The following is a 144,179-nucleotide window of genomic DNA, read 5'->3' as shown; positions in this document are numbered from 1 at the left end:
TTGAGATTCTAATAAATATGATCTCCATCTCCAATTCCCAGATTCCATTGCCAGAACTGTTATTTTATTTTTAATAAATGCTTGTTGATATTAAAATACTTTCTCCATTGGTTCTTTATTATTTAAAGATGCTCATCAAACTACAATTAATTTTACAGTCATTGTCTTGCTTTGCTGGTGTTGTTTTATTTGTAGAGTTAATATTGGCCTTTGGTTCAGCTTCTGAGTTTTACCTTTAAATCCAGACCACATAGATGTTTTTCCTTAGCCCTTCTTCTGAATTAGGTCCTTTTTGCACAATGATCCATATGGAAGTTGCTTCCTTGGGCTTCTGCCCCAGGTATCCTCAGGCTCCATATGAATATTCTGGGACTATTCACATGGGTGTTTCCCATAGGATTAGTAACAGTACAGGCTGATTTGTTAGTGTGAATTGAGCACCTCTCCTGCAATGCTAGCAGGGCCCACCTGCCTGCCTTCTTACTTATATCCTATCCTCCTTGCCCTCCTTAGTCTTTAATGGGCTGTGCCCTGATCCAAGGTGGGTCACATCAGGAGCACTACTACCATGCAAATATAGTATGGTAAAATATTAACAAATGCATCCTAAAATGCCTGTTTGGGTTAAAATGGGGTACGGGGTCTAAAAAAGTTGAAAATACCTGGCCTTTGTAGAACTCAATGAAGTGAAAGATGGGGTCAAAGCTAGAATTAGTTGACTCAACCTGTTGGCTGCACCTGTTGGCTTCTATTCCATCCACCCCATCAGTCACAATGGGCACCAGCTAGCACTGGTGTGCATTCTTGTTTCCCCTGAGAATACAGATTGGATGGGAAAGTCCCAGTCAGGTCTCTCACATGGTTGTGGCTGCACTGTACCTAGAAGCAATTTCCCCATGATTTACCTGTTTTAAATGGGCACTTAGCCCATTTAAGTACAACAAGATTTGACTCTCCCAGAGAACATAGTACAACATAGTACAACAAGATTTGACTCTCCCAGAGAAGTACACCTGTATTTTGCAAAGATAAAGTACGCCAAAACAGTGTTTCTATTCCTCATGGTTCACATGCAAGGCTTGAGCATCAGATGAGATAGACTGTTGGTCACGCAGGGGCGGGGGGAGCCTGAAACAGAGCAGGCAGCATTTGTACCTAGAATGGTCACCAGTGTATCAGGGGAGAGTAAAATCAGTCAAACAGGTTTTCACAGAATCACAGAATCATTTAATTGTAGAATTAGGAGGGACTCAAAGGTCATCTAGTCCAACTCCCTGCAATGCAGGAATCCACAGCCATTCCTGGGTGGGCTTGAACCAGCAACCTTCTGGTTAACAACCAGAAGCCCTGACCCATTATGTTTTCATCTTCACAGATGTGCCTGGCCAGGTCCACCCATGGCTCCATCAACCACATGAAGATGTTGAATCAATTGTACTCTGAGGTGGCTCCAGACAGTTGCTGGAACAACACGCCAGTTCCTCTGTTTCTTGGTATGCCTTGAATCTTGGTTAGGTCTTGATTTGAAACAATCACACAAGGAGCTAGCCATAGTCCTCAGCTGATGTAATGGAGCTTGGGCCCTTACCTCGCTTGGGCAATACATCCCTTCAGATTCCACACTGGATCGGAAGAGTCTGTAGAATCTGTCTTGAAAGATGGCTTACCATTAGGGCTGTGCACAGCCTTCTGCTCTGCCCTATGGCCACCATATGGGGTACCTCAATCAGCCTGACCTACCCTGGGCCAACCCAGGGACAATTCATCCCACTCCATAAATGGTCCCACATCAGTTTGGGGCAGGGCTATGTTTTATTACAGTTTTAATTAGGGCAAGGAGATGCTGCACCTTCTCCACACCCAAACAAGAACGGGGGGGGGGGGTTTAAATTCTGTATGGTGCTCCTTCTCAGGCTGTTTCTCTGCAGGGAATCCTGAATCAGGTGACAGTGAGCTCCTACCATTTCCACCAAAAGACACAGTCAGTGGTTAGGTAGATCTCAGCCTTTTTTGTGGGTTTTCCCATCCAATGCCTGCCTCTCCTTCCTGCCTGATGCCCTGACAGTCCTGGATCACTCTGGACCATCTAACCTGACCTGCAACGATCCATGGCTGGCTCAACCAATGCCCTAATCCTTCCGAATTGGCTTGGGGCTCAGCCAGATCCAGTGCACAGCCATACCCCAGAATCAGGCCTAAAACTTGTACTCCTATTCATTTGATCTATTAGCATTGGCACTGTTTTGCCCAAGCCCTGAATATCAAGAGGGACTCCTCTAATGTGCAATATCTTATTTCCTGATTCTCCCCACAGATACAACATTGAGAATAAATATATTGCTATATTAAGTTTGCATAAAATACAGTTTCATTCTTAGTTGGGCATCTGTTTACTTCAACCTTGAAATCTCATTCTAAATTGTCTACCTCAGGGGTTGTCAGCCTGGTCCCTACCGCTCATTAGCAGACATTTCAGGATTCTAGGTGGGCGGTAGGGGGTTGTATGGCACAAGCTGAATCCTCCTTCCATTGAGCACTGGTGGGCGGTAAGGAAATTTTACCATCAAGAAAGATGCATTAGTGGGCGGTAGGTATAAGAAGGTTGACTACCCCTGGTCTACTCCAACAAGAAGGAGCTCTTCATTATCTTAAGATGAGGTCCATTGCAGCCCTGCAGACTGAGATTCTGTTACTGTCCATAACATTTCATCCTTTTCTGGTCCATGCCAGAGGTTTTTAACATGAATCAGGTACTGTTTTTTCCTCTCCCAGGAAACATGCAATGTGAATTGGGAACTGCTTTTAGGAAACTTGAATTAGCTACATTTAAAACTCTCTCTTGAACAGTCTCTGTCTCTGTCTCTCTCTGTGCCTTTCACCCTTTGTAGCTTTTTTTTTCTATTTCTTTCTTCTCACCATTCCTGTCATTGCATGGCATTGTTCTCTCTGGAATTGTAAAGCCCAGGTTAAATATTGTCTGGTTTTCTTTCTCCTCACTGCAGGGGTGTTAAAAAAAAAAGTCCCATCAAGTCATAATTAAAAAAGAAATACATATGTAAAAGCTTCCCTGATTTCCACTGGGTTCCAATCACTCTTGAGATCTCAAGCATTTTATTTAAGATGGGGAGGGAAGCAGGGTGGGGTGGGGTGGGGGTGGAGAGAAGCAAAGGCTCCACAGGATCTTTTGTGCAGGAAGAGGGCAGTAATATTTTCACAGCAGGGGGGAAAGGCCTGATAGATTTTGATAGTGCTGTATGAGAAGCAGTTACACATTATTTTTATATAATTGTATGGTATATTCCTTTGTATGTAAAGTAAAATGTTGGCAGCATGCTGTGGCAGAAAAAAAATGACGACTCTCTCTTTTCCTATTTAATGCTTCATTAAAAGAAAAAGAAAAGAACTTAAGGGCATTTATTGTAGACTCAAGTTGGGTGTCTGTCTTTGACTGGATATAATTTATGCTTCTTTCAAAATGCATTCTTTGCAAACAGCCTCCACAAATGGTAAACTAATTATTGAACAAACAGATCTACAGTGGATGGTCTGCTGCAGAAACATTAATCACTCTGTTCCGCATCTCAGAAAAGCTATCCTGCCAGCAAGAAGACAATTGGGAGCTTTCTTCAATTCACTCTGAAATCTACCAATGAAATGAAATGAAATGATGAACTGAACTGAAATAAAATAAAATAAAACGTACACTAATGCAATATCGTGCTTTGTCCACACATCCTAGACGGAAGGCATGAGACTAGTATGGTGGGCTACAGCCTAAAGGATCTGTTATGGAATAAATAGGTGGCTGTTATGCAGCCCAAATGATGGTTTTAAAAGATTAGACAAACGTGTGTGTGTGTGTGAGAGAGAGAGAGAGAGGGGGGGGGGTTGCATAGTTATTTGGGTACTGGCTTTTTAACAAAGACTGTAAAGTGAAAGCAAAGTATATCAATTTAAGTCAACATAAGACATTTCACAAACCTATTTGATAAGGAGGACAATTTTATAAAAACTTTCAGAATGTCTCCAATTATATGTATGGTTCAGCAATTTCTTGTGTTACATGACACCAATACATCTTAAAGGGACTCCATTTCTCAATGAGCTGGGTGCCAGGACTTTATCTTACTCTATGTTAGCTTTATCAGATTCATAGAAGAAAAGGCCATCAATAGCTGCTAGCCATGATAACTATGTTCTACCTACTTGAAACCCTGAAGTGCCACTGCTGGTCAACACTGCGCTAGATAGACCAATGGCCTTACGCAAAGTGAAAGAGCTTCCGTCACTAGCGTATTTCTCAGCTCCCAGTTTCATAACTGCAAAAAGTCTCTCTCTCTTTAAAGTGGTACAGTTGTGCTAGGGTGACAATTTTAAGCCACTTTAATTGCATGAGCCCAGCATGCCCTTGAATTCCTTCTGCAAAAATAGTAACAGTTTGGAGGCACCCGGAGTTTTTAGACAGCTTACAAAATCAAAACAAGAATAGTGTCTAAGCACTGGTTTGTTAAAACTCTTTATGGATTTAAAGGAGGGGGGAAACGCAAGTCAGTAGGGGCCAGTTTGGGATAATACAGGATTTTGTTTCTGTTGTTGGTCAATAAGCACAGCCCTCCATCTTGCAGGGTTATTCACTTTTTCTAGGATAACAATGCCTCTCTTCCTTTGTGTTGCTAATATCTGACTTGCCCAGTAGTTGGAATCACTCTGCGCACCCCCACTACCTCCTGCTATTTATAATCCACTCTACCAAGTTACTTGTCAATTATTATTTTTAATTTTTTTTTGCCACTCCATGCTATGCCATTGATAGGCAGTTTATCTTTATGCTGCATTCTCGCAGCCCGCGGACCGTTGCTTTGAAGAGCATCTTAAAAGCGTCACTACTTAAAGATACTAGCCAGGGCTTCATCTCTAATCCTTCACATTTCTCCCCACCAGCTCGCTCACTTTCTCTTCTTAACTGTGCTCTCTCCTGGGCTGCATATATAAAACATGGGATAAACCTTGCAGAGGTTTGAGATCTCATTTTCACCATTCTACTCAGAGCTATTGAAACATCGTTATACATATGGGAACAAAGAAAGCTCCCTTGTACTGAGTTACAACATTGGTCCATCTGCCCCAGTATTGTCTGTTCTGATTGGCAGAAGCTCTCCGGGATTTCAGACAGGGTTCTCTCCCAGGCTTTGCTAGATATGCTGGAGATTAAACCTGGAACCTTCTGCATGCAAAGCAGATGCTCTATCACTGATCTACAGTTCAGTTACAGGATGCCTTTTCCAAACACCTTTTCTGGATGCTTTTGCTGTATCAGAATAGGTGCCAGCTTAAGGTTATTTTGTTTGCTCAGGCTGAGTGACTCATGAGGTCGATTATACAGTTGTTTTAGATTTTATCAGTAGGTAGTTTTATTGTTTTATCCTTTGAAACTGAATTCTGTTTTTATTGGTTTGACTGAATTTGTAATGCCATGTCATTCTAATGTTTTACTCTGTTTTCTTTGGAAGACATCTTGTAAAGGTTTTTCTTTTCTTTTAAATGAAAAGGCAGGGTACAAATTGTGTTTATTGGGTAAGTGGAAGTTAATGAACATGAATAACTTTGTGAAGTTCATGAAGTTCAATGGTTCTACTCTAAGTAAAAAATTGCTGGCTACAATCTATTTCTATTAGCAATTCTGTCTGCTTTTCACCTTCCTAAGGTGGCTACCAAAACTCCAGCAATCAAACATGTCCTTCAAATAATAAAATAAGGATCACAACAATATTACAAACAGCATTAAAAAACACAGACCTTGAAAAGTCATTCAGTCCGTGGTGCATGACAACTTAAACAGAAACAGAGCGAAAAGCTATCTGATTGGTTACAGAAAGTTTGGGAAACTTGGGAATGAAAGTTTCAACTAATCAACAAGCAGGTTGTTTTTTGTGTTTATCAACTACTGGAATTAAGGAGAGAGAAAATGGAAGCAAATACTATCCCCAAGCAATTTATTTTCTTTAGTCAAATTTATTTTATTCCCATATTCTTGTAACCATTCATTTTACTCCAAGAACAATGAAGAGAATCTTTGGATTGGACATGGGCGAAGAAGGAGAGGAAGGAGGAAAGGGGGAAATAAACAAAAAAATATCATTTACCATGGTACCTCGGTTTTCAAACAGCTTAGTTCTCAAACTACTTGGAACCCAAACACTTCAAACCCAGAAATGAGTGTTCTGGTTTTCAAACTTTTTTTTGGAAGCCGAACGTGCTCTGATTAGAGTGCACACTTCCATTTTGAGCAAGTGCCTTGTCCCTAGCCGTGACTGCTGCCGCTTCCTTCCCTTCCCTTTCCTCTGCTGGGAAGTGCCTTTTTCCTCAATACAAAGTGGAGTTGGGCGGATCCTCAGAATGTAAGTGACTCTGGAGTAGGGAGACTTTGAAGTTGGCGACTCTCCCCCAGCACGCAGAGAGGTGGTATTGGGGGGGGGGCATGTGGTGGTGGAACTATGCTGGGCAGGTTGACCTTCCCTCCTTCCCCGCATCCCAAGCCCGACCACAAGCAACCCCAAGCGAGGTCTAGGCGAGGCAGTGTGGGCGCTGCATTCCCAAGCTGGGGATCGGGGCATTTGCACTGTGCACAGGCTCCAGCCCTCCTCTCCATGCTCTGGTGCTGCCATGCCAGTTATGCTCAGGCAGGGGAAAGAGGGGGGGGGGGAGACAGGGAGAGGGAGAAAGGGTTGGCTTGGGCAGGGGCAGAGAACTTTTGCCTCTCTTTCCTCACCCCCCATTTAAACTCCCCCCTCCCGCATCCACTTAGCAACCTAGTTCCCCACACGCACTCCTCGTCCCTCCAGTTTGAGTGTTTTTACTCCCCCCCCCTTAAACTCCCGCCTCACCCTTCCAATGGCAATGGGTAAATTTTTTATACTGGGTAGTAGTTTACACCCCGGTTTATTGCTTCCATTTTATGGATCAATGGTCTCATTAGATAGTAAAATTCATGTTCTTTTTAATTGGAATGGATTAATCCATTTTGCATTATTTTCTATGGGAAAGCACACCTTGGTTTTGGAACGCTTTGGTTTTGGAACAGACTTCCGTAACGGATTAAGTTTGAGAACCAAGGTACCACTGTAATTAACTGCTAAATAAAATACATGGCTATGCATATATACCGTTTCAGATATTAATACTGCGCAGTTTGAAGCAACTGGATGCATAAAAACTGGCTCTTCTTGGAATGAAGCATTGTACAGGCCCATTAGTTTGTTCAAAACTTTACTTGCAGAACTTTATTCAAAACAGAACAAAAACATCAAAGATACATCCAAATAATTCCATACAATATCTTGTTCAAGTCTGTCACAGGTTCACCTTCTTAGAAATAAAAGATAATTCCACCTATCTATGCAAACTCCATTTTGCTGTTTTCTTGGAGAGCTTCATTTATATGCTCACTCTCATAGAGCTTGGGAACAAAGACTGAAGGCAACTCCTTTTCAAAATGGAGATTTGCAACTCAATACCTTTGTCATCTGATGTAAGGTTAGACATTCATGTGTTAGCTAGCAGAAAACAACAATATTTAATTATCAATCCATCAAGGAGTTCAGAGATCAGATAGTATACTCCAGTGGAATATTCCAATGTTAAATCTTTCAGCAAGACACACAGGCATTTTCCATTCCAGTGTTAATTAAACAATCCTAGTTAATATAAACATATATACTCAGAGGCCAGTTTTGATATTGCAATAATAATCAACCTTAAGATAAGAACTTGAAATAAAAAAGAATCATTACTGAAATGATAGGAAATGATAGGAAATAGTAAATGAAGATGTAATACTGATTTAGGGAGAGTCCATTCAGAGGAATCTATTCAAGAAACAGAAGCTCTAAGACTATTTACCTCTTCGTCTATGGCCCTCTTCAGGTGCTCAAGCCTGATGCAATTATTGGGACTGTGGAACTGAGGCTCCTGCCTTCTGTGGGAGAGACATTCAGTTTGCGTTTAAGGCCAAACTTACCAAATTCACACTTTCTAAAGCAATCTGACAATCAAAACCCAGCCAATTGCCACTTCTCTTATTCTTTTCCGTACATTTCTCCAGCCATTGCAACATGTACAAAAACACTTACGTTAATGAAAACAACAACAAGAACAATAACAACAGAATTATATTAGAGGAATTTTATTTATTTATTGCAAAATAAAAAGTATTTATGATAAATGCACACTAAAATGCGGATCAATTTCCATGGGGACTGTCAGAAACCATTGAGAGTCTTTTCCAGTCATGACAGGCAATTCTGAGCTAATGGTCTTACACTCTATAAGGCAGTTTCCCATGTTCCAAATTTTGTGTCTCTCTGGTGTACACAGCCTTGTTAACAGCTCTCTCAGGCTTTCATGCACTTGTCTTAGCTTCTTGTATGCTAAAACCTGTCTTCTCCTCAACATTCTATGCATCAGTGGCTCTCCCTCAAAGCTGAAGACTGGTATTATCTGGAACTCTGCTGCCTTCTTGGCTGTGTGACAGTGCTGTTTAATTTCCAACTAAAGATATTCTCTCTTTTTTTTTTAGATAATATTTATTCAGAATTTTGAAGATTACAAAGAGAAAAAAGAAGCGATCTTTTTTCTCTTTGTAAACTTCAAAATTCTGAATAAATATTATCTAAAAAAAAGAGAGAGAGAAAAAAGAAGGACTTCCTGGAGGCGGCGCCTCCGACAATGGCGGATTCCCTCTAACTCAGAGGGAGACAGCTCCGCGGAAATCGGGTCCTACCGCTGCAGCGAAGCGGGGAGCCTTTAAAAACCGCAGGCGGAAGAAGCCTGCGTACCTGGGACTCGGCGGGCACCGTTTGCGCCCCCCCGTTTGGCAAAGGAACCCTATAAAGGGCTCCGGAGGGAGACGGGGGTTGGTGTGGTGCTGAGAGTCAATCGCTATCTCTGCGGAGTGAAGCTGCACAGCTGTTGTCGGAGAGCACTGTCCTTCTTCCTATGACAATTTCTGATTCTAAACAACAACCCGTGAGTAGGACAATTGAAAATTTTGCATTAAAATACAGCCTGGAATTTGACCTGAAACGGGAAGGTGTAAAAAGGAAGTCCACCTCCTGTCCTTTGTATAAAGATCAAAGCAAAGATTTTACAAGCTAAAAGCCGGGAAAACAGATAGCCTGAAGGTTCCTGCACTTTTAACCATCAAAACCCCCCTTGACAGCAGGAGGAAAGGGGGGAAATTTGACTTTTTAAGCCTGCAGAGAGAAAGTTAAGAAAATAAGTTTCCACTGTCCCTAACCTGGGGACGGAATGACAGGAAAGAAATGGTCAGTGATATTTACAATTTGAAAATAGAAAATTGATATATAGAACTGGAAAAGGGAAAAATAATTCCAAAGCCGCTTTCTGCCTGTTTGTTTTATATTGAAAGGAAATAAAGTATCTGGAAATCGAAAGGAATTTTTCCTTGTTGGATACAATTTAAAGATGGATGCCAAAAAGTAACTACACCCCCTAGAGGAAGCCAGCCAGTGGGTCTGTTTTTCAGTTATAAAGAGAACATTGTATCAGGGAAAATTAGACCGTGGGACCAGCTCCCTGACCTTGACAGAAATGAATAGAGAGGAAGTCTTATCTGCTCTGAACAAAATATATGATGGGCTGCGACAGCTGGAGGAGAAAATGATTTTGATGAATCAAAAGAGGGACAGTGCAGCAGCTGAAGTCAGTAAAGAGGCACCAATGGAAAATGCAGCTGCAGAAACTGTACAACAATCTATGCAGGAGACAGATTCAATAGGGCAACTGCAAGGTCAGAGAAAGATGGATGGGATTGTGAATGTATTTCAAAAGACACAGAGGATGGAATTTGGAGGACACTGGCCAAACTTTGGAATTAAGAAAATTTTTATCTTTGGTGGGACTGTGAAACGAGTGGAAGAATTTTTTCGGAACAATTACTTTTTGGATTACAAACTAAACACTGGGGAGTGCAACACCGGGGAATTGGACAATTGGAGAAAAGGAAAGGAAGAATGTTACTGTACGGAATCACCCGGTGATTGGACCCCCAAGGAGAAAGAGAAGGAAAGGCGAAAGAACTCAACAGGGATCAAGGATGTATGTAACTACAAACAGGAACAAGAAAACTCGCAGAAGGGGCTTGGAAATGATTTGAGAGCCTCGGACATTAGGACACCTGACTGATATGGATATAATGATATATGGACTGACATTGCCGTGAACCAGGAAAAGGGGCGCTGGACTAACCTAAAATGAGAAATGTCTTGTGTAATTAACCTATATTTATGGAATTAGTTCAATACTAATGAAATATTAAAAGATGTTGGAAAGGATGTAATTGGCTTTAGCAAAATTTAGTCTAAATTTTGAAAGTTTAATGATTTGAGGACAAGATAAAATTAATGAAATTAATGAAATTATTGTAAAAAAGAAGTGGTTTGAGTAATAAGGTGAAATAAGAATTGGTAAGAACGGTTTGATTATAAATGAAAATATGAGGATATTATATGGGGATATATAATCAAGGGTAAGATAAGAGGTATGAATTTGCTGAACATATCGTTAATTGGAATACAAAGAGGGAGGTGGGAGGGAGTCAGGAAAATAAGTTAAAAAGGGAAAAATGGTGAGAAATGGAAAAGAGGGATTCTTATTTTTCTTGTTTTTTTTCTTGTTTTTTGGTTTTTCTTCTCTATGTTTGTTTTATGTTTTTTGGGTTGAATTTATTGTTTAAGATTTTGTAAAAAAAAAATTCTGTTTTGTTAAAATCCAATAAAATATCATTTTAAAAAAAACAAAGAGAAAAAAGAAAAAAAGTAAAAAAGACAGAAAAAGTACAATCATTTTAAAAAAAGAGAAAAAAACAACAACAAAAAACAGATTAAACCTTTACATAACTTTCTTCCTTTACTTATTTCCTTGACCTCCTCACACCTCCCATTTTTGTATTCTAATTCAAATTGTTATTTCAGCAAATCCTTCCAACCTTATTTTTATCTTAATAATTTGATTTAATATATTGTAGTTTTACGTTCACTCTTTCGTCAATTCATTTTTACTTAATCCTTTATATCATTTCTACCAAAGCCATATAATTTTCTTTTTCCAACATCTTTCTAACAATCCTTAATTTTACAATATTTTTGAAGATATACTTTAAATTTATTCCACCAACTCTTCTCCTTGGTCCCGGATTCTGCCAGTCATCTCAGGCAATTCCATGTATTCCATCACTTTCGTCTGCTATTCTTCCCGGGTGGGTAGATCTTGTGTCTTCCAATACTTTGCGATGAGTATTCTTGCTGCTGTTGTGGCGTACATAAAAAAAGTTCTATCCTCCCTTCGCACCAATTGGCCGACCATGCCCAGGAGAAAGGCCTCTGGTTTCTTCAGGAAAGTATATTTAAATACTTTTTTCATTTCATTATAGATCATCTCCCAGAAAGCCTTAATCCTTGGGCACGTCCACCAAAGGTGGAAGAATGTACCTTCATTTTCTTTACATTTCCAACATTTATTATCAGGCAAATGATAGATTTTTGCAAGCTTGACTGGTGTCATGTATCACCTATATATCATTTTCATAATATTCTCTCTTAAGGCATTACATGCCGTAAATTTCAAGCCTGTGGTCCATAACTTTTCCCAGTCAGCCATCATAATGTCATGTCCAACATCTTGTGCCCATTTAATCATAGGAGATTTAACCATTTCATCTTGTGTATTCCATTTCAACAGCAAGTTATACATTCTTGATAAATTCTTAGTTTTAGGATCTAACAATTCTGTTTCCAATTTTGATTTTTCCACCTGAAAACCAATTTTCTTGTCCAGATTGTAAACCTCCCTTATTTGATAATAATGAAGCCAGTCTCGTACTTTATTTTTTAAACTGTCAAAGCTCTGCAATTTCAATTTATCTCCCTCTTGTTCCAAAATTTCCCAATATTTCAGCCATTTGGCCTCCATATTGAGTTTTTTCAGGGCCTTAGCCTCCATTGGCGACAGCCACCTTGGCGTTTTACTTTCAAGCAAGTCCTATATCTCATCCAGACATTAAACAGTGCTTTCCTGACAATATGGTTTTTAAAGGCTTTATGTGCTTTAACCTTGTCATACCACAAGTATGCATGTCATCCAAAAACATTATTAAAACCTTCTAAATCCATAATGTCTGTGTTTTCAAGAAGCAGCCAATCTTTCAGCCAGCAAAATGCGGCTAATTCATAATAGAGTTTAAGGTCTGGCAGGGCAAATCCACCTCTTTCTTTAGCATCAGTTAAAATCTTAAATTTTATTCGAGGTTTCTTGCCCTGCCAGACAAATCTAGAAATATCTCTCTGCCATTTCTTGAAACAGTCCATCTTGTCCAAAATTTGCAATGTTTGAAACAAAAACAGCATCCTAGGCAATACATTCATCTTTATCGCAGCAATTCGGCCCAGCAGTGATAACTTCAGTTTTGACCATATTTCTAAATCCTTTTTCACTTCCATCCAACATTTTTCATAGTTATCTTTAAATAAATTCACATTTTTAGCAGTCATATGGACCCCTAAATATTTCACTTTCTTAACCAATGTTAATCCTGTCTCCTTCTGAAACCTCTCTTTCTCAATTACTGTTAAATTTTTCTCTAACACCTTCGTGTTCAGCTTGTTCAGCTTAAATCCCGCAACTTGACCAAATTCTTGAATTAATTGCAATACTCTTTTGGTACTGGATTCTGGCTCCTGTAATGTCAAAACTAAATCATCGGCAAAAGCTTTCAGTTTATACTGTTTAGCTCCGAGTTGTATACCTTTAACCAATTGGTCCTTTCTAATCATGTTGAGCAAAACCTCCAGGATCGATATAAAAAGCAATGGAGAGATTGGGCAACCCTGTCGTGTTCCTTTCTCAATCTTGAACTCTTCTGTAACTACGTTGTTCACAATTAACTTAGCTTTTTGTTCTGAGTAGATTGCACCTATACCGTTTTCAAAACCTTGGCCTACCCCCATTCCCTGTAAATTTTTCTTCATAAAACTCCATGAAATATTATCAAAGGCTTTCTCCGCGTCCACAAATATCAAAACTGCTTTAGTGTTAATATTCATTTGTAATTTTTCTAAAATGTTAATTATGTTCCTTGTATTATCTGATAAATGTCTCCCCGGGAGAAATTGGACAAGAATTGACCAAATTTGGGTAACTAGGGGACTGGCCCCAAAGATAAAAAAAGCGGAAATTTGTCCTAAAACCTGCTCCGATCATAATGCCGTGAAGATGGAAATGGCATTAACACCAATTGGTTCCTTTAGATGGAGGATGAATGACTCTTTGTTTAGGAATGAGGAAACGACTAAAAAGGCCCAAAAAAACCTGAGAGACTATTTTGAGATAAATATGAATACCACTACCGAAAAAAGAGTGATCTGGGACGCAAGTAAAGCAGTTATGAGAGGGTTTTTGATACAACAAAATGCAATTAAGAAGAGAGCCCAAAATGAAAAAAAGGAAAAAAATTTGGAGAAAATAAAGGAAGGAGAAAAGAGACTGAGGGCAAAACCGAAATCACAGGAGATCCTGAGAGATAAAGTTATATCAAGTACAATTTATGAAATTGATGAATCAGGAAATAGAATGGAAGATTAAACAGATGAAACAAAAGACATTTGAATCAGCTAATAAGTGTGGGAAACTGCTGGCTTGGCAAATGAGAAAAAGGCAAAAACTTAACACTATTACTAATTTGGTAGTGGAGGGAAAGAACATACAGAACCCTGTGGAGATTAGGAAGTGTTTCCAGAAGTAATTTAAATAGCTATATACACAGGAGACTCAGAAAGAAATGGACATTGATCGATTTTTGAGAATAAATGGACTACAAAAAATCTCTCAAGAGAACAAATTAATGCTAAATTATAAAATAACAGACCAAGAGGTGGAAGGAGCTATTCAGAACATGAAATTGGGCAAATCTCCAGGACCGGATGGCTTGACTGCAAGATATTATAGAACTTTGAAAGAATGGTTAGTACAGCCTTTGAAGGAAGTTTGTAATGAAATACTGGAGGGAAGAAAGGCACCTGAGTCGTGGAAAGAAGCTTACATCACACTTATACCGAAAACAGAATCGGAGAAGACACAGCTTAAGAACTACCGCCCCATATCTTTACTTAACGTGGATTACAAAATTTTTGCTGAAATTATGGCTAAAAGATTAAAAAAAGGTACTGGTAGAAGAAATTCATAAAGACCAACTAAAGATATTCTCATCAGCCGGAGCCTCTTGTTCTGCGTATCTGTGTGGCACGCGCATTAGAAATCATTTCGATGCTAGCAAACATAAGTAAAATGAAGCCAATAGATTTTTATCCACCCGTGGAAACGCCAGCTATCATGATTGCTCATCAGATCCACTCCCGTTTATGCATGACATGGGCTCATTTGAACCAGCAAGAAGAGAAATCCATAAACACTTAAGGAAGCTTACATGGCAGACAAATAATAACTACCTTCTTAACTATTGGGGGGATTGCTCCCCCTTTTGCACGATAACAGAAAACTGCAATGAGACTGAGCTGCTACTGGGAGATTGGCAGGGACCAGTTGATTCATGGTTCAGAACCACCGGTTCAGAGGAGGAGGACTTTGCCATTCAGTCAATGTAGGCAGTCCCTGAAGCATTTGGGCTTCAAAGTATGCACAGTATGGGTTGTATCTAATGCTAATCCTGCTCAGCATAGGTCCATTGAAAATAATGGACTTGAGTAACGTAGGCCCATTATTTTAAGTGCGTCTCCTCTCACTTGGATACAACTCTATGCTCCTATAGGAGCAGACAGTAATTTTGATAGTGGTAGAAGTAGTAATTTCTTTTAAAAGTTGGGGATAATTGGATGGGCCCAGACATCTTTTGACATCACACTGTGGGAAACATAGAACCTGCAACATGCTTTTTTTAAAAAAAAAATGTAGTAGTAATAAAATTGTATATTATTATCATTTTACAAAATAAGGATAAGAGGTCTTAATGGTCCACAGCTAAATGGTACTGGGTAGGCCATATATGACTCATAGGTTGTAGATTATCCACCCCTGCCATAAGTACTCCACTGATTCTCCATATATTTTTCTCTGGGATTTAACAGGCTTCGGGAGAGCTGAGTGTGTTCTTCTGGGTCAGGTCAACCCAGGTTTAACACAACGACTGTGAGGAATGGGAAAAGACAAAGGATCTGTGAAGGTACCATCTCAAAGCCTTAAACTTCTCCCTCCCTATTTCTTCTAGAAGAAGAGGAGGAGGAGGAGTAGGAGTTTGGATTTGATAACCCACTTTATCACTACCCAAAGGAGTCTCAAAGCAGCTAACAATCTCCTTTCCCTTCCTCCCCCACAACAAACACTCTGTGAGGTGAGTGAGGCTGAGACTTCAGAGAAGTGTGACTAGCCCAAGGTCTACAACGTTGAACTAGAACAATGCTAATCTTTTTGTTTTCTCTGTTTTGTAAAGATATTATTATTATTATTATTATTATTATTATTATTACTAATTACATTTTTATACTGCCCTTCATCTCAAGATCCTGAAGATGGAGCTCATTTGTTGTGCCCCAAGAAGAGTGGGGCATCAGGCAGGCGGATTGTTCTCTTCGTTTTCCTGGTTATAATGCTAGCAGTTTCTAGTCCAGATTTTAACATTCACACTGCAGTATCTGTTAGCATTATGGAACAGCATACCCCCCGCCGTGATAAGGGAGAAACCTTCTGGGGCTACAATCTCCCAGGTGAGTCACCTAACCCATTCAAGATTGCAGCCGTGAAAAAAAACCCCACATTTTTCAGGCACGGCACCAAGAAAAGAGGGGGGGGGTAGTGTGTTTTAGGGAACCGTGCGAGATCACGGTCCCAAAAAAGCACTTGTGGGGGAGGGGGCAAGTTCGCATCCTGAAATTGTGCAAGAGCATGACACCCAAAATAGCTGCCATGCTCTCACATGAAAAAAAACTGGATGTCCTGGGGGGGTAGGGGGGGCAGCTGAGGGGTATGGAACTGTGGCTTTTTCATTGATATAACACCATGTCATGCTATGTTTTAAATGGCAGGAAAGAACTGTTCACCATGATGCTGTCCCAGATTTACACAATTGAAAATCCAATGCAGAAGTCCAGTAATTTTCTAGGTTATCAGGGTGGCAAATAGATTCTGCCACTTCCCACCCCCCACCCCGAAAGCAAACACTAACATGGAAATGAGCACTAAACTTCTGTTAGATTTCACTCGCTTTCCTGAAGTGGTTTTTGCTTTTGTGTGAAACCACATAAAATGTGGAAATTACATAAGGAAATGCAGGGGGGGATGGAATAAATTGCTCTCTAAATGCAGCCCAAGGTTGTCACTTTATTGCATTTTCACAATTAGCTTTTACATGTGTATGTTTCACCTTTGGTCACTAGGTGGCAATGTTCCAGATCAATGAGTTAAGAGTTATTTTGTCTGTTCCATGTTTGGGACTGATCGCTTGGAAAGATTTTTTTATTATTATTTGAGAAAGAGAGAGGATTTTTTTAAAAAAAAAAATACTGTTTTCATCCATTGTTAACTGTTATGATCGCTAAAATGAATTTAATTCAGTAGCACACATTCCCAATTTGTCACACATAATCATGGGATGTCACTGATCTGAGACAAAATAGCAGTGTCTAATTTATTTAATTATCAAAACCTGGTTTAAAACGTTCTTCTTTTCTCCGCTGGTTATTAAGGTGTTATTCACATCCAGTGTGCACCTCACAACTTGAAATATTACAATGAATAGAGTAAGCTGTCAGTGTGACTGACTCTCTCTGGTTTTAAGGCCTGTTCTTTGACAATCACTCTTTCTCAACCCGGAAGGGCACCAATTTGCTATCTGGCTCATTACTTTTTCAAAAAAAGGGGGCTGGGGAGAAGGACACTGGCTATAAAACTAATTAGGCCATTAGAAACCTGTTATCTTGCCTTGGAGGATTTGATTTTAAAAGTGAACGTGTTTTCCCAGAAGACTGTGGCTGGTTTCCATTAATTTTTTTACAGTGCAATCTTAGCCATGTCCACTATATAGAAGTAAGTCCCACTGAACTCAATGGAGTATGTTAGATTACGACTGCAGTCTTATTTCCCTTGTATCTGGTTCCATATTGCCAGTTCTTACACCATTCAAAAATACAGACAAGCATATCCTCCAAATGTCCCAATTTCCAGGGACAGTTCTGGGGTGAGCTCCCATTGCTCTGTCCCAGCTTCTGCTAACCTAGCAGTTCAAAACCAGTTCAAGTAGATAAATAGGTAGCACTGCGGCAGGAAGGTAAACGGCATTTCCGTGCGCTCTGGTTTCTGTTGCACCAGAAGCAGTTTAGGCCTGCTGGCCACATGTCCTGGAAAGCTGTCTGTGGACAAACGCCAGCTCCCTCAGCCTGAAAAGCAAGATGAGTGCCACACCCCATAGTTGCCTTTGACTGGACTTAACCGTCCAGAGGTCCTTTACCTTTTCACCTACCAAAAGCCATCCCAGCTTCTGTTTTAATCCCAGAGTGTCCCTATTTTCCCCACCAGTGCTGCTGCCACTGAGCTCAGGGAAGAAGATGAGCTGGTGCTTGCCCTGAGTGATGGCAGCTGCAGTGGAACATCTCATTGCCTCTCCATAGCCACCACCACTAGCAGCTTGTAACAGCTGCTGGAGACAGCGGTGGAGGAATCCGCTCGGGCGCCTGGGGCAGCGCACCCAGGGGTGGGGTGAGCCGTCCATAGGGGTGGGGCAGGGCAGGGCAAGCTGCCCATAGGGGCAGGGCGAGGGCGGGGTGTACCATGGGGCCTCCGGAGTCTGCCTGTCTCCTCCTACTTAGCCGCCCTACAGCTGGGGGGGGGGAGGCAGCGGATGGACCTTTTGGGCAGCGCGGAGCCTGTGTGTGCTCAAGCCACTGTGTCTCTCCCAGGAGAAACGTGTGGCGAGGGCGCGCTGCAGACCCCGCAGTGAGTACCGCCCGGCATTTTGTCACACACCCCCAGTGGAGAGGTTCTGGCCACTGAGGCCCAGCCCTGTGTGGTGCGATGTGCGAGCTCTGAAGGGGCAAGCAGAGGGCAGGGCCACCCTGGGCAAGAAGAAATGAGGAGAGTGCAAGGAGTCTTGATTTTCTTATTTTTAAAAAATGCTTTGTGTTTCCACATCTAATCTTGCCCCTTTCTTAAATTTATGTATTGGTGTGTGTTTTTCTTTTACCAAAGAATAAAATGAAATCAGGATTGAGGATTTTATCAGGACTTGTGCCTTGTTGGTGCTGCATCTCACCGCCTTCTGATAGAAAATGCTCTGCAGTGGGGGAGGGGAGAAAAATGGCCGAGCGGGTTTTGTGTGAGAAATTTAGCTATTTTCATCTTGGGAATGTTGGTGGGTGTTGACGCAATCCTAAATGTGGATTTGCTCTTAAGGTAGGTTGTTTCAGAAGTGATAGTGAGAAATTTCGATTTTATTGAGATCCTATCAAATCCGAACTTTTCAAAGTAATATGCAAACTGAAAACAGGGGCATGGGGAATGCCTAGGGGTTGTCCAGGTTGGCCCCCACAAAAGGCACAGTCCAGAGGGGGCCTACAAAAATCATACCTGCGAGTGGCTAGAAACTTGCCTCCTGTCTGTGTGCTCCCCAGGCCACCCCTCCATGACTCTGGGTGTCTGGGTGGAGGAATTCAGCCACTGGCATGGGCTGTTGCACAAGCCCTATGGGGCCCCCTCCCCAGTTGGTCAGTGGCACTATTAGTTTGATTGGAGCCCACAGAGGGGCTTGGAGGGAAGGAGGATGGAGAAAGAGGGTGAGAGTTGCAAGAGGAAGAACGAAGGAAAGAAGGAGGCAGAAGGGAAGGTGGCAAGTGGGTGGAGGAAGGAAGGCAGACAGATGGACCGAAGGAGGAGGAGGAAGAAGAAGAAGAAGAAGAGAAGAGGAGGAGGAGGAGGGGAGGAGCAGAGCAGACCTGTTCCTGGTGGCAGTGGAGGAATTCACTGGTTCTTTTTTAGTTTCTGGTCCATGGTATCTCCTGGCTTCAAGGGCATCCATACAGCACCATGCCAAGAAGACAAGGGAACTTAGGTAAGCCTCTGATGGAGGCAGCTGTCCATCAAATTCTGCCCTTCTCCAAATTTTACATGTATTAAAGGAAAGTGCATATAAAAATGTATATTTGTAGGGGAAAGCATGTAACATGCATCATATCAGGGAAAACTGCTTCGCAAAAATTCCTTATAAAAATGTGTGAATTAGGAGAACATTGCACTAAAATGCTGATAGATTTTCATGTGGATTTTTTTTTAATGGCAAACTGATGTGGAAATGTGGTGAACTGATCTGAAGACTGGAAAACTTAGAAACGGTTGGGGGGGGATAGATAGATGCGTCAATCCATATAAGTGAGACAAATCAAAAGGTGCCTATATTCCTTGCTGATGAACAGCATGGTTTTCAGAGAGCATGGCAAGCTACTGTATTTTTCGCTCTATAAGACGCACCAGACCACAAGACGCACCTAGTTTTTGGAGGAGGAAAACAAGAAAAAAAAAATTCTGAATCTCAGAAGCCAGAACAGCAAGAGGGATCGCTGCGCAGTGAAAGCAGCAATCCCTCTTGCTGTTCTGGCTTCTGTGATAGCTGCACAGCCTGCATTTGCTCCATAAGATGCACACACATTTCCATTTACTTTTTAGGAGGGAAAAAGTGAGTCTTCTAGAGCAAAAAATACGGTAATTCCCTGGGGCAATGCATGTAGCCTGCTTTCCAATTTGGGGCTCAATTCAGTGCTTTGGAGTGACCCCAATCCTAGATCAGAGTCCTGAACCAATTCAGTGGTCTTGTACAGTTAGGTGGTCAGAGTTGGGAGAGGTGGGTCGTATTCAGCCCGATTCAACTATGGATATGAGATTCAATCAGATCCGGTGCACTTACCAAAATTCCTGTTGCAGAGTGAAAATAGGATAATGGTACATGAAGACCAAAAAAAGACTAGTACCTACTTCAGGCAATTAACCACGACACATGTAGACAAAAGTATCCAAAGTCTCTGAGTATGAATGACATTTCTGTCTCCACCCCATATAACTGGGTAGGCCTTTTCCATCCTCAGCTTTTGTGTGCTTAGAACAAAGGTCGAAAAGAGCTCCTAATCATGAAAAGGTTGAGCAGAGAGGTTGCATTCAGCAGCAGTTTTACAAGAACAGTCTGTGTGTGTGTGTGTGTGTGTGTGTGTGCGCGCGTGCACCATAGCACTCACTCCCTACCACCACAGCCCAAATCCTGAAGAGAGTCTCTGATAGGTGCCATCTGCATTTTTAGGAAAGACACTCTTTGGATCTCTTCAGATCGTATAAATCTTTCGTCTATTAAACCACATTTCTAATGCCATGTGTCATTTGGCCCTGAGTCTTCCTGAAAGGAGGTAGAGTTCCAGGTCCCGGAGCAAGCATCTCTTGCCAGAAGCTCCACTAGGAAGGAACCTCTCTAAGTTGTCCTGAGTCTATTCAAGAGGATACTTATTTGAATAAAGATACTTAGCCAGATGAAAATTTGCGGTTGCACAAACCTTGTTTACATGACAAATCAGATTCCTCCGATGCTTTGCAAACAAAACCATCAATTTAGTTTTGCAGAATAGTCAGAATGCCATTAATTAGCAAAAGAGCTGATGAAGCACAAAACATAGATCTCTCCGCAATGTGAAGATGACAGTAAGCTGATCTTGCAGGTTTGCTGTGTTTTTAATTGTCGGCTGGTGGCAGGTTGGGCCAATATTGCTGCAGACGATACACATTGTGCAGAAGGCATTTGTTCTATTAATATATTAAGATGAAACTTGCCGGGAGAGGTGAGTATAACTATGGTGCAACTGGTACTGCAGACAAGCTGTTGCAAATCTCATTGGCTTGCTGTTCCTTTTGGGTAACCTTGGCAGAAGGTGTTAGACGGCTAGGAATTGATCAAGCAAATCCCATGCTGGGTGAATACCATTCCCTCCTGGTGGTGTACTTTCAAAAATCCACAGGTTTTTTTGCTGACTTGCTGCTGTGAAAAGCCTGCTATAATTTGGTGGCAAGCATTCAGATAATACCTTATTATGCAGTAGTTTGGAGTGTTTCATAAGTAAGCTGCTAAGCACAAAATAACAGGTAGCAGCTAAGCCAATAATGCAGGGCCACTCTAAGGCATATGCTCAAACTGACCCTTTTCCCCAGGAGCTGCCCTTGTTTTCTGGTACCTTCCCATGGAAAATTGCTGTCCCAGTGGTGTCTTTTTAAAGTTTTGCTGGAGCAAGAGATACAAAAGTCTTCATTCTTCAAAGTTTAGGTGCCTCCTCAGAGTTCTGAGAAATTTATGCTGCAAGCCTATATGCCCTTACAAAATAGGATTGAGTTAGGCAAGCATAGGATTGTGTAGGTTAAGTGTTTAATAGATGCATATGGGCTAGTAGCCATATTCTACTCTGATTCAGTTGTGTCCATTAATTTCAGCTGTTCTACTCTGAGCATAATTAGTTTTGGATGCATGCAAATGCATGCTAAAAGATGATGCAGTACATTGCTGCCATTGCACAGAGTGCAGCTGTCAGGGGTGGGGAAACATTTTTCAGCCCCAAGAGCCACACCCTCTGCTCAACAACCATCTGGGGCTCACGTGTCAGAGGTGGGTGGTGTTAGCTATGTTGTATTTATCTGTCTGAAACAGAGGTGAGGAACATTTTCCAGGGACACATGAGAAATCATAGGTGAACAACTAAAAGCTGTTAAAACAATTAAATCAGAATTTCAGTTTCAATGTTTGCTAAACAGGTGTTGTCTGCAGATGCTGGAGGAACGCCAACACTAAAGCAGCCCCTTGTATTCCAACATCGAAGGTATTCCTCAACACAGGTGCCCTCAGTGAAATAACTCACCTCTATGTTACAAGAAGCCAATCATCACCAGGCTGGGGAAAAACTAACTGAGTTTCATTAGCAAAGAGGAAGTTCCAGCAAGGGCAGGAAACCTGCAGTCTTCCAGATGTTGTTGGACTCCAACTCCCAATAAACTCTGGACAGCACGGTAATAGGGGTAATGGGAGTTGAAGTCTAACACCTCTACCCTAGTTTAGAGCCCTGACCTCCAAAGTGGAAAGCACCCAGAGATGCTGTAGCTTCCACACATGTCAATATTATAGGAATGGCAGTAACTCTTTATTAAAATGCAAGGATGGGATAATGGCCTTGCTCACATTCAGTCCATGTACCAATGGATTTGATGGATTGTATCATTATTCCTGGAAGGTACCTTAAAAAGTGACATTTAAGAAGCACTGGATTAGCTTTTATAGCATGGAAATGTCATTTGCAAAGGCACTATGTTTTATATGATGGACATGACTGTGTCTTTGAAGAAGATGCTGTCCAGGCATTGATGTGGGTTGCAAAATGCCGCCAGGTTTTCCTGAATACTTGTAGCCCTTCAGTTGTTGATTGTGGTGCATTTGCTGAGTCAGCTGCTGACTGTGACACATTGGGGTGTCATATCACTAGTGCCTATCACCAGGAGGGGCGTCTTACCCGTAGACGTTAGTGGCACGGGGCGCCAGATTTTGGAGGGCGCAACAGGCTGAGTGTCCAGAGAGGAGAGTCAGGGCGTTCCCTCCCGCCAGGGCTGCCTGGGTGCCTGGCGGGTGCAATCGGGGGCTGGCACGGAGCAGGCATGTCTGCCTGATCTGCTTGCTGGCCCTCCTGTTGTGTGGACTTCCCTGGAAGGGGGCAGGTAAGGGGTGCCAGGCACTCAGAGGGAAGCTTCACGGGAAGATGCAGGAGGCCGTCTGGGCTGCGATCCGGGTGCCTCTTACGTGCAGTGCCGAGCATGCGTTGGATCACATGATGTAAACGAGCCGGACCGAAGTCCCGTCTCCCCCCAAAAAAGGTTGACAACTCTGGGAAACGGGGGGGGGGCGGTGCCAGAGAGATATTTGCCCCACGGTGTCTGATATGCTTAAGATGGCCCTGTTTTTTGTTTGTAATTTTTGTTATAATTTTGCATTGAAAATAATATATATATATATATATATATATATATATATATATATATATATATAAAGATGGCCCTGATCAATAGACATCCTTCAGCTTGTTCCAGTGCACATTCCCAAACCCTTCTGAGCCCCAAAGATTCTGATCTCAACATTTTATTTTATTTTGCAATCTTCAAGGCTAGCTTCTCTTAATATACAGATTTTTATTTGCAATTTCCACTAATATAATGAAATGTTCTGTAAGCTATTTTCACAAATACAGTGGTACCTTTGGTTAAGAACTTAATTCGTTCCGGAGGTCCATTCTTAACCTGAAACTGTTCTTAACCCGAGGTACCACTTTACCAATGGGGCCTCCCGCTGCCGCCACGCCGCCGCAGCGTGATTTCTGTTCTCATCCTGAGGTAAAGTTCTTAACCTGAGGTACTACTTCTGGGTTAGCAGAGTCTGTAACCTGAAATGTTTGTAACCCGAAGCGTTTGTAACCCGAGGTACCACTGTATATGCATTTTATGCACATTTCCCTGAATACATGTATTTTTGTACACATTACTTGGCTGGAGAAATACATTGCAAAAATGTGAATTGGAGAAGGGTGAATTTCAAAGGATGGTTGTGTTTGGGTACACACACAGTTTTAGGAACTGCAAAATAGGTACCGGTATGTTCATCATTGAATGTAAACTGAGCAGAATTTCTCCTCCATCCCTACTTCTGACTAGTGTCAATCATACATTGGTTGTGGGGTGTGCCTGACACTGAGGTAGGGCTGCCATATGTCCAAGAAACATGTGGGAATCGCTCAGGAAAATTGTGTCCGGGCGGATTTTTGCTGAATCAGCAAAATAAAAATCAAAGAAAATAAAAGAAAAGCCCCAAAACTAATTCTTTTTGGGGAGATGTTCCCAAAGAAAGCCCAACAACTTTAACCAAAAAGACTCTGCCCGGATTTTTACTTTTTGGAATATGGCAACCCTACACTGAAGGGAAGGCTCACCTTCTTGGCCCTTCATATAGTCATACTGAATCTCTGAGGGCCCTCAGAACTGAAAATTCCATAATTCAAAATGGGAGGTCTTCTGAAGCAACCCTAATTGCACACACTTTGATTCCCATTTTGAATTCCTCCTCAGGTGCTAAGACAAACTTAAGTCAATGAAGCAACGATTTCTATTTTTGTATAATTTGTTTGTTTTTTGGTGTTGTGGTGGCATCTGAGGAAAGCTTTATTCCTAGATCTCGAAGATCATTTTTGCAGGGGTGCAGAACCGATGACACAACTGTTGCTGAATTCCCATCATACCTTTCTACTGGCCGTGCTGGTTTAGCAGTTGGGAGTCCAAAGTAATTTAAAGCAGCGGTTCCCCATTGTTTTTAGGCCATCTCTCCCTTTGCTCCATCAACTCATCCCAAGTGCCCCTTACCCTATAGAAAGCAACATTCTGAAGAGCAGTGTCCATGATCCACTGACTGCATATTTATTCAAAGTTCATTTAAAACTAGTTTAATTAATTCCACAAAATTGATTACCTGGATCAGTTGATACTATCTTTTCAAAGACTGATAGCCATTTACACCTCTAGCATCTCCCAGGGAGAGGAACTGCCCATGTTGGGAACCACTGATCTAGAGGGCAGAGTTTTCCATTCTCTAGTTTCATGGTGTAATTCTATCTACTCCAGACATAAACCCCAGTGCTTTTCACTCTTCTTATTCCCTACTCCAAGTAAGTGTGTATAGGGCTGGAGGAATAGAACTACATAACAAAGGGAGTATGCAACTACACAACAAGCTTATACCATAGTAAATTAATGCTGCTAGTATTTTTAATCTATTCTTTTAGCATTCTTCTTCTTGTTTATTATTTTATTGGGTAAATCCCCCCCCCGCCACACCCCCCCACACTCCCCATCCCTGGTGAGCTGTTCTGGAAACATTTAAGTTGAAGGGTGTTGCATAAATTCATTTTTAAATAAATTCATTTCCTTATGTCTCACTTATATTTGGAAAGATTTATGAACACGTTTTTTCCTTGGCTCAGAGGGAAATTGATGATGGTAAATATGTAGCATCCTTTTTTCTTTGTTTAAATAAGCAACCATCAGGATTTGCCAATACAGAATCCATTTGAGTGCAAACAACCCTTTTCTCTCTGTGTGTTGTGTGTGAGTGCATGTGCGTGCACACTAAAAGTAAGTAACATTGATTCAGGCTTATTTTAATACCACGACAGGGATGGGAGAGGGGAAAGTCCATTTCAGGTGCCCATTCTATTGAAACTTATGTGATTCAGTGCAAATAGAAACTTGCTTTATTGATTCGACATGTACTATCCGGTGGCAGATTCATTGCCAAGGTATTCAATACACAATGTTTTTAATTTGACATTTGCCTCTTGGAAGCACAGAAAAAGCACTGTTAACTGATTTGCACATTTCCAGACTAGACCTTCTGTGTACTGTTGCAAATGTAAGGTTGAAGTGGGGAAAGTAGGAAGAGAAAATGACTGGCTTTTGCACTGACTTTCAAACACAGCTATGGATTCTTAAGTTCTGTTAAAAAGAGAGAGGAAATTTACCATCCCTGTAAGATCTTGCCTGGCATGATTGCTAGGCTGACTATGTATCCTTCTTTATAGACAACTGTTCTTTATCTGAAGAAGTCCTCTGTTCAATGGACAATTCTGTCTGAGGCTGGATTGAAGACTTGGAAAGGAAGAATAAGGAAGTGTTTGGTGCTAGCCATCAAATGTTAGCACCTAGTCAGCAGACTGAGCAATCACAGTGCACCTGGCCACAGACTTCCCCAACTCTGTGTTACAAAAATGGGCAAAAATATGACATGAAGGCTGGCAACATCAACCCCACCATGTGGGCAATCCTTTGCAGATGACCACAGTGCAGAGACAGACAGGTCATGATGGCAGTGACCAGAGGAGGAATAACTGCTCAGACGAGTGCAGAGAGAAGAAATGCCATGGTGCATCTGCAGCACCACAACCGGATACCTTCATCTACCCCAGTTGCAACAAAAAATATGTCTCTCCTATATTGGACTCTGAAGCCCCAACTGGCGCTGTAAGTTTACAACAGTTTTGTTTGTTTTTCAAGCTTACAACTGTTTGACTCCTCCCTTGTCTCCAGAGACAGACAAATGCCAACAACAAGTGGTTCAGTGATCACTAGTTGCAATTCCAGCAGCCAGGAATGCCCATTACCAGTTGCAATTATCAGGAGTGAGCACATTTGGGCACCTGCTCTGTCTCATGCCCTAGCAAGAGACTACCCCTGGACTTGCTCCTTCTCTTCTTCATTGCTACTTGCTCTCTTAGGAGAGGTGAGCAAATAATGAATGGCAGAGGTGAAAAAGAGGAGTTGCATTTTTCCTGCAAGTCTGTGCCATGCCTTATTCCAAGTTGCGTGTCGAGACCCCGCAGCCACCCCCTCGTTGGAAATAACTCACACAAGGACACGGATATTAGGTTTATGTTATTGGGCAAATTTTGGCCACAACTTTATTGAAATTACAGAATGTGAGTGGTATTGGCTTAGGCATTGATTGGACCTGACTATATCTAACTCCTGCCCATTGTACAGGAAGTCCAGTAAGGGTAAGCCACTGGTAGGGAGAGGCCTGTCAATGCGAACCAACTCAAGCTCCCCCTGGTGTTCCTGTCGGGGTCATGTCAAGGCCTTAGCCCCCCAGCCAGGCTTCAGACTAGATCAACACTCCCGGATTCCTTTAACGGAATACCCTTAAGCATGGAGGGGCAGGTGATGGCCACACCTCCCCTCCCTCACACAAGGTCAAACAATGCCTAACCGCAACCCTAACAAAGTTGTGATGATTGCTACGAGGTAGGTGAAAACCAAGTGGCCAGTGCCAATTTGCCAAGTGGGAAAATTCCTACCAGGCCCCTCAGACAACCAAGACGACCAACCGAAGTCCATAGCAAGTCCTAACCTGCAAAACAGGGAGGGAGGGTGGGTGATTGAGGAAGCGAGCCAAAGAGGAAGTCCTCTGGCTCACTCCTCTGTTTGAACAGCCCCGGCCACGCCCCCGGCCAGCGGTTTGGCTGGCCAGGCTCTGACGTGGCTGGGATCCCCCAGGCAATGGGGGACTAAGTCCCCCGCCCCTGGTGGGGAGTGGGTGGCCACGCGGTCCACCGCAACTCCTCCCCACTGGGAAGTGGAGTGGATTTGCCATTTTAGGATCAAAATGTGTGGAGCAACAGAGGTGGATTTAGAGAAGCATGATGGCTTCCCCTGCACAGGATGCAAAACTGAGTGGATGCCTTCCTGCACCCTTCCTAAAGCCCAGTTAGCACTTGCCCAACTTTGGAGGGAGATAGGAGGGCTCTAGGACCCTGCCAGAGCTCTCCCAACTCCTTCCCAAAGACTGGCATCTCACTTATCCAGCTTTGGGAATGCAGCACCAGGGCTGGGGAGGGTGTCTAATTTTGGCCTCACACAGAGTGCCATATTACCAGGGTCCTCCCCTGCTAGCAAGAAAGTGTGGATCTTTCAGATCCACTAGGCAGGGCTCAAGAAGGAATAAAAACTGATCTGGTGTGGCTTTGCTCTGCTCACAAAAGAGAGTCACATGGTAAGCAGCAAATGCATGAAATGAACCTTGTAACTCTCAAATAGGCAAGTGTTGTTTTGTGTACAATGCTGTCAAATGCACACTAGATGATTTAGAAAGTAACTCTTGGCAAAATGTGTGTGTAGCCAATATGAAGTACAATTGTAGTGTATTGATGATTAACTTTGAAAGACAAGTTGGTAGAATCCAAAAGGATGTATTCATTTTCTGACCTGAAGCTTTCCTTCCACAATTGCACCCAAAAGCAGAACCTTGCTCTCTTCAGACAAATGGACTACACTGCGTTGGACAAAAGGGAATGATAACCTTTGTGTGCTGCTTCTGAAGCATAGCAGGATTAATTCTCTCCAGCTTTCCTTTTGTGTGGCATACACTTTCCTGTTTTTTCCCCCACCTGAGAGCCACAGTAAATAGTTCCTTTATAACATTTGTGTGCTGTTCTTCATCAGCAGACAAAACTGTACAACAAGAATGACTTTTCATCCACTGAGGGGTGGGGGTGGGTTTAGGGGGGGTGTTGAAGTTTGACCTCTCTAGTTCTGGTCTGAATTTCCAACCATTTTGCCATAGGAACTCCCACTGTTTACCCAAATAGCCTTATCAACTGGCTAGTATCTTATCATATAGCAACTGTGTCAATAAGCCCTATATTCTACCAAGCTGTCTGTGATCAATCAGAGATATCCCACAATTGTCCCCCAGATATACCAGGTTCTGCCATGGCAGATCAGTATTTCCAAAATCTAAAACATGCTATGATCTGCATAATAGTACACTTTAATGCACACTGGCAGGAGACGCAGGAACAAATTCAAATCCCTCCCGCCGCAAATTGAATATGGCTGGTACTTTAGTATGCATGATCACTCAACAAAAGGGAATGGCAGGCTATGGCAAAAGCAATAGTAGTGGAATTTAGCAAATTCTGGACATCCAAGCCAGAAGAAGAGCAGAAAGCAAAGGCAACCATGCCACCATATGTCCAGACCTCTGTGAGGGTGAGGCAGAGGCATTGCTACCTGACATTGCTACTCCTTATCAATGGGGGGCGGGCGAGCTAAATGGCAGAGAGGCCAATGCTGTGCTAACACACCAGTAAGAGTGCCATATTACCTCCCCCCATGCATATACACGCTGCTGACTTCCTCACTGCTTTACCACTCCTACTCTTCTGGTAATCACATCAGCAGTGTCACTACTGAAGTCAGGTAAGTGTCACCATCCCACCCCATTGTCTGTTACTGTGATCAGGACAAAGCAAATCTGAAAGGCTAAGTACAATGGGAAACGCAGTCAGGGAGATTCGGAAGCATCCTTACATCAAGAACCAGGATGTGCAAAATCTAAAAGGATTTGTACAGTTCCTTGTTATTTTTTAAGAAGCAAATGTGGAAGTGCATTAGTAATTACTGCTGGACTCCAGATAGGAGACATATAAATGAGAATGGGTAACAATTTGTGGAAACCATTTGGGCATTTTTCAGACAGCCAGTGAACCACACAGGCTTGACATCTATAATTGCAATGCACTGCTTTTCAACTCACAATGGGTAGGTGCGGCTACTTTGTGCTGCCTTATTGTATATCCAACAATAGATGACATTTCTTGCACTTGACATATTATACCCTTAGGTCACTGACAGCAGACTTCTTGTAGATAGCGTCTTTATGACTTTCCCCCTACCTTTAATTATTTCAAATTTTTAACCTTTATATTCATTGTGGACTTTAAGTGAACTCTTCTTCTCTCCCCCGCCACTCGAGAAAAATCTTCCAAGATAATAAGATCCTCCACAGTATAGTATAAACTTTATCCATTTAATGAATGATAGAGGTTATGCTTGTGGTAACCAGGGGTAGGAGGAACCCTGGTGTATAAATTGCTCTGCTAGGGATCCCTGTCAGGCAGAATTAGTTGGGTACCAACCCACTTGGTGTGGTTGGTTATCTGTGGAGTTCTGTTATGGGTGTCCACTTTGACTACCTGGTCTGTTTCCAAGTTCAGTTCTGCCCCATTTCTATAATGCAGATTTTTACAAACTCTCCATGTATAGGTTACCTAAATGACGTATAATAAGATATGACTATGCATTTGTGAAACCCTGAACCATTAACACATCTTTAACTTTTCATCCCTTTTGCACTCTGGCCTCTTCTATCAATTCATATGAACTAAGACTTGATCTCACCTCTTCTCCCCAATATCAAATCCCAGGGGTGAACTAATAGCCAAATAGGAGGCCCCCTGTCAGAACTGCTGCATGAATTCATGAAAATTAGCCCCTGGGAATTTAGGCAAGGTTTTCAGCCAAGAGGCTCAATTCCCACATTCAACATTGCTATAAAGTCAGTTGATGAGGGGGAGGGGAGTCTCTCCACCAAATGGCAGTAGAATTTGATTGATAGCAGTTTCCTTTCCCTTTGACGTTGTTAACAGGGTCTCATTAGGCCTGCAATGAAACTGAATTGCCATCGTAATATTACATCATAAAGGCATATTAACAAGATCTCCGTAGCTTTCTACTGGAATTGTTACACACATGCAGATACCTCCTATAACCTTGAGACTGATCATGTTATCTATAGCTAGAAAAGCTCTCTATCTAGCTATATATGCAACTCAATCAAAGGCTGTAATTCCCATTTGCAAAAGATGAACTGGATAAATCACAAAGCACAACCTTCTTGGAAATGGACAACAGTGATCTTCAGTGACCATTTCAGCGCTCCATTTATGGTCATAACTAGAGATGGGGCAGAATTTTGTTCGAATCACATTTTAATGTGAACTTTCCTAATCTGCACTTCCTCAACCAACATATGAACCAAAATGCAGTTATCTGTGGAAATGCACTCTTCTCTGAATTTTGCAGTGCAGTTCTGTGACAAAAGAAGAAAAGCTTACAAAAAAATGTATATTAGGGAACCATTGGTGCAAAAATGTTTGTAAGTGTATAGGATGTACAAAAATTACAACCTATTAGATTAAATTGCTTGCAAAAATGCATATATTAGCAAAATTAGGTACAAAATATGTATCTTTATTAAAGTACATATGTAAATTTGTATACAATTTCATGAGGAGAGAACTTTTTAAAAAACCACAAACTGATGTAGGAATGTGGAGAACTCAACTGAAAATTAGGGAGGGTATGAGCAATCACTGGCAGAGGAAGAGGAGTGCAGGGGGAGTGCATGGCCCCCGGCAGCGCGATCCCCCCGCCCGGGCACCCCACCCCCAGGACACACGCCACGTCCCTGTGGGCAGCACAGCCTGCCCCCAGAATGTGCACCAGCCCCACCCCCACCTCCTCTCCGCCCCCCCGGTGCTGGAGCAGGAAGCTTCACCACTGTGAGCAATTGAGATAAATCAAAATGGATAGATTTGCCATTTTTGTTCTAATGGCAGCCTTTCATCCCATCCCTCTCACCTTTGAGACTGCAGAGAACTAGGAGTGGTGGTGATATTTTCTGACTGGTCTTGAAGACACCCCTTTTTGCCTACCCGCGATTGCAAGTGTATAGGACTTAATTGATCTGGTTTAATTGGCTGCCCAAATCCACAAGTGCTGTGGGCAAGGAGGGGCTTAAGTTAGCTGTCCTGGTGAATTCTCACAGGCACGGTGAAGGGATCCTATCTGTCTATCTGTCCTTATGATTATAATTTGATTGATTGATGACTGATTGGGTTTCTATACCACCTTTCAGCCAAGTAACCCAAGGCTTTTTACAATTTCAAAACACTAAAATAATTACAATATATAAGATGTGAAGTGTCAATAATTCTCTTAGGCCAACTGAGAGCCAGTGGTGTGTATGTGTGTTCCCTGGCCTTTATACCTTCCCTCAGGACACACAGGACTTCAGAAGCCCCAGGGAAGGTGAGGGAAGAGATGCACCAACATCTCTCTTATACTACTGATGATTCTGTCAGGAGCCGATGCAATATATGGTTGCTGGCCTGGACTCACCTGCTTCTGCCTGTTTAACTGGTTTTAATATTGTGTTTTTAGATTGTTGCAGCCCAACCTGTATCCTTATGATGAAGGGTTTATGTGCAAGAAATCATCATCATCATTCCTTGCATGGTATGGTGAAAAGACCTCCCTCCCTTCCTTCCTTTTTTTCTGATAAAAACACCTTCCCATCCTAGTTTAATCAACCATGACAAATGCTTCTGAGCATTTCAATGAAGTTACCTGCCTGACATGTTTCATTTATTTTATATTTTAAACACACACATGAACCTCTGCCATTCTTACCAAAATGGGCATCCTTCTGTATTTATAGAACTGCTTTTCTTTGATCCATTAATCAGTGTTAATTGTGATCATTCAGGGAGGGGTAGCTTCTTAAAATATGAATCAATTTCCTGCTCCTGCTGAAACATTTCAACTTGACAAAAATATGCTGTTCAAGGGCATAGAGTAACTTCATGTTAAAGTTAAATGTGTAACAGGAGAAACTTCCCTCTTTTTTGCACATTAAAACGCTGTTGGCATAGTCACAGCAGGAGGTTTTCCTGTGTTTGGGCTGCTGACAATATATAAGAAGAAGCTTAGAGGCAGCTCTGGAGTTATGATGGGCTTCATCCCTTTTTCCGTTACTTATCCATTACTTCTTTCTCCACTCTCTTCCTCTCTCCTTCCCTTCCTTCTCTACAGGACAATCCCTTCAAATCCACAAACAGCAAAATAAAATTAATTTAGGGGGAGTCTGAAAACACTTTATAACAAGAGCTGCAAGTGAATAAAACGTGTAATTATGATATTGTTATGTTGTCATTGGGAGTGCAGCCAAAACACTTTGTGTGCTCTTCTTTGGAAGTAATTTTAATGAAGATATTCCACACACCCTAGCTAAATATCAGTAGCATTGTGTGTGTTCTTTGGGATGCAGTGTTTTGATAGGTTTCCCTATGCCCAAAGCACCACAGCAGTAGTGGGGGAACAGTGGCACTCCAGGTGCTATTGAGTTGCAGCTTCCCATCATCAGCGGCCACTAGCCATGCTGGTTGGGATGGATTTGGGTATTGGAGGTCAACAACATTAGTAAGAACTGCAGGTTCCTCAGCAGTGCACAACAAGGAGTTGGAGCATTCAATTGTCATTCATTTAAATGGGGTACACCCTAATGATGTGTACCAGATCTGACCAAAACCTGAATCCCATACCAAACTGGGCCAAATCAGTGGGATCTGGGCCTCAGCAAACTCTGGGGGAGATAGCCCCAGATTGCCCAAAGTGATAAAGTGCTGAAAGTACTGTTTCCTGCTCTCTGCACTTCCCATAGTGCATTGCAATCAAACGGGATTCAAGAGAAAAAATAAACTCATCTATTTACACAGAAACAACAACAGCACATTGTAGATGTCAATTCTGTTGGGGGTAAGAATTAATATGTGCCCTTGGACACAGCTTCTCCTCTAAGTGAAGCCAGCGTGAGATGGTGGACTTCGGACAAGGAGCATTTGTTTCAAGTGTCTGTCGAGCTCTGGAGCTTGTTAAATTATTTTCCTTCTGCTTAACCTATTTCGCAAAGCTGCCATGAGAACGTAAATAGCTAACTTCATGTAGGTGCTTCTAATAATCTTGAGGATGGTTGAGAGACAAATGTGATTAACAAATGCCCATTGGCTAGATTCTGGGTTCATCAACTAAAAACTCAGCTCAAAATCCAACTCATTCCCTTCTGGGCAATAGGAGTCCTTGCAAATTCACATACACTGTGGATCAGTGAAGGAATCAATATAACTCATATTTGAAGTTGGCGTATTGAGGATCTTGACACAAGCCAGGGGTCTGGAATGAGCCTTGAAAGCATGTAGGCTGTTTGGTGTTTTGAAGCAGTTGAGGGCAGCCCTGGAAAGGACTTCTCCTGGTCCCCAAATGTTCCTAATTTCATTAAGCTATTAAACCTGCCATCTGTTGAGCAGCCCTGCAGGATGAGACTCATCTGCTGCACACAGATTTTCATTTTCATGCCTTTATGTCTCTGGGCTCTCAAAATTGATCCAAAGTAGGCTTTCTAAGCAGTAAATGAAAGTTAGGATAAAAGACAGCACCAAACAGCCAGTATAGATTTCAATCTTATGGACATGTAATCCTCATCTCTTAACTTTGAACAGCAACCATTCTTTGTTGTCTCTTGTTAGAAATACAAAAGCACATTCATAATAAATAACCCAGTTCATGTTTTCGTGTACCGGACACTGGTAGTAAAAAGAAAAGAAAAGAAAAGACTCCTTTGACTTCTCTCATCATTTCCAAGACATTTTGCCTGAGGACAATCCCTTAGTTTTAATGTGAAACTTGTTGTAAGAGTGGTTTATGTAGAGGTTCTAGTGAAGGTTTTGGGGGGGTCTATGGTCTCCCAAATGTTGTTCCTGTCAGCAAGGTCAGTGATCAGGTATGATGGGAGTTGTAGTCCAGCAACATCTGGAGATGAGGCAGAGTGAGGCAGCTGCCTCAGGTGGCAATTGCTGAGGGACAGGGAAGGGGCAGAACTGTGAGTATCATGTGACCTGCCCTGTACTCCTACGGTAGCTGGCTGCCCTCAAGTACAGTGGAATATACTTTTCTTTCACCGGTACTGGAGTAAGATTCAACTGCCAACCCAGTTGGCTTTGGTATGTACCTTCAGGAATGGCACCAACTTGTCCTTCGCCAACTGGCAAAATGTCTTGAGGCAGCTGTCGTGGAAGGTAATTAAATAATAATGACAATAATGATAATAACAATATATTTTGAATAAAGCATCATTTCCCGTATAAGTTTTTATCCAGCTAAGCATGTACAATGAGATTATGCACATGCCTAGTCAGTAAGTTTTTAACTGCTCCTTTAAAAAAGTCAGCTATTTTTAATCCAAGTCCTAATGGCTAATTTTGAAGGAACTGTCACTCACGCATGAAGTTGTGATTATGAAATATGCATTGGTTGCACATGGTTTCTTAGCGGCACCAACAAAACACATGTCACAATGGGTTAAACAATGGTTAGCTTGGAACTTGATTGTTGAAAAAGCATCATGGCGAGTGGTGCTTCCACAAGAAAGCCCCAGGTTATTTTTGAACTACCCTCCTAGCTTTTTCACTCATCTGTCTAACAGAGGCTGGAATTGTCTCTCCTATTCCTTCAGCAGATTCTGCCGTCTGTGATGTTAATTAGATTTCCCCCCCTCTTTGCCTTTAGCTACTCAATATCATTCTGCCACACCTGTGATAGTTCCTCCCTGGAGACAAGTGTGTTCTGAAATGTGCGTGTTGGTTTTGTAATATAAGCATCTGTCTACCAGGGCATAGTTTGAAACACTTGGAGGCCATTGACTTGAAAGAACTGCTTAATGTGTTTTCAGAATGTGACTTTTCTCTTTTTAAAAATGCCAACTGGTTTCACTGCCATCTCCTATACTACATGAAAATGAGAGTCCTTTTTAACATTTCCCATCTCCTACACATAAGATTGGCAAATCTGTCAATTTTATTTCTTTCTCTTTCTCCCCCTCCCCCTCTCTAATCTTAAGTTTGGTTTGCCTGATTTCCATGTCCACTTTTGTCTTGTGTATTTCCCCTAAAAACATTTTTTTTGTATGCCGTTTTGCCAGTATGCACATTTTTGCAAGTAGCTTCCCCATATGGAATACATTTTCATATTATTTTCCCAAAATTATTTCCACATCTCCTGATATCCGGTTACTAGCCATGTTCTACCTCCACTGTCAGAGGCTGTATGCTTAGGAATACCAGTTGCTAGAAACTGTAGGAGGGAAGAGTGCTGTTGTGGTCATGTTCAGTTTGTGGACTTCCCACAGATATGTGGCTGGCCACTGTGGGGAAAGGATAACAAACTAGATGGACCATTGACCTGATCCATGATGGCCGTTCTTAAGCTCTTATGATGTGCTATCAAATTTACATCTTTCACCACAATGAACAAATTTTATTTTATTCAGGAGAGTGGTATTATTCAGGAGGTGGTGAATGTCCTGTCTAAGTGTTTGTAGGCAGTTGGAGGATTGATGGCAGGTTGAGGTTGAACCCCAGTAAGACAGAACTACTGTTTCTGGGGGACAGGGGTAGGCAGGTTGCGGGGACTCCCTGGTCCTGAATGGGGTAACTGTGTCCCGAAAGGACCAGGTGCACAGCATCAGGGTGTTTTGGACTCACAACTGTCAATGGGGGGACAGGTCAACTCTGTGTCCAGGGTAGCTGTCTTCCAGCTCTATCTGGTATGTTGGTTGAGACACTGCCTACCGGCCCACTGTCTTGCCAGAGTGGTACATGCTCTGGTTGTCTTCTACTTTGGACTACTGTAGTGCACTTTCTGTGGGGCTGCCTTTGAAGGTGATTCAGAAATGTGTAATCCAGAAATGTAAGGTTATCAAGAGTGTGGCTCCTCCTACTTCCTGCTGGCTTCTATAAGGGGCAATAATGTGACTGAGGAGGAAGGTTACAGGCAGTGTCACATCTTTAACCAACTGCTAAATAGAAAGGTAGGCAGATCAGGGGCTGGCTGAAGGTAGAATGAGATTGGTGGGGCAGTGCCTCATTTGCCCTAATGGACCAGCCTACAGTGTTGAGAACAACCATTTGACAAATAGTGGAAATTGCTGAGGAACAGAACCAATTCATTCCTGAGCAACCTTCTCAGTTGTCATAAAAAAGGCTAGTCCCAAACACCTCGTTTAGATGGCTGCTTCACTAATGAAGGATTATTGGCATTTGTGTTTTATGATAATTAATTTAGGAGTTACTGGATGTGGGTGTAAAGAGCTTCACCTGAGAAAAGCGTTAGGGAATGCCAAATAGTAACAGGTGGTGATACAGAAACTGTTGCCTGTTTGCTGAAATCTAATGTTCTTGCAGGAAAGACTTGTTTTAACAATTTTCTGCAAATGTTTTTATTTCAGGACATCTGGTACTTAGATAGTAAGATACTATTTTTTATTTTATTTTTTACATTCTCTTCTTACAATAGACGAGTCCATTTCATGACTTGGGCCTTTACATTTTCTTTCCAGCTAGGACAACTGTAGGATAAAAATGTTTTAGCTGCCTACATTTAGCAGCTTTGTGGAAGCTAAACATGTGAAGCATCCTGCTAGAAAGAGGAATACAATTGGCAGACCCACCTCTTCAGATTCTACTACTCTCTTTCTGTCTGCCAGAGTAAATTTAATCAGTGTAACTGCAATCTGATTTAATAGTTATTGGACAAGGCAATCATGGTATACACATAACAGTATTGCCCTGCTGAGCTTGGATTTTGCACACACCCCCTTCTTCCAAAAAAGAAATCTTACATGAAAATAACACAATTTGGTCAAATTATGTGGTTCTATTTGGTAGACCAGTAAATTAGGAAGAGTTAGAAAACTCTGAACAGAACATTTAATGGTGCTGCCTTGTGCCCATTGGGACTGGTGAGGCAGAAGGAAGGAAGAGCAACAATAAGAGGAGCCAATGACAGGCAGAGCCAGCTAATTCTAGCTTTGTCTCTATTCTGCTCCCTGTTGAGTTGTGCAAAGGGAAAACTGAAGCTGGTGCTTCCTTCCCTTGAGTGATTTTGAGTAGGAAGAAAAACAGGTAGGGGTAGAATTAGGATGGTGGGGCACTGCCCAGATAGGCCACCCTCCATTAGCATTTCACTGGCTTGAATATTACTTTATGAGTGCCCAGAGATAGGTTCATATGACTGATTTCAAGGGAAACCAAGAAAATGTATTGCTGAGTGTCATAACCCCGGGCTCGGATTATGCTTATTCAGGGGATGAGATTGGGGACCCTGTGAGTCATATTAAGATACTCACACCATACATTTAGACTCGTAGAATCGTAGAATTGTAGAGTTGGAGGCCAGGATATAAATAATTTATTATTATTATTATTATTATTATTATTATGAGGGTCATCTAGTCCAACCCCCTGCAATGCAGGAATCTCAATGAGATCATCCATGACAGATGGCCATCCAACCTCTGCTTAAAAGCTCCAAGGAAGGAGAGTCCACCACCTCCCAAGAGAGTCCATTCCACTGTCTAAAAGCTCCTACATGGAACATGTGCAGAGCAGGGTGATCAAGATGATCAAGGGTATGGAAACCAAGTCTTACAAGGAACAGTTGAGGGAGCTGGGTGTGTTTGGCATGGGAAAGAGCAGACTGAGAGGAGATATGATAGCCATCTTCAAATATCTAAAGGGACATCACATGGAAAATGGAGCAGCCTTGTTTTTCTCCTGCTCTGGAGAATAGCACCCGAACTAATGGCTTCAAGTTACAAGAAAGGAGATTCCGACCAACCTCAGGAAAACACTATCCATATTTGAACATAAAATGAGAAGCAATTGTGTGCAGCTCCAAGGGATCATACCACATAGAATAGCACCCTACTGATGAAAAATGCAGACCTATTTACCATGCACAATGACAGCTAATCAGTGGAGCTTTATCCTGTTCACCTGTGCTATCAGACTTTTGGGGTGGATGTTTCCAGTGGAATTAACTTTTCTACAAAACAAGGGGGGAAGAGAGGGAAATGTCTGAAAATTTCAGGAAGGGTTTGCTGCTTACAAGGTGGCCAACAGTTTTATATTTTTCTTGCTTTTTAACTTGAAAAGAGAGAGAATGTTTTCAGGAAATGGATTGGTGGTGACTTCAGCCCAGCCTTAACATCGAGGGATGGAACATTTGCTTTCAGAGTGGCTATGGAGGAAGACCAATAGGACATCATGAACTCTCTCTTCTCCAGGGCCCCAATCTTCACACAAGATTTATAGCTCATAGATTCTTTTGCAAGAAACACAAGTGTATACCAGAGTCTCCTGCCTTCAGTTGTGAACAAATGCAATATCAATGCCAAAGTTTTCTTTTTTATATTTCTCTGCCTTCAAGGAAGCATCTATTTCTCTGCAAGCAACAAAAAAGAACAGCTACATCTTCACAACAAAACAAGGGAAACTGTCCACTAGGTATTGATTGTTGGAGAAAGGAGAAAGGGAGAGGAAAAGATACATAGCAAGTTCATCATTGCGGGGCCTGAAAGTCTTGCAAGCTGCATACTTTGGAGAAACTAAATAAAGAAATTGCACGACCTTGCATGATTGTATATTGGGTGTTTGTGTGGTGGAATCAGTTATAATTGCTCATTATGTTCTTGCCATTTATCTTGCATTTATTAAAAAATAAAATAAAAGAGACAATATCCCACCCATCTGCTAGCCAGGGGCTTAAAGGTGGCTTAGGAGTAACTACAGGAATCCGTTTAAGGGAAAAGGTTTGTAATAAGAATGTCAAAGTTACTTAGCTATCATTATGTAGGGTTGCCGTACGTCTGGGAAAACCCAGACGTGTCCTCTTTTTTGGGGGGGCAACATGCACATCTAGGCAAATTTTTACATTTTAAAGAAAATGTCTGGGTTTTGGGGTTTTGGGGGTAGGGGGGTACGTGCATGCCCAGGAGGGCGTTGTGCCCCCAAAGCAGAAACGCTGGAGTGAGGCCATCACAGCGAAGATAAGGTAGGAAGTGGGATACTGCCTCCACTTGGGCTGGCAGCGACTTGGGCTTGGGCTGCTCTGCGTGCTGCAGCTGCTGCCAGCCCAAGCTGGGGAAGGAGGCCTGTGGGTGTTCTACATGCTGTGGCCACTGCCAGCCTCAACCATGGAAAGAGATGCTCGTGCTTGGTGGCTGTGGCCCCATGCACCCGGATTCATGCGCCCTTTTCCCCAGCTTGGGCTGGCAACAGCTCAGGCTGTCCACCTCATATGCTTGGCTATATATTTTGTTCTGTGACTTCCTATACAAATGGATGAAAATATAGCATCTTTAGATTTAGTCTTGCTTTCCTTATGCAATATGTGAACAACAGTGTGGCATTTACACTCCTGAATACCTGAACCAGGCATCATTTTGTTCTCCTTCCTAAACAAGACCCGAGTAGGCATCAGTTACATGAGTTAAGGAGTCTGTCTAGGGAAGTGGGGAAATTCATAGCAAAATGCTGATTGCTATTAAAATATGGATAACTAAATTTAAATGAGAAACTGAGATTGTTCCTTTGTTCTAGGATAAAAGAGCTACACAAGATCCCTTCAATGACTGTAAACAGTTCTAAGGAAACACAAGTGGAACTGTCAACAAATTGTAACTTTTATCCTCACCTTCCAGCAAGAGTGTTCCTCTCTGGCCAACCATCCATGCCTGCTATATATACAATGAGTTGTAAGGCATTCAAGAAGGCTGTTCTGCATACCCCTTAAATTTTCTACCACCACCACCCCAATTGACTTTCAAAAGACTGCAGCTGCCAAGCATGCTCAGTCCTCATTACCTTTTCTAAGTGGGGATTTTTCAGCTTTTAAAATATTCCTGAAAACTGCAAGGGTTCCCTCAAGCTTGCTGATTTCTCCCTCTTGTTTCTTAGGTCCTATTTCGGTTCCAGTGCTGTGGGCACCCATCACCAGAGTTTTCAATTAAAGGAAGTAGTGTTCATAAGCCAACTTGCATTACACAGACCAATATCTGTGAGTGAAAGCTGTTCTCCAAATGGGAAAGGCTAACTTTGGTCACCTGGAGTTTTAGAGTATATTGATAGCAATATGCTGATGACACACAACTCTACTTCTCCTTTACATCTGCAGCTGTGGCAGTGGATGTGCTGGACCATTTTCTAGCCTTGATAATGGACTGGATGAGAGCTATCAAATTAATCTCAATCCAGATAAGACTGAGGCACTGTTAGTCGGCGATTCCCTTGATTGATTGGAGGTTGCCTGCTCTCATTGGGGTTATATTCCCTCTGAAGGAGTGGACATGAAGCTTAGGGGTACTCCTGGATCCTATGTTTTCACTTGAGGCTGAGAGGGCCTCAGTGGTGTGGAGTGCTTCCATCAGCTTCAGGTTGTGGCCCAGTTGCATTCTTATCTGGACAGGGATAGCTTAATTTATTTGTTTATGCTCTGGTGACCTCTGTGTTAGATTATTGCAAAACATTATACATAGATGGTTTGGAAACTTCAGCTGATGCTGAATTCAGCAGCCAGGATGCTCACCAGGATAAGATGGTTTGAGCATGTAAAGTCAATCCTGACCTGAGTGCACTGGCTGCCTATTAGATTCTGGGTCCAATTCAAAGTGCTGGTTTTGACCTATAAAGCCTGAAATGACCCAGGACCATGTATCTCAAGGACCACCTCTCCCCATATGAACAGACCCAGACCCTGTGATCATTATCTGAGGCCCTCTTCTATGAGATGTCTGGAGGCTGGCAACACCAGAACAGGCCTTTTCTGTATTGGCTCTCCACTTGTGGAATACTCCCCCCAGGGAGGCTTGCCTGATGCCTTTGTTACATATCTTTAGGCATCAAGCAAAAGCATTCCTCTTCCTCCAACCCTTTGACTAATTAAACAACCCACAGCCTTTTAAACTGTGTGTGTTATTGGGGGTTTTTTTCTTGTTTACTATGGTATATTTTTTGTGTTTTTATATTGTAAACTGCCTTGTGATCCTTGGGTGAAGGGAGGTGCAGAAATATAACAGACAACAATAACAACAACTTTTGATCCAACCCATTGTGACCCAGAATCTAGTAGCAAAGTATAAAATGACTTTGTTTGACTTTGAAACATGCATCCATCTGTGGCACATTCGGCCTCCTTAGCCCTGTCCATGGGCGGATGCTTTCTTAATGGGATTATTCTTGTACCGGAAGATTAAGACCCTTGAAGAGAACAGCTGAAGAGTGAAAATGCATCAGCTTCATCATTCATGGGAACCATTAAGGATGGTTTTTACAGACCAGTGGCACGGTGGGGATATAAATGGCACTTATCATGCCAAAACGTTACAAGTGTCGCACTGCTTGTACAATCTTTAATGGTTTCCTGTAATTATGTGGGCACAATTACATATTCCATTTTCAATACATAAGGCTCTAAACAACTTGGGATGCACTTCTCTGTAATGCAATCTTTTTCACCTATATCTGAGCACAATCTTTTACAGTGATTGATATATTTCACTGCATGTCTGTTCACTGCAAATCTTCACAAATTATTTACTGGTTATAACATTCTGTAGGGATACTTTAGGCAACATTTTGATGGTAACTTTGCTGGTCCATTCATGTATCAAGTGCATTCGAAGAGTTGTTCTGGTAAATATCAAGAGATCAATACTGTTGACAATAATTAAGCAAAGTAGGCCCAAGGACTTTGTGGTGATGCCTGAATGTCACCACTGCCACTCACCTCTCTGCCTGCAATCCTGAGGATTCAGCCAGACTTGCTGCCAATCCCTGCAACTCCAAAAGTCATGCTTGCATCCTAGTGAGAGGCTGCGCCCACCTGGCAAGATAGTGTAGTGGGTGATGCTCCCATTTGTCGCCCCAGAAGGGAGGAAAAAAGAGTCCATTTTGTCCTGATTGCTAGTTAATCTTCTATCTAATGAAACAAAACCCTGATATTGAGATATATATATATATATATATATATATATATATATATGCGCATCTGCATTGCCTCAGAACATCAGAAGTATAAAATCCAGTGGATACTTTAGGACACTGTCCTTCCGTTTCATTGATTGAATCCATATAACTATTCCTGCTTTCTTTAAAGCAGGAATTTGGTGGGAGGGCATACATACATACACACACACTTTGAAAAGTGTTGCATCTGTCCAATGAGCTATGAACATTGCAATTATCTCTTTCCAGCTTATACCTACATCATATTCAGGTTCCACTGTTTATTCCCTACCAAGATGTGAACCAATCTTCATACACGATTCGTGCCTGATAACATTTTATCAGCATTTATAATGTGCTTATTATCTTTAGGGATACTATGTGACTGCCTAAGCCGTTGTCTAAAGGATTAAAAGCCTAGCAAAATGTTGAAACTTTTTTTTAAAGCTGAGATCTAATAGCTTTAGAGATTAGTATTAATTGAATTAGACTTTGATCTTGGGTGTTAGCTTAAAATAAAAAAAAAGACAAGCTTGGTGTAAAAATAAGAGAGTGTATCTAAAGAATGATTATCTTCTCTAAATGGAAAGTGTTATGACAACATCATTTCAGAATATACTGCAGAAGTAACAATAAAGTTTCCTAACAACTCCAAGTCCTGTGTGTGTGTGTGTGTGTGTGTGTGTGTGTGTGTAGAAAAGACGGGGTTCAATACAGACAAAAAACATCAAGAAACAAACATCATCTTGCTTCATATTGGGACTTAAGGTCTATGAACTGAACAGGTTTTCCACTCATGGCTCATACACACCTCCATTTCCCCAAGGGAAAGTGGATCTTTAGTGCGGAATCAGAACAAATGGCAACTGGGTTTTCCACAGCGTTCCATTGGTTCCAATTTAGTGCTAAAGGGTGTGTTTTCTGTAGGAAAGTAGTGGGGCAAAGGCAAAACCACTGAGACCCATGCCTAGAAAGCATGGAACTGCGACTGAAAAAGTTCTCTTTCCAATCACTACCCTCTGCACTTCTGATGGAGAGTCATTCTGATGAGCTTCTTAATGCATTATCTTAAGATCCTAGTAGGTTCATATGGGAAGAGACATTCTTTCAGGCACATAAACCCTAGTTCCAAGTCCTGTAAAGTCTTAAAGGTTACCACTAGCAACCCAAATTCAGCAAAGAAATGCATGGCAGCTTTTCTAGAGAGCTATGACATGTGGGTACTTAAAAAAAAAAAAAGTGCAAGTCCAGATTGGGTGTCATCCTCACCCAGGCATGAAGGTGCTTTATCAGCCCAAGAACAACATTCTCTTCTAAACAATGTTCTGTGGGTCGCATGACAGTGAAGGGTTGGGCTAAAGGCAAACTGGGTGAAGCGATGAATATGAACTCTCTCTTCAGACAGTAGGCTAATTTCTTCATGCATGATCAGGTACTACTCTCCTACCTCCATTCAGACAAGAAACAATTCAAGGACACATTTCAGCCAGACAGATATGTTTGGGGTGTGTGAAGCAAGGACAGTGAGGGGTGAGACTTAGAGCAGTGAGTTGCTTCCAAGGGCCAGGTAGAGAGGCTTGGGGGGCAACAATTGGCTCCTGGGCCCCGGGCCAGCCCAATCATAAGACAAGGTGAGGCGACCGCCTCAGGTGGCAGGATTCACAGTGATTCCCCTTGCTCCTGACATAGATATTCACGTACCCCTTCTCCCTTGGCAGGCAGGGAGGCACCATTTCATGGTTTGCCTCAGGTGCCAAAATGTATTGGGCTGGCCCTGCCTGGGCCTGAGGTTCCCCCTCTGTGCTCTTGACTTTTTCTATCTCTGTGGAGGAGAGGAAAGTTTCTTACATATGAAGATTAATTTGCCAGGCAAATTACAGCCACATTTCACAATACATTTTCTGAAGCCCTCACACAATGTCTTTACTGTGCCATTTCTAATTGGGGAGATGTTTGCCTAACATTTTCCCTGTATGAAAAACTCTGGATTCTGTATGCTAGAGAAATCACAAGGTCTGTGATACCTCAGACATTAATGTATGGATGCATCATATATAGAAACTAACAAAAAATATTATATGGTTGGGCAGAACCATATGTTTCTGTTCCAAGTTAATTGTGAATGTGTTCCTTTATAAATCTTCTTTCCATTTCTGTGTTATGTGATGGCTTTTTAAAAACACAAAATCTTTATGAAAGTTCATATACTAATATATATTTTCTTACAAAATACCTATTTAAATCCATAACTTATCTCAATGTAAACATTTCTAAATGCATTTCATTCCAAAATACACCTTTTTTAAAAAAGGTCCACTTTTGAGCCGAGACCTGCATCACAAAACTTGCAGAAGTCCAAGTCAGAATTTCTTTTGGTAACCTGTGAGGAGACTCTTGAGAGTCCCATGGACTGCAAGAAGATCAAACGGATCCATTCTTAGGGAAATCAGCCGTGAGTGCTCACTGGAAGGACAGATCCTGAAGCTGAGGCTCCAATACTTTGGCCACCTCATGAGAAGAGAAGACTCCCTGGAAAAGACCCTGAGGTTGGGAAAGATGGAGGGCAGAGGGAGAAGGGGATGACAGAGGATGAGATGGTTGGACAGTGTTCTCGAAGCTACCAGCATGAGTTTGACCAAACTGCGGGAGGCAGTGGAAGACAGGAGTGCCTGGCATGCTCTCGTCCATGGAGTCACGAAGAGTTGGACACAACTAAACGACTAAACAACAACAAACCTGTGAGTTACTGTAGGAGGTTTAAACTAGGCCAATCCATTTGCAAGTGTAGACTGTACTAACTTCTCCTCCATCCCTGTATGATACTCATCTCTGTCAACACTTGAAACACTGAGCTTATATTCAGCTATTTATAAATGAACTGTTTTGCTTCATCTTCATTCCTCCTCCTCCTCACTCTAAACCAAGATAGTTTGAAAGCATAACACTTAATTGCTGAGTGGAGCCAGGCAAAGTAAAGAATCAAGCTGTGAATGCCACTGCTATCCTTAGCACTCAAAAGATAATCAACATGCCATGGGGTCTTCTTGACTGCCTGTTTTGCTACAAGGTATGTTCTTGATGAAAACTTTGTTCTTACAATTTGGTTGCATTTTATTATTCAGAAAGGCAAAAAAAAAAAAGAGTGGAAGAAAATGCAAAAATAGCTAATTATCGGGTGCTATAAGAATGCAAATTCCTAATCAAACACCCTTGACTGTCATTGGTGGCGGTATTCTGTCTGCAAAGGGTTACAATTACTGACACACACAAGACAAATATATTTAAAGATTGTGTTCAGGTATTTGTGGCTAGCCAAGAGCTACCTGCTGGTATCTTAGCAACTCCTACAATTTATTAAGGCAACTTTAATTATAGTTCTCAATCACTGATGTCTGCTCAAAAAGAAGAGGTTCTTCAAGCATCGCTTTGGACTCATAGGGTACTTTACTCACTGCTGTTTGTTAAATCATCTGCCATTTTGATTGTGATAGAACTATTCACTCATTACTTCTAATTATTAAGTAGCACTCCCAAATTTAGTCTCTGTCATTAAGACACAGTCAAAAACAGATCAAGTTGAAATGAAAGTGTGTAGCCAACAGGTGGATATCATAAATTTATTTTTATTTAGACAACAACTTTTCTTCCATAGGCTTCAAAGCAGTTGTATAAATGCCCATTTTAACCATGCTCTGAGACCTGAAATAGAGCATCCATTAAGAAGCCATCAACTTTTTCTTGGGAGCATTATCTATGCATTACCTGGTTTGGAATGTCATAGAATGTATATGAACATCCTAAGTACTTTTGAGACCTTCCATCAGTAGAACACTGGCACACAATGAAACGAAATTCACTAAACAATTGGTTGTTAGCAGGGAGTGGCAGTCACAAACGTTTACTCAGAATTGACATAAGATGGAGATAGTAGCCAGGTTTGTGCAACATGCAGGGAAGATTAGTGAATGCTATACAACAGTATTTTAATTGTTAGATGCAGATTCTGCTGAGCAATTTTATTGTACTGAATCTTTCAGTATTTTGTCTGCATGCCAATAAAAGTTTGAGATTGATTGAGATTGATTTATTGTGTTGAATAAGAGAAATTTACACTCAAATGCCACCTTCCCCATACATGTCCATTACAGATGTTCTGAATGTTTGAAAAGGGCTGGTGTGTTCCCTGTTTGAGTCTTGTTCTCCTTTTTTAAAAAAACCAAAACAAAAAATCCTGGGCACCTAGAGTTCCCACTGGGTAACAGGCACACCGGTATGTTAATACCATTAATTTCCAGTCAGAATAGAACAGATCTTTCAAACTTCAGATCAGATTAAGTCAGTCTGGGAAGTTGGGTGTAGATTTGCTCATTAGGGAGTAAAATGTGAAGACTCTGTTATCCTTTTTTCCCCCTTCAAGATAAGAAAGTGAGATTAGAGGGCCTGACCTAAGGATGCCTTTGATCATAAAATGACTTATTCTTCAATTGATAGAGGTGAAAGGCTCAACGCTGGCAAACTTCCTTCACTGATTGGCAAATATAATAGAATACACTGCAGAAAGATTGAGGTCAGCCATTGATGGATGTCCCTTCAAGGTCTCATAACAAGACATGCACTTAAGGCCCCAAAGAAAAAAGCCATAGATATCTGCAGTATACCCACTGTTATCTATTATGCTAACATTAAAGATCATAGAAGGTCTATAAGAAAAGTACATGATGCTAAAACACTCTTATTTCAACCTTCACCATAGTTTTCCTCCTTTTGGTCTTGTAAAAACTTGCCATAGTTAGATGTAGAAAGTTTTGAACCAAACAATATACAAACAAAAAATACACCAATTATGGTTTTAAGAGTTGCAGATTGTTATACCACGGGGGAATGTTGGTACTTGCCAACGAAGTTGCGCTAATAACACACTTTATGGTATTTTGCTTTGTTTATTTATGTTGGTACTTGGATAGGGTCTAAAGTGAAACCCTAGGATTCAAGGAAAGGGGGTGGAACCAGAAGGTGTAGGTCATTGATTTTGGCAGGTCAGGGTACAAAGCCTAGTGGGTTCTTAAAAATAGGTACAGTGTTGGATCCCTGGCCTAAGGTTCTAGCATGGAGAAGGACCATAGTTCAATGGATAGAGCGCATGATTTCCATGCAGAAGTTCCCAGGCTCAATCTCTGAGCAGGAATTCTGCTTGGCCTGTCATACCTCCATGTTTGATACACATGGATGTGCCAGGCAAGGCATGCCCACCTGCTCTGCACCTGACATCATATTTGACATCAGATGTGCAGAGCTCAACTGAAAGGGGCTTTGCAAGCACCACCAGCATATAGCTCCTTACACAGTGCTTCTCAAGCACCCAAGAACCAGCTGACTGTCATGTGGTTTAGAAACTTCCTAAGCACCAAACAGAGGGTTTGCAAACCCTGTGAGCAGCACCTCTCAAGTGCCCTGCAATCAGTATGCAGTGCTGAGCAAAGCCAGCAATTACATTGTATATTTATGATGTCACAAGATTGACAGGTAGGTGGTCCTGGCCATCTGCCAAAGATGCCTTGCAGGGATGAGGGGAGATAAAAAATCTGGCCCCAACCCTGAAGCAGAAGGTGATTGCAATGATGTTTTTCTTTCTGGGACTGTGGAAAGCTTCTGCCAGTCATAACAAGCAGCAGTAGGCCAGTTGGATCAGGTATAAGGCAGATTTCTGCATTTGATTCAAAGCTTCATGCACTGGAACTTACCATATGCTGAAGAATGGGCTGGGCTAGATGGGTACTACATTCAATTCAAGGCATGGCTGCGATAGTGTCTCTGGAGCTCTGTTCAGGAGATAGATGGGACTTGACCCTGAAGACCTGCAACGTTCCTTCTCTCCAGCAGCATGCTTTACTCAGCCTGATAAATGTAGGCCAGAACTACCATGTCCCAGAAAGGCATTACAAGTACAAAAGAAGGACAAAAATTAACAAGCTGAAAAACAGAGACTTAGGCCACATTCACACCATATATTTACAGTACTACGATATCACTTTAAACAGTCATGGCTTCTCCCAAAGTATGCTGGAAGCTGCAGTTTAAGGGTGCCAAGAGTTGTTAGAAGATTCCTGTCCCCAAACTACAATTCCCAGAGCTGTTTAAAAAATAAATATTGTTAGCAACTTAAGTGATTTAAATTGAAGTAATTACTTACAATTTCTCGAGTTCAAAGGATTTATTCATGCAGGAACTATTTACATGTGAGTGAAGATAGGAGAGAAATAGCAGCCATATTGTCTAGAGAAAACAGCAAACAAAATGTCTAAGTTTTTAGGGGTGGAGTTAACTTAGAGAAGCTACAAACACGGGATAGATCACTAGTCAAACAGATCACTAGTCAAACAGATCACTAGTCAAACAGTGCCCTCTTCTGGTTTAAAGTAATAGAAGTAGAAGTTCAGGAGAAGGAACGACTCCCTGTCTGAAACAATGGAATACTAAGCTAGATGGACCAACGGTTTGTTTATGCATAAGGCATAAGGCAGCATCCTATATGCTTATGTCCCTAATTTAACACAGTTTGAATTCACCAACACAAGTGTTTGCTTGTTTTGGCAGGTGGGGGTTGAACTTGTCTTGTACCACTGAACTTGTACCTCATAAAATTATAGCTTACATTAGAAGTGTATTAATTAGTCCCCAAATTCCTGATGAACATCTTACATCTTGCAGAATGCTTATAGCAGAGGGAAAGTTAATAAATTTAATAGTCCCAATCAGCTCACATGATGCTACTTTAGAATGCTAATGTTAATGCTACCTTTTTAAAAGTGCAAATCACCTTTCCTCCAAAAGTGGGAAGAAGAAGAAGAGTTGTCATTTAGTTTGGGTAAGTCTATTGCTTGAGGCAGTTTGCTTAAACCAGAGAATCTCAATTTTCCACATGATGGGCTACTTTCTAATTTATAATGATGTTTTAATCAAGAGACGTCCATCCATTTTGCAAGGAAAAGGAAGGCAAATAAAATATATTTTTAAACAAATGAAATGGAAAAAATCATTTCTGATGAACAAGACCTGTTCAAAACAAGGGTGCTATTTCTCTGCCCCTTTGACAGGAAGTTCTATTCGGCTGCAAAGTTTCATTTGAGAGAAAGTTTATGATAAACGTTTTCAATGTGAACCAGTAAATGATAGCCAGTTGTGATTATACTTAAGGATGTTACAATCATCTTTCTGGCTTACATTACTGGCATTCCACCCCCGCCCCCCTGCCCCCTTTTAAAAGGCTTTCAGCTGATTACTTTGTTCTTTTCTTCTTCTTCTTTTTGATTGGAAAGGCCACATCAAATGAAACACCTTGGAGAGATACTGTGTAAAAATAAACATCATGGATTTTGATTAACGTTAACATGGGGCAAACACTTCAGAAACATAAAAGACATCTGTAATATTGCAAAGTATCCTACTGTCTATAGAGCAGGTTAAAAACAATCCTCTACATGTGTTCAGAATATATTCTCAAAACTGGATGGTAAGGAAGGTGAAGGGAGTTCACCACCAACCTGTTTGTATTGTTTAGTGTCGCTGAATGTCTTCAGCTATGGAACCTTTCTGAGCCTAAGAGCTTCATTCCCTGATTGTCAGCTTGCTGTTGACCAGTAGTGGGGAGCTTCAGAAGCAAAAGTGGACAGAGCAATTGATGTAGCTCTTAGGGCTTGCCCACACTTCATGCCTAGAAAGCACAGCTCAGAGTGGTTTTCCCTTTACCCCGCTTCTTTCCCATGGAAAACCCGCTAAATCGGAGCAAACATCAATCCATAGAAAACCTGAATTCCCATTTGCTCCAACTGAGTGCTAAAGTGTGGTTTAAAAGGTAAAGGGACCCCTGACCATTAGGTCCAGTCGTGACCAACTCTGGGGTTGCGGCGCTCATCTCGCTTTATTGGCCGAGGGAGCCGGCATACAGCTTCCGGGTCATGTGGCCAGCATGACTAAGCCACTTCTGGCGAACCAGAGCAGTGCACGGAAATGCCGTTTACCTTCCCGCTGGAGCGGTACCTATTTATCTACTTGCACTTTGACGTGTTTTCGAACTGCTAGGATGGCAGGAGCAGGGACCGAGCAACGGGAGCTCACCCCATCGCGGGGATTCGAACTGCCGACCTTCTGATCGGCAAGTCCTAGGCTCTGTGGTTTAACCCACAGTGCCTCCCGTGTTCCATAAAATGTGGTTTACCCTGGGGAAAAGCATCAGGACAAGAAGAAGTGTGGATAAATCCTTAAAGTCAGTTTCATTCCATCCAGGGCAAGAGACATTATCAGACACACTTCAGCCAGTAAAAATCATTCATTGTGGATGTGGAACAAAACTGGTGATCTGGGGCGAGTGGGTGTGACTGGGAAAAGTCCTGAGGGTGGACAGAGAAAACTGGAGGGCTGTGTACTCAGCCTGAGGGCTGGATATTCCTTATTTGTGGTCTTGGGGTTGTGTGCTATGTGCCAGGTTAATGAAAAAAGAAATGAGAGGCAAATATAATGATGGCTCTGTATCAACTGCAGCTGATAGCTAACTTAGAGAGGATCACCTTGGTTGAAAAGTGGAGATCTGGAATGAAAGCTGAAGCTTAGAACCGAAGAAGAAAGCAGTGGAGTATTTCCTCTACTTGGGTTGTTTCTCTCCCAGATTTTCCTGCCATGATAAATCTTACAACAGCATGTGTAGGAGGAGTGAGATCTAATGAACCAGGGGCACTGACTTGCCTCTCATGACCCCTCTGCCGTCCTGCCCCTGTATGGCGCATGAGTGTTCACCTGGCAGCAGCAGTGGGGGATGGGGAACATAGAGGATGACCTTCACCCTCCCTGTGTCCTGCTCCTGCCCACCACACGAGCACTGCTTGGTAGCAGTGGGCTGTGGAGGATGGAGGCCCCCTCAGCATGGGGGGGGGCTCAGTCCCCTACTCACAAATATTGAGGTGGCTGAAGCCCCTTCCACCCCTATAGTTGGTGCCTCTTTAATAAATCCATTCCTAGGGATAAGGGCCAAGTTTGTTTAAGTTCACACTCGAAGGTAAATCTGCATAATTTGCACTCTTAGAACCAATACACGAACTGAAAAACAGCCATCCTTCGAAATTCGTAGGATTTTGAAATGTCAGGTGCAGTTTACAAAAATGATATACTGTACTGTATCAGAATGTGTATAAATTTCGGTATGCATTTCATGCATTAAAACAGGGTCAATTGCAAAGGTGTGTATATGATTAGGCAACGTTTCACACAAAATGTATATTGTTGCACGTCACCCCAATTTCTAAGCGGTGCAAGATTCAAGGGGTTCAAAGCACTTGTCCAGAGTTCGTGCTCCTTTCAGAATGAGGGACAGTGGAGATTGTGGTATCTTTATTATATATGGTTTATTTCTACATATATACAACCTGAGCCCATGATGGAGGGGCTCACAACATTAACACCCCAAGAGGGTCTATCTCACATAGCCACAGCGTTGGATTGCAGGAGAAATCAGGCATGTCTCTCCCTCACAGGTTTTAGCCTGCTGCTTTATCAAGCTTCTATTTTCTTGCTTACACACACACACACCCTCAACTCCAGCCTTTGTCCAACAAGTGACGGAGTGGGGGACCACCCTTTTGCCACCTGGCACACATCCACTTCCTTTTTTCCTTTAATGGCCCATTACCTCATCAGGTAGGTAGCTAAGCTAGTCTAGGATTTTTAATCCTTGCTTAAATTTTAACCCTTGCTGGATGAAGGAATGTTCCTTCACAGCCCATAAAGTGAGCATAGTAGATGAACAACATCTAGGGCATGCATAGGCAAACTCGGCCTTCCAGATGTTTTGGGACTACAACTCCCATCATCCCTAGCTAACAGGACCAGTGGTCAGGGATGGTGGGGGTTGTAGTCCCAAAACATCTGGAGGGCCGAGTATGCCTATGCCTGATCTAGGGGATCAAAGTTCCATACTGATCCCTTTTGCATTAGTCTTCAGGGCTGCCACCTCAAATTAGGTCATTAAGGTATAAGGGTTGTGGCTCAATGGTAGAGCATCTACTCTGCTTGCCAAGGGCCCCGGTTCAACCCCCAGTATCTCTAGGAAAGGCTGAAAAATTTCCATCTGAAACTTTGGAGAGCTGCTGCAAAGCAGCATAGACAATACTGAATTAGATGGACCAATGGTCTGATTTGGTATAAAGCAGCTTCCTTTGTCCCTGAAACATGTTTAGTTGGTTAAAGCAAATCATCCATTCCTAATAACTGAACTGTACACTTTTCACTTGTAAAACTTCTTCTGCTTACTTTGTTTTAGCCACATACTGAATCCACTATTTCAAAAATTTATATGGTTTGAAAAATAAGCTGAATTTTCTGTGCTTCAATATTTCATGAATAAACCCAATTAGCTGAAGACATTGTATATTCAAACTCATTCTCACATTGTCCCCTAATTAGTTTTATTCATGAAATATTGACAAAGAGGAAATCCAAATTATTTTTTCACCATGCATTAAATTTTTGGAGCGAATTCATTGGTTAAAAGAAAAAGAAAAAGAAACACACCCTACACAAGACAAAATAATTAATCAATTTTTACTCTTAATGCTCACAAAAGTTACTTTCCTGCCCCACTCCAAGAGCATTGTTATTGGCAGGGAGCCAATGAAAATCAGGGACACTCAGCAGCAGACTTATGCTGGGTATTTGTGATGTCATGAATCAGAAATGCAAGGCAGGAGTAGATCTTCTTTAAAAAGAAAAAAATGAGCAGTTTCGGTGGTTCTCATCTTTATAGGAAGGAATTCAATGAGAATGCAGAACATGCTGAGGAAGTCCTCTTGAGCTCTGCTACAAATAAGGATGAGGGAGAAGTTTGATTCAGTTTGCCTATCTACCTAATTTGTGCTTTCTGAAGCAATATGTGAACTGAAACAACTTAATTCCCTTACAAATTCAGAAATACCAGGTTTAGAAATGCATTCAGAAGAATTTGGGTATGAAACTGCTTAGCAGTGGTCACAATCTGAAAACCCTTCAGCGGTGGCTCTCCTCACTTGTGGGCTCTCCTATAAGGGGGAAGACCTGTTTTGGTGGCTGTGCCCCAGTAATGGAACTTCTTCTCTTGGGAGATCCATACAAAAGAATCCAAGCTGATCCTTCTCCAGCTAAAGAGGGCCTATAGGACAAAGCAGAAAATGTGGCCTCAAATCAACACTGCCAGAACAGTCATACCTGAACTTTATAAATGCTTCTCTGATTCTGTCGAACAAGTGCTACTGGACTGCTTAAGAAACTGCATTGAACAGCAACCTACAACATAGCTATGTCCTTTTGGGCAAAAGTAAACAGCAATTCCCCAACTGGTTTGAGGCTGGCATTAAGGACATGGAACCTTTTATCACTGCAGAGGGTTAGGCTCTTGTGAACTATAAGCATGTGTCTTGTGAGAAAACGCTTGCTGCACTGAGAAAGGCAAGGAGTAATGCCCAGTGGATTGCCAGGCAATGTGCCAATGACTACTGGCTAAAGCTGTGTCAGAGCATTCAACTTGCTGCTGACAGCTACACATGTAGGGAGGTGTGATGGGCACAGCGCTATCAAGAACTGAACTCATGGGAAAACATGGACTTCAACTGAACAGTTAGCAACTCTGCTTATCTTGGGAGAGCTGGATGTCCCTCTATCAAGGAGCTGAAGAATGCCATCAACTCTCAAGTATGTGGTAAATCCCCAGGACAAAGGTTGAATCCCAATAGAAGTGCTGAAAGCCAGTCTCAACACCTCCCTCATGATGCACCTCCACAGCCTTCTCTTAATAATAATAATAATAATAATAATAATAATAATAATTTTTTATTTATACCCCGCCCTCCCCAGCCAAGGCCGGGCTCAGAGAGGCTTACAAGCAATAATAAAAACAAGATGAATGATTACAACTTAAAAACAAAAATAAAATACATTAAAATATTGGAACATTAAAATATAAAAATGTAGCCTCATCGCAGGAGGAGAAGGAAAAAAGAAAAGAGAAGGAGGGAGGGAATCAAATTGGCTCCAAGCCAAAGGCCAGGCGGAACAACTCTGTCTTACAGGCCCTGCGGAAAGGAATCAGATCCTGCAGGGCCCTGGTCTCATGAGGCAGAGCGTTCCACCAGGCCAGAGCCAGAGTTGAAAAGGCCCTGGCTCTGGTTGAAGCCAATCTAACTTCCTTAGGGCCTGGGACCACTAGGGTGTTGTTATTTATGGACCTTGAGGCTCTCCATGGGGCATACCAGGAGAGGCGGTCCCGTAGGTACCTTAAATCTGACCCTGTACTCCACCGGGAGCCAGTGCAGCTTGAAAAGCACTGGGTGAATATGCTCCCATGGCAGAGACCCCGTGAGGAGCCTCGCTGCAGCATTCTGTACCCGCTGGAGTTTCTGGGACAGCTTCAAGGGCAGCCCCGCGTAGAGCAAATTACAGTAGTCAAGCCTGGAGATGACCGTCGCATGGATCACTGTGGCCAGGTCGGGGCGGGAAAGGTAAGGGACCAACTGCTTGATGCGGCGAAGGTGGAAAAATGTCGCCTTGGCTGTTGCAGTAACTTGCGCCTCCATGGAAAGGGAGGCGTCAAGGATTATACCCAAACTCTTAATGGAAGGCAATGGCACTAATTGGGCCCCCACAAGAGAAGGGAGTTGGTCCCTCATCCCCATGCCATCCCGACCTAGCCATAGGACCTCTGTCTTCGAAGGATTTAGTTTCAATCGGCTCCCACGAAACCATCCAGCCACAGCTTCCAAGCATCTGGTCAGTGTGTTCGGGGCTGAGTCAGTGTGGCCATCCATCAGCAGATAGAGCTGAGTGTCATCAGCATATTGGTGACAGCCCAGCCCAAAGCTCCGGATAATCTGGGCAAGGGGGCGCGTAAAGATGTTAAAAAGCATCGGGGAGAGAATCGCGCCCTGCGGCACTCCACACACCAAGGAGTGGCGCGACGACATTTCCCTTCCTAGTGCCACCCTCTGTCCCCGACCAGAGATAAAAGAGCACAACCAGTTACGGGCTATGGCCTGTATCCCCACGTCTGCGAGGCGGTGGTCCAGAAGATCATGATCGACCATGTCAAAGGCTGCTGACAAATCTAAAAGGATCAGCAGTCCTGACCTGCCTCGATCCAGTTGTCTACGGAAATCATCTGTTAGGGCAACCAGAGCCGTCTCCGTCCCAAAACCAGGACGGAAACCGGACTGAAATGGATCTAATGCCGATGTTTCCTCCAGAAACCTACCAAGCTGTTCAGCAACCGCTCTCTCAATTACCTTACCCAGGTATGGAAGATTTGAAACTGGGCGGTAATTGGATAGGTCTAAGGGATCTAATGAAGTTTTCTTTAAGAGTGGACACACCACTGCTTCCTTCAGTTCCCCTGGGAATGTCCCTGTGTCAAGGGACAAATTGATAATTTCAACCAGGGGGGTCCGCACAACATCTGGACACTCCCTAATCCGCCAAGACGGGCACGGATCAAGGAGGCAGGTGGTGGGCCTACCAACTTGGAGGAATCTATCCACATCAGTAGGGAATATCCAATAGAAATGGTCCAACACTTGACCTGAAGTCAGTCGAGGGGCCTCCAGTTCAGTCACTGTATCTAAATTGGCAGGGAGGTCACGGCGGAGCAACAGGACTTTCTCCGCAAAAAAGCTCGCGAATGCCTCACAGCTGTGGGTCGAATTTGTGCTTAAATTTGGTTGTCCTCCTAAGGACGTTATTGACCTAATTATTCTAAAAAGTTGTGCCGGGCGAGAGCTAGCGGATGCAATGGAAGCTGCAAAGTAAGATTTCTTAGCAGCTTTCATAGCCATCTCATAGGCTTTCATAAGCGTCCTATAAGATGTTCTTGAGGCTCCGTCACGAGTCCGTCGCCATACTCGCTCTAGCCGTCTGAGATCCCACTTCATTTTCTGGAGCTCCTCAGTAAACCAAGGGGCCCGGTTTTGACGGGGTCGCAGAGGGCGCCTAGGCACGATCTCATCAATGGCTGCCAAGAGCCGGTTATTCCAGTCCTCAACAAGGTCATCTAATGAGTCGCCAGGAGGAGCAGGGTTCCGCAAGGCTTGTCAGAATCTATCAGGATCCATCAGTTTTTGCAGACGAGCCCAAATAGGTTCGCCACCCGAGCCGGGGAGGAGCGGGAAGTCAATCTTGGCTTTCAGAGCATAGTGATCAGACCATGGCACTTTCACAGCGGGGAGCATGATCACATCTATGCCAGCCCCAAAGATCAGATCCAGCGTGTGGCCTGCTTGATGAGTGGGGCCCAAACAAACTGGGAGAGCCCTAGTGTTGCCATGAAAGTCACTAGGTCCAGAGCCTGTGAGGAGGGAGCGACATCGGCATGGACGTTGAAGAATCCCAAAACCAGTAGGTTTGGGAACTCCAAGGCCCAGCCCGCCACCACCTCCAGCAGGTCTGACAGGGTGGCTGCAGGTGTGTTGGGTGGTCGGTACACCAGCCAGACAGCCAAGCTCTCCTTGGTGCCCCACATGAGACGAACACATTCAATGCTGGAGATCGCCGGTGATGGCAGAACTCTGAAAGAGCAATCCTCCCGGAATAACAACGCTACTCCTCCCCCCCCCCGACCCACAGTCCGCGATTGATGGAGGACAGAGAAACCTGGGGTTGTTATCTCATGTAGGGAGACTACTTCGCCTTCCCGTACCCAGGTCTCCGTCACACAAGCCAGGTCAATCCCCTGCGAGACAAAAAAGTCATGCACGGTGGCGGTTTTGTTGCCTATGGACCTGGCATTGCACAGCACCAATGACGGAAGTGGGTAATCCTTGCTCTCCCTACCCTCATCCCTTGGGATGGGGCATAGATTGGAAGGGGTTCGAGGATCACTGCATCTCGAAACCCTTCGCCGATAGAGATATCTAGCCCCACCGCCATTCCTCCCTAGCCCTTCAATTGTGGAAATCCCCGATCCCATACTAGCCTCCCCAATAGATGGGTAACATCCCCTCAATAACAAGTCATCCTTGGGCCAGGACTCCTGGGTCAAAATGGTATGGGAAAGAGGTGGAGGTCTGATAGGGTAAGTATCCCTAGAAGATAAAACCCAACCAACCGCACCCCAAGCAGGGGGGGGGGGACAGTCCCATGGTATTTCATTAACTGTCAATCCCCCTCTCCCTCCTGGGTTAATTGGAGGATTGTTGGTTCTATCTGTGGCTGTGGAAGTATTAATGAGGTATGTGTTATAAAATGTGGATCACTGGCCAACAAAGAACCAGATTCGAATTTGGAAGATCTGACCATCCTGTCTCGCCAGGAGTACAGTAGAGAAGGCTGATCATTCTGATAAGTTCTGCATTCTCTTGCAGTGTTCATTAACAGGATCCAAACCACAAGGCATGAACAACTCCAGCATTGTGATCCTCTACAAGGATGACCACCATGACTAACAACTACCATGGAATCTCCCTGCTGAGTACTGTGGGTAAAGCCTTTGCCCCTGTAGTTCTTAACAGATTACAGTCACTCACTGACAGGGTCTATCTCAAGTCACAAAGTGGTTTTAAAGTTCAGAGGTGAACAGTGAACATTATTTTCACACTGTGTCAGCTACAGGAGAAATGCCAAAAACAATGATACCCCTTTGTACATTGCCTTCATAGACCTGATGAAGGTCTTCAACCACATTGGCTGAAAAGGACTCTTCATACTCCTCAACAAGATAGGATGCCCACCTAAGCTCTACAATATGATATCCTTCCATGAGAATGGAGCACCTTCCAGTATGACAGTACAACCTCTGGCACCTTCCCTATAAACAGTGGCATGAAACAGGGCTGTGCTCTTACCCCAACTTTCTTTGGCATGTTATTCCCACTGTTGTTCTCATATGCCTTCAGTTTGAATGAAGATACAGTGGTACCTTGGGTTAAGAACTTAATTCGTTCTGGAGGTCCGTTCTTAACCTGAAACTGTTCTTAACCTGAGGTACCACTTTAGCTAATGGGGCCTCCTGCTGCAGCTGCACTGCCACCGTGCGATTTCTGCTCTCATCCTGAAGCAAAGTTCTTAACCTGAAGTACTATTTCTGGGTTAGCAGAGTCTGTAACCTGAAGCGTCTGTAATCTGAAGCGTCTGTAACATGAAGTGTCTGTAACCCAAGGTACCACTGTAGTGTGGACTTCCATTCAAGGAGTGACAGGGGTCTGCTCAACCTGGCATGTATCCATGCCAAGACAAAACTGCAGCAGGTTCTTATCCAAGAAATGTTGTTTGCAGACAACAAAGATGACACAGCTTTGCCAGTGCACTCCAAAGAACCTCTATAGAGCCTCATCAACCATTTTGCTCAAGCCTGCATGCCCAAGCCTCACCATTAGCCTGACAAAGACCAACACCCTGAGTCAGGGTGTTGCCAGCACTCCACACATTAGCACTGGTGACCACACACTCGAGGTGGTAGACAATTTTGTGTACCTCGACCCACCATAACAAACAACCTTAGCATTTATGATGAGCTGGACAAGTATATTGGTAAGGCAGCTACAGCAGTGGCTAGTCTAACCAAAAGGACATGGGATAATGTGATGCTAATGACCAATACCAAGATGAAGGTCTACCAGGCTTCAGTGTTTAGCAGGGGTAACCTGTCTCTCCTGTATTATTATCTACAGCCACAGTAGGCACTGTAACTCTCCAATGGTGTGACTTTACCCCCGATGGTGCACATTGTCACTCGAGACAGATGGATACCAACAACACATGCTGAGAAACAGAGAGCATACAGATCTCCTCTACCTTTGCACAATTCCAGATTTTGCATTGTGTCTATGTTTTAATTGTCTCTTCAGGGTGAACAGAAAGAACCCCCAAGTTTCAACATTTAGGCTATGCATGATATTTGTCAGAAAGCTCCTTTTCCTCCCCGCCCCCCAACAATTTATATTTTTTAAAGGAAGGGTTGATTAATGATCCTTGATTTATTGGAGTACTGCATGAAAAACCCATCTTGTTAGTCCTTTCAAGAGATGGTGCCACATGGGATGTGAAATTGTTAGCATTTGATGTCCCTCTGGTTCTAGCAGGCATGATAGTTTTATTAGAAATGTGCCGATTAGTGGTTTTATTTTCTGCCATTTCAGAGTTCTTTCTTCAGTGACCTTTTAACAGAAAAGAGCTGTGGGTCTGCTGGGGATGAGCAGCCTGTTACCTAGGGAAGGTGAATAAATCGTCATAAATCTTTATAGGTTATTATAAACCAGAGTTATCTTATCTCTAGCCAATCTGATCCTAAATTGTAATGACTCAGATTAGTTTTGATACAGCTGCTGCTAAGGCAGTGCAGGAAGCCTCCTGAGACATAAGAAAGACTTTGAAAGAGCCTTGATTCAGACTACCTTCTAGCTTAATGTATTTGCCAAATGAAGGAACTGAAGGAAACACAGCCCTTAAGAACAAAGGACAGGAACAGCGAGACTTCCGGAGGCGGCGCGACCGGTAATGGCTGCCTTCTCCGAGTAAGGAGAAGGGAGCTCCGCTGTAAACGGGTCGTCCGCTACGGCGAAGCGGAGACCCATTCAGGAAAACCACAGGTGGCAGAAGCCTGTGGTCTCGGGACCCGGCGGGCGCCAGAAGCAGCCCCCAAAACGTTGAAGGGACCCCGTAAGGGGCTCCGGATCGCGGAGGGGGTAGCGGCGCTGTGGGTCGTTGCGCAAACAGCGAAGTGAAGCCGCATTGCTGTTGCCGGTCAGCGCTGTCCTTTCTTCCTGCAACTTTTCTGAACTTTGGAAACTACAACCCGTGAGTAAATTTGGACATTGAAAACTTTCTGAAACTTTTGTCAACTTTCTGAAACTTTTTGAGAACTTTATGAAACTTTTAAAACTTTTTTAAAAAGTTGAAATCTGGCTGAAAACGGAGTGAGGATAAGCAGGAAGCCCATCTCCCGCTATACTGAACTTTAAGCAAAGAGCAGGAGGAGTGGAGACAAAAAGTTATGCGTTAACTAAATGCTGGCACCCTGTTAAAGCAGTTTTCTGAGTGAAAGACTTTGAGCTATTGACTTTTGCTGGTCATATTCGGGGTGCACTGATATCCTTCTTCTGTGGCACCAGTGGATTATAAAATAAATAAGAATCTCTGGTGCTGGAGCTGCCTGGATGAGCACCAGTTTGCAACTTTGGATACATTGAATTCAGGTTTTGAAACATTCTGAGTTGGAACTGGATACTTTGAAACTGTTGCAGTCAAGGCACTGTAAGAAACACTGTTTTGCTTTAAGTTTTACTCTGCTAAAAATAATACATTGTGGAGGCGATAGACATGGATTTAAATTTATAAGTTTAACTTGGATTTGATCTTTTCCCTGAAGACGTATTAAGCTCCCTCTAGAGGATTTTGGACTTACAGCAGTGACTTTGTTTTACTTTCCCTTTCCCGGCCTCTGTTTGACTATTGCATCTGGGACTCTGCTTTCTCATGGGAACAACTTGGATTGACCTTGGATTACAGATAACTTTGGAATGAGTGGCGCAAGGAGAAGAGGAAGGACTAAACAAACAACTCTAACTTTATCTGCAGCCTCACAGCGTAGATCTTCTGTGCCGGCCTTGCCTTCCACTTTGCCTCCAGACATAGAGGCGGCCTCCCTAATACAGGCAGGGGAGGGTGAGACAGAGGAGCTGCACCTGGGAGATATGGCTTCAGGGACAAGTAGCTCTGTCTTGGAGAAAATTTTGGAGAAACTGGAGGCTCTGGACAAGAAGGCTGATTTGCATACAGCTAAAATTGAACAGAACACAGAAAGCTTAAATAAGCTGACTGGACAAGTTGCACAGAATGCCCAGTCTATTGGAGAATTAAAGGAGGCTGTAGGTGAAAATCGTAAACTGGCTGAAGATACTAGTCAAAGATTGGAAGAACTTGAGAAAGAAGTAAGACCACTCAGCAAACAAGTTGGAGAACATCAGATTTACTTTTTGATGACAGAACTGCGAAACAGGGAGACCAACTTGAGGATACGGTCAATACCAGAGGTGGAAGAAGATAATTTTATTGAATTTCTAACTAAGGAATTTGCCAAGTTTTGGAAGTTAGAGGAAAAAGATTTTAAAATTGTATCTGCTTTCAGGCTTGGCAGAGTCAGAAGGACAGAGAAGCCCAGAGATTGTTTGATAACACTGAGATCAAAGGAGGAAAGGGACAAGATTTTGGGCCTGCACTACGAAAAGTCACTAGACATTTTGGGCAAGAGAATTGAAATCTACAAGGACATTCCTAAGCAGTTGCTGGACCTTAGATCTAACTACACGGAATTGGCAAGACTGTTGAGAAGCAACGCAATTATCTTCAGGTGGGAGTTTCCACAAGGATTATCCTTTACCTACAGAGGGAGAAAGATCAAAATCAAAACAGTGGAAGATAGAGACAAGTTTTTGGGAGCACACGGAGAAGACCTCCACAAAGGACTTGGATTGCCAGCGCCAGAACTTCCAGGGGAGCCCGCCCCCTCGGATCCTCAAGGACCGGAGAACAAGGTACCACCCCAGAAAGAATAACCAGACCTATCCAGGATGTCTCTGCAGCTTTTGAGTTGGAACATAAATGGCTGTAACAGTCCCGAAAAAAGGTCTAAAATTTTTCATATTTTAAAAAAGGAACAATTGGACATTATATGCTTACAAGAAACACATGTGATTAGGCTCCATAGAAAGGTGTTAATAAATAAAAGGCTTGGTCAAGAATTTATATCATCGGATACAGTTAAAAAGAGAGGTGTAGTGATCTATGCAAAAGAGAGCCTTTCACCAAAATTTCTCTTTAAAGATGAAAGTGGAAGAATCCTCGCAATAGAAGTACAGTATCAAGGAGAAAAAATTTTGATATTAGGAATTTATGCTCCAAATGAAGGAAAATCGGATTTTTATAAGAAGTTGCACGAGATCATGCTGGATTATCTGGATTACAACAACGTCATCATGATGGGGGACATGAACGGGGTCGTATCAACAAATATGGATAAGTCACAGAACCAGAACATTACTAAAGAGGGAAGACTACCTAAGACCTTTTTTGAAATGACTGACAATATGGACTGGGTTGACATCTGGAGAGTTAGAAACCCCCTGGGAAGAGAAGGAACATTCTTTTCTGAAGCTCAACTGACTTGGACACGAATCGACCAAATATGGATAACTAGAAGTCTGGCACCTAAGGTGAGGAAGGTGGAAATCTGCCCCAAAACATGCTCCGACCATAACGCCTTGAGAATGGATATGACATTGATCCCAATCGGCTCCTTTAGATGGAAGATGAATGATGGCCTGTTTAGAGATCAAAGAATTGTAAAGAAGGCCCAAAAAACCTTAAAGGACTATTTTGAGATTAATTTGAACACTACGGTGGAAAAAAGAACTATCTGGGATGCAAGTAAAGCTGTGATGAGAGGGTTCTTGATTCAACAGAATTCTTTAAAGAAAAGACTGCAAAATGAAAAGAAAGATAAAATTCTGGAAAGTATCAAAGAGTTGGAGAAGAAGTTAAGATCTAACCCGAAGTCCCAACCGATTCTGAGAGAAATCAAACTTTATCAGGCGCAATATTCCAAGCTGATAAATCAGGAAATAGAATGGAAGATTAAAACAATGAAACAAAAAACTTTTGAATCGGCAAATAAATGTGGGAAACTGCTAGCTTGGCAGTTGAAAAGGAGACAAAGATTAAATACAGTAACAAACTTAGAGGTTGAAGGAAGGAACATTCAGAACCCGGGAGAGATTAGAAAGTGCTTCCAGAGGTATTTTAAAAAGTTATATACTCAAGGGCCACAAGATGAAATAGAGATTACACAATTTTTGGAGAGAAATGGATTAGCAAAGCTGTCAGAAGAAAATAGAACAATTTTAAATGGCAAAATAACACGACAAGAGATTGAACAGGCCATCCTGAGTCTGAAACAGGGCAAATCACCAGGGCCAGATGGACTGACCTCTAACTACTACAAGACATTGAAGGATTATTTGATACAACCTTTGTTGGAGGTCAGTAATGAAATAATGGAGGGGAAGAAGGCGCCTGAATCGTGGAAAGAAGCATTTATCACATTGATTCCAAAGTCAGAAACTGAAAAGACACAACTCAAGAATTACCGTCCCATCTCCCTTTTAAATGTGGATTACAAAATATTTGCAGATGTTTTGGCACGAAGATTTAAGAAAGTTTTAAGTGAGATAATCCATAAAGACCAGGCAGGCTTTCTCCCGGGCAGACATATGTTTACTAACACAAGGAACATCATAGACATATTGGAACTTTTACAAACAAACATAAACACTAAAGCAGTTTTAATTTTTATAGACGCGGAGAAAGCCTTTGACAACATTTCTTGGAAATTTATGAAGGGGAATTTAAAAGAAATGGGAGTGGGACGGGGGTTTGAGAACGGGATTGAGGCAATATATTCAGAACAAAAGGCTAAACTGATAGTTAACAATGTGGTTACAGAAGAGTTTAAAATTGAAAAAGGTACACGACAAGGCTGCCCGATTTCCCCATTACTGTTTATTTCGGTTCTGGAAGTGCTCCTGAATATGATTAGGGGGGACCGGTTGGTGGAAGGGATTCAGGTCGGAGCGAAACAATATAAACTTAAAGCTTTTGCAGATGACCTAGTTCTGACATTACAGGAGCCGGAGTCTAGTTTGAAAAGAGTACTACAACTGATTCAAAACTTTGGTCGAGTGGCAGGATTTAAGTTAAATAAGCAAAAAACTAAAGTTTTGGGGAAAAACATGACAGATATTGAGTTGGAACAGCTTCAGAAAGAGACAGAACTAAATGTGGTTAAAAAAGTTAAATACCTAGGGGTAAACATAACAGCAAAAAATCTGAGTTTATTTAAAGATAATTATGAAAAATGTTGGTCAGAGATTAAGAGAGACTTGGATAGTTGGTCAAGACTAAAACTTTCTTTGTTAGGCCGAATAGCTGCCATCAAGATGAATGTATTGCCAAAAATGTTATTTTTGTTTCAGACACTGCAGATTGTAGACAAGACAGAGTGCTTCCGGAAGTGGCAGAAAGATATTTCTAAATTTGTCTGGCAGGGCAAAAAGCCCAGAATCAAATTTAAAATATTAACAGATGCGAAAGAAAGAGGGGGCTTTGCCCTGCCAGATTTAAAGTTGTATTATGAAGCTGCAGCTTTCTGCTGGTTAAAAGATTGGTTACTTCTTGAAGATACGGATGTCTTGGATTTGGAAGGTTTTAATAATGCGTTTGGATGGCATGCATATTTATGGTATGATAAAGCTAAGATAAATAAGGCCTTCAAGAACCATATTGTCAGAAAATCAGTTTTTAATGTCTGGACAAAATATAAAGACTTACTGGAGAATAAAACTCCGAGGTGGCTGTCACCCCTGGAGGCTAAGGCTCGGAAAAGAGCCAATATGGAGGCCAACTGGCCAAAATATTGGGAGATAATAGAAAAGGATGGTGACAACTGGAAATTGCAGAGTTTAGAAAAGATGAGAGACAAAGTGCGAGACTGGTTACACTATGCTCAGATTAAAGAAGTGTTTAAAAATGACAAAAAGCTAGGATTCCAAGTGGAAAAGTCAAAGTTAGAAACTGAACTGTTAGAACCTAAGACTAAGGTACTTTCAAGAATGTATAACTTGCTGCTGAAATGGAACACACATGACGAAATGGTAAAATCAACAATGATAAAATGGGCGCAGGATATTGGGTATAATATTTTGTTTGAAGATTGGGAAAGGTTGTGGACCTCTGGGCTGAACTTCACTGCATGTAATGCGTTGAAGGAAAATGTGATGAAAATGATGTATAGATGGTACATGACCCCTGTTAAACTGGCTAAAATATACCATTCGTCTGATAGCAAATGTTGGAAATGTAAGGAAAATGAAGGAACATTTTTTCACCTCTGGTGGACCTGCCCTAGAGTGAAGGCCTTTTGGGAGAAGATATATAATGAATTAAAAAAGGTGTTTAAATACACCTTTACTAAGAAATCAGAGGCCTTTCTCCTGGGTATTGTCGGCCAGAGTGTGTTAAAAGAGGACAGAACATTCTTTTTGTACGCAACAACAGCAGCAAGAATATTAATTGCCAAGAATTGGAAAACTCAGGAGCTACCCACTGTGGAAGAATGGCAGATGCAACTGATGGACTATATGCAATTAGCCGAGATGACCGGCAGAATTCGAGACCAGGGAGAAGAAAGGATGGAAGAAGACTGGAGGAAATTTAAGATTTATTTACAAAAATATTGTAATTTGGCTGAGTGCTGAATTGGATGCCAGTGCAGACAATTGTCTACCATTAAATTAGATTTAAGGCTGAATTATATGTCAAACCAAATTAAGATTATTAATTAAGATGAGTTAAATGATAATTTGTTTGAAATTAATTTAATAATGATGTAAGTGTATGCGGGAGGTGTGGGGGAGTCCCATGTAACAATTGAGAGATGTTAAATGGACAATGATAAGTGCTTATCTAATATATGCTTTATTTGAAAACTTTAATAAATATATTATAAAAAAAAAAAACAAAGGACAGGAACAGCAGCAGGGGCTAATGTGAGCCAGGGTTAAGCACTGGACTGAATTTTAAATGTCAAGATACAAACCCAAAACATTTAAAGCCATAGTAAATTCCTTTGAGCATGCATAGAGTGACATACAATCACCCAACATCCATTCCAAAAATTGTCCAAGGACTTTGGTTTGCATTCTGCTACTTAATGCTCAGCACAGACTCTCTGACACAATGTGATGCAGCTTTCGCTTGACTGTAAGGCTTTAGAAGAGAGTTAGGGAAGCCAAAGCCCAGGAAGGCAAATGTGGCCCTTCAGTCCTCCCTATCTCACTCCTGAGGCTCACCCCAGACCATAATTCCTCCTCACCCACATCCCTCCCTAGCCCAGCTTTGCACCATCCATGAGTGTCCTTACCTGGCTGAAATGCTCCCTTGAACTCTTGCTTACCTGGATGGAGGAAAGAGAGAGAGGCATGAGTATGTGTGAATTAACTAGCCTATTGTACATAAGAAAAAATTCCATTAATTGCCCCAGCCATATTTGGTTTCTGGCTCCTCCAGCCACTGACATGTGGCCCTCAGAAGGTTGCTCAGAAATGAATGTGGCCCCACCACTGCTTTAGAATTCCATTGCTGCAGAATTGCATGTTTGCATACTCCTTCCATTTAAAATCTATTGTATTGAAAATAAGAATGACACAGGGAAGGATTGTCACCTAAATTTTCAATTACCATGCTATGGTTTTTTTTCCTGTTTAGTTCCTGCCTCCCCTGTTATAAAACAAACCTTTCAAATAAGTTGGCTCCCTCCATCCTCCTCCTAACATGCACATTTTGGAGTGGTAGAATCCAGCAAGAGCTGCTGGACCACATGCCTCTGTTGATCACACAGCTCACAATAGGTCTCAAATCTTCTTAATGCAGCTCTTGCTTTCTGTTCAAGTTGTGCTGTCAGCATCAAATTGCGAATTGCAGGTTGCTAAATGAGGCATACTCACTCAGAACCTAGTGTCTTCCAAGTATGAAAGGAAAATGAAGGCATGGTAGTTTATCACAAATTTGATTCTTCACTTGGTTCACTCTACATTTGACTAATGTCCTTGTTTCCTCATTTTGAAGGCATCAGCACGGGACCCCAACATTGAAATCAAAATAAATAAATGAGGATGATTCTTTGGAAAGGAAGGGGACGCCTTATCACACCCCCACCCATTCTGGGGAAGAAAATAAATCTTTGCTTCTATTGCTAAGAATTCCAGCTTCAAATGTGCATAGAAGTCCCATGAGCTTAGACCTGGAGAGTCTAAATTGTAAGGAGAACATTATTTACTAGAGAGCAACTGTGAAAAAATTAATGTACCAGGACCTTTTTCGCCCCCATTCCAGCTTTTCTGGATGGATTGCAGCTGTAATGAACCTTATCTGATTTCTATTCATCTGGCTCAGAATGGCTGGAATTGGAAATGAAAATTTAAAAGATTGCCCTTTGTGTTGTCCTTTTGCACCCCCTTACATTTTTAGTGGATTTTTTTAAATCCAATTTTAATTCTAATTTAGCTAGATCATCTGTGCATCACAGACAGTTTCCCATGCAACAGAAACAACATTGCAATGCAGTACAAAGATAAACGAGGTTAACCCCCCCACTCCACTTAATCTCCATTAATAATCATGATGTAGCACCTCACCTGTTCACCTCCAATTTACACACTATTAATAATTAATATTTTTGTTCCACCCTTTTCACCAAAGATCTCATCACAGCAGCAGCAACCCTATGGGGTAATTTATGCTGAGAGACAGTGGCTGCCTGAAGCACATCCAACAGACTTTGTGCAGTGTAGGCTGGCCTATTAAGGCTGATGTGACACTGCCACATCAAGCTTAGTCTGCCCTAACCTCCCTGCCTTCTTTCTTACATCCAGTCCAGGGCGTGGGACTGACTGCCAGCTTGCTTCTCATTAATTTCAATGTTGCCCTTGAATAATTCAGCAGGGAGGAGGATGGGAACAAATCTAGAAATAGTTGGCTCTCTGCTTGTCATCGGCACTGACTCCACCTGCTGTTGGGCTCCCTACTTCCATCCAAATGAGCACCAGCCGCCACTGACTTTGTGGTTGGGTGGAGATTTGACCTAGTTTCTCAACCAAACAACTTAACCACTGTGCCACACCACATTTCCCCTTGTATTTTGTTAAGGGAAACATAACCCTGATACTTACAAAAATGACAAGTAAATAGGATTGTTTGATGCCAGGTAAATGTTACAGAAGGAAGATAGATTTTTGGCCTGATAACAATGATTTCTTGTGTGCACAGAACTCATGCATAGGTGGATGTCCTCACTAACTTTAATGGAGGGAGCAACTGCACAGATACATTTCTTGTTTGGGGAACTGACCAAAGCTGAATGGTATGCTTTGAATGTAGAAGGTATTGGATAAGGGTGTGCAAAAGATTTGGACAAACCCTGAAACAAGGATGGGAGCGAGTCTGCCATGCACAGATTCAGAAGTTTGGGGTTCTTCAGAAACTCAGAAGTTAAAAAAAACAAAACAAAACAAAAAACCAAAACCAAAACCCAGCAACAACCCTACAGTCAGTGGGCACCCCTATTGTGGGATCAGCACCCAATATGCAAAATAAATAAATATGCAGTGTCTGCACAACTCACAATACCAGTCTGTATTTTCTCCATTAATCCATATTTATGTTTTACATGGAAAATCTGAGCATATCTGTCAACTATCCCTTATTTGGCAGGAAAGTCCCTTATCCCAGTGCTGTGTCCCACTGCTGTCCCTTATTGATGATGTCCCTTAAATTTCCTGGGTTTCAAAGGAAGCAGCTCCTCTCCCTCCCTCCCTGCCGGCCAGGGAGGAGGGAGGCTCCAAATGTGTTGCTTGGCTGCGTTGCTCACCCAATAAGGAGTCTAAGAACGACTGGGGGGGTGGAGCTTGCATGCCTTGTGCCGATCAAATTGGCTGCGTTGCCTGGGAAGTCGCCTTTGCTCAGCGCTTCCCAGCAGAGAGGTGACAGTGGTTTTCCTTGCTGCATCCCCTTTGCCGGGTTGCTGCGCTGTGGGAACCACCGCTTGAGGCTTTGTTTGGCTGCTGGCTGGGCTTTCTGCCTTTGGCTCGGAGGGGCTCAGAAGTTGAACATACCTGTGCTCCGAAAATCCCTTATTTTGGCTGCTGATCCCTTATTTTCGAGGCTGCTGGTCCCTTATTTTCAAATCTGTAAGTTGACAGCTATGAATCTGAGAAGTAATGATAACAAATAAACATGTTGCCAATGACTCATTTGCAATATCTGAACCATCCATTTGCAATATTAGCACACACAGCCTGTCTGGAAGCACCCATTGTGTCTGCAAAAGCTGAAACATTACTACTCCAAGCTCACCATATAAGCAACACCAGGGTGGGAGGGATGACTCTTTTCTGATCGACATATCTATCTTCTAAACAGACAGAATGGTTTCACCAGAGCCATCACAGTGCTTGGGAGAAGGGAAGTTGGAGTAATGCATCACCTTGTTCTTGTCTGCCCTGTGCTCTTTGCTTGCTCTTCTAGTGGCTGCCCAGCCTCTGCTTGCAGACCTCCAAAGAGGATGAGCCTATCAGCCCCAACATAATTGGTTCCATTATTTAATGTCTCTTACTGTTTAGATATTCCTTCCAATGTTCAAGACTTAATTCACAAACCCTTAGGTAAGGGAATGGGGAAGGGTCACAAATCACTTGAGAGAGTAAGCATGTCAGATTACTCATGGACAACATGTGGGATGTTTGCTTCTTTAAAAAAAAGTATTAAAAAAATCTGCCATAGCAGTTCCATTTTAATCCCCAAACCAAGAATCGATCTACATTTACTGTTTTAATGTTATTAGAATGTCACAGGGCATAATGGTAAAATAAAAATGTTCCTTATCTTGTTTCCTCCATAAGAATGCAGTTTCCTTTTCTGCCAGTTCCTGGTTGCTCTGCAGTGCCCTCTGGTGTCACATTTTAATAACACAAATTTAAATGTTACAAGCAAAACATAATGCAGTCAAATGCGTTATGATAACTGTTCCTTAAAAAGGTAAAGGTAAAGGGACCCCTGACCATTAGGTCCAGTCGTGGCCGGTTCTGGGGTAGCGGCGCTCATCTTGATTTATTGGCCGAGGGAGCTGGTGTACAGCTTCCGGGTCATGTGGCCAACATGACTAAGCCGCTTCTGGAGAACCAGAGCAGTGCAAGGAAACGCCGTTTACCTTCCCGCCGGAGTGGTACCTATTTATCTACTTGCACTTTGACGTGCTTTCGAACTGCTAGGTTGGCAAGAGCAGGGACTGAGTGTAGATCCGCCTCAAGTAATTCAGAATTTCAAAATTCAGGCAGAAGTTCAGATGATGAAAAAGTCAGAAGCACCCCTAATTTCAGCCCATTGAGATAAATTACACAAGCAGGTCATCTACCCTGCATAATAAATGTCACACATCTCATGACCCCATGATCCACTTACACAACACAATTCAACATACCCAGTATCATACTCCTCGAGCCATTATAATGGAATGGTGTCTGCCACAACTATATCTTAGTTACTGAGAACATTTCTGGTCCATCTGCATTCTCTCAGATTTGGGAAATGTGACCTTAAGTCTAATCTGGATCAATCAGTATCTTTCTGCCTCTGTTTCTTGTCTGTAAAATAAGAATAACTGTATCCATACTTGCAAGAAAGTTAAGTGGGCATCCCTGCCAGAGACTAGCTAACACAGAGGCAGCTAACCTGTGACCTTCCAGATGTTGCTGGAATAAAAATTCCACCACCCCTGGTCATGGGCTGATGGGAACAAATGTATGACAACACCTGGAGGCCCAAAGCCTAGACACCTTGGCTGCAACACATTAAAAAAAGAAAAGTGGTGAAAAGTGGCTACCTGGAATAACATATGGTGCCAGACCAGGCTGAATTAATTTGGAATACTCTGCTTTGCATATTCAAATGCAGAGTTTTACATATGCTCACATTCAAACCATAATGCACAAAATGTGATGACACTAGAGCATAATTAACCAATGACTTTGAAAATATGGAAGCAGGGGTCCTCATTTAGGTAGACAGCAAAAGAAATGCAGAACCCTTGCTAAGCATTCCAAGCGCCTCCTTATCATTTGGAAACAAAGCCTCAATTTGCTTTGTTCTCGGCGGCATTATTTCATGACAGAGTTTGTGATCTATAGTTATCTTGCATTACAACAACACTGAAATTCTTCACCCTTTAGTACACGCTTCCGGACTAATTGTTTGGAAGCTCCCAGATGAATTACGCCAAAGCAAAATAAATGGCATGAGCAACGTCAGGAGCAAGTGGGCGGCAGGATACAAATGCTGAAGGCAACTAAGACTTGCTTAGATGAATATCTTTGTCGTTACTTCCCCAAAGAAGACTTGAGACACAACAATTATGGTACAAGCAGGTTATATTTATTGGAATGTAACAAATTAGAGAATCTGCAGAAACCAAATAAACAGATTAGACAAATCAATGTAATCTGGGCAGCTGCATTCTATGGTCTCACAGCAAGGACTTGGAAAGAATTCTCCTTCCTTGCTACATGTACTTTGGCATGTGAGCATGACATGCACAGTGAATGTTAAGGTTAAAAAGCATCCCCAAGGCTCCCCCACCCACCCACCCACAATGCCAAGTCAATGAAAGGCAACTCAAGAGTACCCTAACTCAATACTGTCTTAGGTATATAAGCAATCCATATTAAATTCTCTCATGTGCTTGGATTCAATGCCACAGGAAGTGATCAGCTCCAGCTAATTCACTTCCACCCACTCAGACACAAGCTGAGTTTTCTGCAGATCCTAAAAAACAAACAAAAGTCACAACCCAAAACAGTAAGATTCCCCAGTGTTATACCATGGGGGATATATGTGCCCCCATGGGCCAGAATACTTAAAAAAGAATACCAGTCTGTTTACCTTATTCTGTGTCCTATAAACTTATTATGGTGCACAGCCTCCCTCCAGTTGTGCTGCTCTAACAGCTCAGACCATACCAACAACATCTTCAGAGTCCTTGTTTGGAGTAAACAGATATCCTTGGTAATCCCAGCCAAAACTTCCAGAGCCATCCATTGAACAAAGCCATTCTCACCAGGGTGCATACCAGATAATAGCTCCTCCCCACAGCACACCCCACCATGACTCTTCTGAATGTATGCCTTTGAATGCCATGATGGGGGGGGGGTACCACTCATGTCCTATTTATTTGGCCTCTGTGGTAACAGGATACTGGGCTAGATGGGTTTATGGCCTGAAGCAACAGGGAATGTATTATGCTTTAAATTTATTTATTAAATTTATATCCCCTCCTTCCTCCCAATGGAAAAATAAATGCTGCGAGACTATATCCAATGCTTAGAGATTGTTGTTCTTTGTCCAGAGAGAGTGGGAGTGGGGTGGGGAGAGAATATAATCACCTAACTGTATAATACAATTACATCAACAATGTGATGGGTTAGTCCTTGTGGACAGGAGTAGATAACAGGAATGAATTAGGTTCCCATTCTGAATTGTGTTGCTATGCCGTGCCTAATGTGCCCAGATCTCTGAAACGTTGAAAGGGGTTCCTAAGAATGGATGCATCTTTTGCTGTTATAATCTAGATACAAATATGGGGCTTTTCTTTTGATGTCAGTATAAATGTACTTACACAAATGAGAAGGATATGTGTCATGCTAAGCCCAACAGAGAGATCAGGCGCAATCTTCATTAAAAGAGGTACAAAGGATACACCATCTGCTTCAACCAATCCCAGCTCTCAGTGGGTTTGTTTGCTCGGTCGCTCGTACTAGTTGGAGCCACCTGTTCACTTTAATTATAAACGCTTTCTTAAAACCTTGCCTTTTATGATCTCTGCATCTCACCATAAGTGAAGAAGCGGAGTGGCGAAGATGGGAAAATGAGCCTTCATCGCAGAAAGGAGCAAAAAAGAAAAAGAGATGTTTCCGTAACATGGACTTGGAGGACAAAATAAAAATGGAAGAATCCAGAGTAAATGTGCAATGCTAGAGCACATCAAAGTTCACACCATGTTTCTTCAATCACAAAGATAAATGGCCCAATTCACTTCTCATTAACAGAAGATTTAGCTTGGTCAAGCGTCATTAACTTTAGTGGGCTTAGTTGTGACTTACTCCAGAATAAATAGGAGAGAAAAGAAAGGAATTGTGTTTTGAGATCTGATCATGAGCAGATCTTTATTTCTGAGAGGCAGCATTTATATTAATGCTTGGAGAATTGACATTTACGTGGGGAGGCTCATTGAGGTTACTATCACCCATCTGTGACATAACAAGACATATTTCTTGAAAGCTTAAGTAAGAGGTGCCAAGGTTCCCACTTGACCTCTGATCAGGATGCTCTTTTCTATATTCTTAGATGCTTGGTAACTGGCTGTGGATCATCAAGTCAATTTCCAAAGGAAAGAAAGTGGCCACGTGTTCAGTTATGGAAAACTTAATAAATATTTCATACAAAAATAAATAAATAAAATAAATACTCAATGACCTGCCTTTCAAGTAAGTGGAAATGAAGCAGCTGGTTGCCATGGTGAAATTATGATGACACCGTCTCTCTGTAGTCTCACTGCTGAAGTCATAAATCAGATTCAAGGGGGGATTTGCCCCCAAGGCCCTGCCTACCAGTTAACAGTGACCTAAAGTTTTCCAGTAAAACATGAAATGGTGCACACGCTACATCTTGTTCGTGCGCTTATCAGGCATGTCCAAAGTATGTTTTGGGGGCCTAATCCAGCCCACCGGTCGGTTTAATCCGGCCCCTGTGGCAGTTTATTTATTTCCTGGGGTAAAATCCTAAAAAAAAAAAACCCTCAACAAATTCAACCTTTAAAAAACCACCCCTACCCCTACCCCTACCCCCACCCTACCCCTAATCCTAACCTTGCAGTTTTTGCACAGGTCGGTTTAATCCAACCCCTGTGGCAGTTTATTTCCTGGAATGTCCAAGAGAGCCTTTCAGCACTGTTGCACCCATGCCTACTTGGAAGTAAGTCCTACTGAATTCAGTGGGACTTCCTCCCATGTTGGTGGGATTGTAGCCTTTGCCATTTTTGGAGAGAGCTGCCTGTGGTGCCAAGTAATTAAAAATAAGAATAAATGACTAAAACAATATCCTTGTGTCTGAATAGCAAGCTTAATCCGGCCCCTGTGGCAGTTTATTTCCTGGGGTAAAATCCTAAAAAAACAAACCCTCAACAAATTGGCTGTTTCGGCGGCCCTCACGGCCCTTCACTTCATCAAATCTGGCCCTCTTTGAAAAAAGAGTGGACAGGGTTACAGTCAAAGAGTTCAAGAGAAGCAGAGAAGCGGGTGCTGGGTGTCTGGAGTTTCATTCTCTCCCATGCTGCAGAGTGTGTGTGACTACTGGATCAAATACTCTGTGTGTTGACATTCCATTCTTTGGAAGCGAGGGAACAGAAGGAACTGTGCGCCACTTCCGTCTTCTTTGTTCTGTGTTCTGTTCTGCTGTTCTCTCTCGGAGGGCCCACCCGCCATGGTGCTTCCGTTGGAAAAGGGGTGTGGTTTAAGCAGCCCGGTTGCCCCACCATTTCCCATTGTGCCCTGTCCCTTTCCCTGCAAGGGTTCGGGTGAGTGCAAAATGCCTACTATAAACGCATGCAGAAAGACAAACGTATTTTACCACTCTACTTCCCATGTTAATCACAACACTACACAACACAATACAATAAAAAATACCTTTATTGGCATTTCAAGTTAAGACCTTCCAAAATGGCTTGAGATACAAAGTCTTTCTTCTTTCTGTTTCCTGTTTCCAAGAGATTTGAATTGGGAGATCCTTTCGATTCTTCATTAATAAGAGGCAGTGGGGTGAGGGAGGTCACGGCCACATCCACACCATTTAACGTGCTATGAAGCCGCTTTAAACACTCACGGCTTAAACAACCCCCAAAGACTCTGGGAGCTATAGTTGGAAAAGGGTGCCAAGAGCTGTTAGGGGCGCCCCTGTTCCCTGCCGAGAAGGGAACCCTACCTCTACCCCTACCCCTCACGCTAACCCTAACTCTAGACCTAACGCTAACCCTTAAGCCTTAACTAGAGCTACAATTCCCAGAGTTCCCTGGCAAGAAGGGAACCCTAACCCTGCCCCCTAACTAGAGCTACAATTCCCAGAGTTCCCTGGCAAAAAGGGAACCCTAACCCTAACCCTGCCCCCTAACTAGAGCTACATTCCCAGAGTTCCCTGCCAAGGGAACCCCAACCCTACCCCTGCCCCTGACGCTAACCCTAACTCTAACCCTTAACCCTTAACTAGAGCTACAATTCCCAGAGTTCCCTGGCAAGAAGGGAACCCTACCCCTACCCCTACCCTACCCCTAATCCTACCCCTAATCCTAATCCTAATACTAATACCGTATTTTTCGTCCCATAGGACGCTCCATCCCATAGGACGCACCTAGTTTTTTTGGGTGGGGAAATAAAGGAAATTTTTTTTCCTTTATTTCCCCCCCAAAACCAGGTCAGGGAAACCAAACCAGGGCGGGGAACAGCGGTATGGCGGCGCTGCGCCTCCCCGCTGTCCCCCGAGATTGTGGGGCTGGCTGATGTCTGCCCGAAGCGTGGGGCGCTCTGCTTCAGTGCGCCCCGCGCTCCGTGCAGCAGGCTGCTATCCGCAGCCTAGGGAGCCCTGCGGGAACTCCCGCGGGCTCCCCAGGCTTGCTGATAGCTTCCTGAAGCCTGGAGAGCGAGAGGGGTCAGTGCACACCGACCCCTCTCACTCTCCAAGCTTCAGCGAAAGCCTGTATTCGCCCGTAACAAGTCTCCGTCCCCTTAACCACCTACAGTTCCCAGAATCCCTGAGGGGAAGCCATGCCTGTTTAAAGTGACTTCATAGCAGTTCCAGTGGTGCACCTAATGTGGCCTAATGTTCCCTCCCTCATTTTCTTCTCTCTCCCCACTGCCCCATCACTTGCAATGCAGCAGATGTCTGCCTGCTGTCTCTCTTCAAAGCTCCTTCTCTCAAGTATGGCCAAGGCCTTGTCCACTCCTCACTGCCAGTATTTCACGTTCACTTCTCCGATGTAAATAGGGATGTCCTGCGGTTCTCTTGATGACTTTTAAGACGGGACTTGGGGAAAACCTCACCGGCTCCAGACATCCCTGTAAGGCAAAGGCAAACAGGTGAGTGGGATGGCCAACACCCGACAGCGTCCCCCCAGATTCCTCCTCTGTTTGGCTGCCTGTTAACAAACAAGGCTTCCAAACCAGTTTGCACCCATCTCAGCCAGCGTAGCCTCGCAACATCCACTAGCCTTAATGCAAATTCTTCCGACAACCATCCACCAGCTGCAACCTCATCAAGTCCATTGCCAGACATCAACCAGCTTCAGAGCTGAGTGTCAGTCACCTTCAAGTAGCGATCCCACCAGCAAGTAATCTTTGTACTTGCCTTCTCTTTGCTCCACAGCATCCCAGCACCGGGTGATTGCCTCCTTCCGCTTGCCAGCTTGCCGCCACGGGGCAGGAGATCACTTGGGCTGAGTGCCACCGAGCTGCCCATTTCCGCTAGCCAGCTTGCCACCACGGGGCAGGAGACCACCAGGGCCACAGCATCCCAGCACCGGGCAATTGCCTCCTTCCACTTGCCAGCTTGCCGCCACGGGACAGGAGACCACCTGGGCTGAGTGCCACCGAGCTGCCCATTTCTCTCTGGGGAAAGTTAAGACCTTCCAAAATGGCTTGAGATACAAAGTCTTTCTTCTTTCTGTTTCCTGTTTCCAAGAGATTTGAATTGGGAAATCCTTTTGATTCTTCATTAATAAGAGGCAGTGGGGTGAGGGAGGCCACGGCCACATCCACACCATTTAACACGCTATGAAGCCGCTTTAAACACTCACGGCTTAAACAACCCCCAAAGACTCTGGGAGCTATAGTTGGAAAAGGGTGCCAAGAGCTGTTAGGGGAGCCCCTGTTCCCTGCCAAGAAGGGAACCCTACCTCTACCCCTACCCCCACCCCTACCCCTCACGCTAACCCTAACTCTAGCAATAACGCTAACCCTTAAGCCTTAACTAGAGCTACAATTCCCAGAGTTCCCTGGCAAGAAGGGAACCCTAACCCTGCCCCCTAACTAGAGCTACAATTCCCAGAGTTCCCTGGCAAGAAGGGAACCCTAACCCTGCCCCCTAACTAGAGCTACATTCCCAGAGTTCCCTGGCAAAAAGGGAACCCTAACCCTAACCCTGCCCCCTAACTAGAGCTACATTCCCAGAGTTCCCTGGCAAAAAGGGAACCCTAACCCTAACCCTATCCCCTAAATAGAGCTACATTCCCAGAGTTCCCTGCCAAGGGAACCCCAACCCTACCCCTGCCCCTGACGCTAACTCTAACTCTAACCCTTAACCCTTAACTAGAGCTACAATTCCCAGAGTTCCCTGGCAAGAAGGGAACCCTACCCCTACCCCTACCCTACCCCTAATCCTACCCCTAATCCTAATCCTAATCCTAATACCGTATTTTTCGTCCCATAGGACGCTCCATCCCATAGGACGCACCTAGTTTTTTGGGGGGGAAATAAAGGAAAAAAAATTCCTTTATTTTCCCCCCCCGAAACCAGGTCAGGGAAACCAAACCAGGGCGGGGAACAGCGGTATGGCGGCGCTGCGCCTCCCCGCTGTCCCCCGAGCTTGTGGGGCTGGCCAATGTCTGCCCGAAGCGTGGGGCGCTCTGCTTCAGCACGCCCCGCGCTCCGTGCAGCAGGCTGCTATCCGCAGCCTAGGGAGCCCTGCGGGAACTCCCGCGGGCTCCCCAGGCTTGCTGATAGCTTCCTGAAGCCTGGAGAGTGAGAGGGGTCAGTGCACACCGACCCCTCTCGCTCTACAAGCTTCAGCGAAAGCCTGTATTCGCCCGTAACAAGTCTCCGTCCCCTTAACCACCTACAGTTCCCAGAATCCCTGAGGGGAAGCCATGCCTGTTTAAAGTGACTTCATAGCAGTTCCAGTGGTGCACCTAATGTGGCCTAATGTTCCCTCCCTCATTTTCTTATCTCTCCCCACTGCCCCATCACTTGCAATGAAGCAGATGTCTGCCTGCAGTCTCCCTTCAAAGCTCCTTCTCTCAAGTATGGCCAAGGCCTTGTCCATTCCTCACTGCCAGTATTTCACGTTCACTTCTCCGATGTAAATAGGGATGTCCTGCGGTTCTCTTGATGACTTTTAAGACGGGACTTGGGGTAAACCTCACCGGCTCCAGACATCCCTGTAAGGCAAAGGCAAACAGGTGAGTGGGATGGCCAACACCCGACAGCGTCCCCCCTGATTCCTCCTCTGCTTGGCTGCCTGTTAACAAACAAGGCTTCCAAACCAGTTTGCACCCATCTCAGCCAGCGTAGCTTCGCAACATCCACTAGCCTGAATGCAAATTCTTCCGACAACCATCCACCAGCTGCAACCTCATCAGGTCCATTGCCAGACATCAACCAGCTTCAGAGCTGAGTGTCCGTCACCTTCAAGTAGCGATCCCACCAGCAAGTAATCTTTGTACTTGCCTTCTCCTTGCTCCACAGCATCCCAGCACCGGGTGATTGCCTCCTTCCGCTTGCCAGCTTGCCGCCACGGGGCAGGAGACCACCAGGGCCACAGCATCCCAGCACCAGGCAATTGCCTCCTTCCGCTTGCCAGCTTGCCGCCACGGGACAGGAGACCACCTGGGCTGAGTGCCACCCAGCTGCCCATTTCTCTCTGGGGAGGGCAACTGCTGAGGCTTGCACCTTGGCCCACATTTATACCCGCTCAGCAGCCAAATGTTTTTGTCACATCACAATCAACCCGCGGACAATGGCAGCAGCTGGGGAGGCATCACCATCACTCCCTCAGCCCTCACAATGGTGAGCACAGCTCAGCAGCCAAAACACACACACACACACACACACACACACACACAAGTTGTGCCAATATCTGGGAAGGCCACACCGGAAACCCAAAGGGGCAGGAGGGGGACATTTTTCAGCCCAGTGGTTACATTTCCCTCCACACAACACTAGTCCAATACACAAATGAACAGAGCAATGAAAGCAAGCCTTATCTTTGCACAGGAATCCTAAAAAAAACAAAAACCCTCAACAAATTCAACCCTTAAAAACCTACCCCTACCCCCACCCTACCCCTTATCCTAACCTTGCAGTTTTTGCACAGGTCGGTTTAATCCAACCCCTGTGGCAGTTTATTTCCTGGAATGTCCAAGAGAGAGCCTTTCAGCACTGTTGCACCCATGTCTACTTGGAAGTAAGTCCTACTGAATTCAGTGGGACTTCCTCCCATGTAGGTGGGATTGTAGCCTTTGCCATTTTTGGAGAGAGCTGCCTGTGGTGCCAAGTAATTAAAAATAAGAATAAATGACTAAAACAATATCCTTGTGTCTGAATAGCAAGCTCGTGGCTGCTTAGGCTTCTGCCAATGAAACGGTCCTCTTCTGATCTCCCTACAGTGGAAAGACACACCAGCCAGTGAGCACTTGGTAGGCAGGGCAGAGGAGTCAGACTCTTAAGTCAGGGACACTGAGAACTACGAATGTTTTTGTTCCTTCCTCAGAAAGGGAGAAATGGCTACCAAATAAAAATAAATTGGAAAAAAACATACTCAAAGAAACTGCAAGTACATAGTTCAGATAAGAGATGCAGGGGGAAAGTAAAATGACACAGGCCTGAAATGGTTTCAAAATTTCTGATTTTGGAATGCATTATTTGACTTTCTGAAACTTGCAGCATTTCTTGGAGTGCTACATTAAAAGTATTCTCTTGGAAGTCTTCCTTTGTAACATAAGAAAGCTGCCTGGATCAGGCCAGTGGCCCAAGTTCAGCATCCCATTCTCACAGATGCCTTTGCAAAAACTGAAAGCAGAATCTGAACACAACAGCCCTCGTGATTCTCAGGAACTGATATACAGAAGTATGCCGCCTCTGAACCTGGAGGTAGTATGTAGCCATCACTTGACACATCGCTGAGTTCACATGGCATCCACCTGGCTCCCCCCCCCCCCAGAATCTGGGAGCCATAGTTTGGGTCATTGGGTTTGGTGCTTTTGTAACTGGATTTATAATGGGTTTTAGTCAAATACAATAAATGATTGATTGATTGATTGATTGATTGACTGATGAAAAAGTGTTTTTTTCCTGAGATGCTAACTTTCTCTCTGCATGTCATTCCTTGAACAGCTTCCTGTGCAAAGATAAGGCTTGCTTTCATTGCTCTGTTCATTTGTGTATTGGACTAGTGTTGTGTGGAGGGAAATGTAACCACTGGGCTGAAAAATGTCCCCCTCCTGCCCCTTTGGGTTTCCGGTGTGGCCTTCCCAGATATTGGCACAACGTGTGTGTGTGTGTGTGTGTGTGTGTGTGTGTGTGTTTTGGCTGCTGAGCTGTGCTCACCATTGTGAGGGCTGAGGGAGTGATGGTGATGCCTCCCCAGCTGCTGCCATTGTCCGTGGGTTGATTGTGATGTGACAAAAACATTTGGCTGCTGAGCGGGTATAAATGTGGGCCAAGGTGCAAGCCTCAGCAGTTAATAATAATAATAATAATAATAATAATAATTTTTATTTATACCCCGCCCTCCCCAGCCAAGGCCGGGCTCAGGGCGGCTAACAAGCAATAACGTGGGTGATAAAGTAATAATAATAATAATAATAATTTATTATTTATACCCCGCCCATCTGGCCGGGCCCCCCCAGCCACCCTGGGCGGCCTCCATAAAAACCAAAAATACAATAAAGTATCACACATTAAAAACTTCCCTGAACAGGGCTGCCTTAAGATGTCTTCTGAATGTCAGGTAGTTGTTTATCGCTTTGACATCTGCTGGAAGGGCGTTCCACAGGGCGGGCGCCACTACCGAGAAGGCCCTCTGCCTGGTTCCCTGTAGCTTTGCTTCTCGCAATGAGGGAACCGCCAGAAGGCCCTCGGCGCTGGACCTCAGTAGTGGGTGGAAGTAATGCTGTCTGTATTTGATCACTTCATAAATGCCCTCCCCAGAGAGAAATGGGCAGCTCGGTGGCACTCAGCCCAGGTGGTCTCCTGTCCCGTGGCGGCAAGCTGGCAAGCGGAAGGAGGCAATTGCCCGGTGCTGGGATGCTGTGGCCCTGGTGGTCTCCTGCCCCGTGGTGGCAAGCTGGCAAGCGGAAGGAGGCAATCACCTGGTGCTGGGATGCTGTGGAGCAAGGAGAAGGCAAGTACAAAGATTACTTGCTGGTGGGATCGTTACTTGAAGGTGACTGACACTCAGCTCTGAAGCTGGTTGATGTCTGGCAATGGACCTGAGAGGTTGCAGCTGGTGGATGGTTGTCGGAAGAATTTGCATTCAGGCTAGTGGATGTTGCGAGGCTACGCTGGCTGAGATGGGTGCAAACTGGTTTGGAAGCCTTGTTTGTTAACAGGCAGCCAAACAGAGGAGGAATCTGGGGGGACGCTGTCGGGTGTTGGCCATCCCACTCACCTGTTTGCCTTTGCCTTACAGGGATGTCTGGAGCCGGTGAGGTTTTCCCCAAGTCCCGTCTTAAAAGTCATCAAGAGAACCGCAGGACATCCCTATTTACATCGGAGAAGTGAACGTGAAATACTGGCAGTGAGGAATGGACAAGGCCTTGGCCATACTTGAGAGAAGGAGCTTTGAAGGGAGACTGCAGGCAGACATCTGCTGCATTGCAAGTGATGGGGCAGTGGGGAGAGAGAAGAAAATGAGGGAGGAAACATTAGGCCACATTAGGTGCACCACTGGAACTGCTATGAAGTCACTTTAAACAGGCATGGCTTCCCCTCAGGGATTCTGGGAACTGTAGGTGGTTAAGGGGATGGAGACTTGTTACGGACGAATACAGGCTTTCGCTGAAGCTTGGAGAGCGAGAGGGGTCGGTGTGCACTGACCCCTCTCGCTCTCCAGGCTTCAGGAAGCTATCAGCAAGCCTGGGGAGCCCGCGGGAGTTCCCGCAGGGCTCCCTAGGCTGCAGATAGCAGCCTGCCGTCCGGCACGCGGGAGCCCTGACGCAGAGCGCCCCTCGCGCCGGGCAGATATCCGCAGCCCGGGGAACCCTGCGGCAGTTCCCGCAGGGCTCCCTAGGCTGCGGATAGCAGCCTGCTGCACGGAGCGCGGGGCGCGCTGAAGCAGAGCGCCCCACGCTTCGGGCAGACATTGGCCAGCCCCACAAGCTCGGGGGACAGCGGGGAGGCGCAGCGCCGCCATACCGCTGTTCCCCGCCCTGGTTTGGTTTCCCTGACCTGGTTTTGGGGGGGGGGATAAAGGAATTTTCCCCCCCCTTTATTTCCCCCCAAAAAAACTAGGTGCGTCCTATGGGATGGAGCGTCCTATGGGACGAAAAATACGGTATTAGGATTAGGATTAGGATTAGGGGTAGGATTTGGGGTAGGGTAGGGGTAGGGGTAGGGGTAGGGGTAGGGTTCCCTTCTTGCCAGGGAACTCTGGGAATTGTAGCTCTAGTTAAGGGTTAAGGGTTAGAGTTAGAGTTAGGGTTAGCGTCAGGGGCAGGGGTAGGGTTGGGGTTCCCTTGGCAGGGAACTCTGGGAATGTAGCTCTAGTTAGGGGGCAGGGTTAGGGTTAGGGTTCCCTTTTTGCCAGGGAACTCTGGGAATGTAGCTCTAGTTAGGGGGCAGGGTTAGGGTTCCCTTCTTGCCAGGGAACTCTGGGAATTGTAGCTCTAGTTAAGGCTTAAGGGTTAGCGTTAGGGCTAGAGTTAGGGTTAGCGTGAGGGGTAGGGGTGGGGGTAGGGGTAGAGGTAGGGTTCCCTTCTTGGCAGGGAACAGGGGCTCCCCTATCAACTCTTGGCACCCTTTTCCAACTATAGCTCCCAGAGTCTTTGGGGGTTGTTTAAGCCGTGAGTGTTTAAAGCGGCTTCATAGCGCGTTAAATGGTGTGGATGTGGCCGTGGCCTCCCTCACCCCACTGCCTCTTATTAATGAAGAATCAAAAGGATTTCCCAATTCAAATCTCTTGGAAACAGGAAACAGAAAGAAGAAAGACTTTGTATCTCAAGCCATTTTGGAAGGTCCTAACTTGAAATGCCAATAAAGGTATTTTTATTGTATTGTGTTGTATAGTGTTGTGATTAACATGGGAAGTAGAGTGGTAAAATACGTTTGTCTTTCTGCATGCGTTTATAGGGAAAGGGACAGGGCACAATGGGAAAGGGTGGGGCAACCGGGCTGCTTAAACCACACCCCTTTTCCAACGGAAGCACCATGGGGGGTGGGCCCTCCGAGAGAGAACAGCAGAACAGAACACAGAACAAAGAAGACGGAAGTGGCGCACAGTTCCTTCTGTTCCCTCGCTTCCAAAGAATGGAATGTCAACACACAGAGTATGTGATCCAGTAGTCACACACACTCTGCGGCATGGGAGAGAATGAAACTCCAGACACCCAGCACCCGCTTCTCTGCTTCTCTTGAAATCTTTGACTGTAACCCTGTCCAATCTTTTTTCAAAGAGGGCCAGATTTGATGAAGTGAAGGGCCGTGAGGGCCGCCGAAACAGCCAACCCAAGTGGTTAACCTTTTTTTAGGGTTGAATTTGTTGAGGGTTTGTTTTTTTAGGATTTTACCCCAGGAAATAAACTGCCACAGGGGCCGGATTAAACTGACCGGTGGGCTGGATTAGGCCCCCAAAATGGACGTTGGACATGCCTGATAAGCGCACAAACAAGATGTAGTGTGTGCACCATTTCATGTCTTACTGGAAAACTTAAGGTCACTGTTAGCTGGTAGGCTTGGCCTTGGGAGGAAATCCCCCCTTGAATCTGACTTAGGACTTCAGCACTGAGACTACAGTGTCATCATAATTTCACCATGGCAACCAGCTGCTTCATTTCCACTTATCTGAAAGGCAGGTCATTGAGTATTTATTTATTTTATTTATTTTTGTATATAATATTTATTGTTTTCCATTTTAATAATCCAAAAAGAACCACATTAAAACATATCAGATTACAATACAACCAAAAAAAACCAAATATAAATGCCGAATTATATATCTTTGGGTGGCTTCCCAAGCTCTGAATTTCATGGAGTTCTAATAATCTAATATCACATTGCATTTCTTAATTAGTCAATAAACCATTCCGATTTTAATCCTTCACTTAATTTTCATTTATTTTTACAACCACTGGTCTGTTCAAACTTTCGTCTTCATAGTTCTGTGTGAAATATTTTCCTCCCTGTTGTTCACATTCCAGCAATTCCATTTTCAATAGGAGCCATAATACCCCACAGTCCCAGACAAAAAGACACCATTAGCTCCAGGCAGCCATCCAGAATTCCCCTCCCTAGTCTCGCACCATCTCCCAATATGCTGGTAAAAAGGTAAAGGGACCCCTGACCATTAGATCCAGTCATGGCCGACTGGGGTTGCGGTGTTCATCTCGCTTTATTGGCCGAGGGAGCCGGCGTACAGCTTCCGGGTCATGTGGCCAGCATGACTAAGCCGCTTCTGGCGAACCAGAGCAGCGCACGGAAAAGGTGTTTACCTTCCCACCGGAGCGGTACCTATTTATCTACTTGCACTTTGACGTGCTTTCGAACTGCTAGGTTGGCAGGAGCAAGGACCGAGCACCGGGAGCTTGCCCTGTCGTGGGAATTCAAAATGCTGTTACCTCTGCAAAAACAAAGTAGCTCCAGTCCGTAATTTTTTCCTTCCTTCCACTGAGGAGACAGCAGCAGTGTTCTTTCAAACCCACTTGCGTATTTCAAACTGTTACCTTTCGGGGGAGGTTTACCAGGTAAAACTGCAAATACATATATATCAAAGGAGAATAAAAAAGGCTTACCTCCCCCTGGGGCTATACAATTAATCCATCAATTAATTCAGCAAGTGGGTCAGTCCTTTGTACTGTTGTTTCTGCTCCTCGGTGATCTTTAGTTTCATTTTCTACACACAGAGGTATTTTAACTGCATCATTAAAAAAAAGGTAAAGGACCCCTGACAGTTAAGTCCATTCACAGATGACTCGGGGGTTGCGGTGCTCATCTCGCTTCACAGGCTGAGGAAGCTGGCATTTATCTGCAGGCAGTTTTTCTGGGTCATGTGGCCAGCATGATTAAGCCACTTCTGGTGCAAATGAACACTGAAACTAGAGCAGCGCACAGAAACACCATTTACCTTCCCGCTGAAGCGATACCTATTTATCTACTTGCACTTTTTGGCGTGCTTTCGAACTGCTAGGTTGGCAGGAGCTAGGACCAAGCAACGGGAGCTCACCCCGTCGTGGGGATTTGAACCGCCAACCTTCTGATCGGCAAGCCCTAGGCTCTGTGGTTTAGACCACAGCGCCACCTGCGTCATAGTCCACTATTAATCTCGGGCAGATATCCAAAACTCTGTCTTGGCCTTCTTCCAGCTGTAAATGAGATGATGCCTCCACACTGAAATGATAGCTCCATCAGGGATTCCTTTCATCTTTCCTTTAATAATCACTGCCAGAATCATAGTCAAAATTTCACACAGTCCATTTCGTAATTAAGATAGCATCCACTTAAGCATTTCAAGCCATTGTGTTTTGGTCCCGACAAAAGTCTTTCGCCAGATCAAATCCTTCTCAGTGGCTGATTAAATTAGCAAGTTATTTTATCTCCACTGGTTCAGAGCATGCTTGTTATTTAACTCCAAATTTTTATCTTAAAAAACAGGTGTCCTTTGTTCATGGCACCGGCTTTGGAGAGTTGTCACAACCATGCGGCTTACACCCAGCACCCCCTGCCCCCTCTTCCTTCTGGATGGGCAGAAGGTATTGGACGATCTGTGGGTGGAGTGCCCCCCCAACCCTGGGAGGGTTGAGAGGATAATTACTCCCATATTATCCTCAATTACCAGCACGGAAGAGCTCCAGTCTAATTGGCACAGCCGATTGTCATGGCAGACAAACAGAAAGTGCGAGGTCATTATTTAAACATTGAAGCCCAAACAAAGTTTTTGTTTTCCTTTAGGTCTCATTCGTTTGGTGAAAGAACATTTTGTGAAAGCCTAGAATAATCATAATCATTGTTGTGTATTGAGTCAAAGGATTTTATATCTGTATTATTATTGTCTGTATTTGCATTAGGGTAAAGTAACTGCCTTTTGGTTCCAGAGGGTACAGCTACTATTGGTTCATTTAAGCTGCTGTATTTGGATCCTCTGTCTTATTGGTTTCCTCCAAAAGGCAGGACTGTGATTGCCTGATATTGTTCCCTCCAAAATGTATCCTTTCTAGCTAGTTCCCTGTCCCTATAAATGTAGCTCTCCCCTCCTCAGTTCTCAGTCTTGTTTGCTTTAATAAAGAAGTGTTACTACAGAACTGTCTCCAGCATATTATGTCAAGAGAGCTGAAATCACAAACCCCGCGTCACAACAATCATAATATTTATATCCCACCCATCTGAAGTGCTCTGTTTTAGGTTTTTATTTCAGTGGACTCAAGCAAGGCTTAATTCTTCTCTGGATTTCATTGAAAGCTTTTGAACTCACAGAACAAGCCCTTAAACCTTTTAACAGCTCAAGCTGTACCCAAACGGTGACATTATGCAAGACCAAACACCTCTTTTTCATTGTTTATCCTTACTCACATACACCTCCCCCCCCCCCCCGAAAATTAGCTGCTGGGACTGAGAGCAAGACACAAGGAAGTTTTTTCAGAGCTGAACTGCAAGAAACTTACTAAGTGCCTAGGAGCCCTAAACAGGCAGATAATATTACGATTCTTCTGCCTCACATACACAGAAATTATACCCCTTTGCTTCAATGGAAGGAAAGGATCTCTAATCATTCAGCTTTAATGGGCTTAAAAGACATTTTTCAGGAAGAATCACGAGTCAATGGCAGAATCAGGGATCTATCATGCTTATTCAGTCAGAGTTTAGAAGATTGAACTGAAGAGGAGAGTGAAGAATTATAGAAGGGACCCGAGGGTCATCTTGTTGTTGTTGTTTAGTCGTTTAGTCGTGTCCGACTCTTCGTGACCCCATGGACCAGAGCACGCCAGGCACTTCTGTCTACCACTGCCTCCCGCAGTTTGGTCAGACTCATGTTTGAGGGTCATCTAGCCCAACCCTAAAATGCTGTGATCACATACCCCGGGCCTTCCAAAGCTGAAGCTTATTATTCTTCCCACCAAATGGCCATTATTATTATATTATTATTATTATTATTATTATTATTATTATTATTATTATTATTTGCCCTTCATCTGTAGACGTTAGGGATGGGGCTGGTGGAAGTTGGAGTCCCAACAATCTCTGCTGGACACCAGGCTTCCCATCCCTGGCCTTTAGGATAACCAGCACCATAACCCTAATTAAGTATTTCATACCATACCTTGTATTGGTCATTGGGTCCCAGCTTGTTCCAAGGCTCTGGGTTGCTCTTTTTGTCCCAGCCAGGCAGAGAAACGTGACAAGAGGCAGACAGCAAGGAGTACATCTTTGTAAGAAAAGCATACACCAAATCATGTTTTGCAACAGAGCTTGTTGGGACCTAATAAAACCTAAAGCTTGAAATCTCAACACTGTTTTCTTTATGTGGCACAAGAATTTCCTGACATGGGCAGCTGCATGAACTCAATGTGAAGGCAGACTTGAAATAATTTATCATAAATATTTGTGGCTTGTAGCCGTATGCCACTGCCTAAAAAATAAAAAAGCTATGTATGAAGCACAGATACAAAGACACAATGCAGCTTTGCCTGATGTGAAATCCTCAGTTAAAAATAAGCACGCTCATGTTCTATTTTTCTGAAATGCATTTACTAGAGAGCAGGGAAACCATATTTCAGGTGTAGCTTGGGTTGGAAAATAGCAGGATTTGCATAGTTTTGCTGATCTTCAGCATAAAGAGAATTTATTGGGGTACATGCCCATCTTTTATGTTGCAGGAGAAGGAAGGAGATAGCCTTGCAGCACAGTTGCACCCATGTCTACTTGGAAGTAAGTCCTACTGAATTCAGTGGGACTTCCTCCCATGTAGGTGGGAGCCTGCCACCACGGGGCAGGAGACCACCAGGGCCACAGCATCCCAGCACCGGACAATTGCCTCCTTCCGCTTGCCAGCTTGCCGCCACGGGACAAGAGACCACCTGGGCTGAGTGCCACCGAGCTGCCCATTTCTCTCTGGGGAGGGCAACTGCTGAGGCTTGCACCTTGGCCCACATTTATACCCGCTCAGCAGCCAAATGTTTTTGTCACATCACAATCAACCCACGGACAATGGCAGCAGCTTGGGGAGGCATCACCATCACTCCCTCAGCCCTCACAATGGTGAGCACAGCTCAGCAGCCAAAACACACACACACACACACACAAGTTGTGCCAATATCTGTGAAGGCCACACCGGAAACCCAAAGGGGCAGGAGGGGGACATTTTTCAGCCCAGTGGTTACATTTCCCTCCACACAACACTAGTCCAATACACAAATGAACAGAGCAATGAAAGCAAGCCTTATCTTTGCACAGGAATCCTAAAAAAAAGAAAAAAAACCCTCAACAAATTCAACCCTTAAAAACCTACCCCTACCCCCACCCTACCCCTAATCCTAACCTTGCAGTTTTTGCACAGGTCGGTTTAATCCAACCCCTGTGGCAGTTTATTTCCTGGAATGTCCAAGAGAGAGCCTTTCAGCACTGTTGCACCCATGTCTACTTGGAAGTAAGTCCTACTGAATTCAGTGGGACTTCCTCCCATGTAGGTGGGATTGTAGCCTTTGCCATTTTTGGAGAGAGCTGCCTGTGGTGCCAAGTAATTAAAAATAAGAATAAATGACTAAAACAATATCCTTGTGTCTGAATAGCAAGCTCGTGGCTGCTTAGGCTTCTGCCAATGTAGCGGTCCTCTTCTGATCTCCCTACAGTGGAAAGACACACCAGCCAGTGAGCGCTTGGTAGGCAGGGCAGACGAGTCAGACTCTTAAGTCAGGGACACTGAAAACTACGAATGTTTTTGTTCCTTCCTCAGAAAGGGAGAAATGGCTACCAAATAAAAATAAATTGGAAAAAAACATACTCAAAGAAACTGCAAGTACATAGTTCAGATAAGAGATGCAGGGGGAAAGTAAAATGACACAGGCCTGAAATGGTTTCAAAATTTCTGATTTTGGAGTGCATTATTTGACTTTCTGAAACTTGCAGCATTTCTTGGAGTGCTACATTAAAAGTATTCTCTTGGAAGTCTTCCTTTGTAACATAAGAAAGCTGCCTGGATCAGGCCAGTGGCCCAAGTTCAGCATCCCATTCTCACAGATGCCTTTGCAAAAACTGAAAGCAGAATCTGACCACAACAGCCCTCGTGATTCTCAGGAACTGATATACAGAAATATGCCGCCTCTGAACCTGGAGGTAGTATGTAGCCATCACTTGACACATCGCTGAGTTCACATGGCATCCACCTGCCCCCCCCCCCCCAAGAATCTGCGAGCCATAGTTTGGGTCATTGGGTTTGGTGCTTTTGTAACTGGATTTATAATGGGTTTTAGTCAAATACAATAAATGATTGATTGATTGATTGACTGATGAAAAAGTGTTTTTTTCCTGAGATGCTAACTTTCTCTCTGCATGTCATTCCTTGAACAGCTTCCTGTGCAAAGATAAGGCTTGCTTTCATTGCTCTGTTCATTTGTGTATTGGACTAGTGTTGTGTGGAGGGAAATGTAGCCACTGGGCTGAAAAATGTCCCCCTCCTGTCCCTTTGGGTTTCCGGTGTGGCCTTCCCAGATATTGGCACAACGTGTGTGTGTGTGTGTGTGTGTGTGTGTGTGTGTGTTTTGGCTGCTGAGCTGTGCTCACCATTGTGAGGGCTGAGGGAGTGATGGTGATGCCTCCCCAGCTGCTGCCATTGTCCGTGGGTTGATTGTGATGTGACAAAAACATTTGGCTGCTGAGCGGGTATAAATGTGGGCCAAGGTGCAAGCCTCAGCAGTTGCCCTCCCCAGAGAGAAATGGGCAGCTCGGTGGCACTCAGCCCAGGTGGTCTCCTGTCCCGTGGCGGCAAGCTGGCAAGCGGAAGGAGGCAATTGCCCGGTGCTGGGATGCTGTGGCCCTGGTGGTCTCCTGCCCCGTGGCGGCAAGCTGGCAAGCGGAAGGAGGCAATCACCCAGTGCTGGGATGCTGTGGAGCAAGGAGAAGGCAAGTACAAAGATTACTTGCTGGTGGGATCGCTACTTGAAGGTGACTGACACTCAGCTCTGAAGCTGGTTGATGTCTGGCAATGGACCTGAGAGGTTGCAGCTGGTGGATGGTTGTCGGAAGAATTTGCATTCAGGCTAGTGGATGTTGCGAGGCTACGCTGGCTGAGATGGGTGCAAACTGGTTTGGAAGCCTTGTTTGTTAACAGGCAGCCAAACAGAGGAGGAATCTGGGGGGACGCTGTCGGGTGTTGGCCATCCCACTCACCTGTTTGCCTTTCCTTACAGGGATGTCTGGAGCCGGTGAGGTTTTCCCCAAGTCCCGTCTTAAGTCATCAAGAGAACCGCAGGACATCCCTATTTACATCAGAGAAGTGAACGTGAAATACTGGCAGTGAGGAATGGACAAGGCCTTGGCCATACTTGAGAGAAGGAGCTTTGAAGGGAGACTGCAGGCAGACATCTGCTTCATTGCAAGTGATGGGGCAGTGGGGAGAGATAAGAAAATGAGGGACGGAACATTAGGCCACATTAGGTGCACCACTGGAACTGCTATGAAGTCACTTTAAACAGGCATGGCTTCCCCTCAGGGATTCTGGGAACTGTAGGTGGTTAAGGGGACGGAGACTTGTTACGGGCGAATACAGGCTTTCGCTGAAGCTTGGAGAGTGAGAGGGGTCGGTGTGCACTGACCCCTCTCGCTCTCCAGGCTTCAGGAAGCTATCAGCAAGCCTGGGGAGCCCGCGGGAGTTCCCGCAGGGCTCCCTAGGCTGCGGATAGCAGCCTGCTGCACGGAGCGCGGGGCGCGCTGAAGCAGAGCGCCCCACGCTTCGGGCAGACATTGGCCAGCCCCACAAGCTCAGGGGACAGCGGGGAGGCGCAGTGCCGCCATACCGCTGTTCCCCGCCCTGGTTTGGTTTCCCTGACCTGGTTTCGGGGGAAAAAATAAAGGAATTTTTTTCCTTTATTTCCCCCCCAAAAAACTAGGTGCGTCCTATGGGATGGAGCGTCCTATGGGACGAAAAATACGGTATTAGGATTAGGATTAGGATTAGGGGTAGGATTAGGGGTAGGGTAGGGGTAGGGGTAGGGGTAGGGTTCCCTTCTTGCCAGGGAACTCTGGGAATTGTAGCTCTAGTTAAGGGTTAAGGGTTAGAGTTAGAGTTAGGGTTAGCGTCAGGGGCAGGGGTAGTGTTGGGGTTCCCTTGGCAGGGAACTCTGGGAATGTAGCTCTAGTTAGGGGGCAGGGTTAGGGTTAGGGTTCCCTTTTTGCCAGGGAACTCTGGGAATGTAGCTCTAGTTAGGGGGCAGGGTTAGGGTTCCCTTCTTGCCAGGGAACTCTGGGAATTGTAGCTCTAGTTAAGGCTTAAGGGTTAGCGTTAGGGCTAGAGTTAGGGTTAGCGTGAGGGGTAGGGGTGGGGGTAGGGGTAGAGGTAGGGTTCCCTTCTTGGCAGGGAACAGGGGCTCCCCTAACAGCTCTTGGCACCCTTTTCCAACTATAGTTCCCAGAATCTTTGGGGGTTGTTTAAGCCGTGAGTGTTTAAAGCGGCTTCATAGCGTGTTAAATGGTGTGGATGTGGCCGTGGCCTCCCTCACCCCACTGCCTCTTATTAATGAAGAATCAAAAGGATTTCCCAATTCAAATCTCTTGGAAACAGGAAACAGAAAGAAGAAAGACTTTGTATCTCAAGCCATTTTGGAAGGTCTTAACTTTCCCCAGAGAGAAATGGGCAGCTCGGTGGCACTCAGCCCAGGTGGTCTCCTGTCCCGTGGCGGCAAGCTGGCAAGTGGAAGGAGGCAATTGCCCGGTGCTGGGATGCTGTGGCCCTGGTGGTCTCCTGCCCCGTGGTGGCAAGCTGGCTAGCGGAAATGGGCAGCTCGGTGGCACTCAGCCCAAGTGATCTCCTGCCCCGTGGCGGCAAGCTGGCAAGCGGAAGGAGGCAATCACCCGGTGCTGGGATGCTGTGGAGCAAGGAGAAGGCAAGTACAAAGATTACTTGCTGGTGGGATCGCTACTTGAAGGTGACTGACACTCAGCTCTGAAGCTGGTTGATGTCTGGCAATGGACCTGATGAGGTTGCAGCTGGTGGATGGTTGTCGGAAGAATTTGCATTCAGGCTAGTGGATGTTGCGAGGCTACGCTGGCTGAGATGGGTGCAAACTGGTTTGGAAGCCTTGTTTCTTAACAGGCAGCCAAACAGAGGAGGAATCTGGGGGGACGCTGTCGGGTGTTGGCCATCCCACTCACCTGTTTGCCTTTGTCTTACAGGGATGTCTGGAGCCGGTGAGGTTTCCCCCAAGTCCCGTCTTAAAAGTCATCAAGAGAACCGCAGGACATCCCTATTTACATCGGAGAAGTGAACGTGAAATACTGGCAGTGAGGAATGGACGAGGCCTTGGCCATACTTGAGAGAAGGAGCTTTGAAGGGAGACTGCAGGCAGACATCTGCTGCATTGCAAGTGATGGGGCAGTGGGGAGAGAGAAGAAAATGAGGGAGGGAACATTAGGCCACATTAGGTGCACCACTGGAACTGCTATGAAGTTACTTTAAACAGGCATGGCTTCCCCTCAGGGATTCTGGGAACTGTAGGTGGTTAAGGGGACGGAGACTTGTTACGGGCGAATACAGGCTTTCGCTGAAGCTTGGAGAGCAAGAGGGGTCGGTGTGCACTGACCCCTCTCGCTCTCCAGGCTTCAGGAAGCTATCAGCAAGCCTGGGGAGCCCGCGGGAGTTCCCGCAGGGCTCCCTAGGCTGCGGATAGCAGCCTGCTGCACGGAGCGCGGGGCGCGCTGAAGCAGAGCGCCCCACGCTTCGGGCAGACATTGGCCAGCCCCACAAGCTCGGGGGACAGCGGGGAGGCGCAGCGCCGCCATACCGCTGTTCCCCGCCCTGGTTTGGTTTCCCTGACCTGGTTTTGGGGGGGAAATAAAGGGGTGAATTCCTTTATTTCCCCCCAAAAAAACTAGGTGCGTCCTATGGGATGGAGCATCCTATGGGGCGAAAAATAAGGTATTAGGATTAGGATTAGGGGTAGGATTAGGGGTAGGGTAGGGGTAGGGGTAGGGTTCCCTTCTTGCCAGGGAACTCTGGGAATTGTAGCTCTAGTTAAGGGTTAAGGGTCAGAGTTAGGGTTAGCGTCAGGGGCAGGGGTAGGGTTGGGGTTCCCTTGGCAGGGAACTCTGGGAATTGTAGCTCTAGTTAGGGGGCAGGGTTAGGGTTAGGGTTCCCTTTTTGCCAGGGAACTCTGGGAATGTAGCTCTAGTTAGGGGGCAGGGTTAGGGTTAGGGTTCCCTTTTTGCCAGGGAACTCTGGGAATTGCAGCTCTAGTTAGGGGGCAGGGTTAGGGTTCCCTTCTTGCCAGGGAACTCTGGGAATTGTAGCTCTAGTTAAGGCTTAAGGGTTAGCGTTAGGGCTAGAGTTAGGGTTAGCGTGAGGGGTAGGGGTGGGGGTAGGGGTAGAGGTAGGGTTCCCTTCTTGGCAGGAAACAGGGACTCCCCTAACAACTCTTGGCACCCTTTTCCAACTATAGCTCCCAGAGTCTTTGGGGGTTGTTTAAGCCGTGAGTGTTTAAAGTGGCTTCATAGCGCGTTAAATCGTGTGGATGTGGCCGTGGCCTCCCTCACCCCACTGCCTCTTATTAATGAAGAATCGAAAGGATCTCCCAATTCAAATCTCTTGGAAACAGGAAACAGAAAGAAGAAAGACTTTGTATCTCAAGCCATTTTGGAAGGTCTTAACTTGAAATGCCAATAAAGGTATTTTTTATTGTATTGTGTTGTATAGTGTTGTGATTCACATGGGAAGTAGGGTGGTAAAATACGTTTGTCTTTCTGCATGCGTTTATAGTAGGCATTTTGCACTCACCCGAACCCTTGCAGGGAAAGGGACAGGGCACAATGGGAAAGGGTGGGGCAACCGGGCTGCTTAAACCACACCCCTTTTCCAACGGAAGCACCATGGGGGGTGGGCCCTCCGAGAGAGAACAGCAGAACAGAACACAGAACAAAGAAGACGGAAGTGGCGCACAGTTCCTTCTGTTCCCTCGCTTCCAAAGAATGGAATGTCAACACACAGAGTATGTGATCCAGTAGTCACACACACTCTGCAGCATGGGAGAGAATGAAACTCCAGACACCCAGCACCCGCTTCTCTGCTTCTCTTGAACTCTTTGACTGTAACCCTGTCCACTCTTTTTTCAAAGAGGGCCAGATTTGATGAAGTGAAGGGCTGTGAGGGCCGCCGAAACAGCCAACCCAAGTTGTTAACCTTTTTTTAGGGTTGAATTTGTTGAGCGTTTGTTTTTTTAGGATTTTACCCCAGGAAATAAACTGCCACAGGGGCTGGATTAAACTTGCTATTCAGACACAGGCAGCTCTCTCCAAAAATGGCAAAGGCTACAATCCCACCAACATGGGAGGAAGTCCCACTGAATTCAGTAGGACTTACTTCCAAGTAGGCATGGGTGCAACAGTGCTGAAAGTCTCTCTCTTGGACATTCCAGGAAATAAACTGCCACAGGGGTTGCATTAAACCGACTTGTGCAAAAACTGCAAGGTTAGGATTAGGGGTAGGGTGGGGGTAGGGGTAGGGGTAGGTCTTTAAGGGTTGAATTTGAGGGTTTTTTTTTTTTTTAGGATTTTACCCCAGGAAATAAATAAACTGCCACAGGGGCCGGATTAAACTGACCGGTGGGCTGGATTAGGCCCCCAAAATGGACTTTGGACATGCCTGATAAGCGCACGAACAAGATGTAGCGTGTGCACCATTTCATGTTTTACTGGAAAACTTTAGGTCACTGTTAACTGGTAGGCTTGGCCTTGGGAGGAAATCCCCCCTTGAATCTGATTTATGACTTCAGCAGTGAGACTACAGAGTGACGGTGTCATCATAATTTCACCATGGCAACCAGCTGCTTCATTTCCACTTACTTGAAAGGCAGGTCATTGAGTATTTATTTTATTTATTTATTTTTGTATGAAATATTTATTAAGTTTTCCATAACTGAACACGTGGCCACTTTCTTTCCCTAGGAATTGCATCCCTAGCATTGCATCCTCCCCCCAGCCCCTCCCCAAAGCTTGCTGCACCCCAAGGCGTTTTGCACTCACCTGAACCCTTGCAGGGAAAGGAGCAGGGGACAATGGGAAGAGGCGGGGTGACCAGGCTGTTTAAACCACACCCCTTTTCCAACAGAAGCGGCAAGGGGGGTCAGTATTCAGACCCCCTTCTCTGCTTCTCTTGAATTCTTTGACTTTGTGGGGACAAGCACAATTACTGGAAAGAGATTGTTGGTAAGACATGGCTCAAAGTAAAGCAATGGGCTGGCACTGAAGCCAGTTAGGCACACTTTAGAGTGAGTTCCAACAACAGTTTCCCTATTCTCATGAAGAAAAGATGCCCAAAGAGTTCAAATGATGCTTCTCCATAACAGGGTTGTGCATTGTTGGTTACATTTTGACAGCAATAATATGAAGATTTACAAAACATAAAAAAAGATCCCTGCCTGAACAGATCTGGTTCAGCGTTCTGTTTCAACAACGGCCACCTAGATGCCTACGGGAAGCCCACAAGTTGGGCATGAGCACAATAGTGCTCATTTCAATGCAGCCACTACGTATGACTCCTCCACAGTATGTTAAAATTGTTACTAAAATCACCCCCTTACTGTACCTAAAGCAAATTTGTGGAGGTGCACTTGTAAGTTCTGTGGGAGCGATTCCATTATCAAAGGAATATATGTTCCTGAGTATGTTTGCCTGACTGAAAGGTGTCCTGGAAGTCTGATTTAGGCCTCTTACTTGTCTGGATGGAGGATAGAGAAGGGTGAGTAAGCATGTGCAGAAATTAGCTTCCAATACACATTAAGATCTATGTTAGTAGTTCCACTCCCTTTTGCCTCGGCCCCACCCACTACTGTACAGGCATTTATTTTGTCTTTTTATCTCTTATTTATATGCTATGAAACACTCTGAGAACTACAGATGAATACAGGTACACAAATTTGTTTGTTTGTTTGTTTGTTTGTTTGGTGGCTGTTTGAAGATTGCCTGAAAGGGAATGTGGCCCTGGTTAAAAACCAAAATAATATCAGGAGCTACAGTTAAAACAGAGGCAAATGTGGTCATTCGCTTGAGTGAAATAATCAAGAAACTTCAAACAATACCCCCTCCCTCTGAAATATTTCCATCTGTGCACTCTCTCTCTCTCTCTCTCTCATATGCACGCACAAAGAAAGAGAGAGCGAGAGAGAGAGATGGAAGGAAGGAAGGAAGGAAGGAAGGAAGGAAGGAAGGAAGGAAGGAAGGAAGGAAGGATGGGCCTACTCAGAAAGGTACCATCAAGCATATGAAAGCTCTGAGTAACATTCAGTTAATGGAGAAATAACTTCTCCCAGAAAGCAAAGACTTCTTCGCTGCTCTTATCCAAAACTAGCCAAGCCTCCCAGCAGCTGTTCTTGCTGCATTTGCAGTTTGCACATCTGATTCACACTCCCAGAAGGCAAGATACACTATTGATTAAAGATTAAAACATGATCTGGGGTTCTACTGGGCAAACTCGAAGAAACCCAGATGGAACTTTGTTTTTTTTTCTTTTTTTTGCTGGGAGATATGGGAATTTCAAGAGCAGATGTGACAAGAAACACATTCTGCAAAGGCCTCCAGGTAATTCTAGCCTGTGTGTCATCGTCCCCCGCCCCCACATTTTTCACTGAGATCAACCCATTATGTGCAACCCTTTCAAAAACTCTACTTTTCTTCAACACACATGCACACAAATATTGAGACAATCCTAGACTTTCAAAAGGTATCTCTACTATTATGTCTAATATCTGGCTTCCTCTAATAGCAGACTATACCTTCAAATCACTCTTCAGGGACTTGCTTTCACTTAAGACTTGACATTCTCTTATTGCTTATTTCAGAAGCGGCTCAATTTAGACCTAGTAAGAAAAGCAGAACAGTTACTCACCATTGTGTTTTAGTGAAGTTCACAATAAGGGAAAGTGGCTTTCAGGAAAGCCACGATGTTGCCCAAAAGCATACATTTAGCTTTGAGTTAAGTCTCTCTCTCTCTCTCTCCCTCCCTCCCTCTCTCTCTCTCTCTCTCTCTCTCTCTCTGGCGTCATTGAGCAAAAGAGATGAAATTATGAAAGAACTGTGTGCTAAGAGGCCCAATAATAACCATTCCATTATGGCTTTATCTTCCTAATCAGCACCTTAAAAAAAAGCTTTTTATGGTTGTTGCAGTGGGGACCAGAGAAAAGAGAAGATGCCCCCGAGAGATGTTCAGGAAAACTAAGACCTTCCGTGTACCTCGCTATCATGCTCTGCTTTGAGCTCTATTGCAATTATCTCTGTAAATCAGCTGGTGGCAGCTTTTGCCCAGCTCCTTCAAAGTGGCACTCTTTTTGCCTTCACTCTTATGTACCTTCATTTCCCCCTTCTGTGACATCGTCACATAGCCAGACCTCATTTTGCGACCTCCTTTGGAATTCTCTTTTTACTTCAATTCAGTTTTTACTTCAAACCATCATTCTTCTTGCCCCTGCTCTCAATTCACTTTGCTTTTTACAATGTGACATCATCACACGGCCAAAAGTTATTTTATGCAACAATGTCGTTGTTTCTACAAAGAGGACTGAAGTTAAAATTTTAAAATATGGTATGGAATTATTTAGCTGAGAAAGCCGTAAACATTAGTGAACAGTCATGAAAGTGTACACTTTTTATTATCTTTGAAGAAACACTTTGCCCTCACCCAAGTCTATAAAAACTCTTTTTCCCGCCCTACACTGAAAATGTTCCCCAGAAAATACTTTACTCAGTCTGAACGTGTTCCTGTGCAGTTGCTCAAACTCTGTGCTGAAATAATGTAAGAAAATGGTTTAACTTCACAATAATTTACTTAGGAGCATCCCAACATACTAAATAGTGAGATCACCCATGTGGAGGCAGACCAATGGAAATGGCCATTTCTGTTACTTATTTATTGAATCATGACAACACTTCACCCTACAGAAAGCCCACCATTTATTGAAGTTTTTTTCTCAAGGGTTGTGCTAAAATCACTGCAAATGACAAGGACATAAGTCACATTTCAGAGGTGGAATCCAATGAAGCACTAACTTAAAGTCACAGAGTGGTAAACTGATCCTGCTAGTGAAATGTTTTGCACAAGTAGAACGTCATTGTTGCACGCACGCACACACACACACAAATGCATAAGCAGGTTGCTGACTACTTTGTTGTACAATAGATTGTGCAATCCGTTGCTCAACAAGTTTCTGCTTGTGCGACCATTGTATTTGATTCCTCTGTTGTGCAACATTTAAACATCAAAATTTACCCATCACTAGCACAAGATCCCTTGCACTAGTAGACAATGTTGCATACAGCCCACTTTGTAGAAAGGAGAGGATAAGTGATGTCATTATACACAATAATTACTCCAAAGCGCCACACCACTGGCTAGAGCAAGATGAATTATTCAGTATAATTTTTTCCCATTCTAGATAATGTGCAAATTTGCTTCAATAATATTCCTGGCATGTGTCAGGCTGTTATCACTGTTGTTGTGGAAAAACAAACACTGCCTATAAATACTTAAGTAGACAGTCCTTTTTACCCACCTTCATCTTTGAGTGAAAGGAAAATGACAGGAACCATCTTATATCCCAATCACATGGGTAGTGGAGCATCATTACCAGCACATGGACTTCTTCACTACCACTGGAATAACTGTCATTAAGCAGAGGAAGAAGGATGGACAACAAAAAGAAATATTGCAATATGAAGGTGCTGGTGACAAGTTACCATAAATATTTCACTATAGATTCATATAGCCTTTTCAAGATAATCGGCTTTGAAGGCTCCTACTGGATCCAAAAAGAGAATATTTAAGTGTAGGCCTTGTTAAAAGACTTTTAAGAGGAATGAATAGTGTGCATGTGGATGGGGGAGACTGGGGCATATGCTCACACTGCTGGGTTTAGCTGGAGAAGGAATGTCAGGCTGGCTGATTGAAAAAGCAAATGAAGTTTGGTTCTAAATATAAGGGTGGGGGAAGCACACATTCCATGTTCTTTTGATACTGCATCACAACATTTTGAAATTACATTCTTTGAAGTCATTCAAGAGACTCATCAGATTACTTGCACTCTCTGATCAAAACTGATATTTTTGTGTTGTGTGTTCCAGGACCAGCAAGGGGAATTTAATACATTGGAGTGTTCTCATGTGTAAAAGTATATTTTGGACTTCTACCACTTCACCTGCTCATCAGTGGCTACTAGTGATGATGGCTATATTACCTTCAGTATCAGAGGCAGTGTCACTCTGAATACCAGTTGTAAAGGACCACAAGAGAGCTATTGTGCTCACGTCCTATATGTGGACAGAGGTATACCCAGTGTCCCTTGCACCCTTCACAGGGAGCTGTATTGGTTGGGCCTCCCCCCAGAAAAAAAATATTTACTGCAATAGCCGCATTACAAACTACTATATTTTATGCAACCCAAGTACTTGAAACATCTGGAGTAAGGGCAAGGCAAGAAAGAAAGGCATTTTTATTTATTTTTTGCAAGCCTTTGTGCCATGGTGCGAGACGGGAAGCTTCTCTCACAGTGACAGCAGCAGCACATACTCTCCATTGTCTGAGATATGGGGTTATTTTTGTTTGTGTGTGTGCACGCGTGCTCATGCACACACACACTGGGCCTCTGCCACCAGTGGGTTCCAGTTTCACCAACCCCTAGTTACACATCTGAATGTGAGATTCCCATGATCGGCTTGAAGAAAGAATGCTGGGCTTTGCAGACTTTGGTCTGAGGTACCAGGGATCTTCTTATGTTCCTTTGCCTTTGCATTGATGATATCCCCATTGCTCTATATACCATGGGTAGAAAAACATGTGCTTCATCAGATGATGTGGGGCTCCACCTCTCATCAGCCCCAGCCAGTGCTATCAAAGGCCATGGATGATAGGAGCTGTAGTCCAGCGGCCACATGGGTCTCCCATTTCTTCTCTACTGTACATCATTACTGCACTTACTGGTGTCAAATGCAGATATATATTTTCAATTATAGTTGCTACATTTACTTCAATTATAGTTGTTACATTTACATTTTCCTTAACTGATCATCATGTTGGACTTCAGGTTTTCCTTTGGCTGCTTAAAGGAATGTATGTTGGGAGGTGACTGGACAAGGTCCCATCCTTGTGTACTTTGGACAAGGTCTAGAAAGTATGAAGTGCCTATGCATCTTCTACTGATCTGAGGCTTAAACCTATGCATAGTGGACATACTGTGAGTTTTATCAGAATTCAAGATAACCGCCAATTCAAGTGGCATGCATAGCAAGATCTGTGTGCTTCACATTCACTGAAATAATAGTGTACACTGGAAAGGGAGGTATAATTATGTTTTTAAAGGTTACTGAACAGCTTTGTGTGAAGTCATTCATAGGTCAGCCATGTCATGGAACCCATTATTAGCTGTCATTATTGCGTAAAGTAGGCTGAAGGAAGGTTTCTCAGGTAATTGCTAATGAGGGCATGTGTAATTTGTTCCACATTGTTTGATGAATGATGTACTGTAGTTTCCTGCTTAGTCTTCAGCCGTGGGAGGTTGTTAAAAAAAAGGGACTCCTTTGAAAACCCTGCAACAATGGATTTTTGAGTTCTGTACATGAAAAGCATACATATTCAACTCAAATCAAGCTAATTTTCAAAGGAGAGTGCATTCCAGAGGATTGCCATGCTTAACCTCTATCTGAGGGCCCTAACTTTCCCCTGGGTAAATGGCCATACAGCCTAAATGTTGTTGTGGTTTATAGTGACAGACACACTAAACACAATCTCAAATTAACAAGAAGCTTGGTAAAACAAAGTACTGGAATCACGTCATGTCACGGAAAGCCTGGATGTTCTCAAACATCCCTCCTTTTCTAAGGCAAGTTCAACCTTAGTTGCCTATGTATGCTTTTCATGCAAGCAGATCGATAGTCCATTGTGGCAGGTTTCCAACAAATGCATTTTAAAACTCCAGGTGATCTGGATGGTAAATGTATCATTGTGTTTCTTTGTTTTTGTTTTTCCCAGAAATATTTTGACAATTTACCCCAACGAAACACATCTGTTTGGAATTGGGATGCAGGAATATTGGCAGCCCAGGAAACTAGCAAGGATGCATACCAGGAGGCATGTATCCATGGCACCAGGGCCTGAAGGGAGTCTACCAAGCAGCTGCCTTATACCAAATTCGACCATTGGTCCATCAAGCTCAGTATTGTCTACACTGACTGGCAGAGGCTCTCCAAGATTTCAGAGAGAGGACAATCCTAGCTCTACCTGGAGATGCCAGGGTTTGAATATTCTGCATGCAAAGCTGATGCTCTATTAATATCTTACTATCCTTCCCCAATGTTGTTGGACTCCTCAGGTATCATGGCCATCAGCCAGAAATGATGGGAATTGTAGTCCAAAGACATAGCCCTTTGATCTGCATCTCTGAGTAGCTCGCTACAGGAAATAGCAGAGTTCAAACTTGTAAGTTCCCCACTTGTAGCCCCAGCAGCTGCTAGCAACAAGTGGTGGTCCTTTCTGACTACATACTCCAAGGTATACCTAGCGAATTATTTCAGTTTCTATTTGTCTCATATCCTCACTGTCTGATCTTGGTGTATATCTTTTGGTGTACCTTCACCCATATCAATACTGTCATAACTTTATTTTTAAGTGAAGTAAACTATAGCAACTTAACAGCTAAAATATTCCTGATAGAGGTATAGTAATAAATTCAGTATAACATTATAATAATCTCAGTAAGTTAAAAGGTAAAGGACCCTTGGACAGTTAAGTCCAGTCAAAGGCAACTACAGTGGTGCCCCGCAAGAGGAATGCCTCGTAAGACGAAAAACTCTGGGGCAGAGCTGGGGCAGAGCAACAGGAGCTCACCCCATTGCATGTATTTGAACTGCCAACCCTCCGATTGGCAAGCCCAAGAGGCTCAGTGGTTTGTACCACGGTGCCACCTGTGTCCCAATCTCAGTATAAGTTCAGTATTCTCAGTAAGAATGTTGTAGCATCAATATTTGATTTGTAAAGATGATTTTTCAGTCAATAGCCAATAGTATAATCTAATCTCAGTATAGATGGTACTATTGGCTATTAACTGAAAAATCATCTTTACAAATCAAATATTGATGCCACAACATTCTTCCAGTCACAAATGCAAATGCTGACACTTTCTGCTATATCTTAATTACTACTAAAAGTAATCATACCAGTATGACTACTATTCATGGCAAAGCATCTTACATGACATATCAATAACAACAATCTGTCTGAAAACTGATGTTCAGATATCTCTTCTTAGAACTTGATATAGTGGACTGGAAAGACTTCAATATTCCTACAGCCACAAATAGAGAATATTTATACAGAAATAGCAACTTTCTAGTGCTTTACAACCCATCTCCAGGAATCTCCTAGACATCTGAAATCACAGGAAGTTTCTAACAGATAGTGGACATGGTTTAGAAATTTAAACTTGACCTCCTAGATTCCAGGGTATTGACACTGATTCAACTTGTTACTCAGGGCTCCCATTTTAAAAGGCGGTGGCTGAACTACAGGATGAATCCATATCATGCATGAGATGAAATAGGCTGATGCTTATGACATGCCACTATCTATGAAATGGTTAAAATGTCACAGAACCTTTTTGAATAATTGGGATACAGGTTGAACTTTCACACTAGCAATTCCCAGGCTAAATTGATTTATTTATCCCTCCACCCCTTCTTTTGGTGCCATTTCTACGGCATCTTTTAAATGAATGGTCTACAGTAACCTGTAAACATCAAACACAGCTCTATCCAACTTGCTGCAACAATATATTATTTCATTTTTGGTCAAGCCAAGTTAATGACGCCTTTCCATCATGATCATTCCATCCAGGTTGCACAGAATGAATTATAATGCATGCAAGCCTTAAGGTATTGCTTTTCGCAGCTTAAAGATTATACCACAGGATAATTTATTATTTCAGCTCTCTTTTGCTTATTTCTCTTCCCCTCCCCCAAAATTGAATGGGGACATCAATATGATGAATGTCTTGAATGGATCAGAAACTGTCCACATCACACATATTTTAAACAATGTTGGATGGAAATGCAAACAACTTACCTCTTGGATGATTAACAAGCAGTTCTTAAAAAGTAAAATGCAAAATAGTTTGCAATATCAGAGTATTTGAAGATGACATATGCTTGTTATTGAAACCTGAGTCTATACATAATCTAATCTAATTTATTAGACAACTTGGTTAAGACAATGTTTGACATTAACTTTCATGCTGAAAATATTAACTTACATTAAATTGCTGTTGATTTGTTGATAACCGAGGCTATGAAAACAAATCAATTAATGTAGTTCAATCCGACATACCATATTTTTTCATGTATAAGACGCCCCCCTGTATATGACGTCCCCTATTTCTGTGGACTCCAAATTAAGAAAACACCCCTCAGCACTACCCGTGTATAAGACGAGCCCCCATTTTAAACCTTTTTTTTTTTTTTTGGTAAAAAATCCCCTAGTCTTATACACGAGAAAATATGGTAATCACAATGATGTGCAATAGATTTTATCAGAACCTTAATTTGATAGGATTTCAAACCAGGAAATCTCCATTCTTCAAAGGAGTCCACTGCTTGCTCTTGTTTTGTTTTCTCCAGAGGTGTTTCTCCTTAGGTAGCTCTCATATGGAGCTTGCACTCAGAAGGAAGCAATGGTGAAAATACATTGCAATTGGTAACTCAACAAGAAAAGATAGCAATGTGTGGACAAGGATGGAGGAATCTGTTAGTTTGGGGTATTTCATTTCCCCAATATTCAGTTCTCTCTATTTCCTTATCGATTTGCACATGCATTTCAATTAATATGTGCAATTTCTCCAATATAATGCATTTTGTACATTACCTTTGCAAAAGTGTTTGTTTATTTACGTATTTAATAAATTTGTATACCGCCTTTCAGCCAAAGATCACAGGGCAGTTCACAACATAAAAATGCAAAATGAAAAGTACGCAATGGAGCAAAAACAAAATAAACCATTAACCCCCACTCCCACAGACACATTTCAAGGTTAGAAAAATGTTAATTGGCCAAATGCCTGGTTGATGAGAAACATTTTTGCTTGGCAACTAAATATATGTAATGAAGGCACCAGGCAAGCCTCCCTGGGGAGAGCATTCCGTAAGTGGGGGGGCCACCACAGAAAAGGTCCATTCTCACTTTGCCATGTTCCAGACCTCTCATGGAGGAGGTGCATGAAGAAGAACCTCAGATGATGATCGTAGGATCTGGGTCAGTTCATATAGGAAGAAGCAGTCCTTGAGGTAATGAGGTCCTGAGCCATTTAAGATGTTATAGGTCAACACCCACAAATTGAATTGGGCCTGGAAACTTATTGGCACTCAGTGTAGTTGTGGCAGGATTGGCGTAATATGCTCAAATCATCATGTCCCGCTGAGTAAGCTGGCTGCCAAATTCTACACCAGCTGGAGCTTCTGAACCATCTTTAGTGGTAGCCCTATGTATAATACATCAAAGTAATCTAACCTAAGAGTTACAAGAGCATAAACAACAGAAATCAGACTATCTCCGTCCAGATGGAGGCGCAACTGGGACACCAGCCAAAGCTGATGGAAGGCACTCTGAGCCAGTGAGGCCACATGACCCTTGAGTGACTGCAAAGGATCCAGAAGTACCCCCAAGGTGTGTAACCCTATCAAGAACAGGCAACCTCCCATTTTTATTTGCTTTTCATTTAAAAAGGGGACAGGAAGCACTGCCTTCATTTTAATTTTGGTCTTACAGTTTGGGAAGATCTGATTGGCTTTGCAAACTGTGGTGTCATAACAGTAGCTAGATGATCCATTATTGGCTGGATCATATAGCTAACCATTGGAACAATATATATATATATATATTGTTCCAATGGTTAGCTATATGATATATATATATATATATATATATATATATATATATATATATATAGCTATATATATATAGTCAAAGCAACTGCTAAAAGCTGTAGTGAAGTGGAGCAAAATGGTATAAAAATGGCAATATGTTTGGGGATCTGAAACTCCCATTTTCAGTCTGGAAATATATGCCCACATAAATTCAACCCAGCCCTTAAAAATATTCAACATCACTTTAGGGGAGTATATTGTGCCTAGCACTGTTTTGTGAGACTCTTTTTTTGCGGCAATTCTAACTGCTGTGTGGATATATTTTTTGAAAGCTGAGCCCACATAAATGTAGTTTGTGAAAGTGGTAGTCTCCCCCCCCCCCCAACTCTGCCACACACACAGCTGAGATATTCCTTCTTTATCACTGTGAGTGACATTTCTTTAGAAACTTCTCCCTTGGGGAATCATTGCAGGAAGTGCATTTTTCAGCCTATTGTAGAGTGTTTCGGGGGGGGGGGGATATATAGAAATATTGCCGTGCTGGGTTGAAATGATGGGTTAGCTGTAATACAGTTTTCATTCTGCTAACCATATTGCAGAACAATGGGAGTTACATATTTTGGAATGTTGGGTCTTCCTTCCAATCCTAGTCTCTTACTTTTGAAAACAATGAGGCTGGAGAGGAGAGGGCAATAACTGCTGATGACCTGGGATAAATGATGCTGGGAGCACCCCCATTCTGTTCCTTTACGTCAGGGATGGGAAATCCATGGAACTCCAGAGATTTCCTTGGAAAATGCTCCTGGCATATCTCCTTGGTAGAGCACATCTAAATGCTGCAGATTTAATCATTGGCACCTATAGGTAGGGATGGGAATTTCCAGTCATTGAAGGCCAGTATGGGAACCTGTGCCTATTCACATATTGCTGGATTTCAACTCTCATCCAACCCAGCCACCATGACCCGTGGTCAGGGACGATGAGGTTAACACATTGGCTGTCAGGAACGTGGCCCCCCCAGGACGCAGCAGAAGAGTCAGCCCCAGAAATTGAACTAAGCGAGCAAGGGGCCGACTCTGCAGAGGAGAGCTGTCTGTCAGAGTTTAGAGAAGACAGCCCAACCCCCCTCCTTCCCATGAAAGACACTGCCAGCTCCCTGGGAGAGGAAGAGTTGGAAGTCAGCCAGAGCATTGCCAGGCAACCAGCAGATAAGCCAGAGTCAGGGGTTGTGTCTTCTGGGAGTGGGGAAGAGACAGGCCAGCATTTCAGTCCCCGCACTAGGAGATTAGAGAAGCTCAGAGAGCAGTGGAAGGGAAGGAGGAGAAAGGCGAGACTTTGGCGTTCTTCCTTCTGGGGGAGGGACGACGAGTCAGATTGAACAACTACTGTTAATGAGAGCACACTGTTAACCGTGCTCTGGGTGTTTTTTTCTTGTAAATAAACTTACATAAAAGTGCTGGAGAGTCCTTGCTGCTTATCAGGATGCTTGCCTGCCAGCGATTGTTGGATTGGTCACCTTTGCTTTATATGAAAGCTGTAATATACCAGGTCAGATTGTGTGTCCATTGAGTCCAGTATTCAGTTGGTTAGAGCATTCTGATAATGCCAAGGTTGCAGGTTCGATCCCCATATGGGATAGCTGCATATTCCAGCATTGCAGGGGATTGAACTCAGCACACCCCCCCCCCTGATTCTATGATTCTACTTGTGTCTTCCAGTTGTTGAGAAACCCCCATCCAAGACAGCCAGCAAGGATAGTTGATGGTCAATGACTGCCAATGGCTGGAGCGATACAGCTTTCCCATCCCTGCATTATTTGTGTGGATGTTTACTCTCCATTGTATCCCACTCCTCGATTCTGTTTCAGCTTTCAACTAGAGGGGTTCTGCTCACATGTTACATTCGATGAGTGTACAATCTCTGTACCTGTGTACACAAATAGTTGAGCAGTACACTGAAATGTTATCCAGTTCATTTGTTTATTGTATTTGTATCCCACCCTTTTCTCCAAGGAACTTAAGGCGGTGTACATGGTTGTCCCATTCCTCATTTGAACCCCAGAATAGCCCGGTGTTATAGGTTAGGCTAGGGTAGCGACTGGCTCAAGGTCTCACAGTGAACTTCATGGCTGAGTGGCTATTTGAACCCTGATCTCTCAGGTACTAGTGCAACACTCTAGCCTCCTCCCCACACTAGCTCTCAATGTCTAACGTTCAAGGGAGGTACAGTTGTTGATCTGTACAAATTAAGAAGCACACACTCTTTCAAATGAGCACTTTTAACAGCATGGAATCAGCTTATACTTTTGTCAGAATGACATGTGAAAAAGTATTGGCATAACTTTTAATATTAATCCTGGAATTGAAGTAAGTGCCATTTGGTGCAGTTTCCAGTTCCTTAATTTTATTTACACTTTCCAAAACAATATGTAAACCCAAACACAGCCATTCTTCAAAAATTGCACCTCTTCAGTTTTTACAATGCAGTTGTTTGGCCAGCTGTTGTTGTTGTTTGGGGTAAATATGCATATATATGTGCATATATTAGTGAAAATATACAGAAATGCAGTATATATTGGGGAAATTGCTTTGGAGAAGCAAAATTGCATACAAATATTTGGTAGATTGGTAGAAATTCTGAGGCTGATGTGCAAATGTAGGAAACTGAACTTAGAATTGGGGGTGGAGAGAAACCAAAATTAACAGATCTGTCCTTCCCTATTCCCACCCATACATGTACAGCAGTGAAATATCTCCCCCTACAAATAATAATAAAAAAGCAACCTGGATGTGGGCCTCAATATGACCCTTCCCCATTGGGATAGCAGTGGGAATTCTCTGTTGCTCATTGAGCACGGTCCATCTCCTACGTGTTTTTGTTTTTGTTACCCCACAAATGTCTCCTTATCTGCCTCTATTGGTTCCTCTGCTCCCAGCCCTCCCAGTCTGTTAAGAGAAGGGTCAACAATGAGCAGAAAGGATGGATAAATCAATCAATCAACCAATCAACCAACCAACCAATCAATCAATCAATCAATCAATCAATCATGCCAGTGTTAACAATCTTTGATTGTTCTTGGAACATGCCTCTTTATAGCCTGGCCCTTGGCGTGAAGATCAGAGCATCATAAAAATACAGCATCACTTTTGGGTAGTGTAAATTATTGCTGTTGCTAGAATAATCCTCAAATTATTCAGTGCCTTAAAGTTTTATGCCCTTTATACACGTCGCCGTGTTTATTTGATCAATTATTTTTTATCCTGTTTGGGATTTCTTTATGAAAAAGAATAAAAGATGTGAAGCTGATATGTGATGTCAAGTTTTTTTGGTTTTTTTATCAGCATGTCCAAACAATTTTATATTGGTGATTTTTTTTTTAGATCAAAGGATGCCAAGTTATTTCTTACTTGTTTGATTTGAAAAATCTGACCAAGAATAACAGTGCATCACAGAAGAATAACTAGAAGAGAGCAAAGAGGGAAATTAGATGCTTGTTCTAACATGTATTGAATGATTTATTTCAACAGGAGGATTTGTATCATCATCATCATCATCATCAATTCATTTATTTACTGCATCCCCCCCCCTTTTGACCTCACTATTTACCACCCGTGTGTGTGTGTGTGTGTGTGTGTGTGTGTGTGATTTCCACACTTAGCATTTAAAATGGTATTGTCAGGGACTGGGCAAAGGAGGAATGGTGGAGACCATCTCCCCATCATGACCCTTCCAGGAAGGAGGAAGAGGAAGACAGTATAGATTTACAACAGGGGTTTGAGGGAGGTCGCAGCTCAGAGGCAGGTGAGGGGGGAAGTTGGGAAATTATGGGAGAGCTGGAACAACACCCAGCTGACATGTTGTCATTAGAAATCACTCCAGAGCCTCCATTTCCCAGAACCCAGCAAGCCTTAAAAGTAGGAGAGGAAAGAGCTTGAAGACAGAGGGCACGTAGCAGCACCCGTAGAGGAGGTGATGAGAATGGCGAATGAGAAAGTGAGAGAAACGGGGTGGAGATTCACTTGGGACAATACCATTATCCAAGAGGCTGGGTTCTATAGCCTCCCTCTGTAAAGACTGAAATAAAAAAGATGGTAAGAAACTTTTCCTTGTCTTTATTCTTTCCTGGGCAACCAGCCACTGACAGCATCCTGGCAGGTATGTAGTTCCTGGTTTTTCGGATATGTTTGGCATGCTGCCACAGAGTGTTATCATTATTTAGCTAGTATTCCAGAATAATGTAATAATAAAAAACCCCTGCTTTTTCTTGTACTATAAAAATAAATAAAAATCCAGCTTTTTGAGAAGACCCAGAATGGATCCTCAATGTTTTCATTTGTTGGGCATGTATACAACCATCATCCTGGTTTCGGGGGGGGGGGGGCGATATTGGGGTCGGTGGACGTGGCTTGGATCTGTTTCATGCCTGTGAGCTGTCAGTTTGCGAGCTCAGTTCAGAGGAGAGATGTGGCACACGGAGATGATGGTACTAAGTCCAAGTGCTGTGCATGAGAGCAACCATTAGCTGCTGAAAAAGTTTCATCACAATAGCCAGGTTTGCTCAGGCAGAGATTTAGTTCCTCTTCTAATCTCCTAGGTAAAGGTAAAGGGACCCCTGACCATTAGGTCCAGTCGTGACCAACTCTGGGGTTGCGACGCTCATCTCACTTTATTGGCAGAGGGAGCCAGCATACAGCTTCCAGGTCATGTGACCAGCATGACTCAGCCGCTTCTGGAGAACCAGAGCAGTGCACGGAAACGCCATTTACCTTCCCGCTGGAGCGGTACCTATTTATCTACTTGCTCTTTGATGTGCTTTCAAACTGCTAGGTTGGCAGGAGCAGGGACCGAGCAACGGGAGCTCACCCCGTCGCGGGCATTCGAACCACCAACCTTCTGATCGGCAAGTCCTAGGCTCTGTGGTTTAACCCACAGCGCTATACTCCTGCAAAAAAAGGCACTGGAGGGAGACCGGAGCCAAACAAGCAAAGAGCAGGGTGAGTCCCCCTGGCCTGGCAGCACTTTGCTGCCTTACACCCTCACCCAGCACTTCTGAGGACTGGACTGCCAGGCTCCAGGTGTGGGAGGCAGCACAGCCTTGGGTGGGGCCGGCACTGAGAGGTTGAGCTGGGGGGCTTGCCGAGGGACAATATGCATTGCTCCATCCTCTTCCACAAGCGGCAGCCAAGTCCCCTCTGTGGTGGGGGACTTGAGGCATGTCGGGTCTGTGCTAAGACACCAGAAGGGAGGAGATGAGGGAGGGCACTCAATGAGAGAGAGAAGTGGGTAGACAGTTAGGCACCTCACCTGCACTCTCACACGGTGGCTGCAGTGGAGGCTGGGGCAGCTTGGCCCAGTCAATTTTGGGAGTGCCTGCCCCCTCCTCAAATAGATATTTTTTGTGGGAGTAGAAGGGGTCTGGGTCCCTTAGAGTTGGTGTCTATGACTAGCTGTCACACATTGACTCATGCCAATGAGGAGTCGTGTCTTTAGGGTCGTGAGCCTATCTCTACAGAACCCCCTCCCACGTTAAGCAGGTACTGTTCCTACTGACTGCCAGGCTATTTCATTTTGGGAGGCCTTTGCACCCTGAACGCTTCTCAGATGTTTTACTTTTTGGGGAAAGGGGATTTAGATTCTTGAGGTTTTTAGCTCGAGGGGATTTGATTTACAAATTTATTTATTTATTGTATATTGCAATTTTTATTGTTGTAAGCTGCTTTGAGAGCCAAATAGTGAAATGTGGGACAAAATTTTAAAATAAATAAATGAATGGACCATTGACCAGAACCAACAGGCTCTTTTTACTTCATGCATCCGGTCAAATGGACAACAGTCCCCAAAGGCTTATCCCCAAAATAAATGTGTTAAGTCTAAAGTGCTACAAGACTCTGTTATATTTCAATGCCATTTTAAAAATACAGATTTTATTTGCATATTAAATTCAGATTAATGGGGAAGTGGGGAAGTATGAGTTCATGAATTAAGACGTGAAAAAGTGACACCAACCAGAAATAGATTGATAGGCCCAAATGATATAGTCATTTTCTTTCCTCAGATTGAGGAATCAGCTGCATGATTTGGGCTTTCGTCCATTGGGGCTAATATGAGTGCACTTTTTTCAAATATTATGCCACACATTTGTAGGCATTTGAGCTTGGAGAAGCAGGATATTGTAGGATTAAAATAATGTGCATATATCATGTATTGATTGATTAAAGGAAAATCAATGGGGTTCAAGATTATGGGGACATGGAGTCCTAAGACTGACACTCTATTAAAAGCTGAGAGTAGTTTGGACTTCATGACATAAGCAGAAGTTACCAATGCTTTGCTAACATTTCAAATATAGAAACTGATTAGCATAGTATTCCAATAGTGACTATGCTTACATTACAGAGAAAAAAGCTTAGCGGATGAGATTTTAGAGGTATAGCAGTTTAATGAACGTTTCAGAACCAGGCCAGTTAGACTGTGACAGTAAAAGGAAAAGGGCCGACCTGTGGAAAACCAGCAAGCAGAACCCAGTCACAAACGTACTCTCCTCTCCTCTGGTTTCTAGCAACTGGCAGCCAGAAGCACACTGTCTCCAACCATGGAGGCATAGCATAGCCATTGATAGCTATGCTATTGATTTGTCTAATCCTCTTTTAAAGCCGTCATAGTTGGTAGCCATCACTACCTCCTTTGGGAGTGAGTTTCATATTTTAACTATGTGGTGCAGAAATAGGTACATTCTTTTATCTGTCCTGAGTCATCCAACATTCAGTTTTATTGGATGCTCTTGAGTCCTATTGTTATCAGAGAGGGAGAAGAACTTCTTCTTTTTTTTATTGGTTTTAATTCGTTTTGCTACATCAAACATTAAAACATACAAAAAAAAACATACATACATAACACATACATACAAAAAAAAGAGTACATAAAAAAGAAATAATAATAATAATAAAAAAGAGAAAACATCTGAGGGAGAAGAACTTCTACCTACTTTCTCCATGCAGTGCATAATCTCATAATCCATCAGGTAACCAATTTCTCACTCATATTTTCTCTAAACTGTTAAGTCCCAAATGCTTCAATGCTGCAATCTTTTCTAATTTTCACCATTTTGGCTGCCCTTTCCTGAGCCTTTTGCAACCCTACAACACACTTTATGAAGTGAGGTGACCAGAACCATACACAGTATTCAAATGTGGTCACACCATAGATTTGTACAACAGCATTACGATATTGGCAGTTTTATTTTCAATTCCTTTCCTAATGATCCCTAGCATGGAATTTGCCTTTTTCACAGCTTCCACACACTAGGTCAACATATTCATCAAACTACCACTACAACCCCAAGGTCTCATTCCTGGTCAATCACTACCAGTTAAAAGCCCATAAATATATTTGTGAAATTAACATATATATATATATATATATATATATATATATATATATATATGCCCCTACATGCATTTCTTTACACTTGTTTACACTGAATTTCATTTGCCATTCACTCAGTTTGGACAGGTCTTGTTGGAGCTCTTTGCAATCTCTTTTTGTTCAAACAACCCTGAACAATTTAGCATTATCAGCAAACTTGGCCACCTCACTGTGCACACATAATTCCAGATTGTTTATGAACAACTTTAAAAAGCACAAGTCCCAATGCTGAACCTTTCTGTCTCTCAGGTTATAGAACTGTCCATTTCTGTGTACTCTCTGCTTCTTTAAACTTAACTAATTCCTGATCTGCAAGACGACCTCTCCTGTTATCACATGATTGTCGAGCTTACCCAAGAGTCTTTGCTGAAAGCTTTTTGAAAGTTCAATAACATTATGTTAGCCAGATCACCAATGTCTTGCAGTCCATGGACCAGGGGAACTAGGATAGTCCCCTAAATGTTTCCAGTAAATTAAAGTATTAAAGCCTGGCACTTCCTTCCCAAAGCCCAGGAAGCTTCTTCCCAGCTTAGGGAAAGAAGCATGATGCTCATGCTTCCGACGTCACATGCATGACATCGTCACACGGACGACATCACCCTCACAAGCTGGTCCTCTGGCCCTAACTGCCATTCCCCTACACAAAATTTCACTGCACATCACCTCTATCTATTTGCTTGTTGAAGAATTTTGGAGTCACATTCTCAAATATCTCATAAAATAAAATTCGTTAAGTGCAGTATCACACACCTACACACCCCTTGAGATGGTATCATCTGAGCCAAGCCATTGTGCAGGGCTTCCTAGCCTCTGGCCCTCTAGATGTTGTTGGACAGGCCCAGCCAGCATGGCCAATATACAGGGTTGATTTAAGTTGTAATCCAGCAAAATGTGGAGGGCCATGGGTGTCCCCCCCCACACCCCTGCAACAAAGAATCACAGGAGACTGCTGCCATATCATTTTTCTGCTGATGCCTGCTGCATGCTTGCTGCAAAAAGAATCCAAATTTCTGTAGCAGGCTCTCATTGCCTCATAGTTTCAAACCCATTTGTTTGTTCTTTTAGAAAACTAACACTATTCAATATTTAAAAGATGTATATTGACATTTTAGAAAGTTAGCTTGAACTCATTCAAAGAAAATTGGATCAAATTGAAAATGGTAATTAAGCCAATTAAAAGGGGAAGTAAAATAAAACACTGTGTACCTCTTAGAAAGCATTCACATCTAGATAGTCTAATTTACATACAAGTGACATCATCATTAAAGAGAGTGACTTTTTTTAAAAAAGGGGGGGTTCTTTTTGCTACATGATTTACTGCTAAGGAGGGGCTGATTTCCACGAGATTGATGGTGCCCTTGATGCAAGTTGATATGGTTTTGTTTAGCAGTCAGCAAATGGCATGTGATTGTATGAGGTTTCGTTGAGATGAATTGAACTGCAGCAGGATTGCCATTTGGTTTGAATTATCATGGAGTGTTCTTTTTCAGTGTATCATTTAATGCACATTATGCTTTCCCTGCAAGGAATAACTGTTCTTCTTTGGGATAAAGGTTTATTCAAGGAGGGATAGGTATTTCCTAAATAGATAGAATCAAGCAGGGGCAGTCAAGCCATTGAGCTTGTGGGGCCAGTCTCCTTAGAGATGTGGAGCCAGTTGCTTTGGGAGCAACTACAGCTAACCCACCACTACAATAAGCCAGCAGCCTATGGAACTGGGTTGATATTTTCCTGGGATTCAGCCAAGTAAATCACCTTGGGTTCACTAGGGTTGTGTGCATAATTAGAGAAGCTCTCAAGTTCCAATGTGGGAAGCAGTTTAGGAATCCTTTGGGAGAATGTATCCAGCAGTAACAAACTCTTCCTACAACATGCTGAATATAGGACCCTGCTAATTCAGTTTAGGGTCTAATTCAGCACATCAAATTAGGCCTGATTTAATCTGGGATTGCCCACACCTATATGATGCATTTTTTAATGTGATCTTAATTAATATATGCATTTTACACAAACTTTGCCCTAGGTCATAGGACATGACTTGGCTGAAGAACAGAATTTCCAACTCAGCTTTACTCAGGGTAGACCCATTGAAATTGATGGGCATGACTAATTTAGACACAATAATTTTAATAGGTCAAATCTAAGGTAGTTACATACAACCCAAAGTATATATGCTCTACTGGTGAGATATGAATTCAACCATGGTGCATTGCTCTATTGCCAGTAGATTGATTTCAGATATTTTGATGAACTTCAATTTTATATACAATAAGAAAGTTCCCTTTAACAATAGAAAGGGTCACCAAGAAATGTCTTTGAATGTAATATACTTGGCTTGGATAATGTGTTGCATTGGGACTCTTAACACTGTATATCTGCCTTGTTAAATTCCTGTTACAAGCTTTCAACAGCTGTCTTAATTAGGTGCCCCATAATTAAGGAGATTATTACACTGATTGAATCGAACTCCATGTTTTTTGAACTGGCAAAGATTTGCCATGGATTTGCACACAAAATCTGTATTTTCTGTTTATAAAGAAACTGTTTCAGTTTGAAGTCAGACAAACGAGAATGCAAGGTGGAGAAGGAAGCTTGTCAGGTTCTAACTGAACCACAGTTCAAAGCTTGTTACTGAGTCAGTCCTGTGATGGTGGCATAGAAATAGTTTTTCCCACTGCTGTTGCATCTTCCCAGGGTTGTTCAGTGGAGCTTTTTCAAGTAGGTAGAGGCCTTTTGCAATCTGGCCCTAAGAGAAATGTAACTCTCAGTAGCATGCTGTGACATATTTTCAAGGCGCTTTGAAGACTCCACCATTACTGAAGTTCCATTGGTGGAGGTGCTCAGTGCACTGTCAGGTCCTCTTTTATTGAATGAGTTTCATTGATTGCAGTGTAAGATGGGATGGGCTAAGTAAGTAGTTTGGTTCTGTTTTGGTCTTGCTAGCACTCAATCATATGTCTGCTCCATCCCATTGTGTGCTGTTGTGTCTCATTTCCACTGTGTTGCATGCGGTTCTTTGCCATTCTGTCCCTTTGTGTGCACCCTGTATGCAACTTGTGCATACATTTAAAATAAAATATGATTTTTTTATGTAAAATAGGTGTGGCCATATATCAGCAGCCATGTGAACAGCCGCATGATGACAATTTTTCTCCCAAAAATGTAGTACAGAGAGAAATTACATGAATAAAACTTGCATTTTTATACATTTAAAAACATAAAATACATATTTTTGTGCAAACATTTTGTTCACTGAAAATGCATCCAGGCCCTCAGAAATCTCCCCAAGCCACTCCACTGACCAGACCTGTTCCATGCCCACCTTAAATGCTTTTCCCTGGCTAGACTATGCTGTTGAACACCTATTGCTTTGGAAGGGGATGGAGAGGTATATCTGTGTGTCTAGAAACCTCTGACCTCTCTCTGTGTCTAGAATGTATAAATGCAAGGATTGCATCCATTGCTCTCCCTGCTTTTGCCACAAACCTTTGCCTCTAATACCACCCGTTTTTACCTCTGACTCTGCCAACCACGGGCTTGAGACCCCAAAGTTTTTGTATAAGTCAGTAACATTACCCTATGATTGAAGATTTGAACTCAATCTTTTTCCTCAGGCCACATTATGCAAGACACACTATTCCATCCTAATACTGAGACTTTAAAAAAAAATTGTGTGTGCTTTATGGAAGATGTTAGGAGCACTAGCAAAGCTGCATATAAATGATTTAAATACGTTTTTAAAAATAAAACTCTCCTTCTGTTGCTTTTACTACAGCACAGCACTTTTTAATTATTATTTTTTTTGCAGAAGTGTATCCTCATTCCATGAAACAGCTTACCGTCTATTGAGCTTTATAATAACTGAGTTATTCTGATGCACACCCTATTAAAAACAGCATTAAAATCAGAAAATTGAGTGTTTCACAATATGTCACCTTTATCATGAAGACATAATAATTACACACATACCCCTGGAATGTAGAAAGCTGGCCACAAAGCAACAAACATTTACTGAAGCAAATGTGGTGATAATGAGAATTATTACCCTACTCGTTGCAGAAGAGAGTTGCTGTTACTCCCACTCTCGACACTCACAACTTTGTTATAAGAGTATATAGTGGTGATAGCACCCATCTTTTTTAAAAGTGCTACCAAAAGCAAATATGATTCAGCTTCTTAAAGTGTTGTAGCTCATCTCAAACAACATGTGTACAAATTTGGCTCCTAACAAAACAGGTGGTGCATAGAAGACGTTTTGAATGTGATACTTTAGTTTTCGGTAAGCATTTTCACACACACTGATTTCCAGTGGCAGCTGGTACCCATTGGGACTGCTAGGGCAGAAGGCAGTTAAAAAACAAACAAACTGGATGACACCAGAGCCCATGATGGGCAGAGCCAGAGCCAGAACCAATGACAGATGGAACCAACTATCCTACACCTACCTTTCTCTCTGCACTGATACCCCCCAGGCTAGTGTCTCAAGACAAAAGCAAGGAGAAAGGCAGATAGGGGCTGACTGAGAGCAGGCTGAGGTTGCTCACTATAGATCGAAAACCACAAGAAGAACTTAAGTGTCACTTCACACACATTGATTGATTTGTATATTCATACACCCACACCCACACCCACACACCCCTCACTTTTTCTGTCCATATAGGAGTTTCTTATATTGACTTGCAAATAAAAAAGTTATGTTTGTGGCAACCTAAGATGACACAGAGAACCTGAGATAGGTGTATGTGTGTGAGTGTGTTACTAGACATGGGGGTGGGGGAATCTAAGGATGGTGGAAAGTTTTATTCATTGCACATTTTAAAATAAACCAACACAATTCACAGCTGTGCACAAATTGGAACACACACAGTTAAGAAATTGATTGTGCACTTATCAGAAAATTGTACTGCAGTTTCAGTTCTTAAAATGCATGCAAAATGAGAATTTTATGTGGAAAAGGCATACAAATGTGTGTATAATTTAAATGTGAAGTTTGTGGGTGGGTGTAGTGGGTGGGGATAATTAGCAGACAATGGGATGGAATACACTTATGACTGAAGACGTGCAAAACTGACATGGAATGTATGTCAGTCTGATTCACCCAATCCTAAAAGGAACTGCTGAGAGGAGGGAGAGAAAGGTCATGCATGGAAAAAAGAAGCATGCAGACGAGAGGCAAGATAAGACAGAAGAAAAAGAGTTGAGCAACACTGAGATCAAGTATTAGAAGAAGGGAGGCTCAAGAGAAAAAGATATATTCTTGCACAGTCCACTGATTAGGTAGCTAAGGGGAAGGGTAGTGTGTGGGAATTTACTAGCCAAAACATTGGCTGCAGGCCTCCAGTTATTTTTAATGGAGCTGAATTACACCAGCACTTTATAGGATGTATGCACAGTCACCTGTGAGTTATGGAGGTATGAGGTATTGAGGGCTGTGTTTCTGAGTGATATACAGGCATGTGTACATCATCCATAAATCCATGTCAGTGTCGTTTTGTAACAGCTATTGATGGGTCTGGGCTTCTTCAGATGGAGACAAATTCTTATACAAGAAGCACTTGTTCCCTGCAAGAACTAGTACAGAATGCAACCTGTTTGTAGCTTGTCAACTACAGTGGACCAATATGTGTTTGCTTTTTGTGTAGATTTGTGTGTGTGATGGGAACCAACAGCCAGTCACAGCTTCCCAGGATATGTATCTTGCATAACTATGGAAAGGTGGTATACAAATTTGTGATTCTATATAATGACCACCACACAGGTTGAATGCAGCTCTTACCACAGAGAAGTAATTCCCATGTGCAGCTTCAGAACTTGTTCACACATGCATATATATTCCTTCATTTCTCATTGTTCAGTTAAGGAACATACATTGTCAGCTGAATGTCAGAACCAAATCCATGGGAGGAACTAAATCTTAATATGGAAATTATTTTAGTTTTGATAGGTATGTGATGGATGATCCTCATGTGCAAGTTGTCACTTGATGGTTGAAACCATCAAGTGACAAATATGAACAACATCTTTAAAAAGCCCTGTTTATCAAGTAATTTATAAAGCAAGGTTCACACATATATTTGTTTGCCATCACTTTGGAGAAAGAGCAATGCTGAACTTACAAATGGATTCCACACATTACCTGATCAAAATGTGCAAAGTCTTCAGGTGATGTTGGAGGGTATGCACAAGTAAGCAGTGACTCTTGCATTCTGTGTGCATTAACCCATCAATGCACTTTTCTACCTTTCCACATTTGGGGACTATGCATTGTGGGTAATGCATAAAAAATGTCATGGAGGTTGTGCATCTCTGACCAAATCACATTCTTTATTCACTGTTAATTATCTGTAGTGACAGATTAACATGGAAAATCCCATCAATGGTCATTGGTCACACTTCCCACACTTGCACACATTCACTTGTCGAATCACACTAGCCCCAGTATGCAACCAGCATATATGAGCTCCATTCTTTCCCACAAAGTCCTCAACCCATACCAGATAATCATATATATATATATATATATATATATATATATATATATATATGCGCTTCGGCACTTATTAGACAAAATCAGCCTAAGTCTATTTTGCTTATAATAATTTGCAGAGACACACCAGACAAAGACAATTCCTGTTCTACTGCATTGCCAAGACAGCAGATTGAGTTAAGCATAGAATTAGACCTGCATTGTCAGCATTTGATAAATATGTAATATGTGTTGCTGGCAGCTCTGTACAAGTTGAACAATGACACAAAATGTCTGCAGTGTCGGGGCTGACTATATCGGAGTGACGGATGAGAGATCATTGGAAACATCTCGTCTATAAAATTTTAAAATTCCATTCAATTTGAGGAAGCAAGCAGCCGAAATACCATTCTTTTCCCATCTTACTTTTTTCACTCTGGTATAATTCACTGGTGGTGATACAGACCTATGAATCTCACCCCATCCTTAACATGCTTAAATCAAATGGTTACAAAATGAATCCCTCTCTCTCTTCCCCCATACACATGTTCAATCTGTCTTCACACCTTCTGAATCCAGTTCTCTGAATGTATTAGCACATTTCAGTGCTAAGCCTCTGCATTAGCACTAACTCACTCATTTAATAAATGAAAGTACATTCTACCTCTCCAGAGTGTCATTCCTGTAATTTATCTAAGCAAAATCACTTTCATTATCCATCACCGTTTGATGGCAGTTTTTAAAATGAGTACCATTAGGATATCTTACAAGCTTCCTTTCATACACCCCCTTTTCTATTCGGTCATCTGTCTGTCTTCACATCCCAGGGAAATTAAATGTTCAACAGTTTTGTCATAGGCTTATCACTGAATGTGATCATCTGCTGCGAAAAATAATTTAATAATCCCTTCACAATTGCCCCCTTCTGTAGGAGTGAATCTGTGCTTGTTTGTCAAAGCTTTTTTTTGAAGCAGGCAATGGTAATGAGAAGGAGGAATTGGTGGAGTTGTGCATCCTCCTCTGTTTGGTGTGCAGATTTTAGCCATGGGAAGTCATAGACTAATGGAAGCTGGCACTCATTAGAGGTGGTAGCGCAGAAGACAGGGAGGCCAGTATTTCGTGGAGACATAACAAAGGAAAGCATAGCCACTAATTGTTTGCCTGTTTGTTTGAAAATGTCTGTACAGGGGGAGAGAAAGGGTTAATAGGAAAGCCAGAGGCAGAGCCTACCTGTTCATAAAAGGGCTTCGCCCGAGGTTTGTGTTAGGTGGGTAGTTGGTTGGTTTTCGTGGGTTGGTTGGTTGGGAAAGGCAGTTGGGAAAGCAGTTGGCAGACAGTTGGAATGAGAGAGACAGTTAGTGCAGTTGGTTCTTGCATGAGGGGAGGTAGAAGAGTTAGAGACCGGATAAAAATAAGACTAAGAAGGTAAAGAGTAACAACGTTTTGAATGCAGTTAAAGTTTCTTTGTGTCTGCAATAAACTACACTCTTCTTTGTTAACTTAAGAACCTGACTGAGACTAAGTGATTTACCGGGGAGGACCTGGTTGGTGGCAGTGGATTAGTGGTGTAAGGCTCAATAATCCGTGAGACGACCGGGGGCTCCGTACGAATGCCACAGTCATCCTCCTACTTCTTGAGCTCTACCAAAGCAACACTGACTCTAAGGAGGAGTAAGCTGACAGTCAGGACCAGCATCCTCTGGACTAAGTTGACCTTCACAGCCTAGGACCCTCTTACCTATGGGCCCGCCTCTCCAGGTATGCCCCAAGGAGAGCCTCAAGGTCCATAAATAGCAACACCCTAGTGGTCCCGGGCCCTAAGGAAGTTAGATTAGCTTCAACCAGAGCCAGGGCCTTTTCAACTCTGGCTCCGGCCTGGTGGAACGCTCTGCCTCATGAGACCAGGGCCCGGCAGGATCTGATTTCTTTCCGCAGGGCCTGTAAGACAGAGTTGTTCCGCCTGGCCTTTGGCTTGGAGCCAATTTGATCCCCCCCCCCTCTTTTTCCTTTTTCCTTTCTCCTCCTGTGATGAGCCTGCATTTTAATATTTTAATGTTTCAATATTTTAATTGTTGTATTTTAATCTTGTTTTTAAGTTGTATTCATTCAACTTGTTTTTATTATTGCTTGTTAGCCGCCCTGAGCCTGGCCTTGGCTGGGGAGGGCGGGATATAAATAAAAATTATTATTATTATATTATTATAAGTAAGGAGGTAGGCAGGTAGCAGCTGGCTGCAGACTGAGCTTGTGGGATAGTGCCTCACTTGCCGTAAGGGAGCAGTTTCCATGGTCAGTGATAGGCTCTGAAAATTCAGAATTATCTAGTTCATCCCCTCACTGCAGGATGCAGCTTCAGAATCTCTGAAAGGTTGCCAAACCAGTTTGGCTGGCGGTGGGTGGACATAGCTCATTAGTAGAGCATCTGCCTTGCATGCAGAAGGCCCCAGATTCAATTCGCTGAGGTAGGGCTGAGAGAGACTCATTGTCTGAAATCCTAGAGAGCCACCATTCACTACCACCATTCAGGGTACACACTCACTTGCTGGATCATCATCTTGTTGTGGTGACTGGGCTTGCATGTTCCTATGATCCTTATGAGCGAGGCCATCGGGAGTCTTGTACTCCCAGTAGAGACACCCAAGGAGGTAAGGTCAAAGGGGAGAAGCTAGACAAAGAATGATCCAATAAATCCTCAATGGCAGAACAGGTGGAAAATTACACGCATTATGTTACAATGACTGTGAAGGTGGATGAAGGCTGCAGCAGATTAAAAAACTACTGTAGTGATACTCATGCCATTGGAATAGACCCTTACTGCAAAGACTGTGTGTTGATCAGCGTGCATTGATTTCCACACATAAAACAAATTCACACACAGGCATATTCAAGGTAGACACCACTGAGCTAGATAAACCCAATGGTAGAACACACTGTAAAGTAGTTTCCCAGGTTCCTATAACATTGCTGAGCATCCCAACTTCGCTCCTAGGAGCACAACACAATTCCTTCCTCTACCCTTTCTCTGATTGTGACAGCAACCCAAGGCCACTTTTGCGTTGCATTTACATTTGGCCAGGCTGATGACATTTCAGCTCTAACAAAGGGCATTTGGTCACCCTCACTGTGCGTTTCAAGGACTACATCATGATCTCCTAGTTCAGAGGATGAGTTGGGAATTTGGAGTGGGGGCCCCAGAGCCAGCCTCAAAGGCACTTGTCTGACAGGAGCCTATCATTCCACATTACCTGCCTCTGACTCTGAGAGTTTCAACTCAGAAGTCAACTCAGAAGTCCTAGCAGAACTGCATTCTCCCCTGCTCTGTCAGAATCAAAAATTGCTAAAGGTGGCTATGCCCCAGCAAATGAAGAGACTCTTCTAACAGAAGGCATGACTTGCTTTTCAGACAGAGCTACAGTTCCTATTTAAGGCTTAGCCTGAGAATAGCCCTATCCACATGTGATGTGTAGGACATTTCCATGGTAACTGTGGTGTGGGGATGCACTTTTAGCCTCATGTGCAAATGCTTTCTGCAACAATTATGTGTTGCATGTGGTTGTCTGTAGAGAAATCTCTATATGTGACCACCTATTCCTGTAAAGCAGTTTCGTGTGACCAGGACATCCTAATGTTCAGGTGTCATAGTCACTTGGAGCCCCTACACCTGTGTAGCTGCTTGTACATTGGGATTTCTTTGCAGACAATTATCATTCTACTGCTCCCACCCAATGGCAGGTTAGATATCCATTTCCTGTACTCACTAGACAATGGGAAATGCAGTCTGGAAAAGACAACTTGAAGGAGCAGGAAGTTATTGAGCCAAAAGACTCCTGCCTGATAATAACAACTTTGTAACACAGGGAGTGACCCTCTATGTACTGGTTGCAAAGAAAAACAGCAAAAGGAATTAGCTAAAATCTCTGAAAATTGTTGTGGTGATTCAGAGGTTTAACCTGAAATCAAGCTAGATTTAAGTTTGTTAGTGTCTCTGGTATCTTCTGTCTCTTACATCATGGATGTTGGCTTGTGTTGTGGATGGATGATCTGTATTATTTTGTTGATGCTATTCTTGTAGGTTTTTCCTGGTCTCTTGCTAAAACAAGATACTTATGAACTATAGATGGACATATGGGTGCATATGTGTTAACATATGCATCAGGATTTCTCTTCAGAGAACTGTATGCAATATGCAGTTGTCTCGGAAGGCAATTCTAATGTTGGTGACAGAGCTAAAAGTGCAGCCCTATTCTGTAGTCAAAGCTGAATTTCCCTACACATAAGAAACATTTGAGTGGGACTACAGACTGCTACTGAAACAACACCTGAGCTCTGTCTCCAGCCTCAACCTTGTTCAGAACTGTTCAGAGTATTACTGATGGCTCATCATGCCTCACCTTTGCACTGCTGAGGCCATCACTCAAAACAGAACAGCGTAAACTGTCTCATGGAAATCATAATTATAGGCATGCATCTCATTATTCCATCAGCAAAAGTGTGCTTGCAGTCCCACAACAGACTCCACAGCTACAGATGTTTCGCTGAGATCAGAATTTGGATTAATTGTCTGCCACAATTTGAAATATGCACCAATTAATATAAATGATTATTAGCCTCTTCAGCAACAGTTTTGGGGTAATGAAATGTCACAGATTCATTTTAATGAAATTATTTTTATATTTGGCTTGCAAGAGAAATAGAGCTGACAATCAGCGAAAGAATGAGTTCTAATTTTTTTGTGTAAAAAAAAAAAAGCTCACGATTATGACAGCTGCACCAAATTAGCCAAGGCATATGTGACGCTGGGTTAGAACAAAATCCATTTGTCAGCTAAATCTGATAAAGTATGTATTATCCCTCTTCATATTTGGATTTTTTTATGATAAGGTTTCACAGAATAGTCACAAACATCAATTTATTGCTATTAAGACAGGTTCCCCCCAAGGTGCTTTTGCTTTAGGGATAGGCAAGTAACTTTCATGTGACATTGGTTGCTTCTAGACAGTTGCCTCTTTTCAACTGCTGATAAATCCAGGTTGCACAGGTAAAACTGATTTGGAGCTTTTGTGCAACTAATTTGCTATCCCCCCCAAAAAAAATGACTTTTACTGATAAGAAAAGCAGTGGGGAAATGCATTGGAGTGTGTGAGATAACAATTATTTGGTGCACCTTCATATAACCTCCCACACAACCCCTCCCACCCCCAAAGAATGCTCTACAGATTTGTTGTTTAGTCATTTAGTTGTGTCCGACTCTTTGTGACCCCATGGACCAGAGCACGCCAGGCATTCCTGTCTTCCACTGCCTCCCGCAGTTTGGTCAAACTCATGCTGGTAGCTTTGAGAACACTGTCCAACCATCTTGTCCTCTGTCGTCCCCTTTTCCTTGTGCCCTCCATCTTTCCCAACATCAGGGTCTTTTCCAGGGAGTCTTCTCTCCTCATGAGGTTGCCGAAGTATTGGAGCCTTAGCTTCAGGATCTGTCCTTCCAGTGAGCACTCAGGGCTGATTTCCTTCAAAATTGATAGGTTTGATCTCCTTGCAGTCCATGGGACTCTCAAGAGTCTCCTCCAGCACCATAATTCAAAAGCATCAATTCTTCGGTGATCAGCCTTCTTTATGGCCCAGCTCTACAAATAGTCAACATCATATAGCCTAACCACCCCCTGACTGGTTTTTTTTTCTGTCTTAAACTATCCTGTGACACTGTTCTGTCTGAAGTATAAGGACCCCAGTGTCAGAGTTGGAGTCAGTACTGAAAGTCTGGATGGAAAAGTAATAATTGTAGGGCTACGTCATGAGCTCGACAAGCCACAAGCCTCACTAACTTTAGCTAAGTCATGACCTCTTTACCCTTCTGAATATAGTATATAGAATGGAATTAATAGCTATTGGCTCCCCACTTGTGGAATGCTCTCTCTAGAGAGGCTCTCCTGGCAACTTCATTACATATCTTTAGGTGCCAGGCAAAAACATACCTGTTATTCCAGGCCTTTGGTTAATTAAGCAATCTATTGCCTTTTAAACTGGGGGAGCATTGTTTTTGTTTGTTACTACATTGTGTATTTTTATATTTTTATATTGTAAACCACCCTGAGATCATCAGATGAAGGGCAATATAGAAATTTAATTAATACTACTACTACTACTAATAATAATAATAATAATGTGTGTGTGTGAGAGAGTGAGTGAGTGAGAGTGAGAGAGAGCGCAGATGGAATAGAGAATTGTCTGCCTGCCTATCCATTATCCATGCATTCAGAAACATCTGAAGATACTGTTGCCAATATTGGCACAATGATTCCTGAGATGGAGGGTGCAGTTTCCATCTATACTTGAATACCACACTGGACACCATTTTGAATCCTTGAATATCATTGGACACCATTCTGAATCAAGATTGTGGACCAAACCATCTGATTTGGGCGCCTTTTAAAGATATCAATACCAAATGTGGCATGATGGCCCCTGTGATTCAGTTGCAAGTTTTGGTCTATGTTTAGATACCATGAGATGCCCCTTTGGACCAAGATGATGGACATAGCCTATCACAACTGCACTGATTTTGGACACCTATTATAACTGCCATCCCCTGCTGGAGGAATTCTAATCACAGGAGGATCGGGCATTTCTGAAAGCAAATGTTACAGAGAAGCAAAACAGAGAGGTAAACCAGGGGAATCTGGGGCCTTCGTGGGTCACAGCAGCCCAACTTTCTCCACAAGACACAATGCATCCCTACACCGCATTGGAGGCAGAGGTTGAACCACTACCAAGTTTTGGGAGGAACCAACACCTAAAGGCGTAGATCCAGTCAGCTGCCTGCCTGAAGAACGACTCCTCAGAAGTATGTGGCTACTTGTGAGGACCAAACTCTACAGATGGCCCAGAGGTGGTTAAAAGCTTATAGTTTCTAGCAGAGAGTGCTCAAATAACATTAACCCTCTAGTGTGTATTGTGGTTTGGACTTCCTTGTGTTTTGATATTTGGATATTGGGCAGTCACATGTTTTGGGTTGCTCCTGTGGGTTGACTTTGGATTTGATTTTATATGAAGTAGGATAGTAAACAAGCTTTGCATTATGGCCCATGAAATTTAAGAGGAGCTTTGTCCCAATGTTTGGATACAATTGGATTGTGTTTTGAATCAAGATGACAAACTGAATCTTTCAAAAATGCAATGATTTTAACCAAAATTGGCAGGGTTATATATATTATAGTTCACCCTCCAGTGCATAAGAATGAAAATACTGGGTTTGGCTGTATCCTGAAAAGGACTGGGTGGATTGTGGTGGACTGGAGCTTCAGCAGAGTTGTCTGAGACTGCCCTGGATTGTCCATGTGATGTGACCTAGGACTGTCAAGGGGTGGCAGTGTGTGCCAGTTTGCAACAGGACTTTCAAACAGCCCTGCACTGTGTTTTGGCTATGCATGGCTTTTGTAGCACTTTTGCTCATGTAAGGCTGGGCATATCACCTGTCTGAAACCCTTAATATCTGTTGCTAAGCAGTGTAGACAATACTAAGCTAGATGGACGAGGCTCTGACTTGGGTATAAGGCTGCTTCCTATGTTCCTATTTAAATCTGAGCTGGCAAAGAATTCCTTTCACCCACTCATTTTGATTGCCCTGCCTTCCCATCTACCTACACCTTCTTGCACCTTAGCCCATGAAGCCCCACTTACCTGGATGGAAAAGCTTAAAAATAGGGAGCAGAGAGAAGGAGGAAATCTTCTCTAATGAGCTCTCTCTCTCTCTCTCTCTCTCTCTCTCTCTCTCTCTCTCCTTTCTCTGTGTTTTGTAGCCTTTTTATCCTTATGGGATAAAGCCACTGACCTTGCAATAGCCCTTGGGAAAATTAATTTCTCAAGATACTTGGGGAAGGTGTCCTTGAGGCCTGGCCTTCACACAATTGTGAGCACTGGGCAGGGACCCATGGATACACAGCTTGGGATTCCCGTACGCAGGTAAAAAGGTAAAAGGTAAAGGACCCCTGGACAGTTAAGTCAAAGGTGACTATGGGGTTGTGGCGCTCACCTCGCTTTCAGGCCGAGGGAGCCGATGTTTGTCCACAGACAGCTTTCTGGGTCATGTGGCCAGCATGACTAAATTGCTTCTGGCGCAACAGAACACCGTGACGGAAGCCAGAGTGCATGGAAACGCTGGTACCTTCCCACTGCAGTGGTACCTATATATCTACTTGCGCTGGCATGCTTTCGAATTGCTAGGTTGGCAGGAGCTGGGACAGAGCAATGGGAGCTCACCCTATTGCAGGGAATCGAACCGCTGACCTTATGATTGGCATGCTGAAGAGACTCAGTAGTTTAGAACACAGCGCCACCTGCATCCCTTTACCCAAGGCTCACTTAGCAAGGATGGAGACACTTCTCACAATCCTTGAATGAGGTGCAAATTAGGTGATGGTTCACCTGGCCAGGGTGGGGGGGGGGAGGAGTGGATGTAATAATTGATTCTCCTGCCCACACTTGAGCATTTGGCTAATTGTCAGATCCTCTGATTCAATATATTTTAATAAACACAGACTTTTCCCAATGTTGTCTTCAGTCTTCTTTCTAGTTATGAGGGGAAAACTATATTCCAGAAATCCTGTATCTTCTTACAATCCCACCACATTCAGAAATATGTCCCAAGTGAGGTGCAGCTGACCCATCATTTTACGGCATATGTTCCATTAATGTATGAAATCTTCCTGAGTGTGAGGTGTTATCAGTGTGCAAATTCTCCTAATATACTGGTGTTTGTCTTCAGTTTTGAGTTTTATACATTTTTGGGCAAGCAGGCTTCTAAAACATAATTCACTTTCTATTATTTTCATAACTGTTTCTTAACTTCTGTTTCTGCCCTGGCAAGTCTGTGCAAAGGTGATATGGTAATGCCACTCAGCAAGTAACTTCCAAACCTTAATATGACTGAGGGTGCACCTGAGAAATCATACCAAAATACCAGCCCTCAGAACCCCAAATTCAGAGGGCTGTGACTGTCACCAATTATACTGGTTATGTCTTGTGGATGTCACGTCCCTGCACAGAATGTCCTGGTGATCAGTCTTTTATTTTAAGTCTGAGTGCTCAAAGCCCTTGTCAAAGGTTCAGGCCTTTTGTCATTTACTTTGGGTTGAGATGCTTGGGAGATTTATTAAGGGCTATGTTTAATGATGCATGCCCAGCTCTTTACAAGAGAGTCACTCAAATGTCAAAAACAAATGCTAGAGCAGAGCTGTAAAAACCAATGGGCTGAGTGCTCCCTCTCCCTCCCTCCCCCCTTCTCCTTTTCTATTATGGAGAACTGCTCGCTTCACACTTGAGTAAAGATTGGTTAAGCCCATTCCAGCTTCAATCAAAGTGTCTTTCATTTGTATCTATTTGGAGAATAAGATACTGCTAATTAGGCACTAACAACACGGCCAGGACAAATTAGAGCTACTTTAATGAAGGCAGTTGGTGATGTAGACATCCCACATTTTGTCTGTCTGTGTATTTGTGTGTGCTTCTTGTAGCAATAGGTCAAAGCAGTCAAATCTATCTATCATCTATCTATCATCTATCTATCTATCTATCTATCATCTATCATCTATCATCTATCTATCTATCAACTATCATCTATCATCTTCTATCTATCATCTATCTTCTATCTGTCTGTCTGTCTATCTATCTATCTGTCTATCTATCTATCTATCTATCCATCCATCCATCTATCTTTGATCTATCATAGTTTCACTGGGCTTTTCAGATAACCTGCTCCCCCACCTTGCAACAATGGCTGTCCATAAAAGAAATTGCAAACAGTTCGGTAAAGAGACAAGAATAAAGAGGGAAGACATCAAATATGGGTTGTAAACTAGGGCTACTGTAATGAATACAATTTATTACCTACTTGAGGAACCAATGTGCAAGAAAAGACTTCAATAAGCTTTGAGTGAATGATATAGGTTAGCCCAACAGTGGCCTGTAAGCCCCTACAAGCCCTGTGTGCATGCCTTGGGAATCACAATTTACCAGAAAAGTGTCTCTGGGCATTTGCCATTTGTGCCAGCCTGTTCCTTTTCCTGCATATACCTGCATATACCTGCTAAGTTAGCAAGGCAATTAACATACTTACTGAATAGACCTTACTCCTGTAAATGATGCAACCCAACTAAGAGCTTCATTTATAGATATAGATATATTAAAATACATAAAATGTGCATATGAAACCAACCTTTATCATCTTTAAATACTTCCCTTCCTCAACTGTATCTGAGAAATCTACCTCCAGCATCACTGAAATTGAAGTAAATAATTTTCATTAAACAAAGGCTTATTCTCTGGAAAGTGATAAACAAGTAACCTTATTGATTTTCTTTTCATGCATAGCTTAATCTCACAAGGTCTTCAGACAGAGGAATTTGAGAAAACAGCAATTTCTGTTCCAACCTGTCTTTATCACACTCAGCACCGTTTCTGTTCCACTGCAATTTAGCTATGTAATTTAGCTTTGGAACAAAGTTGAAATGTTGTTGTGGCTGCTGGGGATGTGAGAAAGTTCCAATGAATCCCCCCCCCCAAAAAAAAGTTGTGAATTGAACAAAATGACATAATTATTTCCACACCATTCATTTCAATGCAAAGGAAGCACAACTGAAAGGGGGATAAGAGAGTAAACAAATATGTATCATTTGCAGGCTAAAAACAACAATGGTGAATACCATTTGGCATTTGTTGGATTGATTTCTACTCAATGCATGGGATAAAAAAGCTCAGAACAGCAATTTCTGCTTCTATTTCCATTTTCTTTGGAAATTTCTGGCATCCCTAACAGTCATAAGAATGTTTCAACTGGGTTTCATAGCTCAATTAAATAGGCAAATCGGCATTTTCCTGACAGCAGTCATTCCATGAGCCTAAAGCCAAAAACAGTTGCATAGCTAGGGGGGTGGGGAGAGGGTGGGGTGCACTGCAAGGCACTTACCTTGGGGACGGCATACTGGAGCCCAAGGTGCCACCCAAGTCCCAAAGCAGCGTGGTCTGGGGCTGGGCTCACAGGGTGCTGGGCTGCTGCATCTCCCCCACAGCTGCCAGAGGGCAGCTGAGAAGGACACAACTGTCATGCACTGGCCCCATGAGTGGCACTGGGCCCGCAGCACACCTGAGCCATGGTGTGTCTCTTGGGAGTGACATGGTGGCTCAGGCACCTGCAGGCACCATGCCACCTGAAAAAGCAGCAAAGGGCTGGCCTCCGCCCACCGCCTCCCCCTCAGCCGCCCTCCAGCTGAGGGCCTGCAGCGCACCCGAGCAGAACCCGGCGGCTTGGGAGCTGGGATTCTGGCAGTGCACGCTGCCCCATGCTGCCCCCAGGTGGCTCACTCTGCCCCCAGGCACAGTGTGTGCATGCAGGGCACACACACCACCCTAGGTGCCCAAGGGGCTAGCTACACCGCTGGCCAAAAAGGGAGAGAGGAGAGGAGGGGTCAGTCTGTTAGTGCTGTTAATAGACTGGCAATGTCTCCTTATCTCTTTGTAATGATTCTATCTCACTTGGCCAGCAGAAGGACTTGCAGTTAAGAACTGGTACCTGAGATTTATTTCTTCCTTCCTCCAACTCATTTTCCTTTCGTGCCATGTATTTTATGTTACAAGGCTGATGGCAGGGAATGTTGTTGCTTTTCCCGTAGCATTTTGTAAGTCAAACTGTTTTTGTGGTGGGAATAGGGCTAAGCTAAAGACCAGAGAAAATATTATTTCAATCTATCAATCTATCTTTTCTCTGCTCATCTGACAATGTAATTGGCATGACTGTCTTCCTGCACCCATACCCAGGTTCTCAATCCCAATATTCTTCATCTTTCAGGTGAGATATGTTTTGTCCACTCCTTCTTTATGTTGGCTTTACTTGTGACATCAGAGAAGTTGGGGTTGTGGGCAGAAAGCAAAATCTGTCCTATGAGTGCTGAGCATCTGTGACTCTTGGGGGCAGGGATAGAATGGAATGTCCTGTAAGAGAGACAGGCTAGCTGGCTGGCTGCAGACAACAACACACCTCGCCACAGTGTTTTTATGTTGGTTTTGCTTGCAAGCTCTGTTGAAAGAGCCTCAGCAGGAGGGGCTCTATTGCATGGACAGGCGGAGTCCCCCCAACCCCAGGCGACCCCCGAGTGGAATAACGACTCCAGACAATGTGCTATGGGATTAAAATTGGCCACGACTTTATTAAGTTTCAGATATAGGGAGACCTTGGCTCAGGCATTGGGCATTTATACTTCCCAGTCCCCAGATGGGGATCTGGGACACTTCAGGGTTACCCAGAATGTGTGGGGATTGGGCTGGCTCTGGAGAACATATGTTCAAGCAGAGAGCCCGCCCCCCGTTTTGCCGCCATTGGAGGGGAGAGCAATGGCAACCTCTTGGCGTATGGCCAACGCCTTCCCTCAAGACCCCTTTAACGGGGAACTCTGGTATCACCGCTGCAAGGGGGCGTGGGTCACCGCTTCAGCCCCCCCCCCATTTAGGAAAGTAGACTAAAGGATTCCGCCCAAGGCCTGAAACCACCAAAGTTGTGATGTTTTGCTACGGGAAAGGCAAAACCTGCCAATGCAAGAAAATTCCTTTCCACCCCTTCAACAGCGACCCTGACATAGCAGCACCTGCGTACTTGTGGAGAAGAGGTTAACCTGCAATAGAAGGCTTAACTGAGGGAGGGGAGGGTGGGAGAAGCTCTGAAGCCGACTGCAGCTTTGCAGGTAAGATTCACCTGTTGTGTGGCAGAACAGCCCCTCCCCTTACCTGGCCAATCCCCTGGCAATGCCTCCCCAGGCAGGATTGGGCAATTGGCTGAGGTAGGTGGAGACTTCCAGGTATCCAGCCTGGGGAGGATGAAGGCAGCCTGAACTACCAGGAGTTGCACTGGGGTTGGGGGGGCTGTGCGCGACCATGCAAAAAGTGCCCCCATCTGATGTGGGGAGCGGTCATTCCCAAAGCACCTCAGTATTAGCACACTGCAGTGCCATCATTTCCTCCAACTCCTGTTTGAAAGGTGAAAGATTGGGATGTCTGCCCCTTTAGGAAGCACAAAACTGTAATCTGGAGACTGCAAATCAATCAGTAGTGTGTATTTCTGAACTGTGAATCCCGCTAAGATGAAAATCACAAAGATCTCTTTGAATACCATGCTAGTGCCAGATGTAAATTTTATGTAAATGTTATGGATTTGGAGCAGTCTTAGGGAGTATAACAAATAGGTCTGATAACAAAACTGTATCCGGCAAAGATTGGTTTATCTCTTGTCTCTAGTTGATTGCTAATAGAAGTCTTTTATGTTCTGAATTCACATCACAAAGCTATTATTTCGACAGGTCCTCCGTGAAATACACTCCAAATATTTTTGTTCCTTAAAGAAAGTAACTTATTGGTGGGGGGAGAGAGATTTATCCTTTGACGTCCTCATAAGTTTCCAACCTATCAAAAGAATGGGGGAAAGCAAAATCAAAAAGACAGCTTTTATCTGATTTTGGATTGTGTTGGCTGTCAGTCACTTTTACAGGGTTTTGTTGCTGTTATTGCTGCTAGTATATTTACCTGTCAACACATACATTTCAGAAGGGAGAGAGAAGGAAACATTAAAAGGATTTCAGATATTTTAAGGTTTACACAACTACATAGTGCAAAAATAGAACTTTTTGTTGTTGTTTACTCTCTAGTTGCAAGTAGCAGCAAGGTGTCGTTTGCATCTTTCTGAAATTAAAAATTAGGTTTTATGGAGAAGATTCCACGAACCACCTAGTCCAACAATATGCCAACAATGGCCATACACATAGTGCTGGGAACTCTGTAAGCAAGACATTGACATATTTATTTATCTAGTTGCTATCTATTTAGCTCCTATACATACCACCCCAAAGAATGCATAAAATCCATGACAAATAGCAGGAGCAACTAAACAAGTCGGCTAAGAGGGAGTATGCCTATAAATACCAGTTGCTGGGAATCACAAATGGGGAGTACACTGTTGAGCTCTGGTTCTGCTGCCAGGCTTCCCATAGGCATAAGACTATTTGCTATGAGAAACGTTTGATGGACTGGAATTGCCCATTGGCATGATTCAGCAGGCTCTTCTTATGTCTCTCCTCCATCAAATGACCACCAAAAGAGGTGTGTCTTAACTAGCCGCTTAAAACTGTAATGACTGCTGCAGTGTGAATTTTAAAGCATATATAGTATGACTATTCTGCATGCAACTGCTGTAGCAAATGTATTCTTGCTGAGCAGAACCAAGTATCCAAAAGGGCAGTTTAGAGCAAGCTATTGAACGGAACAAACAGATGAGCTGCCCTTTGATCTGCAATACAGATACCATATTTCTTTACCAGACAGAAGAGCATTAAATAATCCTGGAGAAGTAAAATATAACTTCTTCTTTGTCAAATAAAGGCACTGGAATCTGCTTACCTTCATCCAAGTCGGACATGCAGCACAAAGCAATAACAATGGTTTGTGTCACTAATAAAGAGCAGATGCAGTCACAGACTGTTGGTTCAGACATGCATGCCTATCGCTGGATGAATGCAGCTGGCCTGGTCTACATGTACATGAATTGGAGATTATAGAGGGGATTTCAATTTGTGGAAGGATGAACCCCAAGCTTTCCTCTTGATGTGCTTGCTTTCTGTTTGCAGAGTGTTTGCAAATGCGTTTGGAGGGGCACCATTGCAGATCTGTGATAGAGCACATGCTCTGAATTCAGAAAGTCCTAGTAACATAGGAGGCAGCCTAAAATCAGATCAGATTGCTTCACCATCTAGCATAGTATTGTCTACCCTTGGGTCACCAATGTACTGCCTGTGGGCAGAATGGTACCCTTAAGGGAATCCCATGTTGTCTGAAAAATCTGAAGTCTTTGAGCCACTCCATCTTCACTATTCCCTTCATCATGAGGTGTTGATAGTGATTGCCCCTCACCCTTAAAATGTGCGTAGAGTTGAATGAGGAAGTTGGAAGAGTGACTTTATCACTGCCCTCTTTAGCTCTATATGCTTTTCGGAGCTCAAATCAGCAACTGCACATACTTCGAAATGATCAACAGGAGGGAGAGGGAGTGCTATGGGATTGTGTGTGTGTGTGTGTGTGAATGGAATGACTGGTGGGAAGAAAATGGGGTGCCCCGGGAGAGAATGATACAATACTCTTGGAATTATGCTCTGCTCCCCCCCCCACTGGTTCCACCAAAATAAACCATAATCAAATCACAGATCACATCTATCTCCATGGGACAGAACCACAGAAAAGCACATCATAGCTATTGATATAAATTAGTACAAAAGCCACATTCCCATTGCCATATCAAGATAATTGGAATAGAGAGTAGCCACTGCCTGTAAGGAGCACTGTAAGCATAGCCTTGCCCAGCTATGGGTCTCCGGAAGGCTTGCAAGTGAGGTATGAAGGTGACAGCTCCTACCCTGTTTTTGAGAAAGTGACAAGGTTCAGTGATAGAGAGCACATGCTTTTTATGCAAAAGGTCCCAAATTGAATATGTACCGTATATCTACATGTAGGGCTCAGAAACTTTGTCTGAAACCTTGGAGAGCTGCTGTCAGTCAGTGTAGACAATACTGAACTAGATAGACCAGGGGTCAGCAAACTTTTGCAGCAGGGGGCTAGTCAACTGTCCCTCAGACCTTGTGGGGGGCCGGACTATATTTTGGGGGGAAAATATGAACGTATTCCTATGCCCCACAAATAATCCAGAGATGCATTTTACATAAAAGGACACATTCTACTCATGTAAAAACACGCTGATTCCCAGACTATCCGTGGGCTGGATTTAGAAGGTGATTGGGCTGCATCCAGCCCCCGGGCCTTAGTTTGCCTACCCATAGACTAATGCTGTGTTCCTGTGTTCATAGGCAGTTTCTTATTCTCCTAAGAATAAGCACCAACATCTTCATGTTATGGGGAAAGCGTGTTCTCCATCACGGAGAGCACGTGTTGCAGTTGGGGATTCCAAGACACCTTGCTGTTTCTGGGCAGATGGTTTGGCCAACTCGTAAGCAGGGGCAGGCTGTTACTGGGGAAATTTAGATGTTGCCATTTAGTGATTGACAGCCCTATTTGTTAAATACAAGGCACGCAGCAACGGACGTCCTCTTTCGCTGCGTGCTTCGGATCACCCGCCCTCCCTTCCCTAATGTTAGGCTGTTTGCTTGACCTTGCTATTGCCTGTCATGGGGTTGTCTGCTTTGGGGCAGGGGCCCGGTAGGAATTTTGCCATTTGGCTGATTAGTGTGTGCCACTTGGTTTTTGCCTACTGCATAGCAAATCGTCACAACTTGTAAGGTTTGCGGTTAGGCATTGGTCTGGAATTGGTTGCTGGAGGGGTATGGATTCGGCTGTGCCTGCCCCTCCAAAATGCTGCTGCTGCTGAAGGGTTTTACCGTTAAAGGAACCCAGGGGCTCCCACATGCTTTTGTCCGAAACCCCCTGGCAAGGGGCTAGGGCCATGCAAGCCCCTGGGAGCATGCTGGGGAGAGGTGAGGCATGGTTCCCAGTCCCATCTCTCTTCCCAGGTGACTTACCCTTCCTGACTTCGCGGGGGGTGCGAATGTCAGAGCTGCCCCCGTGCGGGGGCAGTTAGTGCTACCAATGCCTAAGCAACCACTCACATTGCTGTATTTGAATAAAGTTGTGGCCAAAATTATGCCAAAAAATTTAAACATAAATTAAGTGTCAATTGTGTTTTCCTTTGGGGTGTATTGGGGACCTCGACACGCAAATTGCAAATACAATTAAACCTTCCCACACTGGTGAAGACGTTTTAGGTGTTCTAACCTTTCCCCCTGCCTTTTCTCTGAAGTTTCACCCCAGATTAAAAGGTCTGTATGACTAAAGACTCCAGAGGCTGGCACTTTGGCTGACTTAGTTGTTAGGTTGCAAACTTTTAAAAGCCCATTATATTTATGTCAACGCCGCTCAACATTCAATGTCATCCAATGCACCAGTATGGCTACAGTAATTAGGGAGAAAGAAATAATCTGTGGCAAGCTGTAATGGAGAAACAGCAGTAAAGGGAAAATAAACTTTAATTCCACTGGTAAAAAGGAATTGCTAGCTGGTAGTCCCAGGAAGCAAAGGTTAAAAGCACCCTTCCTCCACCTCACTGCTAAATGAAAAACCGAAGTTGGTGTAAAGCAACAGTCTTCTTTTGCCATGGAAAAGATCCCACCAAGTTTTTTTTAAGTGACAACGTATGATCATGGTTTCTTTTGTTTTTGTTTTTGTTTTCTGCTCCTCTGCAGACAAGATAAGTATCTTTAAAATGTACTGAAGTAATAAGGTACATGATAATGCAAACCTAATTGTGTTCCTTGGAATTTTGCGAGATTACTTTATCATAATTTATTATGTTTGACTTTGGTACAGAAGTACGTACCTCATCTGTTTTGTTCTAGGTATCCCTCTTGACATGGGTGGTCTAAACCACTGAGCCTCTTGGGCTTGCCAATCAGAAGGTTGCCGGTTCGAATCCCTGTGACGGGGTGAGCTCCTGTTGCTTAGTCCCAACTCCTGCCAACCTAGCAGCTCGAAAGCATGCCAGTGCAAATAGATAAATAGGTTCTGCTCCGGTGGGAAGGTAAACGGCGTTTATGTACGCTGCCCTGGTTTTGGTGTTCTGTTGCGCCAGAAGTGACTTAGTCATGCTGGCCACATGGCCCAGAAAAGCTGTCTGCGGACAAACGCCGGCTCCCTTGGCCAGTAAAGTAAAGCGAGATGAGCACTGCAACCCCAGAGTTGTCTGTGACTGGACTTAACTGTCAGGGGACCTTTACCTTTACCTTTTATGTTCTAAATAAAAACATGTAAATAAATAAATAAATATCACAAAAGAAAAGAAAAGGAAGGAAGATAATCATGGTTCCTTAATTGCATTTATATTCCTTCTTTTCTCCAAGGAGTGAAAGGCAGAATGCTCCACTCATATTTTATCTCACAACAATAATTAGGGTGACTTAAAAGATGGTGACTGGTCCAAGTTCACCACAGCGTTATGTACACATTCTAGTACTTTAACTCATGGGCTGCCAATACATGCCCCCCCGGATCATATTAGACTACAGGCACTGATGGAAGTTTGAGCCTTCCAAATTTCAGTTTGTCTCAATTTCTCAATTTAAAATCTTGAGTTTAGTTCATCCTATTTCCACATCAGCTTAAAAGTATTTTTTAAAAAAATATCCTCATGAAAATTCCTCAGCATTTTAGTGCACATTTCTGCTAATATACATATTTTTATATGGAATTTTGTCTGCTATACACGTTTTTCAAGCAATTTTCCTGAATATAATGCATGTCTATATCATTTTAACTGATATGTGAATCTTAATGCACCGTTACTTTATTACATGCATTTCCTATTGTGGAGAACTGCAGAACTGGGAAAAGTGCAGATTTCAAAGGGTAGTTGCAGTCCCCCCACATTTCATTTTTGGTAATTCAAACTAGCTAAGTTCACATTAAAATGCAAACCAAACAAAAAAATTTCCCGATCCCTGATAACCATTGATCAAGATGTCTGAATACAAATTTTGCAAGCAGAGACACAAGAATGAAAGAAACGGGGTCTGTAAAATGCACATGTACAGTCGGTCTTCCTTCGTTACACATGCTGCCTGCCATGTAAATGAACTGATAAGATTGTTGTATTAACATTTTACAAGACAATTTGATTACTCAAGGGACCCCAGGAGACCAGCGAGAAGCACAATTTCATATTGGATGCCCCGGGAAAATACTAGCACACCTGCACGGAAATTAATGTGTTGTGGTTTTCTTGCTCTCTATTTATTCCCCCATTTATTTTTACAACTAATATCCTATGAAAATAGAGTCAATTCTTTCAAGGCACTTTGGGACAGTATTAACAAAAAGAACAAAAATGAATAACCTTAAACGAGAATCAAATATAATAAGAATCTCAACCAAGTGGGCTTGTTGCAAGTAAAGAGGTAATATTTATAACTCAGTGTAAAAAACAATTGGTGGGAGGGGAGGGCAATGCATTCTGGTAAGGTGTGTGTCACATTGATACAAACTTAAAATGGAATTCTGCAAAATTAAGCTAGCACAAAATTAAGCTGCTGGTTCTGACTTTTGATGTAAAAGGACAGGTTAATCTTTGAACTTGCATTGTAACTAGATTGGCAATGGTTTCAGTTCTGGCTGAATGTTTCGAAATCTTTGTGTGGTGCTGGCCAGTTCAGTGTATAGAACAGCAGATTTGAAGCTAGGAGAACTATGTTGGAATCCTTGTACAGGTCTTGTACAAGAGAGCCAGTGTGGTGTAGTGGTTAAGAGCGGTAGTCTCGTAATCTGGGGAACTGGGTTTGCGTCTCCGCTCCTCCACATGCAGCTGCTGGGTGACCTTGGACCAGTCACACTTCTTTGAAGTCTCTCAGCCTCACTCACCTCACAGAGTGTTTGTTGTGGGGGAGGAAGGGAAAGGAGAATGTTAGCCGCTTTGAGACTCCTTAAAGGGAGTGAAAGGCGGGATATCAAATCCAAACTCTTCTTCTTCTTGAAGTACACTCAACATACAGGGAGGCCCTGTTTTTAAACAGCTAGCCCATTTCTTTCCAGACCCAATTTAATGCATTCACATTGATGTGTCCTAAATGGCAGCCAGGAGTGAGCCAGCAGTAAATCACATCAGGCAAGTTTTTGGTGTCTTTATTAGCAAAAACACATCTGCACAAACTTGGTGGAGTGCCAGGTCTAATGAGCACAGCAACTCATCTCTAGTAGATCTTACCTCCATGAAGCAGTTGCTGAAGGTCCCCACCACCCCAGAGCTGCCTCTCCAGAGTCCCATCCTCTCCAGGGTTTTTCCCAAGCAATTGGAGACTGTGTATGTTGCAGCCAATCTCTCTTCTGCCCTTTTCATGCCTCTTCTGGTTCTGGGAGACAAGGCGGGAGAGGAGCTTGTCACAGCAGGAGCGGGAGACACCTGTGACTCTTCCCCAGTCTAACTTATCCCTGCCTCTTGGCCTTCCTCCTTCTCTGCTCCAGCTTCTGCCTCTAATTTTGGACTACTCACTAAACCCTGTTATTCTTTCATCTTCTCACAAGTCCTCTTCACAGTTTCCCCCCTCATCTCCCAGTGACCACTCATCATTGTGCCGCCACTCTGGGCTCTGAGCCTTCTTCCCTTGGTGGTTTCCCATCTGATTCCTCTGTGACCAACCAGTCTATGACAATGACTTAGGTGCCAAATATCTGAAAGACAGCCTGAGATTCATAGAATCGCAGAGTTGGAAGGGACCCTGAAGGACATCAAGTGCAACTAAAGCACCCACGGCAGATGGCCATCTAACCTCTGCTTAAAAACTTGCCATGAAGAGAGTCCACCACCTCCAAAAGAAGTCCGTTCCACTGGTGAACAGCTCTTATAATCAGAAAGGTCTTCCATTTGTTTAGTCAGAATCTCCTGTCTTATAACTTGAAGCCATTTTTAGGTTCCTACCCTTCAGAGCAGGAGAAAACAATCTTGCTCCTTCATCCATGTGGCATCCCTTTAGATATTTGAAGATGGCTATCATATTTTCTCTTAGTTTCTTCTTTTCCAGGCTAAATATACAAAATCCCTCATCTTGAATCCCAGTTTAGTCTTCTGTGGCATTAGCCAACCCTCCCACTTTAGTGTCATCTGCAAATTTGATGAGCATCCCTTCAATTACTTCATCCAAATTATTCCATTGTCTTGGGTATTAAGATCAGCTGAGGAGGCCCTCCAAAGCACAAGAAATGATGACCCTGAAGAGAACAGTCCTCTGTAGCATCCTTTGAAATGCAGATTTCTCTCACTGATCTGCTGCGTGCAGGGTTGGCTGGAATAAATAGCTGGCAAGCGGACCTGAGTGAAGCCTGCTTCATCCAGGGCTGCTCCTCAGTCCATGCCCCCTAGGCCATTGCAGATGGGCTTGTTTGAATTAGAGAAGTTGGTGGAACCCGTGAGCCCCCTCAGCAGCTGAGGGGGATGCAGAAACAGCCAGAAAATGGTGCGGTGCAGTGAAGCAACCTGGAGGAGGTGCTGTGGCGGGCCTTCAACCGCCTCTCACCGCATAGCATGGTAAGTGGCTATTGTCAGTGTATAATTTCTACATCATGCTGAAGATGTAAATTTTTGGGTTGGATATTCAGACTTGAGAGAGATATTTTTAGGACCTGCCCTATTCTTCTTAATGATTTTAATATAATTTCTTTTATTTATATTATTGTAACCTTCCCTCAAACCTTATGATGAACTCTTGGCAAAAAATTAAGTAAACAACAACCTACCGCACCAGTGTTGAAATGGCTCCACACTTTTTGTTTCCATTTCATAGTACAGTTCAAATTGCTAATTTTAGCCTTTAAAGTGCTATATGAAGCTTTTGACTTTCAGGGCTCTCTTGAAGATTTATTTATACTGACAGGCCTGTGTAGCTTTTTTTCTCTCTTCATTTTAATGTTTATTTGTATTGTTTTTAATGGTGTTTTATGTTTTAGTATTGTGGTTCACCCTGATATTTTATGATACAGCAGCACAGAATTACTTTAATAAAAATAAATACTACTGGAGAAAATTGCTTGCAAAATCATGCAAATTAGGAGAAATATGCATTAAAATACTGACAAATTTTCATGAGGCCTTTCTCTGTCTCTTTGCAAAACTAATGCAGAAATGTAGCAAACTGAATGTAGGATTGGAATAATGAGAATCTGAGAGAAACGGAGACTGACAGATTGGCCATCCTAGTCAGGACTAAAGAATAACCAAAAACAGAGGAAGCAAACCAGGGTTCAGGGAAACCCTTTTGCTTCAAGCAAGCCTCCTGCAGAACAGAAAGCCCTTTCATACTGCTTACACTTTTTCCTGCTCAGAAGGATCACATCATCAGCCTGGCTGAGCAAAACCAGTCTAGGGCCTGAAGATACATCACTGAAAAGCTGCGTCTTGCAGTTCAAATGTTCCCCATGCAGTACAGCTGTCCAGAGATGCCAGGAGTTCCTGAGAGGTGACCTCTGAAAAAAAATTAGCTTCTCTCTCTGCCTTCTGCCCTACCAGTCCCAATGGACACCAGCCACCATTGTGTAAGTAGCTTGCCTCACAAAAGGAGGAGGGAGTTTTCAGTCTCTTTCTCTTTCTGGAACAGCATATCTATGTATCTGTGGAGCAAACTTGTCAAATCAGTTTGGCATGGCAAATCAAGAGATGGAAAGCATATGTGCACTCACGGAGTCCAAGGGAGAACATTATTCAAAGGAATTGTTATTGATAACAAACATGCAAGGAAATCTTTGAACATCAAACATCACAGCCTTGCATTTGGTTGTGGTTTTTTTCTTCCCTTTTTTTTTTAAAAAAGTCTGAATATATTGAAGGAAAGGTTAGTGCTATGCTCTCTGTCGCAGTTAATATGTTTCTCATAACCATGACTCCATAGATAAATTTTACAAAGTGCAACAACAAGAAAACCCAGTCCTTTCGAATAAACAGTTTTCATTTTTTGCTGCATGATTAGATTTACAAAATATGCATCTCCTTTGTTGCATTCCAAAACAATAAAGGAGGTGTATATTTTGTAAGTGTGTGTGTGTGTGTGTGTGTCTGTGTGTGTGTGTTTCAATCACATACAAATGATTTCAAAGCATTCTTATCCACTTTGGCACAGCTTTAGTTTATTTTTGCATCACATCAAACAATATTATCTTCCCTCATAGATACAAAACTCAGAGTGGATGTTGAGGGAAATGGTATGCAAGGGGGAGGAAGGAGAAGGCGCTGAAAACATATCACCTGCTTTCCATTCTTGAAAGCAATAGATCTGGATGGCAAAGAAAGACAGCACATGATGGAACCAGAAAGTCATAAGTGTTCTTATTTAACTCTATGGAAACTGGATGAAATCTATCTCTGGTGCATGGATGTTAGTGGTTTAATGCTGGTTTAATGCTCTTTCCACATATGTCACAAAGTGATGTATTAAAGATTATTATTATATTAACATTATTTACCTACCCTTCACCTTAAGGTCCCAGGTTGCAATATTGTTGTTGTTGTTGTTTAGTCGTTTAGTCGTGTCCGACTCTTCGTGACCCCATGGACCAGAGCACGCCAGGCACTTCTGTCTTCCACTGCCTCCCGTAGTTTAGTCAGACTCATGTTTGTAGCTTCGAAGACACTATCCAACCATCTCGTCCTCTGTCGTCCCCTTCTCCTTGTGCCCTCCATCTTTCCCAACATCAGGGTCTTTTCCAGGGAGTCTTCTCTTCTCATGAGGTGGCCAAAGTATTGGAGCCTCAGCTTCACGATCTGTCCTTCCAGTGAGCACTCAGGGCTGATTTCCTTAAGAATGGATAGGTTTGATCTTCTTGCAGTCCATGGGACTCTCAAGAGTCTCCTCCAGCACCATAATTCAAAAGCATCAATTCTTCGGCGATCAGCCTTCTTTATGGTCCAGCTCTCACTTCCATACATCACTACTGGGAAAACCATAGCTTTTACTATACGGACCTTTGTTGGCAAGGTGATGTCTCTACTTTTTAAGATGCTGTCTAGGTTGGTCATTGCTTTCCTCCCAAGAAGCAGGCGTCTCTTAATTTCGTGGCTGCTGTCACCATCTGCAGTGATCATGGAACCCAAGAAAGTAAAATCTCTCACTGCCTCCATTTCTTCTCCTTCTATTTGCCAGGAGGTGATGGGACCAGTGGCCATGATCTTCGTTTTTTTGATGTTGAGCTTCAGACCATATTTTGCGCTCTCCTCTTTTACCCTCAATAAAAGGTTATTTTATTATCGCCACGGCAAGGCAGTGATCCATGAAGGGGTGCAACATTAAGACACCATATTAAAAACAGCTTAAAGTGATTTAGAATCACAAAAATAAGGTGAGTCATACACACACACACACACACACACACACACCTTAAGTGTCAAAAACCAGGGTAAGGAGATGCATCTTTAGCACACACCAGAAGATGTATAATGAAAGTACAAGGCACATATAATAAAAACAGGGTGTTTTTGTTTTTTTAAAACAGTTTTAAAGAGCAAGTTTGCAGAAGGTTATTTTAAAAAACCAGTACTAAATGGAAACTCAAGATCTATCAAATCGGAGCCTACAATGCATAATGTAGTGGGTGGTGGTTTGTATTTTCTGTTGTTTATATTCAATAAAAGTTTATTCTTTTTTAAAAAGACAAATACTGCAGAAAAGGCTGTTCTGAATCCTAAAAGGTGTCCCAAGGTGATTATTTGTGGTTGAGAGCCTGGTATACTGGTGTTCCAAATTATATAGGGTTCCAAATTATGTGGGGAAAATCCATGGGTACTGATGTCTTCTCCATTGCAGGCAGACAGTTTGAACATGTGGAGGATAATGAGGATGGAGATGGAAGTCAGGAGAGAGAAGGACATGATACTCTTGAAATTGCACTTCTTTTTTCATTGTTTCCACAAAAATAAACCATCGTCAAATTGCAGATCACTGAGGTTCCTGCAGGTGCTAGATGAAACTTGAGGTCCCTTCCAACTCTACAGTTCTATGGTTCCATCTATCTCCATAAAACAATAATAACCATTGATAGAAATTAGCATCCCCCCACTTTTTAAAGCCAAGTACGGTAAGCCTGTTGCTAATCACCATATAGAGAGAATTGGAACAGAAAACAGCCTTTGCCTGTAAGAAGGATGAAGTTGTTTTTGGGAAAGCTGTGCCTTGTCCAGCCAGGTTCTTCTGGAAAGCTTACAAGCAAGATATGAAGGTAACAGCTCCCTGCTTCTTGGGGAAGGGACATCATTTGGTGGCAGAATGCATGCTGTTAATTCCAAAGGTCCCAATTTCAATCCCTACATCTCCAGCTAAGGCTCAGAAAATGTTGTACCTGAAACCTTGGGAAGTTACTGTCAGTCAGTTCAGACAATGCTGGCCTAGATAAACCAATGACTTCCTTAATTCCTGTGTTCATAGGCAGCTTCATATTTTCCTAAGAAGATATGGTTAAACCTGCCCACACTGGTGAAGACATTTTAGACATACTAACCTTTCCACCTGCCTTTTCCTTGAGGTTTAGCCCCAGATTAAAAGGCCTGTGTGAGTAAAAGACTCCAGAGGCTGGCACTTTGGCTGACATTGTTGTTGGGTTGTAAACTTTTAAAAGCCCATTATATTTATGTCAATGTCGCTCAACATTCAATGTCATCCAATACAGCAGTATGGCTACAGTAATTAGGGAGAAAGAAATAATACGTGGCAAGCTATAATGGAGAAACAGCAGTTGGAAAAACCCCAGAAGTTTATTTCCACTGTTGAAAAGGAATTACTTGCTTAAAGTCCCAAGAAGGAAAGGTTAAAGCTATCTTTCCTGTACTCCACTGCTAAATGAATGGCTGAAATT

At 43.3% G+C, this 144,179-nt stretch overlaps 3 long non-coding RNA genes across 5 annotated transcripts; 1 reads left to right on the top strand and 2 right to left on the bottom strand.

Moving 5' to 3' along the window:
* Positions 1-38,850: 38,850 nt before the first annotated feature.
* LOC310754352 lies at positions 38,851-68,958 on the bottom strand. 2 transcript variants are annotated; one of them, XR_014543739.1, is made up of 8 exons: positions 66,490-68,958; positions 66,118-66,150; positions 58,938-58,984; positions 53,220-53,313; positions 49,421-49,487; positions 48,331-48,413; positions 43,842-43,962; positions 38,851-42,114 (listed from the first exon to the last, which is right to left on the bottom strand). It is a non-coding gene; the product is annotated as an uncharacterized lncRNA (long non-coding RNA). The 2 variants fall into 2 exon arrangements; XR_014543738.1 differs by lacking the exons at positions 43,842-43,962; positions 58,938-58,984 and having other exon boundaries at positions 66,118-68,958.
* Positions 68,959-68,979: 21 nt separating this feature from the next.
* Positions 68,980-120,484, bottom strand: LOC310754361. 2 transcript variants are annotated; one of them, XR_014543749.1, is made up of 3 exons: positions 119,994-120,484; positions 96,748-96,831; positions 68,980-69,699 (listed from the first exon to the last, which is right to left on the bottom strand). It is a non-coding gene; the product is annotated as an uncharacterized lncRNA (long non-coding RNA). The 2 variants fall into 2 exon arrangements; XR_014543750.1 differs by lacking the exon at positions 68,980-69,699 and adding an exon at positions 95,111-95,165.
* Positions 80,881-81,326, top strand: LOC310754664. The gene is made up of 2 exons (XR_014543947.1): positions 80,881-80,966; positions 81,255-81,326. It is a non-coding gene; the product is annotated as an uncharacterized lncRNA (long non-coding RNA).
* Positions 120,485-144,179: the final 23,695 nt, after the last annotated feature.

The sequence above is a fragment of the Podarcis filfolensis genome (genome assembly GCF_964270895.1).
Source record: "Podarcis filfolensis genome assembly, chromosome: Z".
Taxonomy (NCBI): Eukaryota; Metazoa; Chordata; class Lepidosauria; order Squamata; family Lacertidae; genus Podarcis; species Podarcis filfolensis.
This window is presented reverse-complemented; position numbering and strand designations above follow the sequence as displayed.